The sequence below is a fragment of the Dromiciops gliroides genome, chromosome 4 (assembly GCF_019393635.1).
Source record: "Dromiciops gliroides isolate mDroGli1 chromosome 4, mDroGli1.pri, whole genome shotgun sequence".
In the NCBI taxonomy this organism is placed as follows: Eukaryota; Metazoa; Chordata; class Mammalia; order Microbiotheria; family Microbiotheriidae; genus Dromiciops; species Dromiciops gliroides.
The window spans coordinates 302,201,148-302,302,764 of NC_057864.1; the positions used below are offsets into that span (position 1 = coordinate 302,201,148).

General features: G+C 39.2%; 1 pseudogene; it reads left to right on the plus strand.

The window, feature by feature from the left end:
- Positions 1 to 450: 450 nt before the first annotated feature.
- LOC122725442 lies at positions 451 to 74,277 on the plus strand (annotated as a pseudogene).
- The last annotated feature ends 27,340 nt before the right edge of the window (positions 74,278 to 101,617 follow it).

Below are 101,617 nucleotides of genomic sequence, written 5' to 3' on the forward strand. Positions count from 1 at the left end.
CAAAGGCCCATGTGCTGTAACAGCTTGTACAGTGGGTGTGTCCATTGCAGAACATCAAATTATTCTGGAACAGAACATTTCACAGGCATTTCTTGGCATTAGGTGGAGGCTTTCCCCAATTGCAGTCGTAACTACATCTAAGTTGCTCATAGGTAAAAAAATATATATTTGTAATCTGAGGCAGAATTTTCACATTTCCCTAAAGGGCATCTTTCTTATGAAGTAGGGCCTAAAGCACCCTCCTTAAAAGACAAAATGTAGGGGGCAGCTAGGTGGCGCAGTGGATAAAGCACTGGCCCTGGATTCAGGAGGACCTGAGTTCAAAGCCAGCCTCAGACACTTGACACTTACTAGCTGTGTGACCCTGGGCAAGTCACTTAACCCTCATTGCCCTGCAAAAAAAAAAAAAAAAAAGACAAAATGTGACTTCAAATTCTAGTCACTACCTATGTGGTCTCCTCACCAGGCTACCTACACACCTGCCATCATTCTCACATCCCTCCCATCAGAAACTTGGACTCCACCTTTCGGATGCTCAGCTTTAATTGGTGAGTTTTCTCTTCATCTTCCCCAGCACCAAGGCACCATGCCACTTCTCAGCCATCTCCACGGAAACACTCCCTTCCCTCCACCCTTCTAGCTCCCCTTTATATGCTGCCTTCCTCCACCAGAATGCAAGTTAGCAACCTGAGAATTCTTACTTATATTTTTCTATTCAGCCCATAGCACAGTACCTGGCGCTGAATGAATATTTATGTTCTTTCTATATATCTATAACTTTATCCATCTACCTAACTAAATCTATATAATCTATCTACCTACCTATATCTATATAATCTACCTATCAATCCATCTATCCACCTATCTACTTATCTTACCTATATCTATATTTATGTAGTCTACCTATCTGTCTATCTGTGGTCCTATGTACTCACATATAACATTAGTTTAAGATTGCAACAGTTACAAAGTATAAGTATATACTATTGTGATTTATCCTCCTGACATCTCTGGAAGACAGAGACAGACACTGTTACGCAAAGTCCTTTCCTTTCCTTTCCTTTCCTTTCCTTTCCTTTCCTTTCCTTTCCTTTCCTTTCCTTTCCTTTCCTTTCCTTTCCTTTCCTTTCCTTTCCTTCCTTTCCTTTCCTTTCCTTTCCTTTCCTTTCCTTTCCTTTCCTTTCCTTTCCTTTCCTTTCCTTTCCTTTCCTTTCCTTTCCTTTCCTTTCCTTTCCTTTCCTTTCCTTTCCTTTCCTTTCCTTTCCTTTCCTTTCCTTTCCTTTCCTTTCCTTTCCTTTCCTTTCCTTTCCTTTCCTTTCCTTTCCTTTCCTTTCCTTTCCTTTCCTTTCCTTTCCTTTCCTTTCCTTTCCTTTCCTTTCCTTTCCTTTCCTTTCCTTTCCTTTCCTTTCCTTTCCTTTCCTTTCCTTTCCTTTCCTTTCCTTTCCTTTCCTTTCCTTTCCTTTCCTTTCCTTTCCTTTCCTTTCCTTTCCTTTCCTTTCCTTTCCTTTCCTTTCCTTTCCTTTCCTTTCCTTTCCTTTCCTTTCCTTTCCTTTCCGCTTAGCTCTATCACTAATAACGCTGTGACATGAGGAGATCTTTGTAAAAACCCATTCTCTTTCAGAAAGACAAAAGTAGGACCTCTTAACTGAGTTTGAATTTCCATGCAAATTTTGGGAGTTTAAAAAGAAAGAAACAAAAAAAACCCAATAGATTTGATGCCCTATAAAGTCCCTTTCAGCTCTAAATCTGTGATCCCATGAATATTAGAATGGTCTCTGAAAAAACGATCAATCTGAGCAGAGCTTGTGGGACTTTTCTTCTGACATGATATGAAATATTTAGCAAATATCTCCCATTTGAAGCCAGATAGATCTTGGATAGATCTTGTGTGATGCTGACATCTAGAGGTTTGAGTGTGAATGATTTCTCAAGCTGTGTTCTTTCCATAGCTGAGCTTGAGGCAATGGAGCCTTTGGCTTGATGAAAAATGATCAAAAATGCAGAGAGGATCCTAAGGGCAGCGGATCTAGGCTAAATTGCCAATTGGCCTTAGAGATATTAAACTGTTCCCATATGGGAACTCAATGCCATTTACTTTCTGAGACCGCTTTATTTTTTCCAGTTTCTTTGTATTCATTATTCAATTAATTCAGTTTCACATTTATTAATCACCTACGGTGTGCCAGGCAATGTGTGAGGCTCCTGGCCATACAAAGACAAAAACAAACTAGAAAATTAAATACAAAATACATAATAATGATGACTAGCATATACATAGATAGTGCTTTAAGGTTTACAAAAGGCTTTACAAATATTATTTCTTTTGATCCTCACAACAACCCTGGAGTAAAGTGCTATTATTATTCCTATTTTTCAGGTGAGGCAACTAAAACAAACAGTGGTTAAATGACTTGCCTAGGGTCATACAGCTAGGAAGTATGTGGGGCCACATGTGAACTCAGGTCTTCTTGACTCCAGGTCTAGTGCTCTATCCACTGCACCACCTATTGGCTGCCATGTTGGCAAGTGAGTGACTAATACAATTAAAGGCTGCATTTATTCAGTTTTATTCACCAACAGATATGAACTAGAAATTTATAAAATGCCTACTTTGTGCATAAAACTATACTAAATTGTTGTGGGCAAACCTGAAAATTAAGGTTCAAAGTTTTTCTTGTTTAAATTCAATAGGCCCTTGTGAACCCTTTGTGAGAATTGGAATGACACCCCTGCTGGGAGGGACATTGTGAGCTCTAGCCATGAAAAGAAAACATGTGACTTTAGTGTCTGGAAGTGACCTTTTCTGGGGTTTTAAAGGTCAGATCGGCGCCAGGAAGTGGTTTGCCGCCCATGGATCCTGTCAATCAGTGTTACCAGCCAATTAGCTTGGAGGTGTGTGTGTGTGTGTGTGTGTGTGTGTGTGTGTGTGTGTGTGTGTATGGCCCTGTTTCCTGTTTCACAGGAGGCTTCCTTGGCTTGGCGGGAGAACAGATGCTGGGCTCTCTTAGATAGTTAGATGAAGTTTGCTTTTTACCTCTCTCTCTTCACTAACTTCTGATGCACTTTAATAAGTCCTTAAAAGTCTAAGGCAACCACTCATTATATTTTAGACATCATATCTAGAATTTTAGGCTGTTACACCTTATAATTCAATATCTGTTGTTGTTCAGTCCTGTCCAACTCTTTGTGACTCCATTTGCAGTTTTCTTGGCAAAAATACTGGAGTGGTTTGCCAATTCCTTCTTCAGCTCATTTTACAGATGAGGAAACTGAGGCAAACAGGGTCAAGTGACTTGCCCAGGGTCACACAGCAAGTAAGTGTTTGATGTCTTATTTGAACTTAGCTCCTCTCAACTTCAGGCCTGGTGCTCTATCTAATGTGCCACCTAACTGCCCCCAAATCCACTATACATTGCTACTATTATGTGTGTGTGTGGGTTTATTTGATGTATTTTGTTTTTGTGTTTTAACCTTTAGATTTTAAAGTCCAATATATATATATATATATATATATATATATATAACTTTAAAATCTAAAGTTTAAAAACAGACACACAAACAAACATACATCAATTAAAAACTCATTTTAAAAAACACATAATACTAGAATGAAATGCTACAAAACACAGGTCCCCTAGGAAGTTGGGAACTGGAGGTAGAATTACTGGCAGTTAATTCAAGCACCTGGAAACATTTCTGACTCTCTTCCTGCTCCCAGGCAAATAATTTTTATAATTCAAACCATCAGGGTTATGAAGCCCTAGGTAGTGCTAAGTGAAAGAAGGTTCAGGGAAAGAAGATTGCTGCTTGGGTCCATCACAACTACAGGGACATGGGACTAGCAAGGGGCTTGGGATCCTCCCAAACTCTCATAACATAAGTGTTAGGGGAAATACAAATTATAGGAGAAAAGTAATGGATTTGGAGTCAGAGAACATGGGTTCAAATCCTGTTTCTGGATTTGAGGAAGGAGAAGTTTGTGAAACTAAAGCAGATAGAGTAACTTGCCCAGGGTCACACCAATAGGAAGTATCTGGGGCCAGATTTGAACTTAATTCTCAGGTGATCTGGGTTCAAATCCTGCTTCTGTCTCTTTGTATAACCTGGAGTAGTCACTTAATCTCTGGGCTTCAGTTTCTTCATTTGTAAAATGAGAGGCTTGCACTAGATGGCCTCTGATTCCATTCTAGCTCTAAATCTAGGATTCCATGATATTATGATCCAATGATACCTACTCTTATGGAGCATTTACAATACTCCCATGGAGTAGGTATTTTTTTAGGCTCTGTCTCTAAGAAGTAGATTTAGATAAACAGGAGAGTAGGTCCTTTTGGACAAGAGGCATCATCCTGTGTTAAAAAAAAAAAGGTATGGAGATTGGGGCAGCTAGGTGGTGCAGAGGATAAAGCACTGACCCTGGATTCAGGAGGACCTGAGTTCAAATCCAGCTTCAGACACTTGACACTTACTGTGTGACCCTGGGCAAGTCACTTAACCCTCATTGCCCCGCCCCCCCCAAAAGGTATGAAGAGCAAAAGCTTTGCAAATGTCCATAATTGTGAGGATGATGATAAAGTAGAGGATGATATTGATAGTGGTGGGGAGGGAGAGTGAGAAGGGGGTGAAGGGAAGGAAGGCCTTGAGTAGAGGTAAGAAAGCATGGAAAAAAGAGAAGATGAAAATTAGGCAGGATAGGTGGAGCTGTACTTAGGAAGAAACTATAAAGCATCCTGGGGACTCAGAGATGGAAGCAGTTAAGCAATATAAAAGGGAGAATTTTTGCAAAAACTTCCTGAATAGACCTGAGACCAGAAAGAACATTTTGGAGATCAGAGATGATTGAAGACCTTATGCAGGTCTTTGCAGGTAAAGAGACAAGAAAGGTCTTTAGGGACACAGTGGAAGAAAAAGATTGTCCATTTTCCCACTATGCTCACCCAAAAGCGTGCAGGCTTTGAACTTTCCACGTGAAAGAACACATCTGGATCAAAAAGCACACGTGCATCTCTATAAGGTTCATATTTCTCAGCCTATAATTAATGATATGTTGGAAATACTGTGTAGTACATTTAGTATGGGTCCAAATATAACCCTCAAATCTGGCATAAATAAAACTTCAGTATTCTCTAGTCACAATCAATTTTATTTGAACTAAAACTCTTATTTTTAACTTTCAGAGGAAACAAAAATAATTTTCACTTATCTATAATTTTTTTCAGTGTATACCATCATATACATTTTTTTCCTTTCAAAGGGATCTCATTTAAGAATGTGACATATGTTTGGGAGAGTGGATTAATACAGTAACTCTATGGATTATATTCTCAAATGAAACTTTTCCATACATTAGATAGCTGAAGTTGTTCCATCAATTCCTGACATTATTTTAATCTAACACAGACTATTAAATGCATAGTTCCCCAGTGAATAATTTCTTTAATTTATTTTTTTTACTATCTTTTGTTTTTACATCAACTTCATTACCAAATATATAGCTTCTCTTGTCTTACCCACTGAGCTATCTATCACTTGTGAAATAGAGGCCTGGCTCACACAGCTCCATTGTCAGAGCATAAATAGTATGCTTCTTACCCATTGTCAATCCATGTGCAAGAGGCTAGGGAACCTGGGTCTGGAAAGATATAACAAGATAAAATGCAAGACCTCTGCTTTCTGGTTTGGAACATGTGCGGATATTCTGTGACTGGCTTCGGTCTGCTAACCATGTGGTGAAGAGAAAGTCTGTTGATTAGCTGCTGACCTGACACTGTGATACATTTAAAAGGTACTAATTTGCCAAAGTGAGTCTCTTGTTCTTTCCCACCAACTGTGTTCCATTGAGGAGGTAAAGACTACTGTAAGCCCTTGGGAAGATGGCCCTGATGGGGAGATAAAGGTCTGAGGCATCCCTCCTGACCAGACCCGTGGATTGCATTCATCCTTGCCTCCTCCACAAACACAGGGGAGCCAATTGATGCTGGCTCATCACCATCTGCTTAGAAGATAGGAACCAGTTCCAGAATGTCTGGGCATGCTCAAAATCAGGGACCAGAACCTTTCTATTACATATCATCATTTTGTTCTGAAAGCAACAGGCCCCCTCACCTTCTTTCATGTGGGCTGGCAGCAGGCAAAGTATATTTCACATGCTCCACAAATAGAGCCCCATTGTTTAGGCTCCCAGTATATTTATAACAAAAAATGAAAGGAAAAAAAAAAGCACCCAACAAAAACAACTAACGTATCAATCAAGTCTGATAATATATGTAATATTCCATTTTCATAATATACCCCCAGTGGAAGAAAGGAAGAGAGGTACATTTTCTCAACTCTTGTCTAGGACCAAATTTCTTGGTCAATATAGTTACACAGTGTTTAGTTTCTATATTTTCTTCTTCTTCTTTTTTTTTTTTTTTGTGCGGCAGTGAGGGTTAAGTGACTTGCTCAGGGTCACACAGCTAATAAGTGTCAAGTGTCTGAGGCCACATTGGAACTCAGGTCCCCCTGAATCTAGGGCTGGTGCTTTATCCACTGCACCACCTAGCTGCCCTATTTTTATTCTTTCAATTGCTTTAGTCATTGTGGTTTTTGTTGTTCTTATTCTGTTTACTTCGTTCTTCATGGTTTAAATGTCTTCCTGTGCTTCTATAAAATCCTTATCTTTGCCATTTTTTCCAGAGCACAATGTGAAACATTAATTTACCACAATTTACTTGGCCATCTCTCGGTTGAAAGGAATCTACTTTGCTCCTTGGTGTTACAACAAATATTTTGGTGTACATGGGAACTTTCTTTGTCTTTGACATCCTTGGAGTAGATGCCTAGAAGTAGGATCCTGGGATGAAAGGGTATTTCCCCCTCCCCAGAACTTGATTTCTGTACATCTTTATTTAGCACAGCCCCCACCCCCTTACTCGTGGACTACCTTAAAGTTACTCCAAGTTCAGGGTTAGCAGCCATTCAAAATCATAGTCTGCAAGCCCCCACTGTTGGTCCTTTTTTTTTTTTTGGTGGGGCATTGAGGGTTAAGTGACTTACCCAAGGTCACACAGCTAGTGTCAAGTGTCTGAGGCCGGATTTGAACTCAGGTCCTCCTGAATCCAGGACCCGTGCTTTATCCACTGTGCCACCTAGCTGCCTGGTCTTTTTTTTTTTTTTTTTTTTTTTTAAATCTGATGTGACTAGAGAACTACTAGTTCAAAATCAAAGACGTTTAATTAAATAACATAGCAAAATAGATGGAAAGAGAAAATCTCCCCAGACACAGTTATACACCTATGGATTCCTACAGCGAACTACCTCCCTAATTTCCTGTTGTGAGAGCAGTCCCTCCTTCCTCCCCCACTGCCTCTTTGCACCCAAAGAGAAGAACTGAGATAGTTAACAGGAAAGTCCCCTGACTCCCTTCTGCCTTCCCAACACACCAAGTGGGGAAATAGCTCAGTCCCTTACAGGAAGGGGCAGGAAACCTTGCTGTAACTTATGTAATGCAAATGTAAAGAACTTGTATGAATCACAGCTGAGGGGAAGGGATCTCCTGCTGAGGACCTGCATTCTGGGGACATAGCCCTGGCATAGTTCTTAGGGGAAAGCTTCCTAGAAAGAGGACCTAACACTGCATCTTGAAGATAGCGGTTAGAAGCAGCAGACATAAGCTTATCTTTCTTAAGCAGAGAGACTCCTTAATACTGCTTGGTAAATGCCCTTCACAATGCAATCTGAGTGTTGAAGTTCAGGACTTGTTGCCAATCCAGGAAGCCTCTCCGGGCTTCTCCCAAAGCATTGTGGGAAATGTAGTCCAAAGAAAACAGGGAGTTGGCTCCTACCTGATACAATTGTTTCTTAAAAGTGAAGGTGTAGGGGCGGCTAGGTGGCGCAGTGGATAAAGCACCGGCCCTGGATTCAGGAGTTCCTGAGTTCAAAATCCGGCCTCAGACATTTGATGCTTACTAGCTATGTGACCTTGGGCAAGTCACTTAAGCCCCATTTCCCTAACACAAACAAAAAAAAAAGTGAAGGTATTTCTTACATTTAAACAGTGTACATTCCAGAAGTTTGGCTCTACCAAGACACCAAAGGTTTTTCAGAAAGATGAACTATAGCAGCCTAGGAGACAAAGTTTAGATAAATTCAGAGTTATGTGGTACAGCTGCTGAAATTTAGGCTGAAGATTTCTACATTTTCTCAAATATCTTTGTTTTCCTTATTTAAAAAAGTAATTAAAATTAAGACAAAATCACACTGTCCCCTTTGTACGAGCCCAGGTATGTATGTTTCCCCCTCCCCCAATCACTTATATCATGTAAAATATTATTCTCTAAACCAAAAGTCAACATGCAGAAGAAGTTGAAATTGGCCACAGCTTTATTTAATTCTCTACCCAGGTGCCAATTGCTAAATTTGAATTTGTTTGCCCTAAGGGAGAACTTTAACATAAGTCATTAAGTCATTAAAAGTAATTTTTTTCCTCTCTCCATATTAAATGTGAATTAGTTATTTTTAAGAAGCTAGAGTTGAATAGCTAGGAATTAATAGTGAAAAACTGGGGAAGGGAGCCCAAAATGACTAATGACTATAAGCCTTTCAGGTTTGGAATAGTGGGTATTGAAAGGAAGGGGAAATAAAAAGGCAATAAATATATAAATAGCAGAATTTGGTAATTTATTAACTATGTCAATGAGCCAAGTCAAATCAACAAGCATTTATTGAACTCTTACTTAGCTTATTTATCCAGGCACTGTGCTGAACTTCTGTGAATACAAATTCAAGCAGAAAGACAGACAACACCAGCTGATATTATAACACGTAAGACAACACATGAAAGGGACCCGTTCGGTGGGTCAGAGTGGAGGTGAAGGTACAGTACTTGGGGTGGGGCATGGAAGAGAAAATCTCATGAGACAGAAGTGAAGCCTGGAAAGGAATGAAGACATGATTAGCCTAGGAGAACTGCTCCTTAAAAAGACTGTTGGAGAAGAACCAGCCTATCTTAGAGAATGACCTCAGGGGTGGAATGGTAATTCCAAACTGAAAAGTGGTCTAAGAGTTACCTGAGCTTCCAGGGTGGCAAGGTAGAGAAAGTCTTTGGACATGAGTCACTTGTGCAGCCCAGAGAGGAAAGATGTAGAGAAAATAAAAGATAATTCCAAGGCTTCATGCTTGAGTGACTAGGGCAATGGTGATGCCATTAACAGAAATTGGAAAGTTAAGAGGAAGAAGAGGTTTGTGTAAGGAGATAATGAGTTTGCTTTTGGACATATAAAATTGAATTCAATAAACATTTATTAAAAGTGTCTGTGATGTGCCAAGACAATGGTTGGGAACTATGCAAATTGCACACTGTGCCCTCAAGGAACTTTAGTCTATTAGATTACAAATAATGTACAAAATAAGCATTTAATAAATCCTTTTCCATTCATTCACTTATAGAGAAGTTAAGGCTTGTATACATATAACTTTTTTGTGTGTGTGTGTGTGAGGCAATTGGGGTTAAGTGACTTGCCCAGGGTCACACAAGTAGTAAGTGTTAAGTGTCTGAGGTCGGATTTGAACTCATGTCCTCCCGACTCCAGGGTGGGTACTCTATCCACTGCACCACCTAGCTGCCCCTACATATAACTTTAATGCATGAATATGTGAAGGATATATGCTTCCATCCTCAGGAAGCCTTTCCTGAGCCCCCAATTACTAGTGGCCAACCTCACTAACTGCCTTATATTTAATTTATAGTTATTCTACATATATATGGTGTAATGATTGGAATGATGCCACCTACTGGAGACTTGCTGTGGGAAAGCTCCGCCATGAGGAAAATGCCTCAGAGGGCAAGGCCATGTGGCTTTTCCTTGGTGTCAGGAAATGACGTGTAATGATTGGAATGACGCCACCTACTGGAGACTTGCTGTGGAGAGCTCCACCATGAGGAAAATGCCTCAGAGGCATTGTGGCTTTTCCTTGGCGTCAGGAAATGACGCTTGCTCATGGGTGCTGTCTATCAAGTCTACCAGCCAATCAACTGGAGGAGCCTCCTATGGTCTGGGAGGAGACAGGAAGGAGGAAAGGGAGCCTGCGCAGAGAGCGCGGGCCCTTTTGGCTTCCGGACTTGATGGTGGTGGCGGCAGAGGACTTCACAGGAGATTTGAGGAAAGATAGGAATGCCAGACTGTTAGAATTCTGTTCTCAATCTTTTTCTTTCTATTTTCCAATAAACCCTTAAAAACCTAAACTCGTTTTATCAGTGATTTTTAGTCAGTTTCCCCCAAACTGGGGGAACACATTAGAATCCACATTTAGAATCTTAAATTACACAGACGTTTGCTCATGGATGCTGTCTATCAAGGCTACCAGCCAATCAACTTAAGGAGTCTCCTATTTTCTGGGAGGAGACAGGAAGGAGGAAAGGGAGCCTGCGCGGAGAGCTCTCGCTCTTTTGGGGTTCCTGACTTGATGGTGGTGGTGGCAGCGGCAGAGGACTTCACATGAAATTTGAGGAAAGATAGGAATGCCAGGCTGTTGGAATTCTGTTCTCAATCTTTTTCTTTCTATTTTTCAATAAACCCTTAAAAACCTAAACTCGTTTTATCAGTGATTTTTAGTCAGTTTTCCCCAAAACTGGGAGAACAGATTAGAATCCACATTTAGAATCTTAAATTATGGGGCAGCTAGGTGGCACAGTGGATAGAGCACCAGCCCTGGAGTCAGGAGTACCTGAGTTCAAATCCGGCCTTAGACACCTAATACTTACTAGCTGTGTGACCCTGGGCAAGTCACTTAACCCCAATTACCTCACTTAAAAAAAAATAGAATCTTAAATTACACAACGGAATACATACACATAATGTTTCCTCCAGTAGAATCTAAGCTCCCTGAGACCCAAAATTTTTTTTCTTCTTTTGTCTTTGTACCCCTAGTACCTAGCACAATTGGAACATAGTAGGCACTTAATAAATGCTTATTAGTTGATTAGATGACTGAGAATTTCTACCATTGATTCAGATTTTTCAACCATCTAGGATTTAAGAGATAGGTCCTAGAAAGCTGCCTGAAGTACTAAGAAGTTTAGTGGTTTGCATGGCCATGTAGCTACTAAGTGTCACAGGCTGGATTTGAACCTATTCCTGATTCCCAGTCCAGTACTCTTACCAATCACACAATATACACCAATCATAGCCTCTATAGCTGTAATGTGAATTTAGTCATATTCTCATTTGCATATTTGTAATACAAATGAGAATATACCTAAATTCATGAGAGGTCAAACATAGTATATCTACAATTTCAAGGGGGTAGGGAGGTCACTTCATTTCTAACTCAGGGAATAAGGAAAAGGTTCATTAAGGAGGTAGTAATCTGAGCTGGCAGGACAAAATCAGTCAGGCTTCAGTACTGAGTGTGAGTGGGGTAGAGTCTAAAATAAAGCTAGAAAGATATATTGGAATCAAGCTGTGGTTTGCTTCTCAAATTGGAGCCTAAATTTGTACTTTATTTGACAGACAATGGGAAACCATTCAAAGTTTTTGAAAAGAAGTGCAAGATTATTCAGCATATGCATTAGGGAGATTACTTAGACACTGTTGTGGCAGAGAGATCAGAGAAGGGAAAAAAAGGGGGAGAGAAGACAAGTCTAATAGTTTAGGCAATGGAGATGAAAAATCAAGTGAAATTGTGGCCAAAATCAATACTGGTGACTGATTTGATGCAGCAGGTGAGGGAGAAGAAAAAGTTAAAGAAGACTCCAAGTTTTTGAACTTTGGTGATTGGGAAAATGGCAGTTATGCCCACAGAAAGGGAATAGTTAGCAGGAGGGGTAGCTTGGATGAGAAGATGATTTTGTTATTAAATGAAATAATATGTATTAAGTGTTTAGAACAGTGGATGACATATAGTAGTTGCTATTTAATTGATTATTCCCTTCCCTTTCCCTTCTCTCCCAACTCCAGATAGAGAAGTTTAGGGGAGATATGAGAGTGAAATTATAGATTTGAGAGTCATTTGAGAGCACTGTAGGCCTTTAGAAAGCCCCCTTCCATTAATTATCCTACCTCAACTCCCAAGAATTCACCAGGATCTCCCCTTCCCACTAGTGTACCCTGAGAACCACTGGGTCTTTCCATTTGTTTTACAGCTGAACCTTCCTACATATTGTCTCCCCAAGTTAGAATGTGAACTCTCTGAGACCTGAAACTATCTCCATTTTTTCTCTCTTTTTAAAAAATTTCTGCATTAGTCATATTGTGAAAGAAGAATCAGAACAAAAGGGGAAAAATCTCAAAAAAGAAAAAAAATAAACAAAAAACAAAAGTAGAAACAGTTTGGTTCAACCTGCATTCAGAATCCACAGTTCTTTTTTTTTGGATGTGGAGAACATTTTCCATTATGAGCTCTTTGGAATTATCTTGAATCATTGCACTGTTGAGAAGAGCTAAGTCACAGTTGATCATAACACAATGTTGCTCTTACTATGTACAGTGTTCTCCTGGTTCTGCTCTCTTCACTCAGTATCAGTTCACTTAAGTCTTTCCAAGTTTTTCTGAAATCTGCCTGTTCATCATTTCTTACAGCACAACAATATTCCATTCCATTCATATACCACAACTTGTTCAGCCATTCCCCAGTTGGTGGGCATTCCCTCGATTTCCAATTCTTTGCCACCACAAAGAGAGCTTCTATAAATATTGTTGTACCTATAGGTCCTTTTCCTTTTTTATGATCTCTTTGGGATACAGACCTAGTAGTGGTATTACTGGGTCAAAGGGTATGCACAGTCCCATAGCCCTTTGGGCAGAAACTATCTCATTTAAAAAAACAAAAAAACAAAACTCTGTTCCTAAAACTATGCATAGTCTTGGCCTACAGTGAATGATTGATTACTAAATGCTTTTCTTTTCTATTCTAGATGCATGGAACTCAGAGTGGAGCCTATGGGGAAGGGATATTGTTAAGGGAGAGAGTACAATGATGAAAAAGAAAGCCAAGGATAGAACTTTGGAGGCAACCCACACCTAACTGGTAGGAGGAGTTAGAATAATCAGCAAAATAGATTGAGAAGAGGTCAGATAAATGAAGGGAGAACCAGGAGAGAGCATTGTCAGAGAAGTCAAAGCAGAAGACAGTAACAAGCAGGAAGGGGTAGTCAATTTAATTGAATTCAATTAACATTGATTAAACATCAACTTTGGGCAAGGCAGTGTTAGGCCCTAGATCTACAAAGACCAAAAAAAAAAAAAAAAGACAGCCCCTGCCCTCAGGGAGCTTACATTCTACAGGGGGGATATGACATACACAGACATAAGGTAAACATATGGTAATTTTCAGTGACAGAGAGTACTAACAACTGAGGAGATAAGGAAGACTTCATGCAGGAGGTGGCATCTGATTTGAGTCTTGAAAGAAAAGGATTCGTAGAGATAGAAATGAGGAAAGGTTGTTTCCATGCAAAAATTCTAAGTGCTGAAGAAAGATCAAGTAAGATAAAAAACTGAGAAGTATTTGCATTTTGGCAGTTAGGAGGCATTGGAGAGTAGGGTCTCCAGTGATGATGGATAGGTTCATAGGGATAGCAGTCAGATTGTAGGGGGCTTGAGGAGAAAAGGCAAATCAAGAAGATGTAGTCATCCCATGGACAGATGGATGTTTCAATCTAAAATGAATTAATATCATTATGGCTCTTGAAGAGCAGTAGTTCAATGTCTTAATTATCTAGTACCTTGAGGAAAATATTTCCTATGAAAAATACCTTAATAATCTGAAAATTCTGTGATTTATTTATTTACCTGATTACCAGACTAATACCTGTGTATTAGCCTATTTAACAACCTTTCCCTCTCCACCTTCCCACATGCCCAACTCCGTTTTTGTTGTTTTGGGATGACAAATTAGCCATGGTGGCTTAATATAGCTATAACATGTGTGCATCTCTCTCTCTCTCTCTCTCTCTCTCTCTCTCTCTCTCTTTTGCGGTGCAATGAGGGTTAAGTGACTTGCTAGGGTTACACAGCTAATAAGTGTCAAGTATCTGAGGCTGGATTTGAATTCAGGTCCTCCTGAATCCAGGGCTGGTGCTTTATCCACTGCACCACCTAGCTGTCCCCATCTTCTCTTGAAGACATCCACTACAGAAATGGGTGAAAGCTACAACATTACTGCTATCTTTATACTAATCCTTAATTGCTAAATAACTCATGAGCTCATATTAGCAGTATATAATATATATATATATATAAAGTATAAATGAAGAGCAAAATGAGCAGAACCAAGAGAACATTATATACAGCAACAGCAATACTGTTTTAAGAACTTTAAGTAAATAAGTCACTGACTATTATAAATACCCAAATTAACTACAAAGGACATGTGAAGAAAGATGCTATCTTCATCCAGAGAAAGAACTGATAAATAGAAGTATGTATAGAATGATTTTATATACACACACACACACACACACACACACACACACACACACACACACACACTTGTGTCTAATGGTATCCATCTATAGGAAGAGGGGAGAAAAAAGGGGGAAAAGGGGGAAAAAGAAATTTACATGATACTTTTATTATATATTTAAATGGAATAGCAAGTTGTATACAATAGATTTGCAGTTTCATGAGCAATCATCTTTTTTATTATACTATGTTATAGAAATGCTTGTTTTATTCCATGAATTAAAAATGAAATAAATAAAAAATTTAAAAAGAAGTAGCCATGATCATTATAAATAATCATCTGATACTTGTAGAGGCTATAAATTTAGCTCTTGAAGGCAGGGACTATTTCACAATATCATAGATTTACAGTTAAAAGAACTCTTAGAGGTCACTGAGTCCAACCCCTTCATTTTATTTATTTATTTATCTATCTATCTATTTATTTGGGGGCAGGGCAATGAGGGTTAAGTGACTTGCCTGAGGTCACACAGCTAGTAAGTGTCAAGTGTCTGAGGCTGGATTTGAACCCAGATCCTCTTGAATCTAAGGCCGGTGCTTTATCCACTGCACCACCTAGCTGCCCCCCAAACCCTTCATTTTACAGATGAGAAAGCTGAGGTTGGGGGAAACTAAGGCTCTTGTCCAGGGTCATGCAGTTTATAAGTGTCTGAGGTATGACTGGAAGCCTGGTCTTCCTGACTAGAGCTCCAGTCATCTACCCACTAGTCTACACTGCCTTATTTTTTTCATCTCATTTCCAGAGTCTAGCACAATGCCTACTTCATAGTAGATTTTCTTTTTTTTTTTTTTTAATTTTTTTTTTTTTTAGAGAGGCAATTGGGGTTAAGTGACTTGCCCAGGGTCACACAGCTAGTAAGTGTTAAGTGTCTGAGGCCAGATTTGAACTCAGGTACTCCTGACTCCAGGGCCGGTGCTCTATCCACTGCGCCACCTAGCTGCCCCCCATAGTAGATTTTCAATAAATGCTTGGTGATTATTTGATTCAAATCTCCCCCCATAATGCTGTAGGGCAAAGAACTCTAAATGGGTTAGGAGATACTTTTCAGGTTGCTAAGGAGTAGAGCAAAAGGCTTAGAAGGAACCTGGGATGTAATGAGGACATTGTGAGCTGGGTAAAGGACTGGAGTTTGGCAAAGCAACCAGAAACAGAGGCTGGTTCTTCTCTGGGACAGTAATTGGTGGGGCCAAAGGGAAATAGGGCAGGAAAAGGGAATTTCCTAGCCTCTGTTCTGTCTGGTACAGTGGAAAAGAGACTTGACTTTGGAGTGAGAGGGCCTGATTTGAATTCCAACTTACTATTCCAACTCACTTACTGTGAGACTTTGGACAAATCCTTTAACTTCTCTGAGCCTCAGTTTCTTCACTTGTAAAATAAGCAGATTGTTCCAGGTGACCTCTAAGGCACTTTCTAGCCCTCAATCTATGATATTATGATACTACTGAATAATAAATCACATTTCTCTAGAATTTTAGGACTTGCAAAGCACTTTCCCCACTACAACCTGGTCTGAGACAGGTGTCCGTCTTATCCCACTACTTTACCAATGAGGGAACTGGGGCTTAGTAAGGCAATATGACTTCTCTAGGCTATCTAACTAATGTGAGAGATATAGGATTCCTTTCCAGGTGCTCTGATTTTAAACCCAACATTCCTTCTTCAATGTGCCTATCTGTACTCAAATAATAGATATTCATAGGGTTTGAAAGGACCTTAATTTATTTTTTTCAGCAAGACAATAAACATTTATTAAGCACGCACACACAAATGTATATCTCCATTGCCCTTTGGATGACATATGTTTTTATTTTTTTGGAAATCATACAATGATGGTATTATAAAGATGGCTTTTAGTTGTATGGAGAAGTGAGTCATCAAAAAATACAGTACCTCAAATGTAATCCAGCTCATGCTTTTCCTCCTACTTAATTGAGCACACAACTCATTTCCACATGCAGTGTCTGGCTGTCTATTCAATGGTGTATCCTAGCATAGACAATAAACATTCTTCTTTTTCTTATTTCACTGACCTCTTCTGAACGGCTGTAGACTTCATTTATTCAATGTTCTTGGGTCTGATTTGATCAGCACGATGTCATCTGTAGACAGAAGCATCTGGAGACCACTGCCATTCATGAGGAAGCCCCCTGCAGAAGAGTTGGACTCTATAATGGGCATGCACCTGCTAGTAGGAAAAATGTTGAGGAATGTACCTTTCCCTGTTTCATGCCATGCTTGCTTTCAATAATTAGAGCATAAATATTTAACCTGGAGTTCACAGAGCTCCCAAAGAATCCATGGGTTGATTTCAGGGGTTCTGTAAATTGAATTGAAAAAATTATCTTTATTTTCACTAACCTTTGTAATATATGTAACCTTTGTGTTCCTATGTATTTTATTTTGTTCATTTAATAAGATTTTTCTGAGAAAGTGTTCCTAGGCTTCCCCAGAATCTCAAAGGGTTCCATGGAACACACACAAAAAGTTAGGAACCTTTGAATGAAAGGATCAATTCTTTGTTGTCATATCTATTAATGAATCTTGCTTGCTTTTAACATGCATGGAAGACACTTTGTCAGAGGAGAGCACTTAAGTCTGAATTTTGTTATACCCATTGAATAATATGCTTCTGAGAAAAGGAAAACACAAAATAATGGGGGGGGGGGAAGAAATGCTGAAAAACAAATGTGTTGTCCACCATCCTAGCAATCTCTCAGTGACGTAGTTACACAACCTTAGGGGGAAAAAAGAAAACATGCCAATAGACCCTCTTTGTGAAAAAATGTCAGAAGCAACCCAAAGGTGGGGTTGACTTAGAATGCCTTAGTGTCCTACACTCTCAGTAGTTACTGCAGTTTAATCTTAATTGAATTACATCGTTTCTAAAGTGAACAAATCATAGTGTATACGGCTTTCTCTCTTCCATACTAGAAGAATACCTTAAAAAGGCAACAATGAAATAATAATTTAAAGCAATAATATCCAGTCTCCTGATCACAGTCTAATTCTCTCAGAACAACAATGCTTTGAGAACATAAAATTGTCATTCATGTTATCAAAATTGACACTCTGGTTCAGAGTATTTCCTTCTCTCAAAGCCAAATTTTATTTAGGGGCCATATGAGTTACAGAGTCTCCAGCATGGGGCTAAAGGTGGGAGGAAGGCTCTTTGCAAAGTTTTGTGAAAGAGGTGTTAAGGGCTAAAATTCTAGCTAGTCTGTCTAAAATATCTAATGAGTGGTCGCCAATAAATTATAAGCTTTAGCAAGAGTTAGACTTTTAAGTGTTTATTAAGGAGAATAAGAATTTGGTAAAGAGAGAGAGAAAAGCCTAGATTCCTATCTATTAAAGGGAGAGTGCATTTCTAGCTCCCTTCTTTGCAGGAGTCCTTAGGAAAAAGAGAGAGAGAGAGAGAGAGCGCCAGTCTCTTCCTTCCTCCTCCCACTAACCCCGTCACTTCCTGACGCCAAAGAAAAGACTCCTGGTCTTGCCCTCAAAGACCTTCGCTTCTAGGGCGGAACTCTTCTACAGTAAGTCTCCAGCAGGTGGCGTCATTCCAATCGTTACAGAGGGCTGATTAGGATTGTGTTGAACACAAGACCAAACTTTTCCTAGTTGTCATGGAGATGTCCTGGGACCTATACAGGAAGCTTCTTTAGGGGCCTTTAGTACTAAAATTAGTGCTTAATGTGGCACTAATGTGAGCTGTGCACGTGGTCCTATCTATCTATTGCTTAGTTTACATACAGGAGGTACTTTATTGACAATACCAGTGCTTAAGATTGTAAAAAAGATCTTTGGTTTGGTTAGGTTTTCAAGTAAAAAAGAGGCAGCTTCTTGGTTCACTATATAAATGATCCATGTTTTCTTTAACTTCCATAAACAGCATGTTCTTTCTCCTGCACAAAATATTAACGTTAGTGTAACTGTCTTCATTTTTTTTTCTTACTTCCAATTTTTAAGGCTCACATTTCCCTCAGCAAAATCCAATTTTATGCGGGTGAGAGAGATGCACTTAATAAGCAGAAATCAGTATTATCCAAAGTATGCTTTCTTTTCCATTTGATTTTATACTCCCTGGACTTATCCCAATTTCAAATAGGCTGATCTGGCTAGTGAAAAAAATGTTTTATACATTGCATGCTAATTAAAGTTCAGGAAGTGTGAGTATTCCCAGCAGATGTGTAAATATATACCTTTTTTTTGGACATTTCCACTCTTGTTAAATTTATGAAATGAGAGGGCATTTTGTATTATTAAACTGATGTACTAGAATATCTAGTTATCATTTCTTTTGCTATTCATCTTCTGAGTTTGGTGCATATAACCCACATTTCATTATTTCTTAGCTTTCTTAAGTTATCAACAATTTAAATATATTTTTCACTCAATTTTTCTAGCTAGTAGGGGGCACAAATGATTGCAATTCAATCTAGTAATTTCCCTCTTCTTTTAAAGTTGAGTTTTTTTGTTTTGTTTTTATTGTTCATTTGAAGTGGACTCCAAAAGTTCTTGTAATATGATTTGACTTGTTTCTATGTGATAAACTCAGCTTTGTCTGGTTAACTTCTTTTGAAATCTTTATTTATTTATTCAGAATTTCTCCCACCTTACATGTAAAAACAAATTGTAACATCAATTTTTAAAACTTTGTGTTCCAAATTCTCTTCCTTCCTCCCTATTACCCCTTAAGAACTCAAGTAATTCAATGTAAGTTATACATGTGCAGTCATGCAAAACATAGAAGACAAAAAATCTTTAGAAAAAAGAACAGCAACAACAACAAAATATGCTTCCATCTATATAGCATCTATATAGCATCAGTTCTTTCCCTGTAGATGGACTGCATTTTTCATAAGTCCTTCAGAGTTGTCTTGGATCATTGCATTGCTGAAAATAACTGTCGTTCACCGAGGATCATCTTATAATATTGCTGTTATTTTGTATACAGTACATTTCATTTTGCATCAGCTCAAGTAAGTCTTTCTAGGTTTTTCTGATAGCATCCTGCTCATCTTTTTTTAAATAGTAAACTACATTTATATAGTACTTTAAAGGGACATTTCCTTGCAAAACACCCATGAGGTTGATTATTGCAACAACAATAATAGCTAACTTTTGTATAGTACCTCATACCTGACAAAGATTTTTCTTCACAATAGCCTAGTTAACTTTTAAAAATTATTACAGTTGGGGGCAGCTAGGTGGTGCAGTGGATAGAGCACCAGCCCTGGAGTCAGGAGTACCTGAGTTCAAATCCAGCCTCATACACTTATTAGCTGTGTGACCCTGGGCAAGTCACTTAACCCCAATTGCCTCACTAAAAAAAAAAAAATTATTACAGTTTGTGCTTTTACATCATTTATATTTCCTAATATACTTATCCTGTCTACCCTTATCAGAGAAAAATCACTCATAAAAATAAAAAAGAAATTAATCAACCAGTATTTATTGATTTCCAGACACTATCTTAGGTGTTATGAATATAGAGACAAAAATGAAATAGTTCCTGCCCTCAAGGAGCTAACATTCTATCAGGGAAAGAATTTTGAATCAATTTCCTCAAATAAATCTGCCATTTTTTAAAAAAATCTGCCACTTTTTATGTTAGGGCTTAACCATTTTCATAAAATTAATTTGGAAAAAAGAACACCAGCCTGTGATATGTCTACTTTTTTTTACTCCACAAGAAAACTAGTATAATGGGGGTCTGGTCCATGAGCAGACCTCATCAATTTGCTTGGCCAATGCAACCTCTTCATATGTGGAGGAAGCTAGAGAGCATGCTTCCAGGATAATTGTGATGTTGTTTTAGTTTTTGTTTTTCGCAGGGCAATGAGTGTTTAGTGACTTGCCCAGGGTCACACAGCTAGTAAGTGTCAAGTGTCTGAGGCTGGATTTGAACTCAGGTACTCCTGAATCCAGGGCCGGTGCTTTATTCACTGTGTCACCTAGCTGCCTTGAGTTGAGATGTTGTATAAAGCATATGCCTTGGAAAGACTACAGAGCATGTGTAGATATACTGCAACTAGTTCTAGTTGGTTAACCATATAGTGAAGGAGAGGGTCTCTTTAACTGACTTCAGAGGCATTCAAAAAGGCCTTTCACCATCAACCACTTCCTCTTTTGCTTCATTCATTCTTGGGGGAATTCTGGCAATTCCTTTATGAAGGTCATTCCTGGATCATCAGGGCATCAAGGCTGAACTGGTTGCAAAATCTTTCCTGGGATAACAGGATGCCAAGAAAGGTGATGGAAGCTCACTCCTTTTGTCTGGAATGTTAAAGGGTGAACAAAAATGCCTCGGGGATCATTCGGCTTCAGGGCAGAGAAGTCTCCTGTGACAGCATATTTTCTCACTGGATGACGTGAATGAAGGAATTACCAAGCATACTCAGACTCAAAGAAGCAAAGAAGAGGTAACTTGATGCTCACAATCCTTTTGGAAGATGCCAATAGTTATGGCTACGCTGCTAACAGAAAAAGGCCCCTTTGGTAAGCCAACCACAACCAGGTGTAAAGAATTGTTATTTGAGGTTTTTATGCCTCGGAGCGCACTGGCCTGGGGCTCCGCAAACCGCATGGTGCTCCACCCACTGGTTGTAGCCCTTGCCAGGGCTCTGGCACCTCACGTCATCACCACTCGCCAACACCTACATGGGCCTGGCAAAAGTATAATGATTGGAAGCCTAGTGAGGGCAGTCATGTGACTGTCAGAGCGGCCATCCCATTGGCTGGGGCTGTGTGGGGCGTTTCTAGGTTTGGGGGAGGAGAATTCTAGGTGGAAGCTGGCGACAGGAGTTCTGCCGGGTATTTTCAGCTGTTTCCTGGGTGGTGATATTTTTTCAGGTATTATAATTTCCCTTTCCCCATTTTATTTCCTTTCTCTTGATCCTACTGATCTTGTTTGTGTTTTTTTTTTTTTAAGTTCGTTCTTATTAAAATAAATCTTGTTCTGTTTTGAGGGAGGCTGCTGGTCTCCTTCCTTGCCCCAATATTGCGGCGAGCCACTTAGCTAGCACTCCCCAATTAAAAATTGGTCCCCACACAGGTATTTAATATGCACACATGTTCCACATTATCTCCAAGATACACTTACTTTACAAGTCATCATGATTCTCTCAGAATCCAGCTTTTTACCATACTTCTTTTGGAGAGGTTGCATCAATTGAAGCCAGCCATACCTATTCATATGTCAGACTCCATCATACTTAAAGTTCTCAGTCTTTTGTTAGCCCATGTATGGTCATGGAATCACTCCAGCATATAGAAAATATTTCAAAAAAATCTTTAAAATTTTATAACTTCCCAAGGTTCTAGACAATACCTTGTGCAAAAGGGAGCTCAGTAAAAACTGTTGATTGACTATGTTCTGAAGTGTTGTTGTAATGACTACAAGTAGTTCCTCTCTCTTGGCCTCATATTCTTCTTCTCTGGGCCCTCTTTTCAGGGTTGTTTCACTCAAAAGCATCCTTGGTAACCTTCAGTCTAGATGAGCTTACATTTATTGAACATGCACTCTGATGTTAGTGGGTTGTGAACAACTTCCCCAGGCATATCAGATACAAGGTGTATTGCCCTAATTGTTTTACTTAGCATAATGAATCTTGTTAGGACTACAAATGAGATATTCCTGATTAATATGAAACATGTTTGTGATTTAGTATAAAGATATCATCAGAGAGATATAAGCCAAGGAAAGAAAGTAGGCCAGCACCTAAGAAGATGAAGGGATAACTGATGATCAGTCTTCATGTCATATTTGTAGTCACAATTCTGAAATATGAAAAAACCAAAATTTGTTAACTTTGTGTCATTGACCTCTTTGGCTCTCTGGTGAATTCTATGGATCCCTTATCAGAATAATGTTTTAAAGTGCATAAAATAAGATATATAAAGTTTCAAAGGAAACCAATTATGCTGAAATAGAAATGTTTCCCCACTCAAGTTTGTAGATTCCTGAAATCTATCCACTGATCTCTTTGGGGGTCTACATACCCCAGGTTAAAAACTTCTGATCCAGAGGAAGGTTCCAAGCACATCGGGTGGACTTCCTGTGATGGACCTAGGGGAGAACATGAGCAAGAGTCACACACAGGAAAGGAAAGGATGAGTAGGTTCATATCTTCATGACTAGAAAGAATACATGCATCACTGAGATAATGAATCCATTGAAGTATCCAAGTAAGAAGACTGACAATCTGAATGTCTTAGGATCAAGTAGACTTTATTCTTTTGGGATCTGATCCTCCACAAAAGTTCTTGTCTATTTCCTCTTTGTGGCATGGAGGTAACCCTAAATTCTTGATGGTTATGCTAGTAGAATAAAAAAAATCTAGAGGGTCTTATGAAACTGGAAAGCCTTCATGTATGAGTCCAACAGACTTTGCCTATTATCCATGTCTGGCCTAAATAAACAAAAATAGAGGCTCATCACAAGCAGACTGGACATTTGATAATGAAAGCCCTTGAAAAAGCTTCCTACATTAGCTGCCTCTCATTCAGTCCTCAGATCTTTGCAATTTGGCTTCTGATCTCATCATTCAATTGAAAATGCTCCGTCCAAAGATACTAATGATTCCTTAATCGCTAAATCTGGTAGCCTTTTCTCAGCCTACATCATTCTTGAACTCTCTGTATCATTTTACAGATGAGAAAACCGAGGCTTCCAGTCATCCTGGACACTTCTTTTTTTTTTTTTTTCTTAAACACTACTGTCTCTTAGATCTCCTTTGATCTGTGTGACCACTCCTCTGTCTCTTTTTGTGGCTTATCTATATTATGCCTCCTAACTACACGCACTGTCCAAGATACTATCCAAGGCCCTCTTTTTTTCTATATACTCTCTTTTTTGGTAACTTCATTAGCTATCATGGGTTTAACTATCATTGCTATGCAGGTGATTCATAGATATGTGTATTATATTATTTCCAATCTACCTTGAGCTTCAGTCTCACATCACCAGTTAGCTATCAGACATTCCAAATGTTTCCAACTCATCATGTCCAAAACTGAATTCTTCATTTTGCTCCCTAAACCCTCCTCTCTTCCAAACTTCCTTATTTATGTCAGTCACTTCAACTTTTCTCTAGTCAGCTTCATAGACTCAACACTATTCTCTACTCCTCACTCTCACTCACCCCACTTGCCCAATTAGTTGCTAGTTCTTGCCACTTCTCCTTCCACAGCATTTGTAGCACTTGACCCCTTCCTTCTCTCCATTCACTCAGTTATTATCTTAGTTCATGTTCTCGTCACCAGCCATCTAATTATTGCAACAGCCTCCTAATTGGTCTCTCTACGTCACCTCCCCCCACTGCAGTTCTTTCCCAATATGCAACTGCCAAAGTATTTTTCCTGACCACCTGATTTCCCTAGTCAATAAACCCCAATAGTTTCCTATTGACTCTAGGATGAAATATAAATCCCTCTCTTTAGCTCTCCACCAAGGTGAGGGAGGTATGTTTTAACAACTGTCCTCCTGAATCATGTTGGTACATTTTTAATCCAAGATCTTTTCTCTGTTATTAAGTCTATTTACTTGAGCAATCTCATTAGCAAAAAGGAACAGTTCATGATAAATTATTTTTTCAATTGAATTGACTCTTCGCTATCTCTGATTCAGGAGGCAGCAGGGGAGACCAGAAGCTTGTCCACAGCTGTAACTCATCTGGTATAGTCAAGGTAGATAAGTTTCCTGAGAGGCCCAGGAGAAAACTGCCCACTAAAGCACCAACTTTATTGTTGGTTTTTTGTTTTTGTTTTGTTTTTTTTGCAGGTCTATGAAGGTTAAGTAACTTGCCCAGGGTCACACATCTAGTAAGTGTCAGGTGTCTGAGGCTGGATTTGAACTCAGGTTCTCCTGAATTCAGGGTTGGTGCTTTATCCACTGCACCACCTAGCTGCTCCCTATAACCCCAACTTTAGCAGCAATTGTTAATGAACATGCCTTCAAAAAATAAGAAGATAATTCGTGCCTTGAAAAAAGGTTTATCACTATATTCTGGATCCAATTCTCACCAACAAGGAAGAATTCCTTGCTAGAGTGGAAATGATGGCACCTGTAGAGGAAAGTGAGTATATCCTCACAGAATTTGAGTTAGAGGAGAGAGGAGCTGGGCAGTTTGGCATGTACCTTCAATGTGGAAAATGCAGATTTCAAAGGGTTCAGTGCAAGAATATGTGGGATCTAAATGGACTAAATTGTACATAGGCTAAAATTCTATAAGGGAAGTCAGATGAAGTAAGATGAGAAGCTCTTAAGGGTAAAATGCTGAAGCTGTAAAGGGAAACAATTGAGATGAGAGAAAAAGAATGAGATTTATCTGAAGAGCCCGATATGGCTTTACAAAGACCTCACAAATCAACTTTGATTAAAAAAAAAAGAACAAGATAGGCACAGGAAATAGGAACATGGGAAGATGAACACCAAAGTGGAGTGATTCTCTGAGAGTCTGGAGTACTTCAGCTCTGAAGTAGCTGAGGCTGGTGAGGAAAGCCAAGAACAACACAAAAAGATTTTTCTTTTGGTTTTGTTCTTAAACTCTTCTGGTATGAAGAGTGACAATTAAGGGATTCTGTCTATCAGAATGGGTAGAATGATTATAACCGACAACACTCCTCCAGCTCCCATGCTTTTTACTCTGGATTTTTTCACTATGCCTCAGCTGCTTTCTCACCCTTCAGGATCCCTCTGCCATGCTAGCCCATTCTGTTATTGGTTAATTCCTTCTCAAGGCTTCCATTTTGGTGACAGACTCAGGTGAGTCATTTTTCATTCTCCCAGCTTTTTGGCTTCCACCACCATGCTTCAGGTGGTTATCATCTCCTAAATATTTTTCAGCTCCCTTTCATGTTACCTTCCCCTATTAGAAAGTAAGATCCTGGAGGTCAGGAACTCTCTTTTTACTTGTATTCGTGTCATCAGTGTTTAGTTCAATGTCTGGCACATGGTATATGCTTAATAAATGCTAGTTGTCTTCCAGAGAGAATGCAGAGCTTCCCTATTATTATTTTGGTTCTACTTTATCTGCCAACAATAATGGCCATTGAACTGGAAAGAACATAAAAAATGCTGATTAGGGAGCTGGTACCCCAGATAGGGAAGGAGAGTAAGAGACCATTTAGCTGCTCTTGATGAATTCAAGACACCTGGTCCATTCTTGAGTCCTGGAAGAACTGGCAGATGTGATTGCTAAACCACCGACAATGATGTTTGAAAGATTTTTCAGAATAGGAGAGGTGCCAAAGGACTGAAGAAAGACAAATATTGTCACAATTAAAAAAAAAGAAAAGAAAATGGATTCTGCAAACCTCAGGCCAGTGAATGTGATTTCTGAAACAATTCTAGAAGCCATTATCAAAGTGATGGTTAATGAACATGTAGAAAATAAAGGGCAAGGGTCATAAAGAACCATCATGGTTTCATCAACAAGAGGTCAGGCCAGACTAGTCTTATGTCCTTTTGTTTTAGAGTAGTCATTAATGTAAATTTGACACAAGGTCTCCAGTTGCATGTGCTAGAGCTCTCTGCTTGGAAATGTGCTCTTACCATTGTTATCAATGACTTGGATAAAGATATAGGCAATCTGTATTATAGATTTATATATAATCCAAAGATGAGGATAGCTAACACACTAGGTGACTGAGTCATGATCCAAAGAGACCTTTTCTTTCTGGCTTAACCATTAGGTTGAATTGAAAAATATGAATTTTGATAACAAAAATTATAACATCTTGCAATTAAGGAATCAACTTTATAAGAAAAATGATTAGCCAGAAGCTTGTCTGGGGTTTTAGTGGACATCAAATTCCATCTGAGTAAACAGTATACAATGGCAGCCAAGGACTTGAATGCAATCTTGGATTAAATGAAGAGAAAGCATAGCCTCCAAGAATAAGGAAATGATAGTCCTGTTGTATTTTGCCCTGGTTAGAATATAGAGAATATGGAGAATATAGGGAATATGGTGTAGATAACATTCTTCATTAGGTATAGATTGGACGAGATGGCTGCTAAAGTCCCTTCCATTGCTGAAGTCCTGAAATTCTGGGATTTAGTGAATTTCAAATACTGTTTCCAAATGTTGATTTAGTCATAACCTAAACAAGATCCATCCTGTGTCAAGTATGCATCCAAGAGGCTTGAGAGGGATTTTTTTTTTTTGGTGAGGCAATTGGGGTTAGGTGACTTGCCCAGGGTCACACAGCAAAATAACTTCCTTTTTTTGCAGGGCAATGAGGGTTAAGTGACTTGCCCAGGGTCACATAGCTAGTAAGTGTCAAATGTCTGTGTCTGGATTTGAACTCAGGTCCTCCTGAATCCAGGGCCAGTGCTTTATCCACTGTGCCACCTAGCTGCCCCTGAGAGGGAGTTTTAAAAAAGAGAATGCTATGACTCATGCTGGAATGGGGGATTTTTAACTTTGTTCTACTCACCAGACAAGACTACCTTCCATTAAGAGGGTAAGAGTAGCAAGCAAGAGATTGTCTACAGATGTAATTCATCTGGTAGAGCTGATCCAGGCAAATTATTTGAAAGTCCCAGGAGTAAATTGTCCTACCATAGACCAAACTTTAATGGTAGCTCTTAATGGCTGCCCTCAGGATATAAAAATCTATCCCTTAGAATAAAGTTTATTATTTATATTTTGCAGAATTCTATGGGGGATAAAACATTAGTCATGCATGATGCCTTTTAAATTGCTGCTTGGAAATCAGTCGATTTTAGTGATTCATTGCTGGTGCTATTAGTCACACCAATGATAAAAACAGTTTTTCACTAGCATCCTCACCCAAGGGGCTCCTTCCCTACTGCTTACAAACATGCGCATATCTCCCCTTCCCCCCCTTGAACAAAATCAAACCCTCACTCGATCCTTCCATCCCTATTATCATCTTATATCTATCTCTTCCACTGTTTGTGGCTAAACTCCTTGAAAATGCTGGTCTATAATATTCACTTTTTCTCCTCTCTTTCTTAACTCCTTTTAATCTAGCTTCCAACCTCATTATTCCACTGAAACTGCTCTCTCCAGAGTTACCAGTGAGCTCTTAATTGCCCTTTCTCAATCTTCATTCTTCTCAGTCTCTTTGAATCTTTTGACACTGCCAATCACTCTCCTTGCTATTCTCTTCTCTCCAGGTTTTGGGACACCACTCTCTCCTGGTCTTCCTCTTACCTAGCAAACTGCTCCTTTTCAATCTCCTCTGCTGAATATTCACCTAAGTCATGCCCTCAGGTGTCCCACAGGGCTCTATCCTGGGTCCTTTTGTCTTCCCCCCTACACTACTTGGTGATTTCATCCAGCTCCCATGGGTAAAAATACCATCTTTGTTGATTATTCTCAAATATACCTATCCTGCCCTGGCCTCTTTTCTGTCTTCCCATTTCATATCTCCATCTATCTTTAAGACATCTCAAATTGCATTTCCAGTAGAATATTAAACTCAATATGTCCCAAATTAAATTCATAATCTTTCCCCATAAGTCCTCCCACTCTTAACTTCCCATTTACTGTACAGGGCACCACTATCCTCCCTCTTCCACTGGCTTACAACCTAGATGTCACCCTCCAATTTGTCACTAGCTCTCACATCCCATATTCTATCTTTGCCAAGGCTGGTCAAATTCATCTTTATAACATTTTTTTAATATTCCTTTTCTCCTCTTACATTGCCACCATCCTGGCGCAGGTCCTCCTTACCTTATCTTTGTACTATTGCAGTAGCGTAGTAGTGAGTCTCCCTGCGATTAGTCTCTCTCCATTACTATACATCCTTTATTCAGCCACCAAAGTGATTTCCCCAAAGCACAGGTCTGACAATATCACTCCTATACTTAGTAAACTCCAGTGGTTCCATATCACCTCCAGGATTGTGTACAAAATTCCCTATTTGGCATCCAAAGCCTTTGATAGCTTAGTGCCCTCATCTTTTTGTCTTCTTATGCCTTACTCCCTACTATTCTGTGATCCAGTGACACCAGATACCTTGTGGTTCCATGAATAGGACACTCCATCTCTTAGCTCTAGGCATTTTCTCTGACTGTCTCCCATGCCTGGAATTCTCTTTCTTCTCATCTCTTGCTTCTTGACCTCCTTAAAGTCCCAACTGAAATTCCATTTTCTATAGGAAGCCTTTCCCAGCCCCTCTTAATTCTAGTGTCTCTTAGTTATACCCTATTTATTCTGTATATAGATCATTTGTACATCCTTGTTTGCTTGTTTTCTCCTTCATTAGACTGTGAGCTCCTTGAACAGGGTCTCTCTTTTACCCCTTTTTGCATCTCTAACACTTAGCACAGTGACTAACATATAGAAAAGGTTTAATAAAAGCTTATTTACTGACTGAACAGTCTCATTTCCTTAGTACTCTTTGATTTTGCTTCCATCCCCTTATTCTCCAGTACCTTTTCTACTTCTCTATATATTTTTTCTGTCTCAATGCATTTGGCTATCCATTCACTACAGAATCCCCATAGCCCTAACTGTAATTCACTGTATTTTTCTTGTATGTAAATTCTTTGGTTGAAGGAGAAAAAGTGCTCTTGTTAAAATTCATGCAGTGTGATGTATGATATTTACTTTATCCTAATCTTTTTCTTCTTCCTCAAATTTCATTTGAACTTCTGGACAACAAGGCTAACTTGATAAAGAATAAGTAATTGAATTTTCAGTGAGGTATAACGACACAAGTTACTTGTCCTCAGTTGATAAGCCAAGGTAAGAGAAGACAGAAATACAATTTTGCTGACTGAGAAAAAATGTATCACAGAAAAGTGTTTATGTGATACGAAGACCAACCATTTCTCTTAAAAAAAACAAAACCCTAAACTTATTTCACAAACTGTTTACAAAATACACTGAAGGGTAATAGCATATAAAATGATCTGCATAGAGCATAATGTGATTCTAATACACTAATTCTCTTATCCTAAAGTTAGTAGATGTTTGCATCTTTGAAAATAATGGCTCATCTATTCCAGCTTATATTTTCATACTATAGATATGCTATCTCTTTGAAGTCAGTATTCCCTCGTTGTTGCACTGGCACCTTCTCACCCTGTGCGATTCTTATTCATATTTTTCCATAGAGCTTCCATAAAGGATCTTCCTAACATGTTGAATGGGCTTCCTCTAAGTCTTATTAGATTTTTTAGGGACCAGGTCTGCTCTCTGGCTGTCCATCTGTTATGGCCTCACTGGTTATATTTCCTGAATCATGTAGCCTTAAGCCCCTTCTTATCCCAGGTGATTATTAGGAATATGTTTTAGCCCATTGGTTCCCAGTATGGGGAAGAGGGTTCAAGGTTCACACTAAGACTTTAATATTGTAGAAGTAGTATTCACATTACAGTCTCCTTAGGTGTATATTCTTCTCAGCAATACAATGGTACAAGATAATTCCAGAGGACTCATGATAGAAAATGGTTTCCACATCCAGAAAAAAAAGAATTGTGGAATTTAGGTGCGGATTCTTCTTTCACAACATGACTAATACAGAAATATGTTTAATGTGATTGTACATATATAATCTATATCAGATTGCTTGCTGTCTTGGGGAGGAGGGAGGGAAAGAAGGGAGGGAGAAAAATTTGGAATTAGAAATCTTATAGGGGCAGCTAGGTGGCGCAGTGGATAGAACACCAGCCCTGGAATCAGGAGTACCTGAGTTCAAATCCGACCTCAGACACTTAACACTTACTAGCTGTGTGACTCTGGGCAAGTCACTTAACCCCAATTGCCTCACTTTAAAAAAGAAAGAGAGAAAGAAAAAGAAATCTTATAAAAACAAATGTTGAAAACTATCTTTACATGTAACTAGAAAATAATAAAACACTTTTATGATAAAAAAAATGAGGAGGTTGGATGAGATGAACTCTAAACTCCTTTCCAGGCCTGACATCATGTGATTTCCCATATTCTTTTTTTGTTTTGTTTTATTTTGACAAGATTTTTAATTTAATGTAATCAAAATCATCTTCTGCATTTCATAATATTCTCTATCTCTTGTTTGGTCACAAATTGTTCTCCTCTCCATGGATCTGAGAGATTTCCCATATTCTTACAAGAAAGTAGCAGCCTGTAATGGAAGTGTTCCATTTCTGATGATTGAGGCACCATGATGTGGCAGAAAGAGTGGGACCAAAAGACTTGGGGTCCAGTCCTGACTCTGCCCCCTGACAAGAGCTCAAGCAATTATAATATGTTAATTCTCTGAGTCTCAGTTTCCCAATCAGCAAGATGAGAAGAATAAACTGTACCCAAATTGAAAAGAGTGTGGATGTTCTCCAGAAGTCTTCTGTTCTCTAGGCTAGAAAATCCCAGTTCTATTAATTAGTGTATCTATTTCATTGTATCCTATCTCCTCACTTTCATCACTATCTTAAATGAGTGATCTTGTGATCAATTAATCACCACACTAAGGGACAGCTGTCCTTAACCTGATGTCTGAATTTGTTTTTCCCTCAGTACTTTGTGAACTATTTCAATAGAATCTCTATCTTTTGTAATCCTACATATTTTATGATATGCATTTAAACACATTATTCTGAGAAAGGATCCATCAGGCTTCACTGGATAATAGTCCATGACATAAAAAGGTTGAGTAACACTGGCTCTAGGAAGAAAGAAATAGGATACACACAGAGCTTATGTGGCCTAATGAGGTTTATTGAAAGATATTCTCTGCAGTCAGTAGAGATCTCAGAGGCAGAAAGAGACTGCTGTGGTTCCTATGGGTCTACCTTTAGAGCTGGATCTACACCAACCAGATAGTACACTCTGGATGGTACAGAAACCTGTGGTCTCAGAAAAACTAGGGAAGTAGCTTCCAAAATGATAAGTGGAGGATTATAATACCATAGGAGTGGTGCAGTGCCAATGATGGCTCTCCACAAGCTATTTGGAAGATGCTGGAACTTCAGAACAGCTTGTTTGCAGCCTTGAGGTAGTTTTTCTTTTTCTTTTTCTGGCTGTAATCTATATATTTCCATCGGCATTTCCTTTTTTGTGTTCAGAAGTTCTGGATAGTTTGGAGTTTTTTTGGTATTATTTCTTGCATTGTAATGTTCTTTTTTTTAAACTTCCAGTGTTCTTCTGAAAAGCCTATAATCCCTAAGTTGTCTAGGCACCTTGTTTTCAAAATCAGTACTTTTTGCTTAGAGAGTGTTTTCTTTCAGTGTTATTGCTTTCTGTTTTTGTTCTTCTAGTTTGTCCTTCACTTCTCAATTTTCCTCTTTTGTTTCTTTGGTAAGAATTTCCATTGCAGAGTTAAGTTTTTCTATTCTGCTAATATTCTGTTGTGCAAGCCATAAATTCTGCTTTCATAATTCTAATTTCTCTTTTAAAGCAATCAAGAATATTATATTGTGGTTCCATGTTCTCAAATTCTATAGGGTACTCTGTCTCATCAAGTCCTGGGTCATTTTCCTTTGTTTTGAAGTATTTATTCATGGATGGTACTACCACATCTATACAAGATTTTGTTTTCTTGTCCAATCTGTCACCCTTTTCATTTTTTGATTGTTTAATCCATTCACATTTAAAATGAATTTTTTGCTAGATCAGGAGGCCATTCTTCCATCTACTGTTAATATTTTCCCTATTGTTTTATCTGCTTATGCTCAAGGTCTTTGAGTTTTCTTCTTCCTGAGATCTTTGATGTTCTCCAAGTTATTTCAGTCTCCTCCCCCCTTGACTTATTTCCCTCTAGTACTCACTTTCTGACTCCTTCTTCTTTGATGGTAGTTTCCCTGGGGCTGAATCTCAAAGCTTCTCCTCCTCTTCTTACCTTGGCATTTCATGGTTCATCAGCCCCAAGAGTCCCTGCCCCAGGTGACTTTTGGGGGAACAGAGCTTATCCCAGATGTAAGCTAGGCTCTTTCCCTCAGGGTTAATGGAGTGTCAAAAAGTCACAAAATCCCCCCACCCTCATAATGAACTATCTTGTTCCCACTGTTCCTCAGTTCTCTGGTCCATCAATACAAAGCATTACCACCTTGGTGCTATTGCAATCAAGGTTGATTTCTGTCATTTGGATTTGAATCTCCAAGATCCTGGGAAGAGAGGAGGGAGGCCAAGGTGTAAGGTTAAACTCTATTTCAAGTCTAGACCCATGACCTGTTCCTTTCTCTTTGTGTTTCTGTCTTTTCTACAGAGATCTTTTGTAGCACAGAGAGCTGTTGTTCACAGAATATTTCTGCAGTTTAGAATTACGGCATTGGAAAGAGCAAGTGGGGGGCAGGAACCAGGTAGCATTTTTTTTGTGAGCAGGTAGGTTGAGTTGGCTACTGCAGCCTTGCTGCTAGAAGCGTGGTGGGTGGTGGGGGATGTGTGGCAATGCCTAGCTTCAGTTATGGACTAGACAGCTTTCCCTTGTAAGAGAGAGGCTTTGTAGGCACTGAAACTTGGTAAATAGGAGTTGAAAGCCTAATGGATGTCCCTGAAGAACTGAAACCCAGAAGATTGTAAGAAAAGGGAAGGGAGAGCAAAGGAAACAGCATTTATTTAGCATCAACTATGTGCCAGGCACTGTGCTAAGTTTTGTATAAATATTATGTAATTTGATTCTTACAACAACCCCGTGAGGTAGGAGCTCTTATTATTTCCATTTTACAGTTGAGGAAACCGAGGCAGGTAGAAGCTAAATGACTTGCCTAGGATCTCAGAACTACTAAAAGTGTCTAAGGATTTGAAATCAGATCTTCCTGACTCCAGACCTAGTGCTCTATCCCTTTCATTACCTAGTTCCTTGGAAACAAGGACAAGTTCAATGATCACAAGATCCTGATGTGAGAAGTTATTTTTACATGTTGGAGAGATGATAGGTCTTCCCTGTCCATCCACTAACATTTAGTAGCATATGCTCTTTAAATACATGACTATGTGACAAGTATGTAGCATGCCAGAGGGAAAAAAAAAGACAACCCACACACAATTTAAACTGTATATCCTAGTGAGATTAGTTGAAGGATATTCTTTACAGACAACTGGGGTCCTAAGGCCAGAGACTTCAATTCTTTCAGTTCTTCTAAGGAAAGTGTATTTTGCTTCAGGTCTATAGAGTCTCATACCAACCACCCATATCCCCAAATCAATTTGCTTCCTAGATTTTCCTTTATAGATGCAGTAAGTCTCACCTTTGACCTATATTGGTTATACTTCATTGATTTCCTCATTTCCCAGAGATTTTAAAACAATGATTGCTAGAGGAACATAGTTTATCTAGTGCTTCTATTTCCAAACTTATGCTTTGGAATCTTTAAACATGACAGTTGATTTATGGGATAAAGAAAGGAGAACAGGGATGGAAGGGCAGGGAGAGAGTCAGACTTACTTTATGGAAGACTACAAATTTATCACTCAGCACATAGAGGTGGAGTCCTGCTCTCATGGCCTTGAACTGGGGTCTATGAAAATTTCTTATATGTCTGTTCCCAGAGCTGAGGGTAGCAAATAGTAAAAGAGCAAAGATAGAGATGTTATTATGTTTGCCTATCAACAAAATTGCTGTTTTCAAGATGCTAAAGCAGTGTAGTTTCCCTGGAAAGCCAGTGCATGAAAGGGGGTGCCTTAAGAGTCACAAATCTTTCTTATTGATTCATACTTACTGGGGACACAATGACATTATAGGTATGTTTTCTCATGAGGCAATGCCCATAGACTTCAGAACATAACCCACCTTATTATCTTCAAAAGGAAAGGTAGAAATTGGAAAGTGACATTGACTTTCCAATTTCTACTTTTCCTTTTGAAGATAATAGGTGGGTTGAAAGTCCTTCCAGGTTTCCCTGAACTCCTCCTGCTCATTGTTTCTTACAGCACAATAGTATTCCATTACATTTGTATACCACAATTTGTTTAGCCATTCCCCTATTGATGGGCATCCCTCAATATCCAATTCTTTGCCACCACAAAGAGAGTTGCTATAAATATTTTTGTACATGTGGGCCCTTTTCCCTTTTCTGTGGTCTCTTTGGGATACAGACCTAGCAGTGGTACCACTGGGTCAAAGGGTATGACGTCCCATAGCCTTTTGGGCATAGTTCCAAATTGCTCTCCAGAATGGTTGGATCAGTTCACAGCTCCACGAACAATGCATTAGTGTTCCAATTTTCCCACAACTTCTCCAACAATTATTCTTTTCCTTTTTTGTCATATTAGCCAATCTGATACGTATGAGGTGGTACCTCCAAGTTGTTTTAATTTTCATTTCTCTGATCAATAGTGATTTAGAGCATTTTTTCATATGGCAATAGATAGCTTTGACTTCATCAGAAAACTGCCTGTTCATATCCTTTGACCATTTCTCAATTGGGAAGTGATTTGGATTCTCATAAATTTGATTTAGTTCCCAATATATTTTAGAAATGAGGCCTTTGTCACAAATGCTGGCTGTGAAAATTGTTTCCCAGTTTTCTGCCTCCCTTCTAATTTTGGCTGCATTGCTTCTGTTTGTACAAAAGCTTTTTAATTTAATGTAATCAAAGTCTTACATCTTGCTTTTCATAATATTCTCTAACTCTTATTTGGACATAAATTGTTTTCCTCTCCATAGATTTGAGAGGTAAACTATTCCTTTCTCTCCTAATTTATCTATGGTATCACCCTTTATGTCTGAGATAGAATGATATTAAGTGAGATGGCTCCTGACATCAAGGAGTTATTATTCTAGCAGGGTGAAAAAGACATATATATGGATAACCATGACACAAAATAGAATGTAAGTATTTCAGAGACTTATAAATAAATTATGAATGTTCCAAATATTGTCAGTTAAAATGTCATCATAGAATGGAAAAGAAGTTTTTGAAGACTGTGTGGCTACCACAAAGGCTATCTCAAGTGGTAAGGCCAGCCCAATAATTCTCATTTGTGTTAGTCCATTAAAATAGAGAGTGTGTAATTCAGAGGTCTGCATTTAGAGTCAGTTCCTGCCTCTACCATTTACTACTTGTGTGACTTGGGCAAATCACTTAACTTCTCTTGACTTCAGTTTTCTCATCTGTAAAACGAGCTGCTTGTTTTCTTTTCCTTTCTTTCTTCCTTTTTTTGGGGGGAGGGGGAAGGGTAGGATTTGGTGGTAATCAGGGTTAAGTGATTTGCCCAAACAGCTGGTATATGAAATTGGATTTGACCTCAGGTTCTCCTGACTCCAGGGACAGTGCTCTATCCATTGTGCTAGCCAGTTCTATACACTAGCAGTTAGGTGGAACAGTGAATAAAGGATTGTCACTGTAGTCAGAAGGACCTGAGGTCAAATCCGGCCTCATACACGTGTGACTGTGGGTAAGTCACTTAACCCCAATTGCCTTAAACATCTGAAGCCATTTCCAGTCGCCCAAATGTATATCATGCCACTGGACCCAGATGGCCTGGAGGAGAGAATGAGGCTAGTGACTTTGTATAGTCCTCCCTCACTTAAATCCAATTAACTGCAAGTCATGACATCGCCTATCAATGTCATGGTCCTCTTTGAGAATGAAGGACAAACAACAACATAGGTAGGAAAGCAAGGTTTGGGTGAATACCAGCTAGGGTTAAGGGAAGAAGAGGAAGAGAAGGGAAAATAATTGTAAAAAAGCAGGTAGGTGGCATAGTGGATTAAGGGTTGGACCTGGAATTCAATCAAATCTAGCCTCAGACACTTACTAGCAAGTAAGGGTAATAATACATACTTCCCAAGATTGCTATAAAGATAAAATGAGATCATATTTATAAAATGCTATATAAATTCTTTTTTCTGGGTAATTTAATCATTTTATTAATAGGCCAGCAGGTTATTAATAAAAGGATGGTCCATGGTTGTCTCTTTCAGACCAAAGATTCCCTAATGGTGATGGGGTCGCACATTATATACCCTTTGAAAAGGAGGTATTCCTGAGGGATGCCTAATCACCTCTGATTGGTCAACTCAATTTGGAGGTAGGCTATATTAAGATGAAGGGCTGACAATGCTATATAAATTTTAGCTATTATTATTGTATATGTGTATTAAGGAGGAGAGAAAGAAGTTTTAAGACCTCCCCATATGGAGAATTGGAGAAGTTGGAGTCCCGTGGAAAGGGTAGTTAGATTTGGAGTCAAAGGACTAGAGTTTGAATACAAGTCCTTACCCTTATTATACAGAGTATCCTCAAATCTTGGGATACCCTTGTATGTGTGACTTTGGTCAAGTCATTTTAGTTCCATGGGACTGAGCTTCCTCTGTGTTCTAGATCTATGGTCCTATGATTCTAATTTCCATGTTCAAAGATGTGTGTATAATTTAATAGTGAATCATTTAGGTTAAATAATGGCTGAAAATGGGCCAATAGGATGGAAGAAAGCATCAAGAGTGTGCTTGGGGGCAGCTAGGTGGTGTGGTGGATAAAGCATTGGCCCTGGATTTAGGAGGACCTGAGTTCAAAAATGGCCTCAGACACTTGACACTTACTAGCTGTGTGACCCTAGGCAAGTCACTTAACCCTCGTTACCCCACCAAAAAAAAAAGTGTGCTTATTTGAGGGTAGGGAGCAACTGCATTCTCTCCATGTTCTGCTAGTCCATCACAAAGCATCTGAATTACTCTGCATTGTACTCTTTTTCCAGGAAACTCCTTTGCCTTAGCAGAAAACCTCAGAAGAATCTGACCATGGGTTACAGTGCACAGACATAGGATAGGTCTTCTTTTACTCTGAGTTTTTTGCTCAATAGATAACAACTTACTGGTGATCACAGACATAAATGTTTGCTCTTCCTGTTTCAAGAGGAGATAATACAGGGAAGCCTCATTTTAAGATAAAATTTGTATACCAAGTTCCTAATATAGAAAGAAAAGAAGCAAACAAAAACTTCTTAAGGACCAGCCACCATGCTAAGTGCTTCTTACAAATATTACCTCAGGGCAGCCAGGTGGCACAGTGGATAAAGCACCAGCCCTAGATTCAGGAGGATCTGAGTTCAAATCCGGTCTCACACCCCTTGACACTTACTAGCTGTGTGGCCCTGGGCAAGTCACTTAACCTTTATTGCCCCACAAAAAACAACACAAAACAAACAAACAAAACCAAACAAATATTACTTCATTTGATCCTTACAACAACCCTGGGAAGTAGTTGCTATTTTTATCTCCCCCATATTACAGCTGAAGAAACTGAGTCAGACACAGGGTCAGTGATTTGCCTAGGGTTACATAGCTAGTAAAAGTCTGAGGCTGGACCTCAGACTTGAACTCTTGATTCCAGTCCCAGTGCTCTTAAAGTGCTCCTGGCTCTTTGCCAACAAGCTGTAAATTAATCACTTTGCAAGCACTTAGCAAAAAGTGTACCATACATGAAACAAGCTGGAATATCAGAGGAGTGATGCTTGTCATGCTAGGTGGTTGTTAACCCCATGGCATTTCTAGGACTTTGTCCTTTAACCCTTCCTGGTCACTAATTCATTCATTTGCTGTGGGCTTGAAAAGAAATAATGACCTTCTAGTGAAAAATCATAAGAAAGATGGAAGCAAAATTAATGGTATGATTCGTTCTACTCTAACACTGAGATTTATCAATGGAGGCGTGGTGATAGGTAGAGTAAAATTAATACCTGGCAGTAGGTGCTTATTTTGCTTTCAGAAAAATGAATGTGTTTCCTTTGATATGAAATGGAGATAGTTAATGGACCTATTGCCAAACAGAAAAGAACAACCACCATCCTAATAGTTGTAATGTGTGGCTCAAAGCTCATTTGCATAAGACTCTCCTCCTTGGTGGAGATTGATTGCATTCAATGTGCCATAAATTGATTAGAGCTCCAGAGAAGAGAGATCCTGGTTTTCTATATCTCATCTTCCAAAGAGAAGACACACGGTTCCAGACTCTCTTTTGGTGCCCAGAGGAAGAGGGTTCTAGGAGGAAACCAATATGCAGAGAGGCTGACACCTCAATTATGTGCCTATCCCCACCTAACTACACTAGATTCTTGGGGAAATTTCAATCTGAGTGAGATCTGAGCCTGTTATTCTTGGTGGAGCTGAATTATCTAGCTCCCAATGGACATGGCTCATTCACTCTGTATTGTGCGGCATGTTCCCATATGAACACCTTCTCTGATTTCTGTTTTGTTACCAACTTGTATAAATTAATTTCTTTGCCATTCACTGCATGTTCTAATTGGAAAAGGAACTGGTATTTAGTGGAAAGGGAATCAAGCCTTGGATATATAGCTTGGGGCATTCCTTCCTGTTAAGAGATAGCAATCAGGAATGCAACTTGAACCTGAAAGTTATTACAATATTTAAGGAACAGATGGATATAATTTTAGCCTGGTATCGCCTCTCTCTGAGGAGAGCAGAGTAGTCAGCCTCTGGCACCAACTTCCTGTTTACCCTCTTAGAAGGAATAAAAATCTCCCTTGGAAAAAGAGGAGGATATTTTAGAGATACCTATCCTTGTCTTACTATAAGCCACATTTAGACTTACTTGAGCAGACACACAACCTACACAGGCAAAACACATACAGGGCACCATACCCCTATACAGTGCTTTCAGGCTTAAAAAGCATTTTGCTGACAACTGCCTTTTGAGTTTGGTGGTGCAAATACTATTATTCCCAGATCAGGAAACTGAGACTCAGAGAGATTGCTTGATTTGCATATGGTCTCACAGACTGTATCAGAGCTGAGAGGAGCCTAGTTCTCTTGATTCTATGTTTAGATAAGTCACACTTTATGTGTAAATCATTTATCCATTTCGACCTTATTTGAGTATATGATGTGAGATATTAGTCTATGCCTAGTTTCTGCCAACTGATTTCCAGCAGTTTTGTGAAATGGTGAGTTTTTACCCCAAAAGCTTAGATCTTTGGGTTTATCAAACACTAGATTATTATGGTTATTTATTCTTGTGTATTATGTACCTAATCTATTCCACTGATCCACTACTCTATTTCTCAGCCAGCTCCAGATTGTTTTGATGATTACTGCTTTGTAATATAGTTTAAAATCTGGTACTGCTTAGGCCACCTACCTTCACATTTTTTCATTGATTCCCTTAATATTCTTGACTTTTTTGTCCTTGCAGATGAATTTTGACATTTTTTAACTCTATAAAATAATTCTTTGAATTGTCATTTTTAGTATACTGGCTCAGCCTACCAATGAACAATTAACATTTCTCCAATTGTTTTGATCTATCTTTATTTTTGTGAAAAGTGTTTTGTCATTGTTTTCATATAGTCCCTGGGTTTGTCTTGGCAGGTAGACGCCGGAGTATTTGAAATTGACTGAAGTTGTTGGGTTTTTTTTTTTTTGGGGGGGGCGGGCAATGAGGCTTAAGTGACTTGCCCAGGGTCACACAGCTAGTAAGTTTCAAGTGTCTGAGGCAAGATTTAAACTCAAGTACTCCTGAATCCAGGGCCGGTGCTTTATCTACTGTGCCACCTAGCTGCCCGACTGCAGTTGTTTTAAATGGAATTTTTCTTTTTTTTAATCTCTTCCTTCTGCTACCCTGTTGGTAGCATATAGAAATGCTGATATATATATATATATATATATATATATATATATATATATATATGTAGGTTTATTTCATATCTTTGTTTAAACAAGTTTTTAGTTGATTTACCTAAGATTTTCTAAGTATATCATATCATTTGCAAAGAGTGTTATTTTTGTTTCCTTAATGCCTATATTCATTCCCTCAATTTTTACTTGTCTTGTTATCATAGCTAGCATTTCTAATATAATATCGAATAACAATAGTGATAATGGACATCCCTGCTTCGCCATTGATCTTATTGGGAAGACTTTATGTTCATCCCTGTTAGAGATAATGCTTGTTCTTGGTTTTAGATAGATACTATTTATTTTAAGAAAGTCTCCATTTACTCCTGTTTTCTGGTATTTTTAACAGGAATGACTGTCGAATTTTGTCAAAGGCTTTTTTCTACATCTATTGATATAATCATATGGTTTTGGTTTTTGTTATTGACAAGATCAATTATGCTGATAAGTTATTATACTAATAGCTATTATTAATAATAATTATTATGCTAACAGTTTTTCTATTATTGAACGAGCCCTGTATTCCTGGTATAAATCCCACCTGGTTATAGTGTATGATCCTTGTGATATATTGCTGTAATCTCCTTTGTTGTTGTTGTTCAGTCATTTTAAGTCATATCTGACTGTGACCCCATTTGGGGTTTTCTTGGCAAAGATACTGAAGTGGTTGGTCATTTCCTTCTCCAACTCTTTTTACAGATGAGGAAAGTGAGGCAAATAGGGTTAAGTGACTTGGATCACAAAGATAGTAATGAGGTCAGACCTTACTTGACTCCAGGCCCAGTGCTCTATCCACTGTACCACCTAGTTGTCTAATCTCCTTGTTAGTGTTTTATTTAATATATTTGCATCGATATTCATTCAAGGAAACTGGTCTATAGTTTTCTTTCTCTGTTTTTACTTTCCCTTGTTTAGGTCTCAGCACTATATTGTGTTATGAAAGGAATTAGAGTTTATATAATTTTGGGATTAATTGCTCCTTAAATGTCTGGTAGAATTCACTTGTAAACTTGCCTCATTTTCTGAAGGCAAAGAGCTACTTAAGTGAGAATCATAGGGTCATACATTTAGGGACAGAAGCAATCTTAAAGGCCACCTAGTCCAACCCTCCTTTGTTTATTTTGTTTGTTTGTTTTGTTTTGCATATGAGGAAATAGGCCCTGAGACATTGGAGGACTTCCTTAGGGTCACACAGGTAGTAAATGTCAGAGTCAGGATTTGAACTCAGAATCTCTGACTTCAATTGTGAGTTTGGGAAGGAATGCTTAGCACAGCTTTGCAGGTAGTTTCTGAAAATTGTGAGATCATAAAGCTGTATTTCACCCATACTTTGTCGTGCTTTCTTTTTCTCTTCCTTCCCAACCCAGCTTTCTGATTCCCATATGAATAATTTAGGTGACTACACTCAAGAGCTGGCAGCCAGCAAGCAGCAACAGGGCTACAGTTATGCAAAAGGAGAGGCAGCTGCACACTCAGTTTTCTTAGGACTACTGCTTGATTTTCAGGAGGCTGATGGATAGCCTGTGGGCCTCTATGGGCTTATGACCTAGGCCTGACTTCAACTGAGGCCAAAAGCATACAATTTCTCTGTGGTGGTGGAAGTATATGGTAGCTTTAACAGATCTGGGAAGTAGAGGTTTTTATATTGCCTGTGTGAAGACTGGGCAGAAAAAAGCCTGAGGAAGGAGGAAATTATTTTGTTTGAAGATATAAAGAAGCCAAGTTTCCTCATCCCTCCCAAACTGATAGTGTGACTAAAGCATTTTAACACTATGCTAGGAAACTGAATATGTCACATCTAACCCAGTCCCTGCTTGAGAAGATATATTACTAGAAAAACTGGAAGTACCTTGTGAAAACTGTAATCTTGAACCCCATTTTCACCTTTAATAACTGAAATTTATGTAGTGCTTTAAAATCTACAGAGTATGGGGGCAGCTAGGTGGCATAGTGCATAAAGCACCAGCCCTGAATTCAGAAGGACCTGAGTTCAAATCCAGCCTCAGATACTTGATACTAGCTGTGTGACCCTGGGCAAGTCACTTAACTCTCATATCCCCAGCAGGGGCAAGGGGGGAGGGGGAGACTTACAGAGTGCTTTGTAGGCATTATCTAATTGGAGTAGACTGTCAATACTAGGGAGAGGTTCCATGTTGTATCTCCCACTGGATACTCTCTGGTAAGAGCTTGTCAAGCCCTTTTCAGGATTGCTCATCCACCTTTGGTGTTCACTTGATTCACCCAACTTTCACCTGTGGCTCTAAGAAGCTGTAGCATGCACAGCAGCCATACCTCAGTAAAGTCATCTTGGCAGATGGCCTAAACCAGTTTGAGGATAACTATCTGGCCTCAAACCTGTCAGTGAATTAGGGCATGTGAAGACTTCCCCTGTAGAATGGGCAGACAAGAACAATTTGTTCCAATAGCTGTAAAGGCAGATGAAGCAGGCATTGTGGAGTGCTTAGAGCTTGGTTAGACATCAAAGCAGCCAAGGTCATCCAATGAATCTTGGGCCATCACCAGTCATCTTGACTATTGTCTTGCCACTGAACTTCAGTGACCGTGGAAGAGAGAGTGAGGCTGATGACTGTGCAACTCTGCCTCACTTAAATCAAATTTATGCACTAGTCAAAACATCACCTCTTGATGTCATTGGTCCTCTTCAAAAATGTGAACATGTTTGAGGCAGACTGATACATGCAGGGTGAATGTAGAGTGTTGGAGCAGGATCTATTTTGCTTTGGCTGGAGCAAGGAAAGTAGGGATAGCAATTATGATTTCAGACAGAACAGAGGCAAAACTAGATCTAGTTGGGGGAGATGGGGAGGGAAGCTATATTTTGCTGAGGGGTACCATGGACAATGAAGTCATATCAATACTTAACATGTATACATCAAGTGGCATAGCATCTGGGTTTTCGAAGGAGAAGTTGAATGAGTTGAAAAATCTCTAGGATCAGATGGATTCGCAATTGAATTTCTACAAAACTTTTGAAGACCAATTAATCCTAATACTATATAAATTTTTTGAAAAAATAAGAGTTTCAAAAAAGCTTGGAAAGACATGTATGAAATGATGTATTGGGAAGTGAGCAGAATCGTTTGATGTGAGCAATATTGTTTGATGAAGAACTGCGAATGACTTGATTATTATCAATAATGCAATGATCCAAGTCAATCTCAAAGGAATATTGATGAAACATACTATCCACCTTCAGGGAAAGAACTGATATTGATGTTACAGATTGGGGCATGCTATTTTTCACAATCTTTCATTAAGTGACAAATATGGTGATGTTTTCCATGATCATATATGTATAAGCCATATCGGATTATTTACCACCTTGGGAAGGGGAGAAGGAGCAAGGGAAGGATAGAGATAGGAAGAGAAAAATATAAATAAAAATGTTTAATCTGGAAAGGTTGGGGAGAGGGGTGTTTTGGGAAGGTTACAGAAGGTATATATGTATTATATGTAATATATATGTTGTATATTTATGAATCATTTAGATATTATTTATATAGTAATTATATTTAAACAAATTTGTCATAAATTATTTCTATCAATTGATATGTATTTGTTATTTATAAAAGCTATTTAAAGAATTAAAATTCTAAGTTATATATATTAGAATATATCTAGGTATATCTAAATGTAATAATGCAGAAAATTTACATTATATATGTCATATGTGTCTTTGTGTATATTACATCTGTGTTTGATATGTATAAAATATAATTATATATAAAAATTTTTTAATGTATATATTTTTTTAAATATAGGAGAACAACCACCACCTATATAACCATTTCTTCTCTGTCTCCTCCACAGCATTATCATCTAGTTCATAGTTCCAGAGGTTCTATCCTAGACCCTCATTTCTCTCTGTCTCAGTCCCTGTCTTTCTTTCTCTGCCTGTCTTTGTGTCTCTCTCTGTCTCTATCTCTGCAGACCATCCATCCTCTATGGATTCATTTATCATCTCTACAAAGGTGATTCCCAAATCTACACATCCAGCCCTCACCTCTCTTCTGAATTCTAATCCTACATCACTAGCTGTCTGTTGGACATCACCTATATGCCTCATGGTAGTTCCAAAACCCAATATATCCAAACCAGATGCGGGTCAGCTGGCTACTGTCAGAGAGATGATCATTTACCCTGGAGAATGTTTAATGGTTCAATCTGTTCATCCATCCATAAAATTTGTGCTGAGCATCTACTATATGCAAGGCACTGTGCTAGACATGATGATGATGTCTAGCACAGTAGGCATCACCCCTATTTTGGATTTCCCCTTTTCTGTCTGAGGAACTACCAATCTTCTAGTTTCAAAGGTTTGCAACATTGGAGTCATTCTCAAATCCTTGTTCTCCCTCATTCTCCAGATCTAATCACTTCCTAAGTTTTGTTGATTCCGTGCCTACAAGGTGTGCTAATGTCTACAAAAATAATTGGTATTTTGTGTCTTATTTTAAATTTGTATATTTAATGTTTAATTAATTTAAACAAAATTAAGTTTCTTTCTTGAATTTGGTGATTATGGATAATCAATGTGTTTACCTTATTAAAAATTTTTTTCCAAGTGCATAGTCAAATAAAATATGCTTTGTTTACCTATAAACACCTCTTGCATTTGTCTGTCCTCTTCTCTCTATATCATATCCTTATTCAAGCCTTTATCACCTCTCACTTGGACTGTTAGAATAGTTTCCTAATTGGTCTCCCTTCCATAAGTTTCTCCTCTGACCTATCTTTCCTCCACCTATCTGCCAAAGTAATTTTCCTAAAGCGCAAGCATGACCCTTCTCAAAACATTCCAATGGCCCTTTATTGCTTGTAGGATAAAATAGAAACAACTCTTTGATATTTAAGGACTTTCACAACCTGGCTCCTAGCTTTCCAGCTTTCTTTCATATTAATCCTCTTCAGAGACCCTCTAATCTAGCCAAACTGGCCTTGTCAATGGTCCTCAAACGTGGCATTCCATTGCCCTTTCTTACACATTTAAAACTGGCTGCCCATGTTTACTATTCACTTCTCAATTCCACCTGTTAGATTCTGGAGGCTCCTTCAAAGCTAAGCTTGTGAGCCATTCTACATGAAGTATTCCTTGATCTGATCCCAACTCCCCTCCTCCAGTCATCTTATATTTATCCTATATATTTAATAAATGCTTTTTAAAAATTTTGTTTTGGTGAGGCAATTGGGGTTAAGTGACTTGCCCAGGGTCACACAGCTAGTAAGTATCAAGTGTTTGAGGCCTATTTGAACTCAGGTCCTCCTGACTCCAGGGCCAGTGCTCTATCCACTGCGCCACCTAGCTGCCCCAATAAATGCTTTTTAATGTACATTTTGTATCCCTCAATAGAACAGAAATTCTTGGAGGGCAGAGACTGCCACTTTCACCTTTGCCTCACCAGTAACCAGCATAGTGCTCTGTACATAGTAAATGCTTAATAAATGCTTGTTAATCGATTGATTGGATAAAGGACCAGCCTTGAAATCAGGAATCCTGGGTTCAGTTACTGCCTCTAACCCTACTCTGTGATCATGAGTAAACCACCTTATCTTTCAAAGACCCAGGAAACTCTCCTAAACTGTAAGTTACAGACAGTTGTCAATCTGTGTGAAATGGAGCAGATCTTCTACACTGGAAGTTCCTTTCATTCTAGAAATCACAAAGCAAAATTTTCTTATTCTTTGTTTTCCCCATAGTATAGTTAGGTTGGAAAGTGGATAGAGTTGCTGGGCTTGGAGTCAGGAAGACCTGAGTTCAAATCCAGCCCAAGATACTTACTAACTGTGTGACACTGGGCAAGTTACTTAAATCTCTATTTGCCTTAGTTTACTCATCTGTAAAATGGGGATAATGAGAGCACCTACCTCCTAGGGTTGTTGTGAGAATCAAATGAGATAATAATTTTAAAGCTCTTAGCACATTGTCTGGCACATAGTAAATACTATATAAATGTTATTGTCGTTGTCTGTCGTCATCATCATCATCATGTCTAGCACAGTACCTTGCATACAGTAGATGCTCAGCACAAATTTAATGTATGGATGAACAGATTGAACCATTAAACATTCTCCAGGGTAAATGATCATCTCTCTGACAGTAGCCAGCTGACCCACTCCTATGTTCTTTTCATGGAGAAGAATAAAGCTGAAACTGGGCCAAATGTGAGGAAGGATCTTTTCACAGCACAAGGTTTTAATATTTTCCATTTCCTGAATATTTCTGTATCGTCTCTGCTCTGGTTGCCAATGTCTCATTTCCTGTTCCCTTACTAAATTAATAAGGGATCACTGTTGTTGCTTCCTGTCTCTTCCCTCCCACCCCCAGCCTGCCCATCCCCAAAGCTTGGCTTTTAAATTTTAATAGAAAGCCTGGCTTGAATTGCTTTCTTCTTTGAGGTTTTTTAAAGAGACAGCTGCTGCCATGTTTTTAAATGTAGCTCTTTAAGAAATCCATACCATCACTGACCGCTCTGTTGGGCCTTTTCAGTGTTGTTCTTATTAATGAGTATTTTCTACTTGATTTGGCTGAAATGTTATATGTGTAGTAAAATCTTACTGCTAAGGAAGATCTTCTTGCTTGCTAGTACTGCACCTGGAAGAATAACTCATTATAGGTCCACTCATTTTTAATTCAGAATATGACAGTGTATAGTTCTCTAATCAACTTTACCAAAGACACAATTCACAATAAATCCTGTTTACTTCACTTTGCTTCACACATACAAGAAGCTCATTTAAGTGCTTCTATTTATCTTTCTGTTGTATTCAATGTTGATTTTATTTTTTCCCAGGTCGGAAGCAATAATGTCAATTTCTCAGGTGGCCACTGGTACCGGGTCATGCCTTCTCATTTAGTTTTTCCAACCACAGTTTGAAACATTTGACTTTGCACTTACTATAAGCCTATGTCTGTATATTTATGTGTCTGGATTGAGGTGACAGGAACTGGGTGAGCAAATTGCCCATGCATTTGAAATTGTGTTCTTTAATAATGTAGAGACCAAGCAATAATTATCATCTTTCGAGCCCAAAGGCATTGTATTATTTCAGTCTCTTTAGCAGAGAACTGAGAAAGGTAGAAAAGAGCTGAGCTAAATATCTGGAAGTACTTCATTATTTCTGGATTGTGGCCCGGTCTTGCTGTGTGTTTGCACAGTGCCTCGTAAATTTACTTATTTGATACAACAACTACAGACTGCTCCCAAAGTCTTAGTGCTGTTTTCATATATTAAAACTAGGGAAACTTAAAATGGCATTAAGACTTTGGTGTTCACGTGGTGTTAAATATGGTATGATTATCATAATGATTAATGAATGGTGATGATGATGGACTGAATGCAAGGGTTTATCCAGTCAGTACCATCGATTAGATTTTTACATGCTTTCTTTTTGATATTAAACTCATCTGTATGAGCCACGTAAACAGTTAAAAAGGTAAGATTGAACTGTTAGCTAGGGAGTTAGGATGTTTAAATAATCATAATCTGAGTGTTGTCCTGACCTATTGAAACCTGAGACTGAGAAGAAACAATCAACTCAAACTCAGCTTTTTGTTTTTTGTTTTGTTTTGTTTTTTAGTGAGGCAATTGGGGTTAAGTGACTTGCCCAGGGTCACACAGCTAGTAAGTGTCAAGTGTCTGAGGCCAGATTTGAACTCAGGTCCTCCTGACTACAGGGCTGGTGCTCTATCCACTGAGGCACCTAGCCGCCCCTCAAACTCAGCTTTGCTTTTTTTTTTTCAGGGCCATGAGGGTTAAGTGATTTGTCCAGGGTCACACAGCTAGTAAGTGTCAAGTATCTGAAACCAGATTTGAACTCAGGTCCTCCTGAATCCAGGGCCAGTGCTTTATCAACTGTGCCACCTAGCTGCCCCTCAGCTTTGCTTCTAACTAGAAAGAGAGTGTGCCTTATTTTAAAAGGGAAATCCTACTGTTTGCCCACCTCTTAATCTCAGTCAGTAACATTAGAATGGTGTAGCACCTTAGAAATGAATGAAGTGCTGTTATTTTACAGAGAAGGAAACTGAGTCCAAAGTCACACAGGTAGCCAAGATTTAGTCTCTGGCCTTCTAGCTCCAGATTGAGAGCTTTTTCCATTGTACCAAAGAGATGAGTGAGACCAATCCTCTTCTCTGCCCAGGTTTTGGTCTGGTGTAGATTCTGTCTGGTGTAGTCAATTCTCAAGTGCCCATGAACTGATTTGAAGAATATTAGGACTGAAAGATTATTAAGTCCAACCTCCTTCTTTTGAGGATAAAGAAACTGATGTTCAGAAGAGGTAGCTCATAAGCTAGTTAGAGATAGAGCTAGGATTGGAATCTGGGCCTCCCAAGGCCATTTCATTGAGGTTTCTATAACAGAAGTGCTGACCTAAAATACTGGGGCTTGTTCAGTCGCTCAGTTCTTTCATTCATGTGCATCTCTTTATGGCCCATATTTGGGGTTTTCTTGGCAAAGATACTAGAATGGCTTGCTATTTCCTTTTCCAGTTCATTTTACAGATAATGAAACAGAGGGAAATAAGGTTAAGTGACTAGTCCAGGGTCACATAGCTAGTAAGTTTCTGAGATCAGATTTGAACTCAGGAAGAATAGTTTTCTTGACTCCAGGCCCAGCACTCTCCATTGAGCCACCTAGCTGCCCCCTTATAGTGGGTAATCAAGTCCAGTTCTCTGCATCCCTGCCAAATGCTGTGGAAATGCCAGTTGCCAATGTGGATAGGAGAGAATTAGGCTATTATGAAGAACCAGTGACAAAGTAAATCCTAGAGTCTGTTTGTAAATAACAACAAATACAACAACCACATTTAGTATAGCCCTTTAAGGTTTACATATTACCTTACAAATATTATCTTATTTAATCCTCCCAGAAGCCCTGGGAGGTGGGTGCTAATATTATTCCCACTTTGAGATGAGGAAAATGAGGCAGATCAGAAGTTAAGTGACTTGTCCAGGATCACATAGCTAGTAAATAGCTGAAGCAGAATTTGAACTCGGGTCTTCAAATTTAGCACTCTATCCATTATACCACCTACCCGCTTCTAAAACTATCACCAGTAAGTCAGTCAATCAAGATTTATTAAGAACCTACTAAGCACTAACTTACTCTCTGTTGTATTGATTTTTTTTTATTATACCTCCCTTCTTTTTGATTGACTCAATACCACATCTTTTGCTTTAGAAAATCAGTATAGGTTTGGATGTGTAATGTTTGAATGACCAGACCTCCTAAAGGAATTCAAATAGCCATGTAATGTAGGCCAGATCTTTACAAAAATGATCCCTTCTTATCAAAACCCTTTTTATGTCTCTTCGTAGAAGTGAAAATAAAAAGTGATTCCTTTATTCCTTATTATATGAAATGACTCTTTGGAAAGGGGTGGGGATGTGATATAAAAAACAAAGTTATTAACAATTTTTAAAAAAGAAAGTGATGCAAGTGTAATTAATAAGCATTATTTTTTAATGTGCCATGCAAGGAAGAGACTGCTGTAGGAAATCAAGGGCAAAGAATAAGAATTCAATTCATCCAACAGAATTAACAATTGTATGTAAGCACTGTGCTAATGCTTACACAAAGGAGAAAGATGGAAAACAAAAAGAGCCCCTGCTCTCATCAGGTTTACACTTTAACAGGGGAATATAAAACACACACATATGCTCACATGTATGTTATATATATGTGATTATATATAATACACATATAACATATATAAAACATATAACATATGTAAATATAATGCAAGATGATAAGAGCGAGAGAGAGGGAGAGAGAGATCCTTTTTTGCTAAAGGAGACGGTGAACACTTTCAAAGATCAAGAAAAGTTTCATGGGGCAGATGGCACACAGGCTTTGCAAAGAAGTCCTAGAAGTTTCTCAAATCACATGGAAAAATTCATGAGCCATTCTTTGATTTTGGTGATACACATGTAGCAAAATGCATAAAAATAATACCAACTAGGTTGCTCAGTGGATAGAGTGCTGGGTCTGCAGTTAGAAAGACTGATCTTCCTGAATTCAAACTTAACCTCAGATACTTACTAGCTGTGTGACCCTGGGCAAGTCACTTAACCCTGTTTGCTGCAGTTTCCTCATCTGTAACATGAACTGGAGAAGGAAATGGCAAACCACTCTAGCATCTTTGCCAAGAAAACCCCAAATGGGGTCACAAAGAATTGGACATGACTGAAAAATGACTGAACAACAACAACGAAAATATTCATTGAGATAGATCCACAACTAGGAATTCTAGTATCTGGAATTTCAACATTTGACACTCTATCTCTTGCCTCCATGACTTGGCAATGGCTGTCCTCCATGCTTGTAATGCTAACCCTCCTCATATCTGGTTCCTAGAATACTTGGCTTCCTTTAATACTCAACTGAAGTCTTACTTTCTTCAAGAGGCCTCTCCCAGACCCTCATACTCTCTCCTCAGCTGCTGCCTTCCCCTGAAAGATTGCCATTCATCTACAGTATGTGTATGTGTGTGTGTGTGTGTGTGTGTGTGTGTGTTTAATTTACATGATGTCTCCCTTTTTAGAATATAACTCCTTGAGGACAAAAATAATTTTTTTGCCTTTCTTTACCACGCCCCTTGTACTTCCTTGAGAGCAAAGAACCTCAACCTGCCCTTTGAAAACCATTGTGATAGAAGACCATGGATGAGAGTAACAAGGATCAAGACAAGATAGGGTAAAATTAAAAGGAGGAATAGTGGGGCACAGGGAGGGTCTGAAAGTGCTGAGGGGAGGGAGGTACAAGGAATATGCCAATTCTTCCCTCTGTCTCTATGTCAGAGAGAATGAGAGAAGTCAGTATTGGGCACAGGACAAGAAAGGTAGTGATTTCAGGAGAACTAGGTTTTAGCAAAGGACCAGGAGATCAGAAAAAATATTAAAGGAAGAAATCTAGGGTAAGGGTAAGTTTATTGACAACAGAGGAAGCAAGAGAGGACAGAGGAGGATAAGGGCTAAGTGTTGGGTCTGAATTTACTAGTGTGTGTGTGTGTGTGTGTGTGTGTGTGTGTGTGTGTGTGTGTGTGTGTGAGTGAAAGAGAGAGAGAGAGTTTAGTTGATAGGCTAGGAGTTGTTTACAACCTTCTAAACTGTCTTTCCCTTCCTTCCTACTTTGCTGATCCCTCATTAATTCTTGGCATCCTGTTGGCCAAAGGCCAACATCTGAGCAGTCTTCCATATTGGATAGGTGGACCTAGGAGAGGAGCATAGGCCATGGGACCCCACAGGTAGCAGCCTAGGGGCTGGGGAGCTAGTGAGCCAGTCTAGCAACCAGCAATCTATGAGGAGAGAGCAAAGAAGTGTCCTTCTAGGGGAGGAAAAGACCTGAGCCCCCATATCAATACTTAGGGCAAAATCCTACAATGTGCCATATGAGTTCCAGTTCTGAACCACCAAACTTAGATCTTAGGCAGGTGTTGTTCTCAAAGCATGGAACAATGTAGGAAAATAAAGATAGACCAGAAAGCAGGGCAGCATATTTCTACTAGATACTATAAGGTATCTGGTACCTTCTGCTGGTCTATTGACATGTCAAAGAACATTGCTGAAGAGAAGGAACTAAGCACTATAGTTCAGATTCAAAAGAAAAAAGACAAATCTCATATTTGTGAGATGACCTTCTGTGCTTTTTTTTAAGACTGATTTTTTTTTGTTTCAAGTTATCAGTCTTTAAACATCTTTAGAATCTCCTTATCATGCTGCGTATCTTCTTTAGCCAGACTTCTTGTACCATCTTATTTTTTTGTTTGTTTGTTTTGTTTTTTTTTTTAGTAAGGCAATTGGGGTTAAGTGACTTGCCCAGGGTCACATAGCTAGTAAGTGTACCATCTTATTAAAAGAGGGTTTTCTTCCTAAGCTCTTCGAGGGAAAATCATCAATCATTATGACTATAGTCAGTTTACTTACCAAATTTCACTCCTCAGTGTCAGTGGACCGGAACCAATATTTCTATTACAGGAAATATTGTGGAACAAGTCCATATGAAGTATGTTTTTGCTTTTTAAAAATCTCCTTTTTTTCCCCAAAGATGCATGAAATTCTGGAATTGTTATAAATAAAATAGACTTTTCCCTCTAACAGAAATTCCTAGTAGCTTCTCATTCTATGGTATCCACATATATTCCTCATTACACAGGTAAGCCATCCAAGCAGAAAGCCAAAGTAACATTTGAGTTAATTAGTTAAATCGTCCATTTATTGTGAGAAAAGAAAAGAGTAAATAATGACTATGAGGGTTTTAAAGTCTTTGGCATAGGCCAGGATCCTGATATTCAAGGAGACTTTAGTTTGTGCAGTTAGCTTAAGGATAGTGTACACTAAAAGGGTTGCATTCACTCATTATGATTAGAAAGGAACCATTTAATTAAAGTTTTAATTTATTGTTATATTTAGTTTTGATATGATAGACATTTCTCAACAACCAGAAAAATCCCTTTAGAAATTATACTCTGCCTTTCAAAAATAAAAATTCCAACCAGTTATATGATCAGTTATTAACAGAAATAAGAGATGTGTTCTCAACTTTGACAGTATGTCGTTACCATTGAACACTGTAATGGGCTAGAATTTTGTTGCCTTCCTCTGTTGACTTTATTTACATTATTGCTGTCATTGAGTGTATAGTTCTATTGCCTCTGCTTCTTCACATCATATCAATGAATATAGATCTTCTTGTATTTCTCTGAATTCTTCATATTCTTCATTCCTTATGACACAGTAGTATTCCAATCCATTTGCATTCTATCCCAATATATTTGGAAATATATCTCCAAAATTTGGAAATGCTTTTTTCCATTTTTTAAACCACCGCAGATAATAATACTGCTATGAACATTTTTGCGTATATGGTATGTATGGGGTGGTGGTGGTGGTAGTATTTTTCTTGTCAATGATCTAGAATTAAGATTTCTGGGTCAAAGGGTATGGAACAATTCAGTAATTTTCCTTGCATAACCCAGGAGGACGTCATTTAATAAATCATTCACACACTAACTGCTGTCACCCTGCCTAGAAAAGCACAGACATATAAAGAAATTTGAGGATGGCTTTCCTGACAATTGTCAAAAAGGTTTAACATGAAGTAGTTTCGAGTTATTAAATACAGGTAAATATATGTCTTTCTCCTTTGCAATGAGATAACATATGCATTTAAGTCACTCCTCTGCACTTCAGATGCAAGTTGATAACACTTCCTATTATTGACAGAGCTGCAGTCTTGAGATAGCTCAAAGAATTCAGTTCTGTTTTCTTTCTCAGGGAACAAATGATTTATTACAAAATTTTGAAAAATTCTCTATTTTATTTCAAAAATAAAATATTATTGATATCTTTTATTTTATGTCCCTAATTTTTCCCCATATGTCTCTTTCCCCCATCCCAGAAAAAAAGAAAAAAGGAAGAGGAAGAAAAAAATCAACAAGATTGATCAATATCTTGAAAAAAACCTAACAATATATGCAATGTTCCATACCCATAAACAACTCCCCTCCACCTTTGCAAATGAGTTGGGGGAGGTGTCTTCTCATATTTCTTCTTTGGGGACATGCTTATTCTTTATAATCTTGCAACTTTATGGTTGCTCTTTTCCTTTGCATTCCTGTTCTATTTTAATATATGGATGCAGATGAAGCACTTTGCTTAAAGATACAACTTCTGTTAGGGAGAGTCCCTAGACTGCCCCATTAAACCAAATTCACTGGTTCATATTAAATTAAGCCAGTCTGATCCAATGAGGTTTGGGACTGGAAGCAATTCCAGCTCCTCGATCTCTGTTATAAGATGGTCTAACTCCATTTGACTCAAGCTGAGTTAGTGCATCCATCCATCACAATCCCTGCTGTCCGAGTCAAGTCCTGACAGTTGATGATGTTTCTCTAACTGTGCCAGATTCTGCAGCTTCTGACTTTAGGAAGCAGCATGGTTCAGGGGAAAGTGAGCTGAACCTGGAGTCAGAGGACATGGGTTTGAATCTCAGCTTTGCCACTTATTACCCATGTAACCTTGGGCAATTCTCTTATCCTCTCTAGTCATCAGTTTCCTCATCTATGATATGAGGGAATCAGGGCTAGATTTTCTCTGAGGTTCCTTTCAGGGATCTATGATCTGATGACTTGCTTCATCATTGGGGGCAATCTAGATCTGGTTAAGCTCCTTTGGTTTGGGTCAGCACTGGCTCAGGCTGTATTTCCCCTGGGGAGTCTCCTTCCTTTGGCAATGAGCCTGACCGAGGGTGCTCTGCCCTGGTTCTGAGGATATCCAGAGAAATGAGGCTAGTTCTGGAGATTTCTGGGAAGGGGATGGGTTTGAGCAAAGGAGATTGAGAACGATTTTAGAATTTCTTTCAAAAACCAGCACAAAGAATACTGAATATGCCTTAGCAGTTACCTCTTCTTCATTGCTTCCTGGTCTCCTTTTCTTTATTCTACTTCATTTATATATTGGAAGTTTTTGATATGACAAAGCCATAAAATATCAGAGGAAGTATAGCCTTAGATATACAATTTAGTCCAACCTCTTCATTTTACAATTGGGGAAACTGAAGCCCAGAGAGCTATTCTTTTCTGTCTTTCTCAGTCCAACTGGAACTCCTGTCCCAAGACTTTTCTTGGGGCCTGTATGTTTGTACAATCTGAATGTATCAGGGGTCATCTTATGGAGCATGGCTCCTTCTGGTGGGCCACATCTGCTCTGCTGCTGTGCTAAAGGACTCACATGTTGGGATGACTCAGTGATCCTTTCTGATTCTCCAGGACTATCAGACTGCCAGAGATGATTGACAACTCAACCAAAGAGAAACCCAATTGATAGGCTAGAAGAGGCTCTGAAGAGATATAGCTTCATCTCTCTTGCTGTCTTTTGAATGGTCTGTTTGGAAATCTTTCAGATCTCCCTTGGACTTCCCAAAAGGAGTGGTGGGAAGGGGGATTCCTTCCCCACATTCCATACCCCTTCCCGCCAGGGATGGTAGATCTCAAGTCTTTGGCTGCTTCTGCTGCCTTGTATGTCCCCCTTAGTACAGGTACATGACCAGCAATCCTGACATGGATTTTTCTAGCCTTGAATTCAGCAATTCTGGCACTGGGCACTGACTACTGGCAAGAGATTATTTCTGTAACTACAGAGCTTCTTGAAGAACACCACTGTCAGGATGAATTTACAGCTGAAGTACTAAAGCCCAAATGATTCCCTGACTTTCTAGGAACCCTGGATTTTGTAATTTGCCTAAACAGTACAGATACCTAAAGGTGCCATATCTATTCAGGAGTCCCTTCAATATATTGGGAATCTTTATCTCCAAGGAAAGCATAATAGGACTGGTGGGTTATTGTTTTATATTTGAAATATTCAACAATACGTGTTTATTTGTTTTGTTTTGTTTTGCGAGGCAATGAGGGTTAAATGGCTTGCCCAAGGTTGCACAGCTAGTAAGTGTCAAGTGTCTGAGGCCGAATTTGAACTGAGGTCCTCCTGAATCCAGGGCCAGTGCTTTATCCACTGAGTCACCTAGCAGCCCAGTACTATGTGTTTATGAATCTTTTGTTTTTTAAGTATATTTTCTATGGTGGATGAAATAAATAATTGTTCTATACTTGATCTCTACTACTTTGTATAGTGAGTACTTTTCCAGAAGGGATGCTTAATCCCCTTTTAGAGAGACCTTGGACGTAAGGCATACTTAAGCTTTATTTGAAAAAGTTTCTCTGGGATTTTAGGATCAGGACATAATAAACAAGAAAGTAAAGAATAAGCCAGATACTCTCTCCTTAAGGGATCCTGTTCCCCCAAGACTGAATCTGAGCTCCATGAACATCCAGAAGTGGGGGATCCCAGTGGAGAAGTTTCCCTATCCCCACCAAGGGAACACCAAAGATTTATTTAATCCAGTCTTTTCTAAATCATTAGCTTATTCAAAATCCTTTGTTTCAGTAACGACTATACACTGTAAAGTTTATGTAACATGCATAATGTTTTTCACGGATGAGACATTTGAAAATCTTTGGAGACAATTTTATTGGGCTACCAAAATGTTCGTTTTCTCTGTGTTTAAAAAATACAACAGCCTTCCCATTGCAAAAATGCTTTACCCTGGGGTACATTGTGATCTAATTGTGTAATAAGAATTATAGTGATTACACATTTATGGCAGACAAATTGTCCCCTGGCCATTCCTTAACTGGGGACCCTTTTATCACAGTTTTCTCCTCCAGGTCCTTGAGATGCACTGTGCTCTGCAGTTTGGCATCACAGAAAGCATGACATACAGGGAGAATAGTAATTTCAACCCACGCCTTGCAGTATTTACAGGGTTCACAAAGGACTTTTAAAGGATCCTTGATTTTCCAGCCTTTCATGCCTTTCTGAATTCCCACAGGAGATAAAGAGTTGACCAAGCAAGGTGCAAATAATAAAGTGGGCCATAGACATAGAATGCATTCTCTTGGGATCCAGGTGGACTTTGAGATAGGTAGGACCAGATAATTGACATACTGCTTCATAATTAACAGGCTTCCCCAGCCATAGCACATATTATCAAGATGCAAATTTGGTTACTATAATGATACAATTTGTAAATTATGCACCTTTGATCTTTGGGACAGTTTGCATGTGACTTTGGGGTTCCCCTTTGCAATCCTATCTCCTGCTTCTTCTTCTTGTTCAGTTGTTTCAGTCATGTCCACCTCTTTGTGACCCCATATTGGGTTTTCTTGGCAAAGATACTAGAATGGTTCGATTTTTCCTTCTCCAGCTTATTTTACAGATGAGAAGACTGAGGCAAATAGGGTTGTGACTTGCCCAGGTCACATAGCTAGTAAGTGTCTGAGACCAGATTTGAACTCAGGAAGATGAGTCTTCCTGACTCCACACCAGGCACTCTATCCACTATTTCCTGCTATTTTGTCTTTATATTGGCTACTTATAAACTTATGGACTATACTGACTAGAAAAGGGGTTGGTAGTGGTCAGGGGAACCAGTACAAGATAGAAATTTAAGACAAATATAAAGATATTGAAAGCAGTGACCTGTATACAATGCCATATTAGCCCGAATGCTTTCCTGGAAGCTGACAATTCTTTTCTTTTTTCTTTTTTGGGGGAGAACTAGACTTGAGCCAGATTCAAATGTTCCCATGGGAAACCCTAGGTGGAAGCATGAGCCAAAGAATCACTTAGTGAGAAGTTTAGCCCATGTGAGCTCAGTGCTTCAATTTGAACCACAGGGTGTACTTAGAAAGAGGTAGCAGCTCTTCTCCTGCCAATAGCCCTGAGATCAACCATAGAACTTGGGATGCTGATCATGTGATGTTGCTTGCAACCATCAGGGAGTTCTCAATGGTAGCTTAGAAAGGCTTTAGCAAGAAAAAGGTAATTACATATGATTTGACGAGGTGGACAGGAGACATAGGGAAGATTTAAGGAATTTCTTAACATTCTCTCTCTTTGCTTCCCTTCCTGGTGGGTAAGAGCACTAGGTAGGCAGCTGCTCTCCTTTTCTCTTCTTGGATGCAGCTAAACTTTTCTCCTTTCCCCTCTAGCTCTTCTCCTTTTTTGGGGGGGGGGCGGGGCAGGGCAATGATGGTTAAGTGACTTGCCCAGGGTCACACAGCTAGTAAGCGTCAAGCGTCTGAGGCTGGATTTGAACTCAGGTCCTCCTGAATCCAGGGCCGGTGCTTTATCCACTGCACCACCTAGCTGTCCCCACTCTCTAGCTCTTCTCTGGTGCTTCTATCCAAGTCAAGGAATGATTTTGAATCGACTGCCATCCTCTTTGCAGAAATGCCTGTGTCTTTCGAGTTACTCTTAAGAATTACAGTCATTGTTTAGGAATTTCAATGTTTGTGCTGAATTAAGGGTATAAAAGGCAGTGTGGTGTGTTGGAAAGAGCACTCTCTTGGGAGGTTGAGGACCTGGGTTCAAATCCTACTTCATTCACTTACCTATGTGACCCTGTGTAGGCCATTTAATCTCCCTGGGCCTCAGTTTCCTCATCAGTAAAATGAAGTATTTGGACTATGTGATTTCTAATGGTTCTGTCAGATTTAAACTTAAGATCCTAAAAGTACATTTCTTTGGGCAGTTAGGTGGTACAGTAGATAGAGTACTGGGCTTGAACTCAGGAAGACTTAAATTTAAATCAAATGAGATAATAATTATAAATTGCTTACAATGTCTGGCACATAGCTAGTGCTATATAAATGTTGTTATTATTATTTTGGTTCTCATTAAATATCCCTCCCTTTCTCTCAAACATCTCTCTTTATAGCATTTAAAATAGATGATCTAGCTCAACGCCCAAGTAAACTATGACTCAGTGAGGCAAACTTGTTTTTCCAGGGTTACTAGGGTAGTAAATAGCAAAGCTAGGCTCTGTATCCCAAAATGAACATTCTTTCTTTTTTTAAAAAAACTAATTAATTAATTTTTTGAATGTTCATTCTGAGATACCTCATTGTCTCTCCCTTTTCTTCTTCAGTAGTCAGCCAGCCACTCATCCTAATGCTCACTGATAAAAGATACAATGATGGTTTAGAATTGTTAGAGGATTTATGAAATTAATACATTCCCCTGTTAGTTAACATTTATAAAGCACCTACTATGTGCCAGGCAATGTGCTAAGCATAGGGTGAATAAAGTATAGCAAAAGACAATCCCTGCTTTTAAAGAGCTTATGTTCTAATGGGAGAAGACAACCCCAGAGAAGAAGCTGAAAGAGAAGTGGAGGATGGTAGAGGAAAGGTATAGATGATCTCTAAGTTTGGGGCTGAAGTGACCTTACCTGATGAAGAGGTTACTGGGGCATAAAGGAACCCAAAAGAGTGCAGCCAAGTGAAAAAATGATCAGATCCCTTTCAGCTTAGATATTAATAATCTTTGACATGAGTAGGGCAGTCAGGTGGTACAGTGGATAGAGCACCAGGCCTGGAATCAGGAAGACGTGAGTTCAAATCCAGCCTCAAACACTTACTACCTATGTGACTCTGGGTAAGTCACTTAACCCTGTTTGCCTCAGTTTCCTCATCTGTAAAATGAGTTGGAGAAGGAAATGACAAACCACTCTAGTATCTTTGCCAAGAAAACAACAAATGGGGGTCATGAAGAATCAGACATGACTGAAACACCTGAACAACAATGACACCAGTAACAAACTTCCCTGGACAACATTCTTTTGAAACTTTACTATAATAGACTTATCTTCCCACTGACATCCCACTCTGATAGCACAATGGGACACAGAGACACCACTGAGTTCTCACACAAGAGAGCTTGGGGATGGGGGGCAGGGCTAGCAAGGTCATTTCTTGATGGCAATGCCTCTCCTGAGTCCAGAAATGAACTCTGTCAGTCTATCTGCTTCTTTGTCCGTTTCTCTCCATTTCTGCCTCACTGTCTTCAAGTCTTTTTGTTTGTGTTTGTCTCTGAGTTAGTCAGTCAACAAGCATTTATTTATTTGTCTATCTATCTATCTATTTATTTATTTATGGGCAATGAGGGTTAAGTGACTTGCCCAGGGTCACACAGCTAGTAAGTATCAAGTGTCTGAGGTCAGATTTGAACTCAGGTCCTCCTGAATTCAGAGCCAGTACTCTATCCACTGTACCACCTAGCTGCCCCCAACAAGCATTTATTAATCATGCCTGGGCACTGTGATAAGTGCAGCATGTGAATACATATACAAACAAACAAAAAATTACAATCCATGCCCTCAAGGAGCTTTCAGTCAAATGGGGGAAGACAACACATAAAAAGAAGCTGATAGTGGGGTTAGTGGAAGACAAAGGTACCTGGTATGGGAGTATGGTAGAGGATGTCTGGAATGTACCCTGGAGAGGAGTGAGACAGGTTTGTCTTGAAAGAGCCATTCAATCAAAGGGAGAGGCCTCAGGATGCAGGGTACTTCTGAGGTGTTAATTCCTGGGGCTGGAGAGTATTTGGAAAATGAAGAGTTGGGGAAAGGTAGAGGAGTTTTAGAGTGTGGTCAGGAAAACAATGCTTGTCTCTGTCTCTGTCTCTCATGCATTCACACACACACACACACACACACACACACACACACACACACACACACACACCCTTTATGGGTTTCTGAAAACCAAGTTCCCCACCTTCTCCTCTGTTCTGGTCACAGAACTTGTTTTCTGGACTCTTGTGATGGTGTTACAGACTATGAATATCATCTAGTTCAGTCCACTCCTTTTACAGATGAGGAAACTGCGGTCCAGAGAGACTGAGGACTTTGTCCAAGGTCACACAGCTAGCTAGTAGCAAAATCAGAGCTAGAGCCCAATCCCCCATCCCAGGGTTCTTCCTATGAGATTACACTACCACACTACCCTACAACCATTCTTACCTATTGCTCCTTTTCATGTTTTCCAAGAAGGTAGATTACTCCAGTCTCTGAAATCTTAATCGGTCCATTCTGGGTTCCCTACCCCAACCCCTTTCTTCAACATTCTCATCACTCCCCAACTCACAGAATCTCTAAGAGATTCCTTTTTTTTTTTTTTTTTTGGTAGGGCAATGAGGGTTAAGTGACTTGCCTAGGGTCACACAGCTAGTAAGTGTTAAGTGTCTGAGACTGGATTTGAACTCAGGTCCTCCTGAATCCAGGACCAGTGCTTTATCCACTGCGCCACCTAGCTGCCTCTGAGATTCCAATTTCTTTACAATTTTTCTACCCTGGTCACACCCTTCCCCTTTCCCCAATCAAGTTGCCAACTTGCCTTGATATTTGTAAACTAATGTTCTCTAGCTACAAATTAGTCTGTTAAAAATCCTCATTGGATTAACACACCCTGCCCTGGTATTTCCTGCTTCCTTGCAGCATTCTTAGAGACTCATACATATCACATCTTTTCTAGCAGACATAAGACCCCTCATCATTCACAGTCATATTTCAAGAGGAAGATTTGGCATTGAACATTTTATGATGGCTGGGCTTACCATTGCTGGATTTTAGAATGACTAATGTTAAAAAAAAAATCTTTCTATTTGGTTATTGGAAACATAGGTCCCAGCTAAATCACCTCAACTAAAGATATAGGATGTGGATTTTATTTGGCCAAAAACCAGAAAATCTACCAGGTTGTTTCTTTAAAAAAGAATATCATTTCATTAAAAAAGAATATATTTAGCATATCATTGTTTATTTAGTTTGGCTAAAACGCAGCCATCAGGGTTTTATTGTTTTGACTTAAAGTCTTGTTTCTGGTTAAAAATGCACATTTTACTTCCCAGAGAGATAAGAAGCTAATTCATATCAGTCATTTACATTTTAGTGTGAATCAGTTTGTAAGAGATTTTTCAGAGACTACATTTTAATGAAGGAGTGAATGAATGAATGAATGGATTGAACCCCTGCTTCTAAACTTGAGGACCTGGGTCTCTTGATTCAGGGAGGTGGAGATTTTTCAGAGGTGAACATTACAAAAGAGGAGGCTTATTAAGATTAATTTTACCTGATTCCAAAGTTTTCCATAGTCTCCCCCTTGCCTTTAGATAAATTTCTATTGTTAACGTTAATGACCAAGCTTTTATTACGTACTTTAAAGAAATGAAAGCAGAAACATCAGCTATAATTAATGTGGAGGATCAGTTGCTCCTGGGTATGAAAATAATGAAAGACAACCCATGTTTTCTTAAACAACCTACTAACCATTCACGCAGGATGATTCCATTGGGGCTATATTTAGAGGTACTAGATTAAATATTTTATTTCACTCTCTTTCCTTTTCAAGCAGCTCCACTTCATTAATATTATTAAGTATTGAAATAAACAGGGGCTGGGAGTATTTGGGTTGAAAATTCAGCATTTGGTGAAGGCAGTCACATGGATGTGCCCATAAAACCTAGGTAAGGATTGATGGCCACATTCTTCTTGTGATGCCCAGAAGGAGTTGCATGTTAAGGGTTTTCTTCTTTCTTTTAAAATTTATAGATAGTATTCCTATAGCCATAAGAATGATTTTATATATATTTTTTCAAGTCAACTGGAATAGAAATGATTTGGCTCATGAGCATCAGATTTGGAGTTTTGCTCTTTATTGCAGTATCCTTCTCCCTACAGCGGAAGCTCGTTTTTCCCTTAGAGAGCTTGCCAGCTCTGGATATAAGCAGGTTTCCTTGCTTCCTGTCTTCCTTCGTTCTTCATCTGTACCCACGCAGTTTATTTCTCCTTATTTATGCTTTCCGTTTACTCAGACCTCCTGGGAGCCTATTTATCCCTTAATGTGCCTGTGTACAGTAACTCTCATTAGCTTTAATGGAAGCTGCATGTGTGCCCTGATGAACAGGAATAAGAAAAGAAAGACTGAATTTAGAATTCTTCCTTCTTCTTGTTAACCTGGTGGCAGGTCTTTTGTGATTTGGAACTAGTTTGTCAGCTCAAGAGTTAATATGATTTAATACATTGTTGTGCCATTTTTGTATTACATGGTATTCTAACGCTTTGTCAGTGATTTAAGAAGGTAGAAAAGAAATACCTTGAAGCCCAATGTCTATTTCTGTGATTGTATGTATGTATGTATGTGTGTATATATATGTGTGTGTGTGTGTATATATGTGTATGTATATATACGTGTGTATATATATATAGGGGGAGGGAATGGGGCAATGAGGGTTAAGTGACTTGCCCAGGGTCACACAGCTAGTAAGTGTCTGAGGTCAGATTTGAACTCAGGTCCTACCTGAATCCAAGGCTGGTGCTTTATCCACTGCACCACCTAGCTTCCCCGACTGTATATAATATTAAAAAGAGAATATGTTTGAAGGTCTGTGGAAAACTGAACTGGTGTTTGTTTCATGTCTACACAGTATCTTTATCACTATCATCCTTATTGTCATCATTGCCATCACCATCATCATCTTCTATCTGTCTATTTACCTTTTCTCTGTCATCTATCTATTTCTGTCTGCCTATCTATTTATTATCTATCTACCTTCCACTTATCAATCATCATCTTCAACCTATCTGCTTATCTACTTAATCTCTATATCTTTCAACTTTTGAGTCTATAAATATTTATGTATCTGTATCTGTATATGTATCTGTGTTTCTATATATCTGTATGTATGTATCTATCTTCCTACCTACCTATTTGTATATGTAACTATTTTAGATTTAGATCTGGAAGAGACTTCTGTTTCAAACCTCTCATTTTAAAAATGAGGGAACAAGAGTCCGAGAAAGGCTTATCCAAGAGCAAAGAGGTAGGCAGAAGTAGGATTTGAAGATCATCTGATTCCAAATGTATTGCTATTTCTCCCTTACAGCAGGTCTGGGATTATGTACATGCATACACGTAGGTACAAATGTGTGAGTATGTGTGTACTGTTTGTGTACAGACATGCAATTGCAAATGACAGGGGGCCAGCTTAGTGGGTAGCCTAAGGCTCATTAGTTTCCTGAGCAGGATTGATTCACTCACCCTGGAATAGAGCTCACTGCTGTTAGATAATTTGTAATGAATTGGATTTTACTTCCACCTACCTAATTAGTGACTTTTTTTCTTCTTAAGAAAATTTGAACCATTAAAGGAGAAATATTCAGGATTCCTGTGAAAGCAGTTAGAACTAGAAAGTCCAACATCTGTCTCTACTCAGGCTGGACAGCAAAAAGAACAAAGGATTTAAGGTAGCTCAAATTCTGGATCTGTCATTTACACCCTGCATGATCTTGGGCATGTTATTTTACCTCTATAGACCTCAGTTTCCTCATTTGTAAAATCAAGGGGGTGGACTAGAAGGATTCTAAAGCCTCTTCTAGTCCAAATGACATCTCTATACTGTGTTACCTGCCCTCTGGTAACATCCTCATCTTCCTCCTGAGCTCATCTTCCTCTGAGCTCTGATAGATGAACTTCTACCTTCCCTTCCCCAGGCCAAGCCTCCAGGCAACTTCTTAGCCATCTCCATCTAACTGTGTAGGTAACTGGCTCTCCCTTCCTTTCCATCCCACTCCTTCCCAACTCCTCTGTATTTGTTGTTGTTCCCCCCCCCCCATTAGAATACAAGCTTTTCAAGGGTAGGAACTGTTTTGTTTGTTTATATTAGCACAGTGCTTGACACATAGTAATTGCTTAATTCTGCTATCTTGCTCATGTGCTCTCCCTCTCTTCTCTTTCCCTCTCTTTCTCCCTTTCCCTCTGTCTGTCTCTGTCTCTGTTTCTCTTTCTCTTTCTCTGTTTCTGTTTCTCTGTCTCTCCCTCTCTCTGTCTCTCTCTGTCACTGTCTCTCTTGTCTGTCTCTTTGTCTATCTCTCTGTCTGTCTTTGTCTCTGTCTCTGTCTCTCTCTGTGTCTCTCTCTGTCTCTGTGTCTGTCTGTCTGTCTGTCTCCCTTCAGCTTATGAACCTGAGGTCCACAAAGGACAAATGACTTGCTTAAGATCAAGTAGGTAGTAATTAGCAGCATCAAGATTGGAACTTAGGTTTTCTGACTCCAAATTCCATGTTTTTTTTCCATTGTACCACACTGACTCATTGGAATGCACGATTTCTCCTTGGAGGAGAGCTATAAACTTGCTTGGTTGATAATTTTGTTATAGTGATAAGAAGTTTAAATACAAAAGTGAACATAATTATATACACATGTATAGAGAGATAGAGACAGAGAGAAAGATAGGCGGTAGAGACAGAGGCACAAAAAGAGAGAAATAACGTCCTTGTAATAATACAATTTGCTGTGGAAGCTAAGGGGCTTAGTTCTTCCTAACTTGGCTCTTCCTTTGGGTAAGAAAGGGGGAAATTCAGCTTCCAGGACCAGTGCTTTTGCCTTCATTCTACTGGGGGAAATCTGAAGTAAAGTTTTAGGGTTCTGTTTGGGAGAATTATAAAGTTATTCATAAAATTGAACTATACTGGTGAGCCTCCAGGGAGATCTTTTAACCTCCTTTGCCAGAACCATAGGTAGTTCTTGGTGTAGCTAGTCTGTAAAACACAAAAATTAAATTTCTCAGGGAAGTCCCCCATGCACATTTTGATCTCAAGTAATTATATTTCCATAGACAAAGGGAACAAGTTCATTTATAAAAGAGAATCAGGCTTTGAAGCTATCAGAAACCATTAGGGATAGAATAATAAGATATATTTTAGCTCTGCTTAAATGGGGGAAGAGAAAAAGGAGGGGAGAAGAAAGATGATAGCCCTTAACTACTTGGTTTCACTATTTGGCTCCAAAAAGCTGTAGCATGCACAGTGGCCACACCCCTGTAAACAACTTGGCAGATGGGCTAAACCAGGTCAAGTGTAATTACAGGTCTCAAACCCTAGGTGAGTTAGGGGAATGTGTATCCTAAGCATGTGAAGACTCACCTACCCCTTCCCTTTCCCCCCTCGAGAAGAATGGGCAGATAAGAACAATTTATTACAATGGTTCTGAAAGCAGCTGAAGCAGGTGCTGTGGAGCACTGAGACCTTGGTCACTGAAGATGCCATGGTCATTCACTGCATCCTGGGCCATCGCCAGCCATCCTAACTTTTGTCTTGCCACTGGACTTCAATGGCTCTGGGAGAGAGTGAGGCTGATGCCTTTGTCTAACTCTGCCTCACTTAATTTCAATTCCCGAATAAGTCAAGATTTCACCCCATGGTATCATTGGTCCTAGTCTAAAAGGAAGGAAGAACAACAACAACTTTGCTTCTTAGATGAGGAGGAGGAAGTGGAGAGTGGATAAATTCACTAGGTGAAAGTAATACTGTAAGGCCATAGAGAATAGAAAAGACATAATGTACTCACAGTAGCCCTCAGAAGAAAACTAATAAGAATTGTCATTGGGGTGGTACCCTGATATTCTGGTGGAATCTGTTCCACAGGGTCTTACTCATAGTGCTACCCTGTGATTTAGATCCCCCTTCCCTGAAGGCAAGCACACTTTGGGGTTGCTAGATAGACAACTTCCTTCCCATATAAAGAAATAATGATAACTATATATGAGAGACACCATCCCACTCATGTAGTAGATTACCTACATTAGACTATGTCAGGTTTAAGGTATTCTATGGGTCCAAATCCACTCAAAACCATCATGCTCCATTGATGAATTTGCCTTTATTGGTGAGAAAGAGGATACAAGTAGTTTAAAGCAAAGGTATTTAATAAAATCAAGTAGTAATAAATTATTTTCCCCAAACACCTGGTTCATACTCTCCCAAAGGTGGAGAGGAATATAAGTAAGGAACATGTAACAAGGAGCCATGTAGAGAACCTATGTATCTAGATCACATGGATGGATGGGCAACTTATGCTCTCAAATGCTTCAGGAATACTGATGATTTCTGGCAAGCTCATCAAACCGTCCTGTTGACCTTTCAGTCTCTGCTGGACTAGTTTTCCTTTTTGCATTTTGCTCATGGCTGGTTTTTCCTGGCTTCTTCTCAACCCTGCTCTGCGCACACCAAGGTTGTTGTAAATCACTGTCAGGTACAGGTCTACTGAACAGATCTTTTCTCTGACTCTAAGCTCTGGAGCTAGCTAGATTCTTCAGCTGGAAGGGACATCTCTTCCTCATAGAAGGAGTGCGATTTGCCATCCATCTTTCAGCTCAAAACAAAGGCCTATTTGTCTTTTTTTTCTAGCCAACTGTCAGTAAATATTTCTTAAGCGCCTACTATGTGCCAGGCACTGCGCTTAGGGTTAGGGATACAAATACTGAAAAAAAGAAATATAATCCCTGTCCTCAAGGAGTTTACATTTTATAGGGGAAGACAGAACACAAAATGAGGCTGGAAAATTATCAGAAGGAGGGGGACGTGGTGGAGAAGTTGGTTACAGAAGTCAGCCAAAATAGTGCAGCAGGTGAGAAATAAGGTAAGAGAAAGTAAGAGGCAAAGTTAAGGTACAGAGGTCTGTATACAGTGTTTGTCAATTGACCAAGACCTTTGGTTTCTCAGAGAAATCCATCAGTATTATACATCAATTTTATGATGGCACACTTAGCTGGGTTCTGGATAGTGGATCATGGTCTTGCTTTTTCCCATTCACCAATGGGTGAAGCAAGGCTGTATGCCTATTTTCGTGTTTTTTTAGCATGACATTTTCAGCAATGTTGTCAGAGACTTTTAATGAGGATGAACATGGCATCCAGGTCAGCTGCTGCACTGATGGTAAATTATTCAACTTGAAAAGGCTACAAGCCAAGGCTAAAGTGGAGGGAGAGTTGGTGCATGATTTTTTGTTCACAGATGATTATGCACTCCATGCAATCTCTGAAGCTGAGAAGCAGTAAAGTATGGATCTATTTTCTGTGACTTGTGCTAATTTTGGATTAAGGAGAACAAAACCTTTAAAGGGAATTTCCTTTTATCTGCTACCAAACACTTTAGAAGATAGCTCTCTTGTTAACTAGAGTCCCCAGACTAAAATCTTTTTTGTTTTTTGAAACTTAATGTTCCTTGGTCACCAAGGGCAAGGGCTTTTTCAAGATTCTCTATCTGACTTAGGGTCAGAAAGTCTATGTAACTTACTACTTAATATGTGATTTTAAAAAATCCTTATGTCCCCAAACTAATATCATCCCCAAGAAACCTTATATGGATCTGTCCCCTTGTTTTTTTGTTTTTTTTTTTTAGTGAGGCAATTGGGGTTAAGTGACTTGCCCAGGGTCACACAGCTAGTAAGTGTTAAGTTAACCACTGTGCCACCTAGCCGCCCCATGTCCCCTTGTTTTTTTTGTTTTGTTTTTTTGTTTGTTTGTTTTGGCAGGGCAATGGGGGTTAAGTGACTTGCCCAGGGTCACACAGCTAGTAAGTGTCAAGTGTCTGAGGCCGGATTTGAACTCAGGTACTCCTGAATCCAGGGCCGGTGCTTTATCCACTGGGCCACCTAGCTGCCCCTCCCCTTGTTTTTAAGGACCCCAAATGCTTCAAGCCTGCTTGCAAATGAATGGGATAGAAAAATATAATTTGAGGAGTGTAAAGAATTGTTATTTGAGGTTTTTATGCCTCGGCGCACACTGGCTGGTCACCACAGGAGGAAGGAGAGAATAGTCAATAACTGAGAGGAAGAGGAAAGCTTTCCTTGTAGGAGATAGCCATTAGCTGAACCTTGAAAGAAATAGGAATTCTAAGAGGTAGAAGTGAGGAGAGAGAGTGCATTCCAGGTCTGGGAGGACAACCTAATCAAAGTTAAGGAAGTGGGAGGACTGTCAAATTTGGGGAACAACAAGGAAGTCAGTTTGATTGGGACATAGATTAGGGAAAAGTGAGTAATATGAACAATAAACCTGGAAAAGGAGGTTGGACCCAGATTGTGAAGGACTTTACATTCCAAACTTCATCCTGGAAGCAATAGGAAACCACTGAATCTAACAAATGTCATTTTAAAAAAACCACCTATAATCACATATTGATAACTAACACAATTTATTGTTGCTGAGTCATTTTTCAGTTGTGTCCAAGTCTTCATGACCCCATTGGGGTTTTTCTGGCAAAGATACTGGAGTGGTTTGCCATTTCCTTCTCCGGCTCATTTTACAGGTGAGGAAATTGATGCAAACACGGTTAAGTAACTTGCCCAGGGTCACACAGCTAGTCTGAGGCCAGATTTGAACTCATGTAGTTATCTTCTTGACTGCAGGGGCAGCACTCTATCCACTTTACTACCTAGTTGTCATGGGGAATTAGACAAAAACAAGTTGTTTCTACTCACAATCATTCCTGATATGGATTATAATGAAGTCATATTTCTTTTCATCCACAACAAATGTTTGAGTAACTACTCTGTACAAGGGAACAGGCTAAGTGCCAGAGGCACTGGAGGAAGATTTTTCAAGTCATTTCTCCCAGAAGGAATGTGGAAATAAACAGTGACTTTGCTGATTCAGTCCTCTGTGTCAGTTTTTCACTGTCTATTGCCTTTCTGAGGATAATGAGTTCAATCACTCATTCCTCATATCAGATTGAGATAAAATGTAGTGGCCAAGGAGAGGGAGGTGGGAGGTTGAGGAGGATTCTCTATCTTCAGCTGGTATCAGGATGAAAGGGCTTGTTTTGGCTCACTTAAATGATTCATTTTAATAGAAACCACAAGAGGTTCCAAGACCTTAGAACAGGAATCAGTTATCTTTGTAGTCAGGATTTTTCAGAAGATTTTTGGTGTGTAGTGAGATGACACTGACCATATCTCTGGGTTTTCCATGATTGGTAATCAGTAAAGTTTCTCATTCCAATATACCAGGATTGAAGTAAGATCTTCTTGACATTTCACTGTGTTGCGTGGGAATGAGTGTATTTACATGGAATTAAAGTCTCTTCCAGCCTGGCTTCTAAGAGGAGAAGAGTAAATCAATTTCCCTTCCTTCTTTGCAGAGGTGGAGGACTATAGGTGTGGTAGAATGCATATAATATTAAGACTTATTTGATGAGCTTCACTGAAATATTTCCCCCCTTTCTTGGTTTATTCTATGTTATAAGGGATAGACCTCTGAGGAGGAGAGAGGGAAAAGATACATAATGAAATGAAAGGGATTTTTAAACTAAAGATATCAATTTAAAAAATTTAAAAAGAAAGTCCAATGTAATACTGTGTATAATACTTGGGGAAGATAGGAATTTTATGTTGATTAGTTTTTTAGAAGATTATTCATGAATTCTCTGTGGATTTTTCTCATGTCATAAACTTTGTTTTTAAAATTGCAAACCTTGAAAGAGAAGGCAAAATGGCTGTTGCTAGAATTGTATACATGTTCTTCTAACAAAAAACAGTTTGGAAGGAAATGAGAAAGTATAGCATAGTTTTAAGACAAAAGAGCTGAATCGATTTGGCTCAAAGTGAGAAGAAGCATTATCAAGACCATGTAAGATGATATAGCATAAAATTCGAGTTGGACAAGACCTTAGTGATTATCTGGTTTAACCCACTCATTTTCAGATTAGGAAACTGATCAGGTTGTCCATTTCGTCCAGTGATTGTTTGTTCATTGTAAACTGATGTTTTCTTTTTACATCACATTTGTTTTTGATTCTACCCTTTTCCCATCCTTTATAACAAAGATTCACACACACACACACACACACACACACACACACACACACACACACACACACACACACACACTCACAGAGTTCTGCAAAAACAACCGACTCATCAACTTCATAAGCCAGCCTGTGCAACATCCCACAACCTACTTCCCCATATTTCTTCTCCAGGGCAAAGTTTGCTCATTATAATTCCACAGTTTCATTTTATTTTTCTTTCTATTTACATTGTGCATATTCTTTTCCCAGTTCTTTTTACTTTACTGTGCGTCTGTTCCTATCAGTCTTCCCATGTTTCTCTGAATTCCTTATTTTCACCATTACTTACTGCATAATTTGTATAGCCATTCCCTAGACAATGGGTGTCCATTTGGTTTCCTGATCTTGGCTCCCACAAATAATATTGCTATAAATATTTTGGTATATGGAGAACTTTTCTGCCTTTGATCTTCTTGATGTATATTTCGAACAGTGCAATTTCTGGGCATTTTAATAACTTATTTTTTTATAGCTCCAAGTTTTGTCCAGTCATACTTTGGTCAGGATCACGTTGTTCCTAAACCTCCCAAAATGACCTGCATTGTTATGAGCCCTCCCCCTGGCTTGAGGAAGTCAGAAGTACATTTTCTATTTCAGAGAAAGGAAAGGACCAATAGGTAAAGTTTCATATCATAAATTGTCTTGAGGTATTCTACAATTTGGCTCCAAGGCACCACTTGTTTTTCACACACTATCCCAGCTCTAGGCATCTGTGCTGGCTGTTCCCCCAGACCTAGAAAGCTCTTCCTTTTCACCCCTGCTGTCTCTTCTTTTCTGAGGCTTCTTTCAATACTCAGCTTAAATATTACCTTATGTAGGAGTCTTTTTTGTGTGTGTGGGCAGTGAGGGTTAAGTGACTTGTCCAAGGTCACACAGCTAGTAAGTGTCAAGTGTCTGAGGCCAGATTTGAAATTAAGTCCTCCTGAATCCAGGGCCAGTGCTTTATCCACTGTGCCACCTAGCTGCCCACTATATAGGAGTCTTTTTCCACTTCTTCCAGATCCTATTGCCTTCCTTTTGAGATTACCTTCCATTTTCACTGTATATATTTTGTGTTTACGTAAGTGTTTGCATGTTTTCTTCTCCATTACATTGTGAATTACTTGAGAGCAGGGAATATGTTTTTACCTTCCTTTCTCATGCAGTCCGAGGGATAAGCATGATAAATGTTTAATAAATATTTGTTGACTGCCTGCCTGCCTGCCTTAATGCATTCTATCTCATTTGCTGCTAGTGTAGGTATCCTAGCCTCAACTACATCATTGCATCCTGGATGGGGCTCTGATATGTGACCTGTTACCCAGAACTAGAAGTCTGGAATGACAAGAACCTAGATTCAACCCTGAAGGCTTAACAGTAATAAATGCTTCTCTTAGCCTATGCCCTTAGGATGCCTTTGGGAAAATCAGAATCTGACTTGCTTTTAGCTCTTCCCTTCAGGGTAAGTTAAGTTTAATTTCACTCTTGCAACAAAATTTCTGTTGGCCTTTCCTGGACACCATGCTGGTGATGAATTTCATAGGCTCATAGATGTGATCATCCACCCACCCTCCCCTGGTCCTCTTATGACTAATAACACATATTTCCAAGACAGCGGGTCAAAATTTAGGATGCAATCTGTAGCTACTGAATAAAATGATGTTAACAGGCCCTTTTTGAGGAACCTGGGACTAGCACCTCAGCGGTATCATGTTCTGACTAGTTCAGCTAAATGGATGGACCTAGCCATAGAGATTCAGAATGTTCGAGCTCATCTAATCCTACATCTTCATTTTACATGCGAAGGAAATTGAGATATAAGAAAACTATATCACATGCCATAAGCCAGAGAACTAGTGATAGAGCTGGGACTGAAACTTAGATCTGGTTATCAAATCCTAGAACTCTTCTGACTGCTCCCCATATTAGATTGGTGGAAGATAAGCTTCTGTCTGTAACCAGGACATTCAGAGTTTCCTCAAGAACAAAAATCAAGACCAAATCTGACCAAAAAAATTGGAAAATGGAGAGTTTAATCCCCCCTTTTTGACACTAACAAGCTAAGCGATATTACCCAGCTGGGTGGTATATAGAGTGCAGAAAATCCTGAATTGAATTCCTGTTCCTCTTCCTCCTTCTTCCTCTCCAGGCTCCCCTTTGCTCACATTGCTGCTGCCTCTACCACAGGCTCAGGATCCATGCCAACTCCCTTTACCATGGAGGATGACCATAACCCGGACCAACAGAAACTGCAGGTGCTAAAGGACACCGCCAACCGGCTGCGCATCAACTCCATCCAAGCCACCACCACTATGGCCATCTCGGGCCACCCCACATCATGCTGCAGTGTGGCAGTGACCATGGCGGTCCTCTTCTTTGGACAACCTGGTCACCATCATCAACATTAACTGGCTGCGCCAGAGCGACCCTGCCCTCCTGTAGCACCAAGTGGAAGTATACCAGAAGCGATGTGAAGCCTTTGGGTGGAATGCCATCATAGTGGATGGACACAGTGTCTAGAGGACATTCCACAGAGGAATTCTGCAAGGCCTTTGACCAGGGCAAGCATAAGCCACTGGGTGTCATTGCAAAGACATATAAGGGCAGAGGAATCTCAGGTGTGGAAGATAAGGAATCTTGGCATGGGAAGCCCCTCCCCCAAAACATGGCAGAACAGGTCATTGAGGAAACCTATGGCCAAATCCAAAGCAAGAAGAAGATTCTAGATACCCTCCCCAAAGAGGATACCCCTATAGTGGATATCACCAACATCTGGATGCCCTCTCCCCTAAATTACAAACTTGGAGACAAGATAGCCAACCGCAAAGCCTATGGCATGGTCCTGGTCAAACTGGGGCACGCCAGTGACCGTGTGATTGCCCTGGATGAGGACACCAAGAATTTGACCTTTTCAGAACTCTTCAAGAAGGAACATCCTGATCGCTTCGTTGAGTGTTTCACTGCAGAACAGAACATGGTGAGCATTGCTGTGGGCTGCACCACACAAGACCAGACCATGTCTTTCTGCAGCACCTTTGCTGCCTTTTTCACCAGGGCCTTCGACCAGATCCGGGTGGCAGCCATCTCTGAGAGCAGCATGAGTGGCTCACACTGTGGAGTGTCCATTGGTGAAGATGGGCCTTCTCAGATGGCCCTTGAAGATCTTGACATGTTCTAGAGCATTCCTAATGGTACCATCTTTTACCTACGTGATGCTGTGGCTACTGAGAAAGCAGTAGAGTTAGCTGCCAACACGAAGGGCATCTGTTTCATAAGGATCAGTCGCCCAGAAAATGTGATCATTTAGAACAACAATGAAAACTTCCAGGTTGGCCAGGCTAAGGTGGTCCTGAAGAGCAAGGATGACCAGGTGACTATGATTGGAGGTGGGGTGACCCACCATGAAGCCTTGACAGCTGCCAAGCAGCTGAAGAAAGAAAAGATCAATATCCAAGCACTTGGTCCCTTTACCATCAAGCCCTTGGATAAGAAGCTCATCCTTGACAGTGCCCGTGCAACCCATGGCTGCATCCTGACTGTGGAAGACCATTACTATGAAGGTGGCATAGGAGAGGCTGTGGCTTCTGCTGCAGTGGGTGAACTTGGCATCCCTGTCACCTGCTTGGTGGTTGCCAGCATCCCCAGAAGCTGGAAGCCAGCAGAGCTGCTGAAAATGTTTGTTATCAACAATGATGCCGTTGTTCAGGCTGTCAAGGCGGCCTTGTCTAAAGCCTAAGATGCCTGCTGACGCTTCCAGACAAAAACAAGGGGGTAGGGAAGAGAGAGAAACATTCCTGTAACTTTGAAAAATTAAGTCTCTTTTTGTTTCTACTGAGGATCAGTTGAAAATAAAAAAAATATATTTAAAATGTTTTTTAAAAAAGAATTTAATTCCTGACTCAGGTCAGCTTAGTGACCCCATCCTCTTTGTGCCTCCCCTTCCTCACCTGTAAAATGAGGGAGTCGGGGCTGATGGCCTCTGAGGTCCCTTCTAGCTTCAAGTCTATACTTTTTTTTTTTTGAGCTTCCCTCATCTGTGAGATGAGGAGTTTGGACAGGATGACTGCTAACGTTCTATGATTTTTGTGATTCTTTGAGATCTGCTGCCTAGTTATGCTTAGGTACATAAATATAATTGAGTCTGAAGGAGATGCCGCAGGGATGGAATAAGACATCTATGCCCTATTTTCTTTTTTCTTTTACTCAGGATTTTTTTTCACCTTGGGTAATCCAGAGCATGGGATAATTAAGCTCATACTGTAATTTTCCTTGACGGGAACTCTGTGAACTGCATAGATTTTGCTTCATTATTTAGTTGTGTTTCAAGCAAATGTCAGTAAAATAATTAAATTGTGAAATGCCAGTTTAATTCATTATTTCTCACCTCCTCCAATAAATCTGAAAAGCATTTTGTTCACTTTCTAAGGAAAGAATTTAGGAAAATTACATTGTGTATTTTCTGCAAACATGCAAATAATTGAGTCAGAGTATTGAATTTTAGTTAAATACTGAATTTTGTTTCATGTCATGCATAGAGGGATGAAGTAGTATTATGGGTAATTAAAATGACAATTTGGGGGAAATCTGGCTTGAACTCTTCTACTTAAAAACTGAACTGAAGTAACAACTGTTTAAACCTTTTCAAATAACTAGAGAGTCTTGTAAAATAAAATAAGCAAAATGGTTTTTTTGCTAGTTTGTAGTTGTGGTTAACACATTCTTTGCCATTTCACACCATATTTTTCAGTTAAAACTTTTACTGGTTTACTACCAACAGAGAAGACAAAATATTTTTGTTCCTACAATATATATGCCACCCAATTAGTCCTTGGATAAATTAGCATCTAGGCTAACATCTCCTGGAAATTTGAAATTAAATTGAACCATATAAGAAGTACACTGAGCTAATAATAATGTTAATAATAATTCCCATTTATATGTGAATGAAGGTTTACACAGCACATTTTTCATAATAACCCCGTGAAACAGATTAGGAGCCAGAGGATTTGGGTCTCTTAACTTCTAAGCCTCCATTTCCTCATTTGTAAAAATGAAGTTTTATTGTTATTTCTGATTCTTTGTGACCCCTTTTGGGGTTTTCTTGGTAAAGCTACTTGAATGATTTTCAATTTCTTTCTCCAGCTCACTTTACAGATAAGGAAACTGAACGAAACAGGGTTGAGTGACTTGTCCAGGGTCATGAAACTGGTCTGAATTTCAACACAGGTATTCCTGACACCAAACCCAGTGCTCTATCCACTGTGCCACCTAGGAAGTTGTTCTAAATATCCACTAAATGCCCTTCCAACTTTAAATTTGTGATCTTATGAATACTTCTGATAGGTAGAGTAGGTATTAATATTCCCATTTGACAGATGCAATAACTGAAGCTTAGAAAGGTAGAATGAGTAGCTCAGGGTCACAATGCTAGTCATTGTTGGAGCCAGGATATATCCCTAAGGTCTTGAATACAAATCTAGCACATTTTCTACCATATTTGCCACCTCTCTAGTCTTTTCTATCATAGTGTAATTTTGCAAAATTAGTTAGTTAAGGACTTAATAGTTCAAGATGCAGAAATGCCTATCAACCAATGCCAGAAATGGGCAAAGGTCCTAGATATGTGGATTTTCATCATAAACTATAAAAACATCCTCCTTTTCAGTGCAGCAACAGTATTCCTATTTAGTCATCCATGAAACCATGTCTGATTCTATAAACCATATGGCAGCAGCTACGGGTCCTAAAATACCACACTAGAAGATGCATTTGTTTTGAAGACATGAATTATTTTTAATTCATAACATGAGGGTGAGAGGCAGCCTCATGTATTGGGTACAGTGCTGGGCTTGGAGTCAGGAGATGGGGTTTCAAATCTCCTCCGACACTAGCTATGTGACTCTGGGCATATCACTTAATTTCTTTGAAGCTGAGCCCTAGGACTCATCTTACTAAGTCAGAGACAATTATATGGCTGAGGTTCCTGACTTGATGAAATCACCAGTGGGCTAGACCCATCTTGCAAAAAATATTTATTAACCACCTATTGCTTAGGGGGCAGCTAGATGACACAGTGGATAGAGTGCTAAGCCTGGAGTCCAGAAGACTAATCTTCCGGAGTTCAAATCTGACCTCAGACACCTACTAGTTGTGTGATCCCAGAAAAATCACTCAACCCTGTTTGCCTCAGTTTTCTCATCTATAAAATGAGCTGGAGAAGGAAATGGCAAATCACTCCATTATCTTTGTCAAGAAAATCCCAAATGGGGTCATGAAGAGTCAGACATGATGAAACAACTGAACAACAACTTTTTTGTTGTTTAGTTCTTTCAGTTGTGTCTGACTCCTATACCATCTGATGCCTACAATAACCCTATTATGTTGGTGCTATTATTATCTTTATTTTACAGATGGGGAAATTGAGGCTGAGAAAAGTTAAATGACTTGTCTAGAGTCACACGGCTAGTAAATGTCTATAGGAGCTTCCTTATCTTTCTGTGTTGTAATACAGGAAGCACATTTCAAGCAGATTTAACAATATGCTAACTAGTGAAAGGGAAATACTCATTAGACATACTTAATGCATGCAATCAAATATTATTAGGCAAAATGTGTGAACAATACCAATACCCCCCTCTAAGATGAACTGCCAACCTGAGTTTTAAAGGTCAAAGTAATTCTTTCAGATAGCTGCTCATGACAAAATTTGCTCTCCATCTAGTCAGAGGCCACAGGTTCCCTCTCTGAGGTAGTCACAAGCCTCTGACAGTCAATACTGACCACAAGCTAACACAAGGATACTTGAATCCCAAGTGCCTAAAAGGCAAGAACGAATCTTAGTGTGACCCAGGAGGAGGCTAAAGGCTGGGGCTTCTGGTGGATTTCTTATAGATATTAAATGTTCACCACATAATTTGATTGGTGGTTTATTACATAAATAAGTGATAAAGTTGTTTATAATATTTTTCTACAATGATTTGTTCTATCAGAGGGTCTCTATATATTTATCAGTTAAGAATACATGGGGGGGAGGGGAGGGAGGGAGAAAAATCTGAAATTGTAAAGCATGTATAAACAAAAGTTGAGAACTATCTTTACATGTAATGGAAAAAATAAAATATCTCATTAAAAAAAAAAAGAATACATGGGGGCAGCTAGGTGGCTCAGGGGCAGCTAGGTGGCTCAGTGGATAAAGCACCGGCCCTGGATTCAGGAGTTCAAATCCGGCCTCAGACACTTGACACTTCCTAGCTGTGTGACCCTGGGCAAGTCACTTAACCCCCATTGCCCTGCAAAAAAAAAAAAAAAAGAATACACGTATGGCTGATGATGAGTGAGATGAGCAGAACTAGAAGAACATTGTACACAGTAACATCAACATTGAGTGTTGATCTACTGTGATGGACTATATTCTTCTCACCAATGCAATGGCACAGAAGAGTTCCAGGGAACTCGTGATGGAAGAGGATCTCCAAATCCAGGAAAAAAAAAAAAAAAGAACTGTGGAGTATAGATGCTAAATGAACCATACTATTTCTTTTGTTTTTGATGCTGTTGTTTTTTTTCTATTTTGAGGTTTTCCATCATTGCTCTGATTTTTTTCTCTTATAACATGACTAATGCAGAAATAGGATTAATGTTATTATGTGTATATATATATGTATATATATGTGTGTGTATATATATGTATATATGTATGTATGTATGTGTATGTATATATGTGTGTGTGTGTATATATATATATATATATATATATATATATATATATATATAACCTATATCAGATTACCTGCTGTCTAGGGGAGGGGGGAGGGAGGGGAGGGAGGGAGAAAAATCTGAAATTGTAAAGCTTGTATAAACAAAGGTTGAGAACTATCTTTACATGTAACGGAAAAAAATACTTTATTAATTTTAATTAATTAATTATTAATTAACTATTTAATTAATTAATTTTTTTAAAAAAGAATACATGTATGGGGGCAGCTAGGTGGCGCAGAGGATAAAACACTGGCCCTGGATTCAGGAGTACCTGAGTTCAAATCGGACCTCAGACACTTGACACTTACTAGCTGTGTGACTCTTGGCAAGTCACTTAACTCCCATTACCCTGAAAAAAAAAGAATACATGTATGTTTACTATATCAAATCACAAAACCAACTTACTTTATTACTGAAAAACAACTTAGAAGGAAAAATATTTAATCAAGACAAATGGAGGCTTAGAGAAAAAAACAGTTATACCAAGTTGACAAACTTATTCCCATTATTTTATTAAGGTGATAATTTTTTCTCAACAATACATATGTGTTCTCATACATACAAATGTTTCCTGCCTCAACCACCTGCCTAGATTTTTTACTAGTTCTCGCTAATGAAATCTTCCCAGTTTATGTGTAGGACTGCATGCAGCAGGTCTATCTAGTTCTGAGTCCTGACCACTCCTGACCATTCCTGATCTTACCTGTCCATGCAGCACAAAGCCTTAGTACTAAGAGTATGCCCAGCTCCTCAGGGCTAAGGTACCTACAACCTCCATTTAGTCAAATGAGCAATCAGAGAAGTTGACTTATCTGAGACATCTAGGAGGCACAATGGACAAGGGAAAGGAAGAGGAAGGGAATAAACATTTATATATTGCCTACTATGTACCAGGAATTGTGCTGTGTTTTTTTAAATGTTAACAAATATCTTATTTGATCCTTACAACAAACCTATCTCTGGGCCCAGTGCTCTATTCACTGTGACACCTACCTTCCTTTTTTTAATATCCTCTTTTAAAAAAAATTTTTTTAATTAATTTATTTATTTTGGTGAGGTAGTTGGGGTAAAATGACCTGCCCAGGGTCACAGAACTAGTAAGTGTTAAGTGTCTGAGGCTGAATTTGAACTCGGGTCCTACTGAATCCAGGGCCGGTGCTCTATCCACTGCACCACCTAGCTGCCCCTTTATTTATTTTAACATTGTTTTCTTTTTAAATTTTGAGTTCCAAATTCTCTTTCTCCCTCCCAACCTCTCTGCCACTCACCGAGAAAGAAAACAATATGATATCAATTATATATATGAAATCATGCAAAACATTTCTATGTTAGCCATATTTTTTAAAAAGCAAGAAAAATAAAGTGAGAGAATTATACTTCAATTTGCACTCAAAATTCATCAGTTCATCATCATTCTTTGGAGGAGGAGAGCATTTTTTCATCACAAGTTCTCTGGAACTGTCTTGGATCATTGTTTTGATCAGAATCTTAGCTCCCTTCTAAATAAGGGGTATAGCAGTCAGGAAGACCTAGGTTCAAATATGACCTCAGACCCATATGACCATAGACAAGTCACTTAACCTCTGTATGCCTCAGTTTCCTTAAATGTAAAATGGGAATGATAATAGGATACACTTCCCAGGTTTGTTGGTTGTTATAAAGATCATGCAGGATGATATTAAAGTACTTAGCACAGTTTCTGGAACATAGTAGAAATTTAATACACCCTTTTTCCTTCCTTTCTTCCTAACTTCCTTTTTTCTTTCCTTCCTTCCTCCCTCCCTTCCATTCTTCCTTCCTTCCCTCCCTCCCTTCATTCCTCCCTTTTCCTTCCCTCCCTCCCTTTCTTCCTCCTTCCCTCTTTTTTCCTCCCTCCCTCTTTTCTTTCCTTCCTTCCTTCCTTCCTTCCTTCCTTCCTTCCTTCCTTCCTTCCTTCCTTCCTTCCTTCCTTCCTTCCTTCCTTCCTTCCTTCCTTCCTTCCTTCCTTCCTTCCTTTCTTCCTTCCTTCTTACCAGTTACTGAACCCTGGTACTGACAGCAGAAATGTGTTAGAAATGATAAAAGTCACAGAAAACACTGACTAGGGAAAAAATAAACATGAAGTTTATCACACAAATCTCCAGTTTTGTACAGTGGTGTGATTTTATTTTTCTCTTTGTTTTCACTAAAAAGTGAAGAAGAGTCTAGAGAGTCATAGGGTTAACTGAGAAAATGAAGAGAACATCCAAATGCATTCTCCCTGCAAGATTTGGAGGAGAGAGAAAGGGAACACTAAATATAAGGTGCCCGCAGGGGGTTTGTGTGCTCAGCTGTCAAAAGGTGAAGCACCAGAGACAGAGTTCTATTTTCTATATTCCCTTAAAGGCTTCTGAGTCTAAAAAAATTCATGGTGAATTAGAATGTTATTCTACTTAAGTCTAAAAGGAAAAAATGGCAGAGGAAGGAGGGAGATTGAGCAGTAATTGAAAAATAATTAATGGTTAGTGAAAAAGATACCTCACTGTACAAAAGTACTTTGAAGTACATTTTTTAAATTCTTTTTTTTTTGGACTGGTGTATAGGGAATTTTGATGAGGAGACACTGTCAATGGAGATCATTGGTCTTAGAGAGCTATTCACAGTTAAGTGACTTGCCCGAGGTGACAAAGCCATTAAGGAGAAAGACTTGAACCTAGATCTTCTTGACTTGACAATTCTCTGTATATTAATCCTCACTGCCTCTTCTGCTATGCTAGAGTATGTCAGCAGTTCTCTGGATCATACTTGGAGAACTACTGCTATATAAGTACTTAGATATGCTCATATTTGTTCCTCTACTTTAATATGGAGTATTATTTTTAGAGACAAATATAACTTATTTACTATAGTTAGTATGAGGACTGATACTATACTATATATTATAAATATCATAATAGGGAAGTTGTGCTTGTTATATAAAATAATATTTTGGGATGTCATTCAGTAATAGTAAGAGGCATACTGACCTATATCTACTCTCTTAGTTATTTACAGACATGGAAAGCCTATCCACTCAGACTACAAGGTTATAGCCCAGAACCACTATGCACCTGGTGGTAGCTTACATTCATTGTAAGTTGTGCCTAGCACTCCATGGCAGAGCAGGAAATATGTCACCTCCCAAATGCCCTTGCACTCCATTTAATGAGTGTCATCATACAATGGCGTTGTCTTTTGCTATCTCTTATGGATATCTGGAAATATCCTGTTACACATTGCCTATGATAGGTCTTGCCTCGTTTGCTTCCTTTTCCAGAACATATGCTGAATGGATTCTACTTTCTGATATTCCTAATTAGAGACATAGGATATCAAATATTAACTACATGTCCTTTTTTCCCTCTCCCTTTTTAACCAAAGTGACCAGCTGAGCTCCTCAGTGCATGAAGTACATGCTAAACACGCTGAACAGTTTGTCATAGAAGTTCAATATAAAACAACATACAGACAAGCATAAGCATGTTTGAAAAGAATCAAATTATGTTCTCAAACCTGTTTCTTATCAGAACTTTTAAATTCTCCTCTTTAAATGTCTCTTCTCATATATGCTCACTTCTTATATTAAGGATTCAATATTTGGAGGCAGTCAAGCATAGTATAAAGTGGACTCGTGCATAGAAAGGAGAGTACCCAAGGTCTAGTAAGACCTACAATTAAGAAGTCTGGCTCATGGGGCAAATGGGATGATAAAAGAAGTTGGGAATAAACCATGGATAAGAAGGGCCAAGCTGAAGAAGAACTCATCTAGAGTATGGGAAAGACTTGGGATCCCATCACTGGGTCAAGTTAGCCTTCACCTTCATTGTGCCGTGGGTGGCTTGCTTGGGAACCACTCACTCTTCTGGACAGTCAGGACAAGGGAAAAACAATCTGTCCTCTAGGAAATCTGGCCTATAGCCCAACCAATGACTCTCAACAGTTCTCTACTGAACACTCCCTCTCTCCCCCCTTCAAAGAGACAAAAACTTTTTTGATTAACAAAAAAGTTAATCAAAATCAAAATACCAGGTTTTTAGGCAAAAGTGGAATAGTAGATACAGCAGAAAGGATTTGTGCCAGTAGGTCATGAGAGGCAAAATTCAAGGAGTACACAGGTCAAAGGGATTCTGATCATTTGACTACTTGTCTGATGATTTTTGGTGGCTCCTTATGTTTCCTTCTCTCACTCAGTACTGATGTATTGGTGTGATCATGGGCTACTTGTATACTCTTCCAATGCAGCTATACCAGTCACAGTCAAACTGAGATATTGCATGGAATATTTTTTTTAAAGTGACTCAATTACAGGGGAAAAAAGATACAGTACCAGTCCTAGTATATAAGATGAATATGATGAACAATACCGATTCCCCATCCTGGGTCATAAGATTCTATTACTAGGGGGGCAGCTAGGTAGTGCAGTGGATAAAGCACTGGCCTTGTATTCAGGAGGACCTGAGTTCAAATCCAACCTCAGACATTTGACACTTATTAGCTGTGTGACCCTGGGCAAGTCACTTAATCCTCATTGCCCCTAAAAAAATATTCTATTACTAGAATGCAAGTTTAGAGAGGAACAACTAGCAGCGCTTAATTGACATTTAGCCCTTTGGGGCTTATGGCATTTATGGGTCCTTACATCTCTCTGGGCAGGACTAGATCTACAGGTGAGGTATTAAGCCACCTGAGGGGGAGAAAAGGGAAAGATAATGAAATAGATTCACCATGCTTAAAGGGAAGCTTCTTGAGAATGCCAGGAAGAGAAGAAAAGGCCTCTCAGTACCTCTTTGCTACATGTACTCTCTAAGCTTGAACTCTCTTGGAATCTGTATGTACTGATAGGACAGCATGCCACTGACTTTTAAAGTATAAAATATTGTTTTATGTTTTATATAAAATGTCATATAAAGTGTTCTTATATTGATACAGTATACTTATATAAAATACACTTTATATAAAATATTCTTACTGTATTAACCTAGTAAATGTTAATTTAAAAAAACACCTTAAGGCTGGCTGACCAAACTATTCTCAGCTGACAACTTTGACTAAGGTTGAAGAGCTAATTAAGTGGCAGAACCAGGATGCATAAATCTATCTCTTTTTTTTCCCATTAAGTGCATCTCTTAAAGAGTCTCTTTATTTAGAAAATTCTATTACCTGGACCACTATTTCATAGATGAGGAAACCAAGAGTGGAAGAGTTACTTTCCCAAAGTCATAGAAGTAATAGTAAGTGATAGAGGTAGGATTTGAATTCAGATCCTCTGACTCCAAACACAGTGTTCCTTCCACTGAGCCATGTTTCTATTCCAGATGGCTGTCGCTTTTCCCAGAATAGGACTTCTTCACAATGAAATGCACAGGATACACAGACCATTAAGATTATAGCTCTAAAACAAAAAGATACCTTAGAGGCCATGTAGACTAAAAACCTCATTTTATACATGAAGAAACATGCCCGTGGAGGTTAAATTGTTGGCCTATGAACATACAACTGGTAAATACCATAAGCAGATCTGCCTATGAATAATAAGACTGATTTCTACAAGTAGCAAAGAAAACAATTTCAGTTATAATGACATCCTGTACAAGAGACTTAAATCTTTTTTAGTATCTACTGACCAAGTCACTGTCTCTTACTGTCTACCACCCCAGCTGACTTCCCACCTGCACTTAGCCCCCTGATCCTAATTTGCCATGCCCCAGGGACCTCATAAATGACAGCTACATCCCCCAGACCCTGATGCTGGCTGCGGTAAGAAGCCCTCACCATCATGATTTTTTAAAAGGACAGATGAACAACAGCTCTGATTCCATGCATGAAAAGCTTGTAATAAAAAATGGGGAAACACAAGCTTTTCAGCATATTTCTCTATAATTTACCTAGACAATGGTGCAATATTGTGTATTTAGGGGAAAAAATAAAACAACCTTGAGTCTTTCCCTATTTCTGTCAGGATGCAATCAGAAGCAACATATGAATAGTTTTAATATTCTCTGTACCTTTTTTTTTTTTTTTTTGCGGGGCAATGAGGGCTAAGTGACTTGCCCAGGGCCACACAGCTAGGAAATGTATCTGAGCTCAAATTTGAACTCAGGTCCACCTGAATCCAGGGTCAGTGTTTTATCCATTGCACCACCTAGCTGCCCCTCTCTCTACCTTTTATAAACCTATAGACACGGGGCAGCTAGGAGGTACAGTGGATAGAGCACCGGACCTGGAGTCAGGAGGACCTGAGTTCAAATCTGGCCTCAGACACTTGACACTTACTAGCTGTGTGACCCTGGGCAAGTCATTTAACCCCAATTGCCTCACTAAAAATTTTTTTTTAAATTTAAAAACAAAACAAAACCTATAGACACAATATTCTTTGCCTTTGGTTCAAAGGCTCCACTCCACCTTTTTATTGACAGATAAGAATAATAAGGGATGTGACACTGAGTTGCACTGTCAGGTTTTCTATTTGTTTTCAGTCTTGTGAGATTAATAAGGCATATTGGCAGTGATCAATAGATCCATTCCCCAATGAATCTCATGATGAATCTCCAGGTTCATAGAAGTCACTTATATGTATTTGAGGATAACAAGAAATAAAACAATTGAGACACCTACAGGCACTATACAGAGGTGGGGGGGGCAACCCATATCTGGAGGATTTTTATTGACTGGAGAACTAATTAAAATTACTCATTGTAAAGTAACATGGAAAACTAGTTCATTCTTTTCGACTGGGGGCTTTTGGAAATGAGAAATGGAAAAGATGTCTGTATAGCTTGGCAGAACTGTCCGAAAATGAATTCCAAGGAGGAAAATTCCGATGAGGCAGCTTTTTTTTTCTTCTTTTTTAAAGTATGAGTTTGGCACATCCTCTTCCCAGCAGTAAGTCTCCCCTGGCTCCCTCCCACCCTGGAACATTTTATCTGATTTTGAAATGGCCTTGGCCCTAATTGGGTTCTGTAAGTCCTGGTTCTCTCATTGGACACAACAGTAAACAAGAAGAACTGAACTGGGAAAATAATTAATTTTAATGAGCGACACAGTGGATCCATATGATTGTCTTCCTTCAGTGTTCTTTGATCTAAAATAATGAGTTTTCATGCCAGCAAATAGAGCAGAAGGATTGCCAAGGCCCAGAACCGAGCAGAGGTGACACACTTAGACGGTCTAATGAAATTTCCTCTTACAACTCGTTCTCACCACTGTGTTTGCTCAGGCGTAACTGAATATCCTGCAGCTTTTTCTTTTTAATCTTCTAAGTGTCTGGTTGAGCGGAACACAATGTGTACTGTCCACAGGGCAAAATTCTGTCCAGTTTCATCCCTTCAGATTGCTGCTGTGATATTTTGTAAACACTCCTTTCCTCCTCTGGGTTATGTATTTTTACCTTTGCATGGAGGTCGCTGTAGGGGTGTGTGTGTGTGTGTGTGTGTGTGTGTATGTGTGTTGCATGTGTGCACTCATTCAGTGCTCAACATTTTTTTTAGTTTCCAAAGAGCATTGTTCTGGTCTCTCAGGTGTGAGAGGGTATAATTCCAGTTCTTTGGTAGTCTAAAGGCTAAAGGAGGCAAGAGCTAATAATATTTGTCTCTTTCCTTCTCACCATCACCCTCTCCAACCTATCCTGCATTTTACCGTCAGATTAATCTTTCTAAAATAGCACTTTCATTATTTCATTCTTCTGGTCAAGAATCTAAAATGGTTCCCTGATTACCTACTTTATTAAGTCAAAATTATAAAATCACAGAATCTCAGAGTCAGAAAGAAACAAGTCATGAGGAGTTGTGAATCAGAAGACCTGGGTTTAATTCATAACTCTGTCACTTATGAGACAACCTCTCTGAGCCTCAGTTTCCTCATTTGGAAAAAAAGAGCGGGTTAAACCACATGACCTTTAAATGCCTTTTTAGTTCAACATACAAGAACCTGTTAACCTGTACCAGAACAGCAATAGGCATCTGCTCTATAACATCCATGCAAAATTGATGACTTTGCTTCTTCCCGAAGAACTTCAGCGGTGGGGAACTCACTGAGGTTTGAGAAAACCTTGATTTTGGACAGCTCTAATAATTTGTAAGTTTCACAATGAACTAACCCCTCCTCTCGACAACTTCCAGGTATTGCTTCTTATTTTGTCCTTTGGGTTCAAGCAGAATAAATGTAATCCTTCTCCCACATGACAGCCCTTCAAATACTTGAAGCTAGCTATTACATTTGCTCAGTTTTATCCAGGCTGAACATCCCCAATTCTTTCAGTTCACAGGATCTGTGATTTTGTCAGTGTGGAGAACTCAGTGCAGGAACTAATTCCTTTCAATAAGGCAGCCTGTCTATAGATAAGTCCTAGATAGTTACTTGAGGTTGAATGTGGTTAAATGATTTGGCCAGGGTCACACAGTTTATAAGTGCCAGAGGTCACATTTGAAGAGAGGTCTTATTGACTCCAAGTCCACAACACCAGATTATATCTAATGACTCCAGCTTAGTCTCTAATAACATTTTTGAGTAGAACAAAACCAAAGGCAGATTCAACTAGATCTTTCAGCTTGAAATTGATCCATCCTTCACCACTAATCTTTGGGTCCAGTCTTTCAGCTAGCACCAAATACATTTCCCTGTAATGTCATCCAGACCATATCTCCCGATCTTGTTCAAGAAGAGCAAGAGATTTTTTTGGTCAGATTTCTGGATGAAACCCTATTTTTCTAGGTGACATTTTTAACAATTAGGTGACACAGTGGAAAGGGCATGGAACAGAGTCAGGAATAACAATCTGAGTTCAAATTCTGCCTCAGATACTTTCTACTTTTGTGGCCCTGGACAAGTCATTTAACTTCTTTGCATCTATTTCTCCATCTATAAAATGGGTCTAATCATAGAACCTACTTCACAGCATTTTTGTGAGGATCAAATGAGTTAACATGTGTAAAGTGCTTTGCAAATCCTATGTTATGTAAATGATGTCATCATCATCACTATATCTACAAATTTTCCTGAGTGACCAATGTAGTAACCAACTTAAAGCACCCTGCAAAAAAGGGGATGAAGTTATTATGGCATGACCTATTCTTAATGAGGTTCTGTTGTCTCTCAGTGATAACCACTTTCCTTTCTAAGTGCTCACAAAGACATCCCTTTGATAACATATTCTTGAATTTTACCAGGAGTCAAAGTCAAGCTTCTTATACTTTGATGAAGCTATACTTTCTATTTCTGTAGCACTTTTCCTGTTCTTTACAGTTTTTCAAACATCCCCAATAGTAAGTAGGTCAGCGATCTTAACTTCTGACAGACTCCACATTCCAGGTTCTTCGTGTTTATTCAGTCTTATTTTCCATTACTCTCCAGCACATCATAGCATTCACTCCATCTGTGGACTAGACTCTTCACCATCCTGTTTGCCTCCAAGCCTTTGATATATAACTTCTTCCCAAGCTGTGACATCCTGCCTCTTTTTTCTCTGTTCATCTAAATCCTTTCTATCTTCTGATACCAGCTTGAATCTTACCTTCTGCGGGGAGGCTTCTCTGACATCTGTAGCCCTTGATGATGTCTCTTATCTGACTTTCTCCTGCAAATTTATACTTTACTGTGTCTTTGTCAAACTTCCACGAGTTCAGAGGCCCTATCTTAGCTCCTCTAGCACCAGTTCTGGGCACATCGTATGTACTCAATAAACATCTGTGGTAATAAATAAACACCTGTGGATTGATTGATTGATATAGGACTATTTCAGCTGAAAACAAGCAAATAAAAACTCCATTTTGCTATAGCCCATGTGCAGATTTTTGAGTAATGGAGTATTGGTGAGCATTCACAGTTCATAACTCATGGCTGATGCAATCCCCGTGTTGAAGAACAGAGAGAGAGCCTGTTCCCAGAAAGGGTCAGGCTGATGAGCACATGATAATGAGCCTTCCAGAAAGGCACGTGATGATATGTAATGGAAAGGTCTTACTTCCCAGTTTGGAGTATGCAAAGATGCTTTGTAAATGGTTCTGGTCCTCTAATTCAAGGTGAAGAGGATCCTTTTTGATTGGCTGCGGAGCTGTAGCTGCTGTGCTTTCAAAACTCACTAAAAATCCAGAACAAATTTCTTGATCTCTCTTTTGCCTGCACGGGGACGATGACCCTCCAGGAGCTCCTCCAGTGAAGCCTTTGGACCTTCTATTAACTGGAACCAAAATGAGACCAAGAACACATAGCCCTACTATTCTGTCTCTTTCGTGTCAATTCCTACCTGCTTTTAGGCAGAGAATTAGAGATAGCTGCTATGAACTTTTGAGCTTTAAAAGGTCAGGAGAAAGAACTACCAGAACTGGAGTCCATGCTGGGGTTTGCTGGAAGCCAGATGATGAGAAGAAAAGTCCTAAGTGACCTGCTTGACCCAGTCCAGAAGAAGCAGAAACATATTTGGACTTGAAGGGGGGCAAAGGCCATGTAGAAACTTTTAAGTTTGAGCCTACTTTTCCCAGGGACAAGATGGTATTGGGAAGAGTGTGTCTCCTAGGTGTTTAGGGGAAAATGAACTTCTATTCTTGCTAAATATTTGACATAAATATCTCTTTGTAAAAGCTAATTGATCTGGTTAAATGAAACTGGGGTGTTAATCACTGGTGGCTAGCAGTATGAGGAATAACTGACAATAAAGATAGCTATATGTTAACAAATATAACATTTAAAGGTTTGCAAAGCTCTTTAGATATGTTTTATCATTTTATTTTCAAAACAACCTTTGAAATTAGTTGCTATTATTACCTCATCATGGTGAAACCGAGGCAGACAAATGTTAAGTGATTTGCCCAAGGTCACATAGCTAGTCAGTATCTGTGGTTAGATTTGAACACAGGTTTTCCTGATTGTAAGTGATGGCTCAGGCTATGAGCATTAAAGGATCACTTCCCAACTCTTCAGTGGTGCCCTAGAACTTTGAGGGAGAGATGTAGCTGGCCTTTCTCTGAGTCCAAAGTCTTGCTACATTTGAATCCAATAATTTGTTGTTGTTGTTTTTCCTTCATTTTCTTTTTTAAATTTTTCTTTCTTTTTTTTCTGGGCAATGAGGGTTCAGAGACTTGCCCAGGGTCACACAACTAGTAAATGTCAAGTGTCTGAAGCCAGATTTGAACTCAGGTCCTCCTGAATCCACAGTCAGTGCTTTATCCACTGAGCCACCTAGCTGCCCCCTTGTCCTTCATTTTCGAAGAGGACCAATGACATCACGGAGTACTATCTTGACTCATGTGTGAATTGAATTAAGTGAGGCAGAGTCTCACCAAGTCATCAGCCTCACTCTCCTCCCTTCCAGGGTCACTGAAATCCAGTAGTAAGACAATAGTCAAGAGGACAGGCAGTGGCCCAGGATGCAGTGGATGGCCTTGGTGTTTTTAATGTCTGAACAAGCTCTAATTTTTCTACAGCAACCACCTCCTTTAGCTGCTTTCACAGCCATCGGAACACACTGTTCTTATCTGCCCCTTCTGTTTGGTTGTCTTCCCATGCTTGGGGTAGGCACCCTCCCTGGTGGTTACCCTCAAACTTGTTTAGCCTACGGGCTGAGACAATTTACAGAGGTGGCTTCTGCACATGCTACGACTTCTTGGAGCCACAGGTGGGAGCTGAGTGCCAGGTGGACATGAAAAGTGGATGAGCAGTCCTAAAAGGAGCTCAGAAGCCAAGGTTCTAGCCCCGCAAGGTGCTAGTCCTCCATGAACCCCCCATATGTCCCTCAAGAATTTGTAGAATAGGTTTAGAGTTGGAAGTAAATGGATAAGAAAAGTATTATAAGTTTTTCAGAATAATAGCACTGATTAAATATGTGTCAACATAGAATTTTGAGTTAAAAGGAACTTCAGTAGCTATCCTGTCCAACCTATACACAAAAAGGAATCCTTATTATAATGTACCAGATGTTTTATCATCCTGGTTCTGTTTGAAAGCCTCCAAGGAGGGGGAATTCCTTACATTTTGAGGCTGTCCATTCCCGTTTTTGGACAGTTTTAATTTTTAAGGAGTTTTTCTTGACATCAAGCCAAAATTGCACTCTTTATAGCTTTTACTCATTACTAATGGTTTTGAGCCCTTCTGTGCCAAAAAACCCCAAAGTCTAATGACAGTCCTTCTAATTCTTGAAGATAACTATCATACCTTCCTTAAGTCTTGTCTTTTTCAGGCTAAATAGGCCAAGTTCCTTCAACCAGTCCTCACATGATATGGACTCAAAGCCCTTTGCCAAACTGGTTGCACTCCTTTGGAGACTCGCTAGCTTGTCAATATTTTTATGAAACTGAAGTGCCCCAAACTGAACACAGTGCCCCAGGTGAGGTCTGATGAGGGTAGAGTACACTGGGTATATTGCTCCCTTCTTGTTGGAAGCTACATTCTTCTAAATGCCAGCCAAGAGCACATTAGCTTTTTGGCCACTCTATCACACTCCTGACTCATATTAATCACTACAGTGAGAGTTGTTAGATTCTTTGTGAGGGAGCTCTCAGCAGGGATAGACTTAAACTGAGAATATAATTGCATACTTGGTATGCTTTTTGACTGGTGCCTTCTCATCTAAAAATCCCCTTCTTCTCTTGTGTTCCTTTTTGCTAATACATAATTTCCATGGTTAGAGTTTTGTGCTTTTGGATTATGGGAACATAATGTCTATTTTGATATCAATGACCGCAGAGGTACAATATAACAATCATTTATACCATCTTATGAGCTAATATACTAAATCATTTTAAACTTGCAGCTAGCTGAGATGGGCGGGGGGTGGGGGGCAGACACTACATAGGCACCTTAGATGTCTGGGTCTTGGGGCAAAAAATCACGAGGGTAAAAAGCAGGGCTGTAAGTGGGCACAGAAAAGCAATTATAAAAAATCAAATTCATTCAAATTTTTGTCAAAGAACAACCCAACTTCTCAATGCCTGGCATCCTAGATCCTTTCATGGCCCAAAACAATTCTAGAAAACTGAGATGGGAGGAATGAGAAGGAGGCTCCCATGAATAAGTTGAATTCCATGTCCTTCAATAAAACATTTTTTTTAATTAAAATTTTTTTTTTTTTTAGTGAGGCAATTGGGGTTAAGTGACTTGCCCAGGGTCACACAGCTAGTAAGTGTTAAGTGTCTGAGGCCGGATTTGAACTCAGGCACTCCTGACTCCAGGGCCAGTGCTCTATCCACTGTGCTACCTAGCTGTCCCCTCAATAAAACATTTTTAAGGACCCATTGCTAGCATACTTGAGGCAGCTGTCCCTCCTTTCAGGGTCCCCAAATGTGACAGTAATTGTTTGGGCAGTAGCTTCACTGATGTACAGCTGTTGTTGACACCTTTCCATTCATGGTTTTCTCTGAGGCCAACTTAAAACATACCTTTTGTTTTTTCAGGTAGCCTATGCCTTAGACATTGAGTGAGGCTTAGTTTCATCTAAAAGATCAACTGTGGATTCAGATTCTCAGAGGGTGTTTTCTAGACCTGCCATCTTCATAATACTGGTGAAGTCATTTATGTACTCTGTCCATCAATTTCTTCACTTTCAAAATGGGAAGCATTTCATGAACCTCCTTCATATGGTAATGGTGATGCAGGTCAAAAATGTAAAATGGTTGTCAAAATCTTTGCAGTCTTAAAGGCCTCTAAAATCACTGTACTATCTTGGAGAAATCCTGTTTTGTCAGATAAGTAACTGTTACGATTATACCTTATTTCTTTCACACATCAAGCAGAAGTGAGCTCTTTTCTATGACCTAACAATGCAACACTCATTCCTCTCTTACTGCATTTTAAAATTCTGCCTTGATTTCTAGCGTGTGTGTGTGTGTGTGTGTGTGTGTGTGTGTGTGTGTGTATTCCTAGACTATGGGCTCTGTGAGGACAAGGATCATGTCTTAAGCTACTTTGCATCCCTCCTAGCCTTAGAACAGTCTGTGCATGATATCTAATAGACAGTTGATCAATATTTTTAGAACTTAACAGAATAAGGTGGTGGATGTGGGTTACCATATTGTAGTGTATACAAAGGACGGCCATGTCAGAAAGACCTGGGTTCGAATCCTGACTCTAAAGCATACTGACTCCATGACCCTTGGAAAGTCACTTAATTTTTTAATGCTCTCGGCTCTTGTTTCTTAAACTGTGGGTTGTGACCCCAAATAGGATTGTGTAACTGAATGTGGGGGTTGTGAAAAATTTGGCAACAGTAAAAGGTTATGTATATCTATTTTATATACCTATATACCTGAGGTCATATAAAAATTTCTTGGTGGAAAGGGGAAAAAAGTTTAAGAAGTTCTGCTCTAGGCAATTCTCTAAGACTTCTTAGTAGAAGGAGAGTCTTCACCAGGTCTTCTCTATATTAGTAAAATCACACATTGTAGGAAAAGGAGCTCTCTGACTAGTACAATGGATCACTTAGAGCCCAAGGTCTTAAGCCAACAACCTTTTTACCAAATACATAATATGCCAATACGCTCAAGTGGAAGCAGTTCTTAAGGGGTTAAAAAGTAGTTTAGGAAGACAGAAAGAAATAAAACCTCCTGGCATCAAGTTAAAAGCAGCCTGCAAGGAGCTTCTCCTAGATGCCAGTAACTCCAGGTCAAAATCCTGAAGTCTCTGTTTATATAAAGGGCCTACAACGGAATACCTGATCACTACAATTTGTGGTAAATTAAATCCAGGCTGCCTCAGGTGTGCACTACAACTTCTTTGCTTACACTAGTCCTAGCTAGTATTGTGGAAGTTGGAGATGGGTGGGTGATTGACTCACATCCTCCAGGTCCAGTAGGGTCCTAATCACCTTTTTGGGGGCTGACCCCAACAAAAGACAATATATGTTATAATGAACATATAATTAAATCCTTCTTGGGTAAGTCATGGGGATTTTATATGCCAGTTAAGAGTGACTTAATAACAAATTCACAAACAACTCTTAAGCCCTTACCTTGTGTTGAGCACTATATAGGGTGCTAAGGAAGCTAGGAAGTTTAGATGCAAGCCAGTCCCTGTCCTCAGAGAGTTTACAGTCTTTCCAGGGGATGTGATTCAAATGTAAATGACTACTGTTCAGGATAACAGATGTGGAGTACAGAGTCCTTAGAATTTTATTCCCCCATAATACTTGGGGTTGAGAAAACATTGCTCATAGGGAAAAAATATCTGGATTATATATCCCTCGGTTTTTGGACTATGATTAATCAGCCAGAGGAATCAAGAATTGTTTTTTTGGTTTCTGATTGGAGAAGGGGAGAGAAGACAGATACATGGAATGGTGTAGCCATTCCCTGAATTCCAGTACTGCCTCTGAACCATGATGACATGATGATGAGTGTTCAAATGACCCTTGACAAGTCCCTTAACTTCTATCCACTTCAGTTTTCTTAATAGTAAAATGACATTTGGATTCAATGAGTTTTACATTTATGATCCTACATGTATGGATGTAGAGAATGATTTAGTTTTGGCTTCCCTTCGTTTTTATTTATGTACTTTAATATCAATTAATTGTGTTTGCTTTTGTTTTTATGTGTTTCTGGTATGGTCTAGCAGTGAAGTAACACATTAGGTGGGAACTTGAGCCATTAAGTTGAATAGTTAACACCCGCCCCCCCCCCAAAGTCATCCTGATGTTTTGGGGGTAATTAAATGGCAGGAGTGCCATATACATACATATATGTACATATGTGTGTATATATATGTGTGTGTGTGTGTGTGTGTGTGTGTGTGTGTGTGTAGAGAGAGAGGAGCAAAGTGCTATATGAAGTTTCAGAGGAAGAGATGTCTTTTTGAGTTGGTCTTTAAAAAAACAAGTAAAGTGGGCAGCTAGGTGGTGCAGTGGATAAAGCACCAGCCCTGGATTCAGGAGGACCTGAGTTCATATCTGGCCTCAGACACTTGACACTTACTAGCTGTGTGACCCTGGGCAAGTTACTTAACCCCTGTTGCCCGGCAAAAAAAAAAATAAAAATTAAATAAAAAAAAACAAGTAGGATTTCAATAGGTAGAGAAAGTGGGAGAAAGGCTATACATGCACAGGGTAGAGAGTAGTCTAAAATAATTTCAATAATCCTACTCCACTGATGTCAAGGACAGCTTGTGAGAATCTAAAAGATGAGGGAGAAAACAGGGTATTTTGTCAAGTTCTCAGACTAACAGTGAGTGTTTGCTTGGCAGGAAACCTCTCAACCCAAATGCCTGAAGAGAGGATATCAGATTTTGGAATCATTCTATTTGACCCAGGTGTTGGTGACTGAAACCTATTTGGAAATTAGAGGGGCAAGATGTGCTAAAGAACTGTAGAAATACAAAGGAGATCAATGTCAATGCCATCTATGGGGAACTGAGCAGAACTACAGGAGAAGAAATCTGCTGAATCCTTTGAAGAGGTGACCCCTGTGGGGGGCCCTACCTCATGAGTGATTGATTGTAAGGGACTGAGGTTTTAGATAGGTCTCTGAGGAGAGGGCTACTCATTATTAGAGTCTTTATTATCTTTGGGCTTGATGGTAAATTATATTTTGTTTTCTTTGGCTTGCAGGTGGCACAATATCTAGAATGCTGCGCCTCAAGTCAGGAAAACCTGAGTTCAAATATGGCCTCAGATACTGACTGACCCTGGGCAGGTCACATAATTTCTGTCTGCCTCATGTCCCTCACCTGTAAAATGGGAATAATAATATCTCCTACCTCCCAGGTTGTTGATTGCTGTAAGGATCAAATGCACATATGGCCTCCTTCTCAGGTCCACTTTACACCTTTCATTTGTCTTTTGGTCGATCCTCAATTTCATTTCTTTGGAGACACATGTGTTTCCAAGACATGAATGTAAATTAGAGGAAAACAGGTATTTTCCTAAATTGAGAAAGCAATAGGAAAAACAAGGAAAAAACCTGACTTCACAGAATTAAAAAACAAAATCTATTTTGATCAGTCTGATGAAGCAAGCTTTCTGAGTGAATCATACTCATAACTAGTCAGGATGACTTTGGTCTAAGAGCAGCTACCAGTTTAAGTTCCACTATAATTTTTGGTTTAATGGTTCTATGATGAACTTTACAGAGCATTAACATATTCATTAAGGCATCACTCACTAGTGAGGTGGCCTGGTCTATTGGGCAGCTAATAGAAGTTCCCTTCCACTTACACCTCTTAGAGTAAGCAGTGTGACAGCATTTAATTAGAATTTTTATGAGGATGGCCCATTGAATGAATCAGAGCTGCCTAGAGGCAATTACCAGGACATAGTTAGTCTCTTTCAGTCTGGCAGGGCTGTTTTTTAAGAGCTAGAAGAAATGAAAGGAAATACAGTAGATCTAGGCAAGCAGTTAAGCTATTTAAATTCAGAGTCAAAGTTGACTTGACCTTTCAAGAAAATACCCTATATCATTCTGGCCCACTAAATCTCCTAGATTTCAAAGTTATGCAGTTGAGACAGTAAAAAGATATTTTCTACCCACATATCTTGTCTCTAAAATAAGAAGATGGATAGGGATAAAGAGGAACAGAGGGAGCAAAGTGAAAGGCAGACACAAAGGGGAACTCTGAGGTGTTTCTAATTTGACTTCTTACATAAGGACTTCTCTACTTGTAGGACCAAGTGAAGAGAAGAAAACTCTCAGGAGACTGTAAGCTCTTTGAGGGCAGCCAATATTTTAGTTTTAATTTTGTGTGCTAGGCTTTAATATGGCCTAATAGTGGGCCATAATACATACTTGTAGGTTGATTGGTGTTTATGATTAATCATAAAGTTAAATGTTCCAGGCATTTTTTTGAGGGGGTGGAGGAGTTTTCTCAGCTAAGGGATTTGTCTTCCCTATGAATACGAATGGGATCAACTTGTTCCTAGGGGAAATCTGGAGCTCTTCCGCATCAGAATAATTTTCTTTCTTCCATGACTAAGTTTCTTCCTGGAAGTGGAGCAGAGGAGTTCCTGGCAGTGGTGACCCTGACACCATCCATCCTTCTCTTTGAGCATCCTATGCTTTGTGATTGTGGACTTATCCACATGAACCAGAGGTCAGGGCACAGGCTGAGGGTATTTCAAAAGTTTGAGGAAAGATTGTTAAAAAATACAGATTTTTTCATCAAGAAGTTTCCATTTATAAAGAATTATTGAATTTTAGAATTCAGAAAGAGTTGCTGTTGAATTTTCTATTTGATAGCAGGCCACAAAAATGGTCCTCTAGCATCCTAGAGGGTTGTGTGGAGTTGTGGAAGTAATGAGTGGAAAGCCAGAACTGATCTTCTACTCCTGAGGTCTTTCCCAGAGTTTAGTTTATTGATACCCCTTGTAGGTTGCTTTAAAAAATCTTTTACAAGGACATATTTACTCAAAGATATAATCACAGATATACAAACTTACTCCTCAACAGGTGAGAGGCATAATCCCCTCCCCTTCCTTCCCCCCAATTCTGCCACCTCTTTAGTCTCTGGGGAAGAGAAGGGAATTAGGTTTATAGCTTAACTCAGTTGTTATGGAGCACATTTTTCCATTTCCAAGTACAAAACCCTACTTTGACTCAATTCCCAATCACCCCTGCTTTTCCTGGCTTACATGCTGTACTGGCTGGCTACAGCACCCTGCCTGCAATCCTGGCTCCTTGATCATTATAGTCCAAACTCTTGAGTCCTTGAGGATTGCCTCTGGTACCTGAAAATGAGGAGGGGAAGAAATGGAACAGAAACAACCCGCCCCCCCCCAGGCCCATTTCTTAGAGCTAGAGCATAGGAAGAAAGCCCTCTTCCTTTCCCTAGTTCAATTCATGATGCCCTAGCTTTGGGTGAACTGTGATCTTCTTCATCTTCTCAAAGAACTAAAAAAAGGAAGCAGAAAAAAGGAGAAAAAGGGAAAAAGGAAAAGACAGCAACTGGTTCAGTCTTGCTGATTTTAAGACAGAAGGCAGCCATCTATGGAGCAGGGGACACCATGTTAGGCAATCTATGCTCCAAAGACCCCTAAAGGTACCTCCACATTAGGTAAGCTGGGCATTTCCAGACAAGCCTGGACTATACATTTCCTCCTGTTTGAAATTTGATATCTTCTACAAATAGGCAGGAGTACATTAAAAAAAAAAACCCACAACCCACACACAAATTATCCCAGTCAGAACATTCTCTACAATCTCTGAGGAGGCGTGAACATTGTCCTTTCACCTGCATTTCCAGTAGTACACAATAAAATCTGAAATATCATATTCAATCTTACATATACAGATGAAAATTCTTTTACTTATGGGTTGAGAAAGGTTCTTTAAGGCTAAGCAAGCAACAATATTTGGGTAAACTTTGTTAAATGCTTCTTATTTTATTGGCTTGTTTGGGGGACATTATGTAATGTTCTTTGTTCTGTGAATAGTACAAGGGATTTGGAGATCGACCTGGATGATTAGTAAGCATGCCAAGATATGCATGCCAAGCAGGGATGGAGGTGAGGGAAATAGAGACTGAGAAGTTACTTGGATGGTAAGTGTTGCTATGGAATAATGTGTTTGTATGGTACAGTTTCCTCTAGGAAGTAATGATGCTAAGTATTAGGGGAGACTTGGGACCCAAATGGAGGGGGTTGGGAAGCAAAATCTGAGCTTCAAAGAATTGAGAATAAGGATCTACTCCAAAGACACTTCTTAGTCCCCACAGACTTCCATACAGTCTTTGTGTTTACTTTTATACATAGACTACAGGAATTGATCCACCCACTCCCCTTCCTACCAATTTTTGGAGGTGGGCCTGACTCAGGTCAGTAGTTTGTCTGATATTGGAATGAAATAAGACATTAATAGATAACAAAAAGAGATTTACTTAATCATGGCAGAAGGTTATTCAACAAGGATTTGTATTAAGGATAAGGTGATTTAGCTGAACCAATATTTTTGCCTTTGAGTTGCCCTTGGTGGTCAACCAGTTGAACATCTCAGTGAGGTTAGAGTTGGTTATGTCTGTTTTATATCCAGATGATCAAGAAGTGATATGAGTAGTTTCCACTATTAGTCCTTTGGGCCAATCTAGTCCTTAAAATAATCTCAAAGCCTTTCAAGGAAAAACTACTTAGTTTTCATGGAGGTAGGAGATTAGGAAAATGCTCTCATTATAACTATTACCACTTATTGTTCATAACCAGATTTTTTCCTTCCAACAGAATCACCCAAATAAAGAATAGACTTGACTTAAAATTATTACCTCTATTATCACTTCCATGATCTATTATATTTCCAGCCCCAACCTTTCTCTCATGCTACAGAACATTTCTGATTCTCCTTAGGCCATCTCCACCTGGATGGTTTTTTTTTGGTTTTTTTTTGTTTTTTTTTTTAGTGAGGCAACTGGGGTTAAGTGACTTGCCCAGAGTCACACAGCTAGTAAGTGTTAAGTGTCTGAGACCGGATTTGAACTCAGGTACTCCTGACTCCAGGGCCGGTGCTCTATCCACTGCGCCATCTAGCTGCCCCAACCTGGATGTATTTTAGCACCTTGAACTCAAAAGCATAGTATAGCAGAAAGAATGATGCATTTGGAATCAAAAGACCATAGTTTGAATTGTGCCTCTGCCATTTCTTACTTATGTGACTTTGGACAAGTCATCTCACCTTTCTGGGCCTCAGTATCCCCATCTGTAAGATGAAGTAGTTAGACTAGATGGTCTTTAAGGTGTCTTCCTACTCTAAATCACATGATCTTATGTCTTAAACTGAATTTATCTCTTCCCCTACTCAGGTTCTTTTTCCTTTATTATATTCCTTTTCTACCATTTTTAAAAGGTTGAGTTTGACTTTGATTCTTTCTTCACTCTCATATCCCATATCTTTTTTTACTTAGGAGTATTTTTTTCCAATTACATGTAAAGATAGTTTTCAGCATTCATTTTTAAAGGATTTGGGGTTCCAAATTTTTCTCTCTCTCCCTCCCCTGCCCTTGCCCTAAGATAGCAAGCAATCTGATAGAGGTTATTCATGTACAATCATGTTAAACAAATTTCCACATAATTCATGTTGTGAAAGAAGAATCAGAACAAAAGGGACAAACCATGAGAAAGAAAACAACAGAAACAACAACAAAAGTGAAAATGGTATGTTTCAATTTGCATTCAGACTCCATAGTTCTTTTTCTTGATGTAGAAAGCATTTTCCATAATGAATCTTTTGGAATTGTTTTTGATCATTGTATTGCTAAGAGCTAAGTCTATTACAGTTGATCATCGAACAATGCTGCTGTTACTGTGTACAATGTTCTTCTGGCTCTGCTCACTTCACTCAGCATCAGTTCATCACATCCCCTATCTAATCACTTACTCTTGTGTGTCACCTTGTGTGTATCCCACATGACTCTTGGAATACTGAAATTGTACAAGTTGTTCCCACTAGCTCATGTGATGCCTTCCTCAAGCATATGGAATGGCAGGGTACCATTTTTTAAATTAGCCAGCAAGGCAGTAGATAGTAAAAATCGTGCTGTATGGATTCCAAATCTTGACTAGGAAATGAACAAATATGGCTCCAAATCATCAGAAAATTTTAGGAAAATTGAAGGTTTCGCCCTATACCAACATTTGGGATTTTCCTTGTCAATCTATAACTCCCATGAACTCGTGGGGTATAATAATTCAATTCACTATTGCCCCATAGTTTATTAGACACAGCAACATGAAAGGAAACTGGTTAAGTGCTCCTTCATGGAGCATCTGGCACAGTCATGTCTTTACCTCCCAAAACACTATCTGACAGATCTCTTTATTTTCCACCCTTCAGACCCTGAGAAAGGCACCTAAACACCTAATCTAGCCATTCTAAGAATAGGAATAATAGGGGAGGTGTGTATGTTTGTATGTATGTGTGTGTGCATCTATCTGTCTGTTTGAGGTTTCCAGTATAGACCTTGGAGTTTACAAAGGAAAGCAAGGGTCTTCTTTGAAGCCTCTGAAAATTGTTGACATGGTCAAATCAATTTTGACATGATCAAATCTAATACCACATCTGTGTTAAGAATGCAAATTTAACAGGTTTGTTGAGGATGGATCTGGGCAAGGAGATACTGGCATCCAATCAGGAGGAGATTGTTGTAGTCTAGCCCAGAAGTTATTAGGGCATGAGTCAGAGTGGTAGCTCCATGAGAAATAGAAGAGCTATCTAGATTTAAAAGATGTGAAGGTAGAAAAGAGAAGACCTAACAGTTGATTGGACAGTGAAAAAATAGTCAAGCATGACTTCAAGATTAACAACCCGAAGGGACTAAAAAGATGATAACTATATACTGGAAGGTGTCTGAGTCATGCTGGGAAAAGAAAGCATTAGAGGCAGAGAGTTACAATAATCCAGGTGTGAGTTAATGAAAGCCCACATAAAGATGGTGATAATTGGGCTAGGAAGTAAGGGACTGATATCACCAAATGTCACCAAAGTTGAAATCACAGGACTCTGGTGAATGATTGGGTGTGAGTGGATAATCCACCTTTGTTCTGTTTCCTTATTCTCCCAGGCCTGAAGAGAAGCAATATTTCTTGTCTAATGGGCTTTGGTTTACATTACATTAGTTGGAATTTTTATTAACCAATGAAATGACAGTTTCCTATCCCACCCCAACCATTTGGCAGTAATTTATAAATCAAAGGAAAGAAGGCCGAGCAGACTGTTTCACACCACTGCTTTAATTTCTTGTTTGTCAATGTGTATAGATTTCTAGCGCCCCAGAAACAGATGACTGATGTGTCAAAGAATGCCATGGATTTACTGAGTCCCTTCAGGCTAAGGAACATTTTCTTCACCTACCAAATTGGTTGAAATGGGACACAAATTTTGAGATATTAATTATTGCTTAATCCTCTCCTCCATGGCTTTTCCCCTGGTGTACCAGGGGAAAAAGCAACCATGTCTGAGGTGGGAATTACTATTCTCTGCCAGAAAAAAATAAATAAATAAACGCATTTTAATTTGCCCTGGCATGATTTCAAGCATTGTAGTTCTGTGTAAGAATTGAGAATTGCTTATGAATTCTTAAGCACCAATCAAATTATTTGATAAGGTAAATTAAGGAAGTCAGGAATATATTCTATTCTTCTCATCCCCCTAAATTTTAAACATTAAGTGTGCAAAAGCACTTAGAGAAAATATTATAGCTTTTTCCTAAGGGAAAGGCAAATGACCTTCCCTCTCTATCCACTAATGCTTCTTTTTATATAAAAGATCCATCCGTTTGCTCTTAATAGCAAATAGCATACTAGATCCTCCAAATGGGCAGCTGCAAAGGCTATCATTTAATAAAGAATAAAAACCTGTACATTTGGGTGATAATTTAAGGGCCTTAATGTTCACCCTGGTATTGGATTGTTTCAGGGAAGCCATCACAGGCATGTCAATTACCTAAATGGATTAGGTTTGATGTTGGTTTTTATTATAGTGCCTTCCTATTGTGGAAAACTAAATCATTCTTATATTTCCTATGCCAAAGATTTCCTAAATAAACTCCCAGAGGAAAGTGAAGTATTTACTAACTGTGTTTTAGCAGCCATTAGCTAAGGGAAGGCAGATCCCATAATGCCCAGTATCCATATTGCGAGGCACCAAAAGGTGGAAAGTTCCCCTGATATCCAAGTAGCAAATGGTAGCAAGGGGCCTGAGTGTGAGGTTTCAGCATCTGCCCTCTCCATACCTTCTGGGGTGAGAGAAAGTGGTGTATTCTCTATTTTTAGAATATCTAGGTGGACTTAGAGAGGCAGGTGTGGTACAGTAGAATAAACATTGGCCTTAGAGGGAATTAGGGCATCCCAAGATCCTGAAGATAGACCTCACTCCAAGAACCCAATTTGCTAGTGGAGTTTTGGCTGGGAGAATGAGCCCAGAGCTTATGTCTGGGCTAGGCAAGCAATTTGTACACAAAGATGATGAC